This window comes from Chlamydotis macqueenii, chromosome 3 (assembly GCF_036417535.1).
Source record: "Chlamydotis macqueenii isolate bChlMac1 chromosome 3, bChlMac1.mat, whole genome shotgun sequence".
Taxonomy (NCBI): Eukaryota; Metazoa; Chordata; class Aves; order Otidiformes; family Otididae; genus Chlamydotis; species Chlamydotis macqueenii.
In genome coordinates, this window is record NC_141558.1 from 65,750,370 (window position 1) to 65,894,548 (window position 144,179).

The 144,179-nt window shown below is 41.3% G+C and overlaps 3 protein-coding genes and 1 long non-coding RNA gene across 7 annotated transcripts in view; 3 read left to right on the forward strand and 1 right to left on the reverse strand.

The window, feature by feature from the left end:
• The first annotated feature begins 332 nt into the window (after window positions 1–332).
• Window positions 333–102,241, forward strand: PHACTR2 (phosphatase and actin regulator 2). 3 transcript variants are annotated; one of them, XM_086744138.1, is made up of 13 exons: window positions 333–451; window positions 57,098–57,265; window positions 65,127–65,207; window positions 68,160–68,318; window positions 77,238–77,474; window positions 81,128–81,677; window positions 82,908–83,107; window positions 84,980–85,136; window positions 87,256–87,311; window positions 93,458–93,519; window positions 94,578–94,715; window positions 96,989–97,065; window positions 100,678–102,241. In XM_086744138.1, exons 1-13 carry the CDS (start codon window positions 439–441, stop codon window positions 100,691–100,693), a joined length of 1,914 nt encoding a protein of 637 aa, XP_086600264.1. In that variant the 5' UTR covers window positions 333–438; the 3' UTR covers window positions 100,694–102,241. The 3 variants fall into 3 exon arrangements, with proteins under 3 accessions (XP_086600264.1, XP_086600263.1, XP_086600265.1); XM_086744137.1 differs by lacking the exon at window positions 333–451 and adding an exon at window positions 28,981–29,490; XM_086744139.1 differs by lacking the exons at window positions 333–451; window positions 77,238–77,474 and adding an exon at window positions 28,984–29,490.
• A 9,851-nt stretch (window positions 102,242–112,092) lies between these two features.
• Window positions 112,093–120,860, forward strand: LTV1 (LTV1 ribosome biogenesis factor). The gene is made up of 11 exons (XM_010122634.2): window positions 112,093–112,110; window positions 112,280–112,411; window positions 112,916–113,104; window positions 114,145–114,232; window positions 115,147–115,267; window positions 116,067–116,316; window positions 117,031–117,158; window positions 118,120–118,259; window positions 118,543–118,595; window positions 119,308–119,508; window positions 120,101–120,860. Exons 1-11 carry the CDS (start codon window positions 112,093–112,095, stop codon window positions 120,212–120,214), a joined length of 1,434 nt encoding a protein of 477 aa, XP_010120936.2. The 3' UTR covers window positions 120,215–120,860.
• Window positions 120,861–126,061: 5,201 nt separating this feature from the next.
• Window positions 126,062–131,066, forward strand: LOC104481441 (uncharacterized). The gene is made up of 4 exons (XR_015258222.1): window positions 126,062–126,261; window positions 129,094–129,200; window positions 130,225–130,278; window positions 130,955–131,066. It is a non-coding gene; the product is annotated as an uncharacterized LOC104481441 (long non-coding RNA).
• Window positions 129,579–144,179, reverse strand: part of PLAGL1 (PLAG1 like zinc finger 1) — a 51,656-nt gene continuing 37,055 nt past the window's right edge. For both annotated transcript variants that reach the window (XM_086745288.1, XM_086745289.1), the window contains 6 exons: window positions 143,206–143,361; window positions 142,019–142,131; window positions 139,615–139,764; window positions 136,016–136,135; window positions 133,960–134,456; window positions 129,579–133,596 (listed from right to left, as the gene is read on the reverse strand). In XM_086745288.1, coding sequence (XP_086601414.1) covers window positions 132,321–133,596; window positions 133,960–134,456; window positions 136,016–136,135; window positions 139,615–139,764; window positions 142,019–142,131; window positions 143,206–143,361 — 2,312 coding nt within the window. In that variant the 3' untranslated portion in view covers window positions 129,579–132,320. The remainder of the gene's footprint in view (window positions 133,597–133,959; window positions 134,457–136,015; window positions 136,136–139,614; window positions 139,765–142,018; window positions 142,132–143,205; window positions 143,362–144,179) is intronic.

The window sequence follows — 144,179 nt, forward strand, 5'->3', positions numbered from 1 at the left end:
TTGTTGCGTCACTAACAAATCACAGCCCTTTGCTCTGTAACATATCTCTTTTTTATTTAAATTTTGCCTTCCTACTCATTAAGCCTTTCCTCATTAGCGCTACTTTTACTTTTCAGAAACATATATTCGATATTACAGGCTTGGAGTTCTTTTGTTTTCTCCCCGAAGACGTAAAACCCTGAGAGATTTAAGTATCTACTTGATAGGCTCGCACAATCTTAATCAGCCTATAATGGAGCTAATGGCTGTTTGTCATCCTTGGAGATATAAATTTCCTGGTGATGTCTACTGCAGTCAGTGCATGAAGTATGCTCTGACTGCCAGCAAGGTCTAATAACCAGGAGAAGGGCAGCCAGCTTCATTAGCGAGAGCGAGACTGAGACTGTGCCGGCTGCTTTTCTGGGGAACTCTGCTTTTTTGAATACCGAGAGGGGGAAAATGGATAATGCTGGTAAGTGAAATAAAACAGATCTTCGTTCTTAATGGAGCTACGGGGTTTGTTTCTATCCTGTCTCACTTGCTGCAGGAGATGTGATTCTTTAGCCTTGTCACTTCTTTCTTTTCAGTGTCCTTTATTAAAGCAAATGTCTATGTGTAAAATGTGACACACTTAAGTTGTTAACCCTTTAACAGTCCGGGGTTTTTTTCTGGTTTAAGTGTGTTTTCTGGAAATGTGAACCTAAACTGTAATGTAGGATCTGCTTTTTTAAGGTTCTCAGTGTTATTTCGGAAGCTGTATGCAGGAAATGTGGCAGGAAGGGAAAACACATGCACTTCAGTAGGAAAATATCTCTCACAGATTGCAATAGGTGCAGACAGGTAACTAATAAAGCTAACGAAAAGTAGATAATGCATGTCTCTCCTCTGTCTTATTTTCAGCTGTTTCTATTTTCTCCATATAATGCTTTACTGTCTTTTATGTTCAGTACATAAAATATTGAATAGATTTGCACTTTTTATTATTTTCTTTGATGTGCCAACTTTAGATCATGCATTTTCATGCCAAATAATGCACTTCATGTTTTCTAAGGAGGCGCACACAATACCAACATTGCATGGGTGGTGAAATGCATTGTTTGTATTTCCCTTTTGCATTACCTCGTATCACTAAGCAGAGCAGAAAGAGAGCCCTTTGGGGTGGATATTTTGCATGTTGCTTTGACTGCTATAAAACTTGATCATGTAAATGTGTCACTGATATATTGGTACTAGTGCAATACATATTAGGACACAGAATCTGCAGTAGATTCGATGCCCTTTGAAACCTGCTCAAATCATCATATTTGTCTGATGCTGACCTTAAAAGTGATGATCACCTCTAAAATGTGTGAAAAAAAATTATTCTACAGTAGCTTTCAGTGATGATACTATGTATGTAGCTTATTTTTGTGGGGTTTTGTGGGTGGGTGTTTTTTTTTGTTTTAATAAAAGCAAAACTCTTGCTTATGTCTGCTAAGCTGTCCAGGTGAATCTCATATCAAGTGTATTGCTATCGACTTCTGCAACAAACAGATTAAAGGGTCTTGCTGCTTTTATCTCTATGAAGTCCAAGACAAAAAAAAAAAAAAAAGTTTTTCCAGAAATAAAAATTTGGCATCATGGAAAATTACATTGCCAGTACTTAGGAATTTAAAAACTGACATGGTCCTAGTATCATATTCATTTCTGTGAAATAAATAAGATTAGGAACACTCTTTGCACTTTGTGCTCTTGCTGGCTTTTAACATGATAAATGATAATGACTTGTGTTTGATATTCCATGACGAGGCAGAATTTTCTGGTCAGAGGGGAAGGATTCCTGTTCTCCAGCACAGAACGCCTGTGGGCAAGAGATACCCTGGCAGGCAGAGCTGCTAATTCCTCCAGGTTTTTGCACTCCCCAGCATCAACAATAATACTACTGAAGTCTTGACAGAGCTATCACTTCAATCCAGCTATAAGAATCTGTTCTGGAATGAGTCACATATATTTTAAAGGCCAGTTTGGGGAGGGGTGAAGAGGGAAGCTAGTATCCGACAACCACAGAAACAGATTTTCCTCTGTACGTATATATATTTTGGCCTTAGTAAGATTCTAGTTTGCTATCTAAAAAATTTGGAAGCTAAAATAAGTAAGGCTTTGCTCTCTACACATCTTTAAAAACTACTCTCAAAGCCTTTTATAAAACGAGTTTGCTGAATAACTCCAGATTTTTTTTTCATGCAGAAACAGTGACCAATACTTTGCAATTTTTTAGGGAAAAAGTCTATATACTGTTAAAATTACTTTAAATAATCCTTTTGAAAAGAGAATTAAAAACTAGTTGTAAAAAAAACCAAAACCAATCAATAACAGATGGAATTAAGCATGAGCAAGGACAGCACAGCAGAGGGTAAGGCCATGCTCCAGATTCTACTGTGGTCACCAGTGAACTTTTCACTGCTTGGGTCAGATTGGTCCAAACCCCCAGCGAGCTTCAGCCCCACATGTGCCACAGGCACGGGCACGCTCCCTTCTCCAGGCAGCTCTGCCAAGAGTCCAGCCACTTCCACGCTTTGAGTGGTGTGGGGAATCCATCCATTTCCAAAGAGTCTACAGGGAGCTGGGTAAACACAGCTGGGTCTGCAGAAGTATTTTTAGGGCTCTTGATCCCTAATTGCACACAAACGGAGTTGGGTGCCAGTGTGGGGACTGTGCAGCTGAATTCCTCTGTAGATCTGGCCTGTGCTCTCTGACTTGTACAAGGATGCAAGCACAACTGTGAAAACCCATGCGACGTAATCTGGGCACTTCTAACAGAAAGGAGCAGGATATTTGCAACCACAGAACCAATTGCCTAATTAATTTGTTCTTCAGCAGTTCGCCAACTGAAATGTAAACATGCTAATGTATACAAACTGGATACCTGCCTGAATTCCTCCTAAAGAAATGTTATTTCTGGCAGTACAGAACCACAGAATATTAGCACAGCTGTGAGTTTCAGCCACCAAGTGTTAGAAATAACAATTTGGTTATCAGTGTCAGTGAATCAGGCCTTTGTTATTAAATTCATCATCCTGCCAAAGAGACTTTCAAAGTCAGACCATGGATAATTGTTGGGCAAAACTCCATCTTCTGCTCTGCATAACAGAAATATCTCTGTAATACATCACTCATCTTCTGTGCCATCATTAAAATAATGTTCTGGCTGAAACTGTTATTTAAAAAGATCAGTGTTGCTAATAGGTCACCTGTGTGCACCTTTTAGCTGTTTTAATCCGTGCTATTCCCTAGTTTAAGAAATGATGTTTTCATTAAAAAAGTCCTTTCCTTCAAATGTTAGATTGCTTGTATTTTTAATCTGTGTACCGAGACGGCTCCACATAATTGTTGTCTCGTGTGTTCTTTTAAAAGCCTTTCCTGGAATAACAATAAAATATTCATCCATCTGTGTATGGCACATTAGGACAGTCGTAGTTGTATTTTTTTTTTGCCTATTTTGGCATCAGCTGTTTGTGACGGGCTGGTTGCAGGTATTCAGCCGCAAGACTGCCTGCAGCAGCCAGCAGCCCCTGCCTGCCTCCACCAGCGGGTCTTGGGCTCCGGCTTTGCTGCACACATCTGCTTTGGACCAGACGCATCAAGCCTGGTGACAGCAATGATGTAGTAAAACTGGCTTTAAAAAAAAAAAAAAAAAAACAAGGAAGGGCTGGAAATAACTCATGGGAAAAAAAAAATGGATATAAAAGTAGCAAGAAACGTGCGGTAGCAGGAAGAGAGAAGCTGAGGAAACAGACGTGCTCCCAAGTGATGCTTTTTGGGGGGGATTTCCTGTAAGAAGGAATGAGATCAGCATCATCCCTTCCCCCAGAGCTCCTAGTCAGCCGTGTCCTGCCTGGGCAGGCGTTTCACCTTAAAGTGGACAAGTCTCACACACTCATTCATACCCAAGGAGCGTGCCAACGCGAGGTGCCAAAAGCTGGGGGGAAGGATCTCATCAGGGTGAATGGCACCATAGGGAGGTGCTGCATCATGCATACTGTACTAGTATTGAAAAAAAATAGGAGGTCTTGTTTCATGTTTCTTGGGGATTTATATAAATTCTTTGCACTTGAGATATTATTTTAGCAGTAACGAGCTAGCTGTGGTTAATTGTTACCCTGAATTATGTAGGCTCCACAGCTGTGGCTGCAGCCTATGCCTTCCAGTAAATAATCTGTTTTAAAGGGGCTGGATCTCTTGCGTATTGAATATCCTCTGAGGACTATTCAGTTGCACACCAAACTCCCTATTTGACCAGCAGTGAAACTTGGAGCTTTCAACTGGAGCAAGACTATTCAACCTGAGGCCTGAAATGTTGTGGGACAGGGTGAATAGCAAGTGTCAATGTAGCTGCCTTCTGCATGATACCACCTGTGACAGGAAGGGTAGGAGACACAGGAAGCCGTTTGCTGGCTGTAATTCCCTTGCTTTTCAAGTAACTCGTCATTTTTGTCTTTTCAGTGAGTTAACAGGACTTATTTAGCATCCATTAAGTATAAGATTGCTGGGGTTGAATGCTGGTTAAGGGTTTGACCTTATAGATACTTTGTAGTCTCTTACCTGAATTTGAGGCAAACAAAGTGCATCTTTTGAAAAAGTAAAGGAGAAAAACATTCAGGGTTTTTTTGGAAGCTCAGAGGTGGGCTTCAGATTATGATCCTGATTTTCTCATCAACTGGCTGTGTTCAAAAACCTCTAATGTGGCCCAGCTGATCTGCATGCAGTGCTAAGCTAGATAACAATCTTACAGTGTGATGTAAGGTTCACTTTTTGCCCATAAAGGGCTCTGAAATCCTTTGGCCATCGAAGGCTTAAGCTTGGTTGAATTGTCCCTATCAATTTGGAAACCTGCTGAAACAAAACCACTTTCAACGGAGACAGTGGCAGTGTAACGGCAGGTTTGTCAGCTCTTGAGATGCAATGACAACTCCAGACTCCAGCAGCAAAATAAGTCATGTCCTGCTGGCAGCTTCTTGTTTGATCTTTGGTGGTACTTTGCCCATGTTCTTCTCAACAGTGTGAAGATGCTTTTGGAAGGGACAATAGCATCTCCATTCTCTCCATCCCACTTTTATCTATATGTTCAATCATCGTCCTTGCAAAATGTGGCTATCAATGATGCCATGTTGACTTTTAGTGAGTCCATATGCCATGTTCTATAGATCATAAAATGGTTTGCACATGGGCAATAACATACAAAGCAATGATCAACTTTTTCATACTACATTATGTATCTTTATTTGCCTCCTATTTGCACTCATGGCTTCAGTTGAAGCAGATACTGTAGTGTGTCACAGGTTATTGTCTGCTAGACAGTTGAATTTCTTCTTGTTGTAATTTTAGAATAATACTAATGGCTTATGCCCCTTTACCCAGAAGCTGGAACAGTGTGCTTATAAAGCCATGATCTTGGTAAACATTTCTGTGAGGATTAAACTTCCTTCTGATACTGCTGCATCCAATGTTATTTTCAACTCTGTAAACACGTAGCCTGGAATAACTCTATAGGATCTCGCATTAGAAGTAATCAAATACCATGTAGGACTAAAATGATGGTGTATCTTCTAATGTAGTGATGGTTCACCCACCCTACTTCAAATGTCTCTTTAGCTAGAAATGCTATGGTTGCATTGCACTGACACACACCCATGATATTTTAAGCAACTTTTCCAGTTGCTAGAGTACTTCTCATAAAGAAGCACCATGAACTCTGGCTGGTTTGGAGAGACGGTATAAGACAGTTTTTATTTTCTAGTAAGTTATGATTCTGTTTCCTGATAAAAGCTAGCAAGCATCAGACCATCAAGTGCTGAGTTTGTGCCTTATATTTATGATCTACCGGTTGTGGTTTTTTTGGCAAACTGCACTCAGACCCCTCTTCTGCACTCTGAATCATCACTGCCACCTATGGCGAAGAAGCAAGTGTTGTGTAACAGAAGCAGAAATCCAAATTTGACAAGTATTGCTTCCCCATACACTTCTAGCAAGGACCAGACCTTAGCTGCAGAAGCCAACCATTTTGACAGCACGGGGGAGCAGTCTGGAGGAGGAAAGGTTGTATTAAGAGAGGTACTGGTGCAAATCACCTTGAGAGAAGCAGCCTGTGCTCTAGAGGCTTCGAACACCCCAAATTGAGAGGGCTGAAAGTGATCTGCTAGGGGCAAAGCAAGATCGACTAGATGGAATTTTATCAAAAAGGTTTTTTTTTATTTCCCCTCTGTCTCACTATTTAACCATTTTTAATATTTTCACATAAAACATTTATGAGACTTCTTCCTAAAGTATAATTGGAAAATATAAGTAGCTTAGGAGTATAAGAATACCTAGCAACCTTCTCCTGGCAGACAGGAGTAAATCCTGAGTAAAGCAGCTGGGCTGCTCTCTAATCGCTCCTTCTGGCAGGTGGGGCCTCGCAGCCCCTGGGTGAGCATGGGGAGGCCCAGGCCCAAAGGGAGCAGCCCCCACCGGTGTCCCATGGAGGGGCAGGGTGGCAGAGGAGATGAGTCACCTGGATTTGTTATCCCACCCCCAAGGAGCCATGTGTGCTTGGTTCTGGGCACAGCTCAGCACTAGAAGGCATGTTCCCTTTGCTACTGGAGATGCCAGAATAAAGAAGTAGCTGTATGTGTTTGAATAAACCTGCCACCTTTTCTGCAGATACTGGGAGAAAGAAGCTAATGTGACTTGTACTGATACTGGGACAAAAGCATCCTCTCCAAGGATGCTGTGTGGGCAGTGGTACCAGCGGCAGGACTTCTGGCAGGGAACCAAAGTAGCGATGATGTTTATGGTTAGCTGCTTCACTCTCAGAGCAGACAGGCTTGACTCAGACTCGTCAGCCATGAGGTATCTGAGTTGCTGGGAACACATGGCTCAAACAATGGACCTGAGTGCAGAATTAGGTCTCTGATCACACCCAATTTTCAAATAAAGCAAAAGGCCCAGGAGAAGCTAAACTGCTCAGGGCCAAATATTTGCTTAATCTTAGTTTGCTCAGCACCCCCGTTCCTGTAACGTAACAATCAAAAATTACCGTGTTTGCATATTTCACAACTTATTGTATGCTAAAATCCCTTTAAATGTATTTCTGAGTAGCAACAGGCTATTTCATCATGATAAAGACAATTCTATGTCTCCTTAGAGAGGCAGACACACTGGGAGACAATCCCAGAAACAATATTTTCGTCCATGGCTTGACCATTGCTAGGAGACGCCTTGTACAACGTAGTTCAAACACAAATATGACAGCAGCTGGTATTTCCACAGGAAACAAAGTTGTAGTCGATTCGTTCTAGCTCCGGCTCCTGCTGACTCACACATCCCTTCTGTCTTTCTTACTGGGTCTTGCATTGGTCCAAAAAGCAAGGGGTATTTTGTTCTGGAGATCTGCATGGAAATCGTGTGAAGAGATGAACTGAAAATACGGTGAACTCAACCCAGCAGAAAACACATGTTGCTGGAGCTGCTTATTGACATTTAGACCATAGGCTTTGCTATGGGCTCACTGTCAGGGGAAAGGGTTTGTTAACGTAGGGAGCCCAGGGAGTTCATGTGTGTGTATCTCAAAAACAGCCTATATATTTTGGCTGCTTTGTTTGTAGCTGCACTTGTTATATAAGTCTCCTTTTCTTCTCTTTTCTGTTTCTGTTTTTGTTGTTTAATATTGTTAAAATAACTAATGTGACGCATTATTCTGCTTTAATTTCAAGTAAAATTTGGCAGCTTCTGGTGGTGGGATAAGGTTTAATTGCTCTTGGCATTTTAAAAAGAAATGCAAATGACAAAGATATTAAACTGACAAATTATGACAGCTCATATAACACTTTTTTCAATTGATTTTTTCCATGTTTTTTTTAATACTCAGAATAGTCAGCCTTAATACTACCATATTTACAATAAATCATTATTCTAATGGAGACATTCTGCGTTGTTAGGCAATACACAATCAGCAGTTTTCAATAAAGAATCTGAAAACTGTTTAACATTAATTCTGTGACACAAACTTATAAATGACAAACAATTTAAAATTGGGGCCAATATGTTGCCCTTAAATTGGGATTTTAAGAAATAATTAGAGCACAGTAAAGGCAGGTTGCCAAATGTAACTTTTTAATTACTTAGCACAGTGATTGTAATGTATTGTATGGCTTCTGTAAGGCATAAACATGCATTTCCTACACAACAGCTTAAGGCTCTGAGTGGTGCCCGCAAGAGGTCAAAGTGGCTGTTCACTTTGGCATGTGTGGCTTCAAGGGGCATAAAGCATCACAGAATTTAGTAGCAAGAATGGCTTTGGGGTTAAAAATGAGAATGGGAATCAATGGAAGAGTCCACTTATCCTACAAACCTCAGGGATGCTTTTTTTTGTTTGGTTGGTTTTTTTCCTCCTCTGGCACCCCGCAAAGGCCCTGTCTGCTCTGTGTAACCAGCGCCGTGCCAGAGATCCTTGAGCATGCTAAAAAATAAACTGTGATGAAGTTTCAAGCAAGATTTTGAGGTCCCACAAGGTAAATAATTTACTTTGCAACATCAGGAACATCTGAAGGTGATGATCATTACATTATATTATTTTACTGTCTGCTAGTTCAAAACAACATAACATCTATTAATATTGACTGTCTCAGCTCTGGATGTTGATTCTTCAGCATGAATACTACAGGAGATGGAGCAGTTGTACACATAGCTCTTCATTTTCACAGACGTTTCTGTCACCTTTGCAAACTCTCAAATTCCCTAAGGGTTGTGTATATTCTTTAATACTGTAGTTCGGGAAACTTGTCTATAAAGTAGAGTGGCAGGTGAAATATTGGCAAAGTAGATGTACTGCTCAGCACCATTTAGAGTCTTATTTTGAAATGCTGAAGGATGGGGAATAGCCAGTGTAATTTCCATCTTCCCACTCAAAAATATTCCCTTCCCTTAGGAAGGAATAAGAAGGATCGTGGTGGGATCCTCTCCCTCTCTCAGGTAGTTCCCTGCCTCGCTCTTTCTTCTGCGCTGCAGGTGAAGAAGCTAATTGTATGAGTAAGGGGGCAACTTGTACGGCTACTATTTTCTGAGAGTAGTGGTTTTCCACTGCATTAGTAATGCTGTGCGTGCATCAGTGAAGTTGGCTTCTCCTTGCAGTCCTGTTGCCCATTGTGACAGAGAAACGTGCTGTTAACTGTTGTCTACCTGCTGCAATGGCTTTGCTAATTCAGGGACATGAAAGGCTTGGCTGAGGTAAAGATTGCCCTGAGGTAAGTTCCCTCATTGATGCTTGCAATCACAGATAGATTTCTTTGGGGTTTTTAAATCTAAATTTGGAAACTTGATGGCAAATTCAGCTTTTTTTTTGTCTAGTAGAGTAGATGGCTCCCAAGTGTTAAAGTTTGTGCACCTCTTCCGGATGCAGACAGGTTGTGCAGCCGCTTCAGAGGACTACCCTTGGGGTGAGCATGGTGAAGGCAGAAGTTAGCATCATTCCTACAATCAGCATTTAACCAAACTTGTGGCATTGCTGCCTCATGTCTGTGATCTCCTTTTCCTCTGCTCTGCCTTTAAGACTTTTCCCCAGACCAGTAAGTGCTACCTCAAGTAGTCGATCAGATGCCAAATGAAGAAGAGGGCTGGCAGCATTGTGAAAGACAACTGATATGTTCTTACCTGAAAAAGCAACAAAAATACACTTCTCAGCAGATTGCGGATGGAGCTGCGTGACCTCAGGTTCTCCTTTTCTCTGCTTCTGGCACACCACACTTGTCTTTTGCACCTTTGCCTTTCTGCATCTTATCAGGAAGCACCGAAACATCCAGAGGATGCAAAAGTGGTGCTTCCCACAGCAAAGCATCCGTTGCCTGCTACTGTATTGGACTGGTCCTGATAACTCCTGTGGCCCCCTCCACTTTCACGTTCCCACACTGGTCTGCATGTTCAGTGTGAACCTGCATCACTGAGGTTTCTTTTCTTTCTTTTTTTTTTTTTCCTTCTTCTGCCCATTTTCACAGTCACAGTGTATTATGGGCAGAATGAAAAAAGAAAACAAGTATTTTGACAATATTAGTAGCTTGGCAACCGTAAAGCTTTTCTGTAGCTTTGCAGAGGAATTTGGAGTACTTATTTTCTGTAGTTCCCCTGCTTGTGCTATGCACTGTGCACCAGAGCTCCAGTTCTGCAACTAATGCCATGGAAGTAGGTTGCTGTGCTCAAATTCAGTGTTTCCCTGAGTCTTCTGAGTTCAGTTTTAGCATTGGTAAAACAGCATACGCATCGCTGGCTTAGACTGCTTCCACCACCGGTCATCCGTTAGCTGTCTCATACTGTTAGGAAGGGGGAGTGGGTGAAATATTATCAGCAGCTTGGTTTCTAGAAATACAGAAACAAAATGGTAGGAGAACACTTGCATGTATCAAACTGGGCTGCTTCTCAGCTGAGAGAAAAAGCAAAGACAGTTTTCATGTGCCTCATGATTTCGCTCCTTGCCAACTCCCTGGTCGCACTGGCTAGGCCCAAATACTGGAAACTGGAGGTTCTTTACAAATGGTATAAAAGGACTTCTCACAGCTGAGAAGTGGTCCCTAAGTTATTTCAGATTTTGCTGTGTCAAAGATGACCAGTCCAAGATTTTTACCATCCTTAAAAGGCGTATCACTACTTCCACTTTGCTCTGATTTTTTTCCTCCCATTTCAGCAAACATTACATTAAATCAAATTCTGTTTCATGTTCATTTATAGAACAAGCTGCCTCCTCATAATATTTATGGATGGCTGCATCACATTCTTTATGCAGTTCAGGAAGCATTGCAAACACATGGGAGCAAAAATGTTTCCCAAGCAGAACAATGCACTCTTTGGCACGCGGAGGACTGACTTGTGTGGGTGATACTCAACCAGAGTGCAGGGCCTGTGGAAAGTCTGCCTTGCTTAGGGACACTGTTGGAGATGGAGTGCTGGGCTAGGTGGACCTTTCCTACGCCTGTTGGAGAGATGCAAGTAGGGGAGAGAGGTAGAGAGGTCCTAGCCCATTGCAAGACGTGTTAGTATATAGCAGTGGCCGGGAGAGTGCTTTTAAAGAGCTGCAGCCACATAAAGGCACAGAGATGCTGTTTGTTTTCCTAGCCCAGAGGTGGAGCCGGCAGAGCTTTCTGGCCTTTTGTTTGTGGGCGGGGAAGGCTGTGAGTTACCTGGGCTCAGCATCATTTCTCTTCTGAGGGTAACCAGGTAGGGCACACAATGTAACCCCTTGGTGTCCTTTGTGAGGGAGCTGCACACTTTTAAAGAAATTGTTATTAATCTGTGTTGTAAAAATTTTTAAAGGGAGTAAATGAGGTAGATTGGTAATCATTAGCTGGTGAGTCTGACATTAGTCCCAGGCAAAAATATGGAACAGATGATACAGAGACTGAGCCAGAAAGAACGGAGAGATTGAATACAAATAATTCCAATTAACATGGGTTGGAGGAAAACAGGTTTGAGGGAATTATTTCATACATCTGTCTTGCTGCATTAGAAGATGTTTGGCTTGATTCTGCTGCGTAGAACCTAAAATGATATAAAACCAATAACTTATGTATCAAATGGGCTATTCCTTGCCTAAATGCCAGGCTTCAAAATATGAGTGTATTTTGGGAACTGTTGCTACCCATCAGGTGTGATTCAGGAGGTATCCAGCAAGAATTGGTTCTTTGCTTCAGGCTGTATGGTACTACTAGCACTGACTAGGAAGAAAATATATAACTATTTTTAGGTGAGAAACCAATGCATTCAGTATAGACAAGTGAAAGGCCCTATAATCAGGGGGAAAATGAATTAGGTCATAGTTACAGATTGGGAGGCTCAGTGTTGAGAAGCAGTGATTTTGAAAGATACTTGCATAATAATAGCATTCTGCTGGAAGCACATGCTCAGCTGATGAGCTTTGTCCCAGAGAGCTAATGCACTCTTTAAATGTATTTGCAATATTGAAAGATGTTGTCTCACTCTGATGTGAGCACTAGAGTGACTGTTCCTGGGATATTAGGTAATCTTTGGTGTCCTACGTCTTCCTTGAAACACGAAAATCTGGAGACAATTCAGGAAAGCCTTGTAACTTAAGTACTCTGAGTCACTGTGAAAGACTGATGAAAGCATTTTTCTTAATATTCTCAACCTCCTTTGCACCTCACCCTAAAAGCCCTCTGCAGCTTTCTAACTACAATAATCCTACAAAGAAAACTGTCTCAGTGGTTTTTACTAGAAAATACTAGTTTGGACCTCTTCATTCCCACTTATGACTAAATATCACCAAGATCTACCTGTAGTAGTACATTGTTGGGAAGTGTAATATATATATATCTGTATATGTATTACATGTGTGTATATATATATTACATGCAAATACTGTTAATGGGCAACTCTGAATATATTTTGGATTAGAAAAAGGAAGGTAACTATTGACTACCACCAGGGAAAAACAATATTGCTCAACTGAAAGCAGACAGATCACTTAAAAGGCTGGAAGTCAGAGGTCCCAGGTGCTAGAAAGCCTCTAGCAGGATGCTTCCTAATCAACACTCAAAATTCTTCCTTCCAGTTTTAATGAAGGCTGTTTCCACGGGAGCTGGCTGCATCTGCCTTAATTGCCGCCTGTCGGACACTACGGTATGGCAACGCTGACACATACAAGCCTTGGCTACCCTGCCTCCTCAGCAGGAGAAAAGCCTGTTGAAATAATGCCCATTACGCTGTTTTCCAGTGCACATGTAGTTAAATGAAAGATGCTCCGTTCTTTCTCATCTTCCCAGAGTCGGCACCAGCCAGGGTTCCTGTCCAGTGCATTAACTCATGTTTCTTTTATGTAGTAAGTACTAGCGAGTCAGGTGATGGGGGTAAGCCAGAACCAATTAAGTCATTTATCTCCGCTTGCAACAGTGGAGGACAGATTTTGGCATTACTCCAGCGTCTCTGAAATCAGGCACCGTCCTCATTCCTCAGTGTCGCCGTCAGCCTGACAATGTAGCTGGAACCCATAGAGGGCTGCAGAGAAGACCGTGGTTAAAAAACACTTTGGTGTTCTGCCTAGTAGGAAGAGTTCACTGGCTGAATCTGGCTGCCTAAGAGGCAAATTACTGGTGCTGCTTTTCATCTGCAACGAATCACTTTCCGGTCTTATTACCGTCGCTTTAGGCGGATGGTGTGGATTTCTCCTCTGCGCTCCAGTGAGAGAGAGTTTTCTTAAATTTTATTTTTCCAGAAAACATCAAAAGGAACCTTTAAGTCCTGTCCTTCTTCAAGTTTGTGATGTCTTTCCTTGGGTGTGTCCTGGTTTTGGCATACCAGCTACTGAGAGGAAAAATTAACTCCATCCCTGCCAAAACCAGGACAGGGTGGCACCTGGGAATGCAGCACCACAGGGCATCCCTGCTAGGAGAGGCCCCCTGGGACAAAAAAAAGCCAGAGACAGCAGAACAGGTTGTGGTGAGGGTTAATGCTGTCATTGGAGCACGCAGCCAGGGTCTGCAAACTCCACAGTGCCTAAAATAATGAGCAATTCATTAGGCCTTAAATAGACTATGTGTATGGTAATACAGCCTCCTGATTAGGGCACTCACCTGTCCTACCCAGTACCCACTCAAAATACTGAAACACTTTTGTTTTTTGGGGGGGAGGAGGACTACAAACAAGAGCTCAGCCTCATTCCACCATGCTGTAGAGAGGTGCTGACATTGCTTTATTCTCTGTGCAAAAGCATCATCAATGTTTCCCCCTAATCCCAGCTGGCAGGACAAAAGTCCCCAAATACACATACTATACCAGCAAACAGATCTGGTTGGTTTGGCTGCTGGAAGGTAGAAGAAGCAGGAATTAATCCCTTCAGGCAGAAAAGAGGATTGAGTCAAGACCTTCCAAACTGTTCTGCGTTCTACCCAAGCTACTGCGTGGATGGACAGAAAGGGTTCCCTCCATCTAAATGCTGGTCTTGCGTGGGATTTGGTCCAGAAAGAGAGCCCCTGTAACAGAAATTACAGGGTACCTTGCTACCCAGCACTGTCTAGGCTCATCTCTTGGGAGTGGAGACCCTGAGGAGAGAGGATAAGCTTTTTTCCCCAAACATGCATGCTTTTGACAGCCCAGTATCACTTGGAATAGCTCCTCAAGCTCCTCAAAAAGCACAGTCTTCAGGCTGCTCTCCAGGACTCTTTCAAAGGGACTGGACACCATTTATTCAACAGTCTAAGTGCCACAACAGGGCATTGCTATGGCACAGACAGCTGTGTGGTACCCCTAAGCGGACATTTAGGTACCAAGGATGAAAGCTTCAATGTGTGAGTAATTCTGGTGCCTGCGTGATTGGGCAGCAATGAAGGAGGGGGTTGAGAACTGTGGAACTGAGTGTTTGTGGATCCAACCACATTTCTGTAAAAGGGAATAATTCCTCACATCTCTCCTGTTACCCCCTAGATTATGTCTATAGCAGATCTGTTTGCTTTACACCATAGCTGGTCACCTCCCATCAAGCACTCTGCTCCAGCTACACCGATAAATGTGGTTCTCCTATACTTTATTCTCCTTTGGCCTCCAGTGAATGGCAGAAAAGACTTTGACCATCATGGAAATAGCTGCCACACACAGCATGTGATTTCTTCATAGCAAAGGGAATGGGAGTCAAGAAGTCAGATGTGGGTACAGGCTGTTGTTGTAACCTTTTGCTCACTTCCACAAACAATGCCCTATTGTTATGTTGTTTCCTGCAGATTATCCTAATAACCAGAGAGCAGCGAAGCATGAACATGTGTTCAGGTTTCTTAGGCTGAATTCTAATGTAATAAAATGTCTCATTTTTTTAAGGGCTGATCAAAAATGCACAAGAAGGCGAATCGGGTAAGACGGAACCCAGGGAATTTTGCTGTAACCCTGAAAACTTGGAAACTTCCTGGAAGAAATTGATTTTATACCTTGGGACATGTGATGCTCGCTTTCTTTTCTGCTATTTTATGATTTGGCAATTATATACATAAGTGTATTCTCTAAAGGGGCATAATCTGATGTTGGTAGTAGAGCTTTCATAAAGACTTCATTGCAATTATAACAGGCAAGGATTTTTCGTGTATGTGACAAAAACACAACCTGAGGCCTTGTGTGGTGTATGAGCCAATGCAAATGCTGATCAAGTACCTCGCCAGGGAAAACAGGGAGACGTGGAGCTCCTGGCCACATCACTGCACACGTGCTGAAATATTCCAGATATTAGGTATAAAACTGATTGTCACTGAAATGTATTTTATTGACTTCCGTGGAACAGCACCAAAGATGAGCTGAATAATGTCTCATTTTGGCAATTCAGTACCGGGCTATTAGCAGTAGACTAATGACATACACACATAAATGCTCTGTCTGTAGAGAGGGTCGCACCCCTCATATTCGGGGTTTTCTTTCGTCCTTTAGACTGGCTCAGCTTTTAGTGAGCATTAACCTGGCAAGTACATAATGTCATGGCACTTGGAAGGGTTTGCAGTCAGAAAGGCCCTTCCAGTCAGATAAATTACATTCAATGCAAAAATTAACAGGCAGACAACCCTAAAATAACTTCAGAAAGGGTATGGATTTTTCTTAATAAGGTGTTATGGTCCATTAGTTAACCAATGTTACGGGACAACATATACGAACAAAAAACTGCTTGCTTGAATTGTGGATCTGGTTACCTTACATTAGCTTAGTCAACTTGATGTGGAAAATTATTTATAAAATCACCTAATATTTATCATATTATAAGAAAATGCCAAATTTGTATAGGCTGCCTGCACCATAATTTTTCACCTACTTGTTTAATAACAGAATATCTTAAAATTCAGATATTTAATTTTCTTTCTATTAGACTGGTTAATGGATCTTTTTGATAGATCTTCCTTTCTGTACCTCTTCCAGTCCATGAATTTGAACTGCATCAGGTCTCTCTGGTGGAGCTCCTATTCAGACTTTCAAAAATTTTGTAGGATTAATAGGATGTTTTAGCACAAACATTTGTGCACCAAGAAAGTTTTCAGTGGTGCTGACCACACAAGAAAATTTGTACCTTTCTACATGGGTCAACATTCAACTAGCTTCCATCAGTTTAGCATATCTATATATGAATATGCATGAGTCTGAATACACTCACTTTATAAATTATTTTGCTTAAATTGATCCAGTCTTTGTCCATAGACATGACCTGCCTTGTGAGGCCAGGAGTTAGCAGAGTGCTGAGCAAGGCTTAAGTGTCTGTACCTTTGAAAAAATTAGCTTTGATTAGCTTGAGCTGCAGGAATCTGACCCCTGACAATGTAATGTGATTTTAACCACACTTTGTCTTGAATTGAACGGCAGTCTGCCTGGATCCAGGTGTAGTATCCTATGCTGGGACATTTGGCTTTTGTGGAATTCAACTGTACAAAATGAAGGTGGCCCTGTTTCGTCCGTTAACCAAAAGGCGATCTCTCTTAAGGACTACTTTAGAAAGGAACAATATTTTCTCTGTATACATTAAAAAAAAAACGACCCCAAAGCCACTCTGTGCTTTTCTCAAATGCTAATTCTGCATACTGCACTCTGATTTATGTTCAGCGTGTCAGGATAATGGGGATGGAAAGCATAGGACACACCTCTCAGTTGCATAAATACATTGTAAAACATTCTGAAAGTTTTCAGCATGTCTCCAGCAATGGAACATTAAGTAAGAGGAATAAACAAAGAAGGGACCATCAACCTGTCCTCCACATAATGTACTTAATGACTGCCAGCTACATTCATAAATTCACGGGCACTGGGTTTTATCACCATGTGTGAAACAAGGTTGCATTTTATTTTAACTGTGCAGTTGATGGGAAAATGAAGGCTCTGACATCTTGTGTTGCATTTTAGGAGTTTAAGTGAGTGGGATCTATGCTTCAGAGGGCTTAGGACCACCTTCCCTCCTGGTACATCGTGTGTGTAGGCAGGACTTTACATAGACTTTCGCTTACTGTTTTGGCAGAAAACAACTATTTGCTGCAGTAAACAGCTAACGTGCAGAGAACGGTCTCAACTTTTCTGGAAAGGGTAACTGTTTAAAAAGAGAAACAGAGTGGGTTGGGGTGTCTTACATAGGGTATCTTTCTTCTCTTCTTAACACCACTAAGACCTATCAGACAAGAAGGCCAGTATTTACATACCCCAGTAACAGGCAAACCTACACGAGACAGCACAGTTCTCTAAGTGACTTTTACAGAAAACACTGGAGCATGATACCAAGCTGGATTTGGTGGATCGTACCCCACAACCAAAGGTATCTGCGCTGCAGCCAGAGCACCCAGCGGATGCTATTTGCAGTGCCCATAAAGGCACTCCTGCTTGCCACGGGGCTGCTCCTTGCACCGACCCAAGGTTTTAGAGGGTGCTTGGCATTGCAGCCTGTCTCCCAGTGATGCTGGGGACTGCAGAGGAGGCAGCAAGGGGGGGCAGGTCATGTTTTTGGAAATGTGTAGTTTCTGCCTTTGGGAATGGGTCTTCTTGGGTTATTTTTTTCCCTACACTCAAATACTTACAAAAAGCACTGTAAAATCAAGTAATTTTTCTCTCAGTACCATACCAGTAAAGGTCTTATTACTGGCTTTCCCACATCAGCTTTGTGGCTTCTATACAGGATCGTAATTCAGCGAGCCACAGAACCATGAAACTATCTGAAGTACTATTTGTTTTAAATGGATTTTCCTTACAGACAAGTTATCTTTCTGGACATTTCTGTGAAAGCTTCTGTCAGCCCAATTTAATTGGATTGTAGCTGAAAACAATAATATTACACTTACATGACTTTTAAAAGTCTCCGCAACTTTCCCCCCTGCAGCCCATCTGGCTTTAATGCTGCTGAACTTTAATTTTTTTTTTTTTATTTTAACTAACTATATGTGCTGCATTAATGATGTGCTGTATTAAGCAGGTAGTTACGAAAAAGTGTAATATTGATGTTTAGTCTTGGTAAAAGCGCTTTTCACAAGAACCATATGGCATTCCTGCTTCAGTTGACATAACTGATTTAGTTTCCTTATATGTGGGTTTTGCAACTGAATGAACCTGAGCTAAACACGATCTAGATCAGCACAAAAAAAAAACCCCAGGACTAGTGTGGTTAAAGCACACTGGTTCCCCTGGCCACCAGCAAGAAATGCATGATATGCAAGAATTTAAAAAGCAAAATGAGACCCACAGATTTACACTTGATTGAAACAATCACTATGTAGAGACCAAATGCCATGCATATGGGAGGAGCTTGAGGCAAAGTTTGCCAGCCTTTCTGCCTTATTCAAAGTAGCCTTCTCCAGGGAGATGTTAGCAGGTTACTAGACCAAAATTCCCCTATGTCATGCCGGCAAGGGTGCGAGACCTGACCCTTTATAACACTCCCCATCCACAGCAATGTACTCGGTAAGACAAAAATTAAACAGGGGTGATATGTTTCTCAGCATCAAGGATGGTTTTAGAAAGGATGCTATGTAAAACCTATTAGGAAGAAAGCTACATCCAGTTTGGAGAAGGAAAGACCGTGGCCGATTCTGAAGTTTCAAAACAATATTTCCAAACAACTTGATGGTGAAGGGGAGGGAGGAAGGTGGTTGGCATGTTAGGCCCCCCCTCACTAACAAAACCAGAACACATGTATATAAGTATGAAATTGGATCTACTTGTATCTGTGAACCAGTTGCACCTTTTTGACATTAAATCTAAAGCACAGAACCTAATTACCAAAGTCAACAACCACTGAACCCATCCATGTTCATGAGCTTTTGTGAACTTCTTGGCTGGCTGCTCTTCCCCAGCAGAGCAGGTTCCATGCTTTTTCAGCCCCATTTGCTTGCCCATGGCTGCTGTTTGTGAGCCTCACAGACCCTACCACCTGATTGACCCATTGGCTCTTACAAGGAGCCGCATCTTGGGTGAGCGCCACAAGGCTGATCCATGCCATACCGCCACTGTGGTACATTTTGGGGCGGAAAAAGCTGGTGTGTTCCCAGTGCACAGAGACCCAAGGCACGACTTTTTCTCTTCTGTCCCCACCTCTCCACACCCTGGTGACTTGGGGAGCAGCCGCTGTCCATCCCCCTGGATTGCTGGGGAGCAGCTGGTCATTCCTGGCGGAGCCCAAGTCCTTCTCAGAGCCAGTGAGTAGGTGTAGCCACACATATGTGCTTACAGGCACCAAGCCGGACGTTTTGGTCCGCCCTCCTGAGGGAAACGGGCTTGTACAATGATGCCCTAGTATGATGGCCTCTAATGACAGCTCTTGAACCCTGTGAGGAGCTGGCATCAGGCTTGGCAGAGGAGAACCAGCCTGAGTCAGTGCTCTGCAACTGCTCCTGTGTATCTGCAGCCAGTCAGACCCTGAGAAAGCCAGCAGAGTGGGGATATCGCTCAATTCAAGTGGCAGAGGGGGACACCTCACCAGCCCCACTCCTGGGGAAATTTTCAGTCGGTGTTTGCATTTTATTGTGAGGCACAAACTGAGAGCAAAAGCCACAAATCTGCAGAAAAGCCAGGCAGAACAAAAGCAGAAAATCAATTCTATGCCCTTGATTATGACACTTTTAACCGGTTGTGGGCTTTTCTAATGAATTGGCAAAGATGCAGGCCAAGCATCATAGCTGTAATCGTGGTAGGTGCAAGAAGGGTTTTTTCCATGACAGAAAACTGCCCAGGGCTCAGCCAACTGCCTTGGAGCAGCTGGAAGAAACAGACCAAAGGCAGCAGCAAGAGTCTGCCAGCGAGGAGTGCAGCTGAGCAGGATGCCCTTATGCCTTTTGTAGCACCCTCCCTCCCCCCATCACTCTAGATGAAATGTGGAAATCCTACCTTGGGGATAATAACACTTCCCCAGGACCAGTGTGAGGTGCTCACATGCTGTAATAATAGATGCTGTATAAGTGCTGCACATGGAAAGTGAATATTGGCTCAATATTTGCAAAATGGGAATAAAAAGCCCAGTCTTGCAGAAGACCATTCAGGAAGTGTGCGGTGCAGGAAAGAACCCGACCCAAGGAAAGGAGACCACCTCCGCCACCGACCCCTTGTTCTGTTGCTCTGCTGACGCTGATGAATTAAGTGTATAGTGTCACACTGTGCAGAGTCAGTGGAACAGACATGGGGAGATGTCTGACATATATTTTGAGGTGTATTTAATGTTGTAGTGCTTCCGGATTCCACTAGCATGCTAGGGGTTTTGGCCTCAAACCAATGCCTGCACCAGTACCATGTGTCTCTGGAACAGCAGTGCTTACTTTAGAGCTGGCTATGAAAATAGTTTCCATTATAACCCCTTGTTTTCACATGCTGCTTATATTTTATTTTATTTTGAAAATCCTCTTTTGAGTCAAAAATTTCCATTCTGTATCTTTGCCAAAAGATGAAGTTTTTCCCCCCTCTTTTTCTTAAGCTTGGAGGAAGAATCTTTCAGATATTTTTGAGTCATGGGAGAGTGGAAAAAATGTATTTTCCCAGTAGGGTTAAAAAAAGGCCCATATTTTCATAGTAGTAGAAACATTAGGGGAAATTAAACTGAAGGCTGAAACTTGTATTTTAGTCTCTAGACTAGATTTCTGTAGTAAAACAGCTTCATGGGGAATTACTTTGATTTGCCAAAGGTAGAGATTATTCTGATTTTGGGCAGTTAATTGGGCACAGGTCCAGGTTTCAAGCTTTGCTGGCATTCAGGACATCGTTTAAGGCAGTGTCTTTACAGCTGCTCATTTAAAGGGGAAAGAGCTGGTCCCCTGTGGTCTTCTGCCCTTCAGAGATAATTATAGTCCGGCAACACATTTAAATTCATTCTAAAATCTGATTGAATGGAGAGGAACTAGAGGAGCAGTTGTGCCAAACACTCTGGAAACTTTTCCTCAATTCTCAGTCAAGTCAGCAAGAGCAAATGCAGGTGTTGAAGTCATGGACAGGCTCAGGCACTTTGAAGGGGCCAAAGTGCGTGACAGGGTATGTACACACGAATGTCTCAAGCAACTGAGAAACTTCATTGAGTACGCCTGCCAATTTTTTTGTTGATGGCTTTTTTTCCCCTTCACATAGGCTAGGAAGCATCAGTGTAAAAATCTGCTGGGCTCTGTGTAGTTACCCCGAATCGGTTCACAAAGAGAAAAGAAAGAGGTAGGCATCTACAGTCATGCTGATGAGCGATTCCGCACCCCTATGCTGCTTTCTATTACTGACTTTTCCTGGTGAGAGCTGTAGCTGACATACTAGTGGTAATCCCCCTCCATGTGCTCTAGAAACTGTACAAGATGTGAACAACTACTGGGCTAACGGTACTGTTCTGACCTTCAGATCCACATTTTCTGGGGTTTTTGCAACTTTTAGCGACGCAGCCTGCACATTTCATTAAACCTTTCGCTTTCTGTCATTCAGAACCTGCTCTAAGTGTACATACATTTGGCAAAGGCATCCAGAATTATGTGTTTATTTTGCTTTGGTGCCAAAAAGCCGTGATTCATTAAGGAGCTTGGAGCTGCAGAGGGAAAGCTGCAGCCAGCAACCACCACACATGCCTTGAAGAGCAGAGAGCTGTGTTTTCCTAAGGAAAACATTTAGCATGGGTGGACTAGTATCACGGCTGGCTTCTCTGAAGTGAGGAGGCACTGCTGGACAGGCTGGAGAGCACAGAAGTTCTCCCAGAGGACTGGGCTTTTCCCGACGCCAAAGGGGAGTCGGTCCAGCTGGTAGGAGCCTTTCCTTGAAACGATGAATTAAGGGGCTCCAGTACTGTGACCACTGCTATGCTAAACACAATGAAAGGTGCAACAGGCCTTGAGAGAAGAGGTGAAGGAGGAAAAGTGGTGTCCCGTGGTAAGAACAGACCTCCAGCCACTTTTAGCTGCACTGCTTCCTTTTCTCTGCTGGGGACACGCCAGCTTGTATCAGGAAAGGGGCCTCTGCACTCTGTTTATTGTAACTACTGATAGGAACTTGCAGCAGCTAAAGCCTTGGAAAACCTGGCAGAAACCTGACTCTTGAGGAACTCTACGCTCCAGCATGTCGGTTTTACGCCATCGCTTTCTGCTTCCCCAGTGGCTTGAACTAGGACAGGCAGATTGCTATTTATAATCTGTAATGTAGTTCTTTTTGTCTTTCATGATAAATCTGGAACCCTGGACAAAACCGATATCTGGTGACAAATACACACTTGATTGGAAAATTTTTGATGGTTGTTTTCTGCCTGGAAAGGAAATGCTGTCCTGTACCATCACAGTACTGACACTGCACAGCGACATGCAATGCAACAGGAGGTGCTGGGATTAAGGAGTCAGCACAAGGCACTAAGGAAATGATCACGAATGAACAACATTAATATTGAGAGTTCTTGCTATTAACCATAACAAACATGTAAAAGAGTTTTTGAAAATTTAAAGTTTAAAATTTAAACCAGGACTGTAGCCTTTAAATTATTAAGTATTAGGGACATTACAGACTTCAGATAATACATCATGCCATCTATTGGGAAGTTCTTCAGCTTTTTTCAGGAATATCTGGTCTAGATTTAGGGACACAATATGATCCAGTATGTCAGTTTCCCTCGTGCTTTAAACAAAGACAGAAGGCAGCTTTTCGCAGCATTAATTGCATAGTGCTTAACTCTTCTTAAAAGAAGATGACAAGATCCTTGCCCCGAAGAACACACATTTCTTATAGCATAGTAACTTTCAGTAAATTCAAATTTTAAAAAGACCAACACTGTTGGGTCAGAAAGGCCTGATTAATCAGTGTCTCAATCTTCCATTTGCTCACCTTTCATAATCTTGCACAAGAAGTTCTCCAAAACCTGGATTACACTGCTTCTGCTGCTTAGGTACTAAGTATTTAGGCAGCTGATAACTTTAAAAACAGTAGATGCAAAAGTAATAATACCCCAAATAACTACTGAAATACTCTGGGTCTATGAGAAAAGGAAGGTTCCCGTGTAGGCCAGGCTTCTTAAAGCAAAGCAAGGGAACTGACTCCAGATCTTCGCCAGTCAAGTAGACAAACATTAGCCACAACTGTGGGATGAAGAAAAAGTCAAAGAACTCAGAGGGATATCAAGTTTTATAATTTGCCTGCAAGGAACACTAGGGAAGAAAAACACTTTTGAAAGTTATTGTGGAACAGAGCTGGGGTGGAGAAGTGTGTAGAAATTGAAATGTTAGAAAAAAGCACAGCGGTGGAGCAGGGCAGTTTCTGAAGTTGAGGAGCACATGCAGGAGATGAGTAGATCTGCTCTCTGTGACTCCCAAAATGTCTGCATTGGGACAATTTTCTTTCTATTCTCTGCCTTTCAACCGCACATATTATGCAAATTACTTTAAAAGCTCAGTGCATACAGTACCACAAGAAACTGCAAACTGTTATTAAAATGAAAACAGAGATTTTTTCAACATACTTGCAGTGTTCAAGTCTGCAGAAGTCTTTCCTAGAACAACTTGCCAAGTAGTTACTTAATACAGGCAAGAGTAAAATTAAGTTAAACAGTACAACAAAAGTCACAGATCAGATGATAAAATTACAGGAGTAGATCTATAAGCATTCATTGCCAAGCATTTAAAACCATATTGATGCACTTATTGTGAAAGTTTCCTCCAGGTGGAGATAGCACCTCCAGGTCAGAGAGCACAAACACCCCAGGACACCTAGCACACAGCCTGGAGAGTAAATTACTGAACTGCAGTTGCCATGAATTGTTCACCTGTTTCCCAGTGTCCGAAATTGGCTTACAAACTGTTATGATGAATAAATTAGAGTAGCAAACAAGTTTGCAAGTGCATAACCACTTTGCAGATAGTTTGTGAGCAGAAAGAAAACCTGTCTCTGCCAAATTGCCGTTGAGTGAGTTTGCCCAGCTGTGCTCTTTTCCCACCTATGATGGTGAAGAGCTGGTGAGGACAAACAAGAGCAGACATTGAAACAGGAGTTGAGAACACCTGAATACTAAACAACTCTGACCCCCTCAGATCTTCCATAGGTACGGGTCATGCTATCCATCTCCCACTGCAGACTCTAATCTGAACAAGAAAATCTCATCCCAGAAATGTCTGCTACGTTTTTTAATCAGAATAGCCCTCATCTGCATATTAGATCTCATGCTACACACATATACAAGTGAAATAGTCTTGTTTTACAAACACATCTCAAGTTCATGAAGTAGCCCATACTTCCTCTTTTGGTGGAAGATTTCAGTTCTTGAGGGAGAGCAGAGTATCTGTTTAACAGTATTCACTGCAGTAACCAACATAATAATTTGGGACAAGGAGGGAAGAACTGTGCACGCAGCATGAGGCAATCAGATAACTGCAGTATTACTACTGGGAGACTGAGTCCAGGAACCCTGTCAATGCCAATGTTGTGTTAGAACAGTCTGGCATGACTTACTGGAACCTGTTCTACCCATCATCTGAACCTCAGCTTCCCCACCTGACAGAAGACATATTCATGTTTTAGCATCTTGTTGCAGCGTTTCCTTCAGTACAAGGTTAGCCCTGCCTAAAATGATAATGGAAATTTTAATCCTGAAATTCTCACTTTCATCTTCCCAGGCCATTTTTGCTTTGCTAGTAACTGTGGATTTCCAGAAACCCCAGAAGACTACAATACCTACAAAATGCTGGGCAGTCCATTTGTGTCTTATCCTGTTAGTTGTTTAAAGGCAAAGTGGAATATACATCCAAACACATCATAGATAAAGTAATCTAAATCCTAAAAAAGAAAAGGGCTATACCAAATAAAAATGTGTTTTAGCTAAAAAATTGCAATCTCAACTCTCTGCTAGAATCAGTTGTTATCAAACATTATCATATCCTTAACCTTTTAACTGTCCTAAATGCCAACTACCAACATGGCAAGGAATTCAATGCACAGATTAAAATATTTCTCTATCATACTGCAGAATAAAAGCTCCTAGACAACTGAATAATAAATGTATGTATTTTGTGTGGATGCTCATATGGGAATGTCAGTAGGAAGCTAGAATCCCTTCTGTGTGGAGGCAATTACATAAATATAGCTCTAAATAGGAAAAATGTAATCTATCTTTGCTTTCAACAGTCCAGCTTCTCTCATAGGTCACATTGGTAGATGTCTTTTTGTGCAGTGTTGAGGATTCAGGGTTCATTCCCTCCCATTGGTGGGTCATAAGCTGAATTCTTAAATCAAATGGCTTTAAAAGCAGGATCTAAGCAGAAAAGTGCTTTTTTTTTTTCTAATTTGATGATCAGTAATGACTGTGAGTAGTCCGAGATGTATACATTGCCCCTTTACATCTTTAGGCAGGAGATAAAGCAGAAAGAGACATAACTGCAGTATGGGCCAGTACTATTTTATGCATTCAACTACTATTCCCTATTCAGGATCAAGAGAAAGTATTTATTTTTGCCCACTTTACAAAAGCTGAATGAAGAATCTACAGTGATAGTACTGGATGCTCCTAGTATCTTGTCCATCATGAATACAAATCTCCTTAATAAGACCTTTACATTTTCTAATTCAAGTAAACTATTCATTGTTTATATGTTGTTCTTTCGGGTAAACTTTTATAATCAGAAGCATAATTTTCTTATTCTATGTAATGTGATGCCTATAATCTGTTAGTGCGATAAATTAACATTTACCTTCCCTAAACTTGAGTTGACATCCCCTGTTTTCTAAAGCAGTAATTATATTATGCAAAGTACTGCTAAGCATCTCTGAGGTATGAAGACAGGAGGTGGCTCAAATGAGGTGGCTGCAAAGAAAACTTATAAAAGATAGTCACCATCATCAGTTAATTTATGAAAAAAAAAAAACCAAAGCAAAACAAGCAACAACAACAACAACAAAACCAAAAGAAATTGGCAACTAGTTGACCTGCACTGGCGGTTGTGATAACTATGCCCATTTTATTGGCCTATGAATTGATCTTGAGGAGGTTAGTACCTTCACAGGAACACGCAGGCAGGTGACACATACTTCTGCACTGAAACTGGGATTTTACATAGCAGGGGAACACAAATTCCTTTGATAAAATTAATGAGATTCACCGGAGGCAGACAGGAACACTTTTATGTTCCTGTTTACAAGTGACTCCAAAGAGGTCACTCAAGTTTCTCAAAACAAAACCTTTTAAAATCATTTTTCCAGGTAAGAAAAATAAATGTGGGAAATCATGGCAAAAAATTCTCCTGAGAAAGAAGTGACAGGAGCTGGTTGTTCAACAAGCCACCTTTCCGAAAGCCTTTCCTCGGGTGTAAGAAGGGACCATTAGGCCACCCACATTCCACTGAGCTCCCACTGCGCAGTTCAGCCTGGTGCCTCCTGTACAGGGTCTGGATTTGGAGGTGTCAGGCAAAGAGCTTTGCCTTCAGGGTCTGGACTTCCAGGAGTGCTGCAATGCTATTTTCTCCTTGCAAAAGCACTTTTAGGTTGAAATGCAACATGTCAGTCTTTCTTTCCTGAGCACATCCACACCAGTCGAGCCTTTTGTTGGAGAGCACTTTCTTCCCTTTCCATCTCATCTTGTGGATCTCTTTTAAGCCGTCTCCCATCATGCAGCATTGTTTTATAAGGGGCAGACAACAACACTGGACATGGGACAGCACTCTTCGTCTGATAAAAAGCAGAAGGATGTAATGGGATTTCTATCTACCCCTTTCCCATTTGCATATCCAGACGTGAATATCAGCATCCTTCTGTACCAGCACTATCTTGCTAGGAGCTCATGTTGAATTTCTCTGAGCCCCGTCATGGAGCAGCTTTCTGACATACCTTCCTTGGCCCTGCAGGCTGCATTGCTCCATCCTGCAAGTCCGACTTTTTTCTCCTTTTGACCCTATTAAAATGTACTTGTTTGAAAGAGCTGAGTTTGTTGAATAATCCAGATAGCTCTGTGACTGCCTTGTCCTCATTATCACTCTGGTAATATTTACTCTGTCTAAAATTGCTGCTGCTGCTTGTTATTTATTTAGCCTTTTAAAGCTGCTTGAAATAATACTTCTCTAGATTGTTGATGAAAACACTGAAGAACCTCCTTGCAGCTCCCCAGGAGAAACACCCTCATTAAGTGCTAGTGCTCCTTGGACAATTGATCTTCTTCTTATTTAGTACTTCACTTGTTTGTGCTTTATTAATTTTGTGTTGTCCTCACTTTTTTCCCTCTTACTAAATTAAGTACCTAGCAGAAGTCTATTACACTCCAGCCTGTACCCCTGGCAATTTAATGTGTAATCATATAAAATGAAGAAATAAAAGACCTGTTTACCAAGACCTATTTTCTACCAAAAAAAAAACAAACATGAAGACTAGCATTAGTTGTACTCTTCTCTGTGTATTAGCTGATGACCACATCTCTTCTGCTCATAACTGATGTCAGGTGACCCAGACTGCAGCCACCCATGGGACTCCATTTGCTTCCTGAGTATGGGCCCCACACCAACACAAATCTCCATTTCCTAAAATGTCACCACAGTGACAACACATACAAAGATCAGCAGGTCAGAAATCTCTCCAGCCAACCTCTCTAGGACTTTCAGGCCACTCAAAACCATAGTAGTCTCACCATATGTCTCGCTAATAGATCTTCTTTAGCAGGAGACCTTATAGTGGTCTTCCAGTACCTAAAGCGGGCTTATAAGAAAGACAGGGAGAAACTCTTCAGCAAAGCCTGTTGTGATAGGACTGGATTCAGACTGGATACAAGGAAAAAAAATTTTACAATGAGTGTGGTGGAACACTGGAACAGGTTGCCCAGAAAGGTGGTAGATGCCCCATCCTTGGAAACGTTCAAGGCCAGGTTGGACAGGACTCTAAGCAATCTGATTGAGTTGGAGATGTCCCTGCTTCTTCCAGGGGAGTTGGACTAGATGGCCTTTAAAGGTCCCTTCCAACCCAATCGATTCTACAATTCTATGTTCTTTAGATAAGCCTTGAGTGTCTGTCCTAGTTTTGGCTAGAACAGAGTTGATTTTCACCTGAGCTGGGAGAGGAACTGGAGCTGGTGGCATCTGTGACTGGGGAACACAGCTGGGATACCTTACCAATTAGCAAACAGCTGGGATAGCTTACCCAAATTAGCCAAAGGGCTATTCCACACTATGTGAGGTCATACTCAGGTTATAAATTGGGGACAGTGCAGAGGGTTAGGTTTTGCTACTTGAGAGGAAGCTGGACATCAGGATCCGCTGTGAGCTATTGTACTGTAAATTTTGTGCTTAAGTATATTCTGTTATTGCTTTTGTCAACTGTCTCTGATTTCTCTTCCTTTGTTGTTCTGTTAAACTGTTTTTATCCTAACCCACAAGTTTTGCTTTTCTATCTTTCCCCCTTCTCCTCCCCATTCCACTTGAGGAGTGGCAAGGGGAGGAGTGAGCAAGCAACTGTGTGGTATTTTAGTTGCAGAGAGGGGCTAAACTGTGATGGTGTCCTCATGTCAAGCATCTCCCTGCTTGTTTTGAGATATTGCACAGTAATAGCTATTAGGGACCTGAGCTTTTTAAGTTTTTTATCACTGACAACTGTTTGCTCCAGTTAAGCTTGTATCACTGCTTGGAGTATGGCTATGCATTAGGAAAACTAAAAAAAAAAAAAAAAAAATCCTTTGTTCCTTTTGCCCTTGTGCTATGCACAATCTCTGTTTCTCCCCATCATCCCCCTTAATTTATCCAACTGATCATGGCCCGTCTCGTTGCTTGTTACGGCAGAGTGCTGTCTGGATGCTGCTGTCTTAGCCTGTCCGCTTTTTTTTGGAAACTAAAAGCAGGTCCTGTCCTTGGTTATGCCCCTGTGAGAGAAGGAAGGGTTGGCCCCTTCTCCAGAGCCCTGTCACAGCCAAACGAGGGCCGCTCACCCCCCGGGAGCTGCCCTGCCCGCCCCTCCTGGTACCGGCTCCCGGCGGAACGGGGCAGTGGGGTGGCTCCCTGCCGCTGTCCCGCGTTTTCCCTGTGCCCCCCTCACAGAAGGGGTGAGAACAATTTTGTGTCTGGACCAACGCTCTGGAGTTCGGAGAAGGGCAGGGGCTCGGGACGTTAGCAGCCCGAGAAGGCTCGCCGATCAAGCGCCGTCTTTTCCAATCTCCGTATAATTAAGGGTGGGTTTTTTCTCTTTTCTCGTATTTATTAAAGACTTTTACGGTCCTCACCGCGCCCCTGCCCCGCAGCTGGGATTTGGGCAGCGAAAGGCGCAGCGGAGCGCAGCCTCCCCCACCCGCGGCGGGCGGGGTCGAGGCGGTGCCCCGGGGCGGGGGGCGCGGCGCTGCGGCCGCGGGCCCGCGCCGATCGGCGGCCCGGCAGCGCGGGGGTATGAGGGGCAGCCGCCGGCCCGCAGCCGCCGACGACGACCCCCGCCACCGCCGGAGCAGTCGCCCCCCGCCAGCCGGCGCGGCGGGGAGCGCGGCCCCGGCCAGGAGTGAGATGGCCCCCCGGAAACAGCCGCGGCGGAGGCTGCGCGCCCGGCGGGCGGCCTGATCGCCTCCCGGCCACGCCATGGGACAGACCTCGGTCTCCACGCTGCCCGAGCCGGCCGGCGGTGAGTACCGGGGGACGCCAGCGGCGGGACAGGCGGCGGGGAGCGGGGCCGGGGCGGCGGTGGGGGCGCAGCCGCCGCCGCTCAGCTGTTCCCGGGGACGGCGGAGGCCGGGGGGGGAGGGGGGGCGCTCCCCTCCCTGCCCAGCTCGGATGCCCCAGGGGCGAGGGGCTCCGCGGTGCCCCCACCGCGGGAGCGTGGGGCTCCCTTTTTCCCCTTTAAATAAGTACGAAGCGGGGGGAAAAAGGGGAAGGAAGGGAGCTCTGGCAGCTCGCCCAGCAGCGCGGCTGGTAACCCGCCCGTCCGCTTTTGGCTCCGGGACATTTTATGTGTAAGCGAACTATTGAAAATGAATAAAGAGCGTGTGAGTGGAACTACCCCCCTATCCCCAGTAAAGCAGCCCTCGCTGTTTGCAAATTAACTTTTTTAAGATAGTAGGAACTCCTTGGGAATGCTGTTGGGAGGCACGTTAGGAGAACCCGGTGTGTTTTAGTTCCTGAAAACCGGAGTGGGTCTCTTCCCACAATAATAGGATGTAGAATCTAAATTAACTCCAACGAGGTCTGAAGTTTCCTGCGAAAATGTCACTGCATGCATGTTTTTCCTCAGTGCCTGTTTCCTTTGTGTCCATTTAAAAAAAAAAAAAAAAGCAAATCCTGTTGTAGACTTTTAATTCTGAAGGCTGAACTTTATTCTTAATGTGCTTGTTGCTATTAATGTGGGGATGTTTTGTCAAATAGGAGACAGCGCAACAAACTTTTTTCCCCTTTTTTCTTCATGGGGGAGGTTTCAAAAAAATAGTTATAGTAATAACACATAAATTTTCAAAAAAGCTCTGTTATGTTGCCAGTGGTGCAACTTCCCAGTCATACCATCCCAGGAAAAATCTTGGATGATTTCTTCTCCTGCCAAACATTGCATCAAAGAGAGATTTGACAGTTTCCAGTAAATTTCACCATCCTGTCGAAGGTTTCACCCAGCAGCCAGCATGTTAGAATTGTATCAAGGTAGGCATCGGGAAACAGATGTGAGGAAACAGATGGACTGGTTAAAAGTTTTTGTTAAACTTCCTCTGCAAAAATGTGTCCAAACTCTTCTGTACAGAAGTCTGTTGTGAGGGTATTTTGCCTGGGAGGGGCCCCACTAGTGATAGCTGTGGTGCCGGTGTTCCCTCGGCAGAACACTAACAGACGATAACTGGACTGGATTCCTGGTTTTAGCTAAAAGAAAAAAGTCATCCTTGAATTCTTTCCCAACTGAAACCAAGATTTTCAATCAGGAGCAGTAAGAGACAGTTATCTGAAGATGTAAGTTATGGTGATGCTACCTCAGTATCGCCAATTAAATTCTAATTATCAACGTTTTAAGAGCACTGCACTTGTGATGAGACACTGTGCCTCTGGGAGGTTTCACGAAAGAGCAATCCCACTGTACTTTGGCCCCATTTAAAATGTTTGGAGAGTATGTCCTCCCCAGGAAACCACGGGGGCAGGTAGGTTTCTGGGTGGCATGGATTGTTGGGAGTGCAGTCATTTTAGTCTGCTGCTTGGCATGGTCTGAATGCTTAATACGTTGCAAAGTTTGGGAGGCCCCATACAGCTCTGATGGGGCCAGGAGATTGACTTCTATTGGGTTTTGTTCAGATGGGTTCCCCCTTAGGCAAGTAGGCCCAAAATGTTCTTTGGTTTTGGTGTGCCAGCAAACTCCAAGCTGTTTAAGTCTTTGACAGCTGCTAGAGATTAGAGTTGAAGGAGATCCCTGTCTTGCGCACACAGGGGCTACAAATCTGTTTTAGTGCTAAGGAATCAATAGTGCATTCAGATCGCAAGTGAGCCACACAAAAGCAGCTGTGAGAAGTTACTTGCCTGTTTGCTCCCCTTTTTTTTTTTTTTTTTTTTTTTTTTTTTCCCCTAGCCATGCCAGCCTGTGAAGACGTGGATCCTGCCCCCCGATCCCTGCTGTGCCCCTGCAGGGTTCAGAGGCGCTGTTGGCTGGGTGCAAGGGAGGGCACCCCAAGTGAATCGCCAAGGGGTGGACTGATAAGATGAATGTAGTTTGATGTAGAAACTTAAATAAAAGGTTTTTCCTGAAAGTCACAGAGTGTTAGGAGAGATAAAATACATGCATAATACAATACTCGGTATGGACCCCAGCCAAGGTCCTGCGTTTTTGTTTAAGATTTGCTTTCAATGAAAGACTTAACTCTTGGAAAAGGAAATACATACTGAAGTACTTAAACAGACCAAGGTCCTAATGGCACTTTCGCATTGGGTTAAGTGCAAGATTGAGGCCTAACCATGAAACTCAAAGTTTTTCTTGACTATGTATGCTCATACCAGATGGATTAGAGTGCCTGTTAAGAGAGTAAGAATCGGATTTTCGTGCCTCATTGGAGCTTTCTTTAGTAGCAATGCTTTCTTGCTAGAGTTTGCCATCAGCTGGGTGTGAGTGGGTGTTGAAGTATTTTGGACAGGAGGATCAGGGCTTTAATTGTCTCTCATACCTATGAGCGGTAGATGGGCAGCAAAGCACACCTTAGCTGCCTGTGGACGCCCATCAGGCAGTTTTTTGCTCTGTGTTCTCAGTTCTAGCTTTTCAGTCATTTAGATAAATTTTCTAAAGCTTGTTTGTTATTTGTTGTTGTTAGTGAACATGAACAAACAGTGATAGCAAGAGGGACTTGGGAAGATGGCATAGACAGTACAGATATGTGGAAAAGGAGGAGTGCATACTGTCCTTGTTCCTCTTCCTTCCTCTTCTGTGATTTTCCCATGCCTGGCGGGACTTGATTAACATGCTGTCACCCCATTGGCTGGACTTCAGTGCTTTTGGGGGTTATCAGCCATCATGTGCTAAGGCTATTGCTTCTGCTTTCTGATCTACAGCTTATCAAAGAGCTGTGCACTTTTTTCGGTCTTTTTTTTTTTCTTTGTGAATTTGTTCTTGGGTGGTTCAGTACCAGCCACAGTACTGGGAAACAGCCAGGTCCTCAAGTGGAAGCATGATCAGCATATTGGGAGGATAACTCTTAAAAGCAGACTAGTTAGGTGGCAAAAGATTTTTGGTTTTTTGAGTAGAGATGTCTTGTTGAAAATTAAACTTATGGTAATAAACAGACCTACCAGTGTTCCTAGGAAGAGGTCAGGCAGTTCAGTACAGAGCTTGTGGAGTACAGCAGAGGGTATGAGGAGGGGAAGGACAGACTGTGCAGGGAAGGTCTCAGAAGCTGGTCAGGGTGCTCAGCAGGTCCAGTTAAAGACTGGACTCAGATTGCTGTCCTGACCTGCAGTGCCACGTACGTAATCCATGCGCATGTTTACTCTGGGGTGGGTGGGAGTTCCTCATGTCGTATACATTTTACAGAAACAGAGCACAAATTGTCAAGCCTGTGGTTCATCCTATTACAGACTCAAAGTTTTTTCAAGGATGTGAAAACGTACTTTGACGGAACAGGAAAACTGTTTCCCACCCAGCTCCCCCCATGAGATGAAAGCACTCACTGGCAGGATCCTGTTTGTTGTCCTTGGCACTCGGTGAAATGACTATCATAGGTCAGAAGCGAGCATGCTTCTCAGACTGCTCTTTTTCATCTCTCTCAGCTTTATGGGATTTCCTGTTCACTGGTGAGGAAGCATCAGCTTCACCTGTCTCTGTGCAGAGGAATTGTGATTGCTCTAACTGGGCAACCTCGGCTTAATCCTGACGTGAAATGGAAAACTAATGTTTGTTTCAGCAGCTCTAGGTGTTGGTAAATAAACTAATGTGTTGTCAGTGCAGTGATTTCAGGGCTTGTCTAGGAAGATAAGTTATTCCAGGAGTGCTCTTCAGTAGTAGCTGCTTCTGAGCCTTACTGAGGGTGCTGTTCCGGTGCAAGCACTTCTGTTCCTGAGGGGCTGGACGTGGAGATACTCAGCCATAGACTCCAGTTCTCATCCTGACTCAGTCTGCTATGAATCTGAGTGTGCAGACAAGCCCTTACAGTAATAATTCTTAATGAGGAAAAAAATGAAGTTGATTTTTTTTCCTCCAGCCTCTTGTCTGTTCAGACCTAGAAGAACTTTGACATCATTGCACTTTACAGGAGGGCATCTTAGAGCATTTACAGGTGCAGTGAGCTACTCACAACAGACCTGTTAGCTGGTCCTTTCAGTTATTGGTGCACTTGAAAGAGTGGAAAGCAGAGATGCTGAGCTGTCAAGTCCTGTTTGATGTGAAGCCCTAAATGACTTGTCCACAGCCACAAAACAAGTTCTGGGCAGCAAGCTTAATCTTCCTTATTTTTTTCCCAAGGTTTAAATTGATGGAGGATGTTGATGCTGAACCCTTGTTATACTGCGCTGGGATCCCTGTTCGTTTTTTTTTCACTTAATGCTCTTGTAAGTTATGGAAGAGTTTTAAGTACAAAGGGAACTCTGTTTTCAGTTGCTGCTAAATTTACATCCAAAGCTTTTCAGTTTTTGTGGATCTTGAGCATGGGAAACTCTTTCTTCGTCCTACCAGCGCTGTCAGATGGGGCTACAATTGTGACAGCTCCAGAATTTGGGCTAAGTAGGCAATTTGCCCCAGACTTCGGGCTGGTTGAGTGCACATTTTAGATACCTAGTCCAAGGCATAAAAAGCCCATGTTTTCAGACAGAATGGGTAGCTACAAACTTGCCAACTACTAATGGGAAGCTGGAAGAACTCTTTTAAAAAATTGTTCTTCATGTGTCTTAAGCTGAAATGTCTAAGTAATAGTAAGTGCTGAATATGTAGGTCTCGGCACCCAAACCCATGATTCGGATTTGTGCTGTTGCTGAGGGTCCAAGTGTGAGCATGTGGAATGAATCACTATTTATAGAGAAAAAATTGTACACACTTTTAAATAGAGTATGTTTACAAAATATAGCACGTATTTCCATGTTCATGGGTGCTGCTGTATACTCTGTGATCTGCAAGAGCCAAGCTGCACCCCAGATGCCTTGGGGGTGGCTGCCATTTGGGCCAGGCTTACTCCTCGGCTGCAGCGGTAACTCACTGCAGAGGAGGCTGCGACCAGGGCCTTCGCTAAGGGACATGGAGGACCAGCCACACCACAGGAGCTGTGTGTGAACCGCAGGAAGATGTGTGTGTGACAACGAAGGCCTAATGCTCAACAGGTCCCAGGTTGGCGTCTCACCTCTTCTTGCTCTGAGGTTGCTTCAAGGATGACCAGAAATTCTCCTCATTTAGCTGCCAGAGTACGTGACCTTTTGTTTCAGGCATGCTGGCTGAGATGCCTTCATGTGCTGGTGTTTGGTAGCCTCTAATCACCTGTTTGCAGTGTTAATCATCAGCTTCCTTATCTGCCATGAGGAGAACAAGAGCTGGCTCCTCGGAGGTCAGGGTGGGTTTGTGTAGAGTTGTCTTCTCAGGTAACCACCTCGATATTTCCCCTAGATGAAAAGCTGACGGGAGATCTCGTTTCCTCCTGGGCCCCCTGCGCTAAGCCCCACCGATTACTGATCCCACTCTGTTGGATCTCAGCCACCCCTTGGATCAGTTGTCCTTCCTTCTTAGATTCTCTTTCTCAGCTTTCTTACTGTGCCTGAGTAGTGTTGCCTTGTCCTTAGGTGCTGATTTTTTATAGGTTTCGAAACACAGAGTTCCCAAGTGCTCATCGGTGTTGGAGCTGTGTCACAGTCCTGCCTATTAAAAGCAGAAAAGACTTGGACATTTTTATCTTTCTTTATATGTTTTTACCTACTTAAAGCTGTCTTCTGTTAATTTTGGATATTGATGCTTTTTGAGATTTAAAAAAATGAAGGAACAGTACCATTGTTGAAAAATACTTCTGAATCAGTGCTGGGTTTGGATTTATTTTTCACTTTAGTTTATTGTTTTAAAACATAATGATGATGATTAAAAAAGTAGAGTGCACTTAATACCTTGGGTCAATCAGTGATGGTTATTTAAAAAATACTTTGGCAAACAGCCTGCTTCCAGAACTTGTTTCTGTCTGTTGTATTTAAATTGTACCAGTGTCTAGAAAAATATTTCTAATCCACAGCAATGCCCCAACCAGCTGCCATTCATTTCTGAAGTGTCCGTTCATTGTCTTCTCTAGTTGACATAAGGGAGATTCCTGGTCCTGTGCTTTTTCTGATGGGGATTGCGACAACGTGGCAGAGGGATTTTCATTAGAGTAGGTCTGGGCAGGGCCAGTGCTAGGCACAGGGACAAAGAGGGGAGGTAGTTTGCTGGTGATGATAAAATGGCTCAAGTAACAGGCAGTGGTGGCCCTGGTCTGTTTTGCCCCTGGCAGATCCCAGAGGGCAAGACTGGCTGCTGCTGCCCCTGCTGAGACAGCAGCAAGGGCGTAGGTGTGTGTCAGGGAAGGGACAGTTCAGTTTTGTCTGTGTCCCTGAGTTGACGGAATTCAGGTTTGCCAGCGCTGCTGTGAAGCCATCGGTGAGGTCCGATTTCAAGCTACATAGAGATATTGATGTGAAAAATATGTGCAAAACTGAAGAAGGGAAGAGAAAGAAAATACGAGTACAAACAACAGGGAATATAGGCAGGCAGTGTGGGGTTTTTTATTTTATTTTATGCCCCCAGAACAAAATCATAGGCAAAGAACCAAATAGTCATTTATATCCCCTCTTAGGTGAACTCTACAACCCCTAGACTGTCAAATATATTTTTGGGCAAATGTAAAATTACAGGGGGACTCCAGAGTGTGCTGTTTACTACAATGTTATACTATTGAAATGGTTCAGTAGGAGGTAGGTAGGAAGGTAGCTGCATAGGAATTAATTTCTTCTGTCCCTGACTTGGTTTTTGGGCACTTGGAAATACAGTTTCTGTAAAAAGTGAAAGTATTATTTACCTTTGTGTTCTCTCACACCTTTGGACAGCTGTGATGATCAGTGTAAGGGGAGAAAAAAAGCTAGGGAGAAATAAGGATCTAGGTTGCTCTGTCATTGAATGGAAGTCTAGGGTATACTGTCAGGTTGTATGCAAGTAAAATGAGGGGAAAAAAAAAAGTCAAGATAAAAAGCGATGACTTGGTGTCGGTTTTTTATTGATAAAGGGTTGACTGTGTGAGTTGGATAATACTCTTCTATATCATACTATAAAATTGTGATAACACTTTGTTACTTGGTGGATCAGAGGATTGATACAGGATCCTCTGTCAATGATAGCTTTGAGAAAATGAAGTTGTAGATGTTGAAGATGTAAACAGCAAGTGGTGTGTTGTCTTTTTCTTCATCTCTACTGTCTAAAGGATGCACAGAGGTTTCTAATGCTCGGGCAGCAAACCTGGTGAAGTTCACCAACGCAGCAGTATCCTGAGTTAAGTCTGGTGTGACCGTGAATAGTGAGGGACAGTCTGTCCTCTGACTTTTCTCCCACTTGCTTTCGTTGCTTATAACCCGAGAGATCAACTTACCTGAAGCATTTATGTCATAACAAGGAATATAATGTCACCCAGGCTGAAAAATAATCTCCTGTGGGCTGTTTTTTTTCCTTTTCCCCCAGATCCTGAATGACTCAACAAAAAAATGACACTTTCATTGCGTGCTTATGTAACACGGATTCAGTGGGATACAGTCAAGTAGTTTGAGTTGCATTACCACTTGAAGTTGTTGTAAACTGGTGGGAAATTATTTTTAGATACTAGATGAGGAGAAGAAAAAACCCAGATGGTTCATTGCCAAGAAACTGGGCATGTTTAAATTATATGTGTATAATGTGTTATAGTTTTTCATTGGTAATAATTCAAAACTGGCTGTGCATTTTCTTTTCTGTAAATTTATTCAACATTTCTGAAGATTACTGTTTTTGTTTCTTGGAGTTTTATGGATTTATTGCATTTCTGAGGGGAAGGAAGTGTTGGTTTTGGCACGGATGCTAAGAATATTCTTGTTCTGAAAATGTGAAGCGGTGTTCTAGTGCACGGCTAATCTGGCCTCTTTTATGTTGATACAGAGAATGGTGCAGTGGTTTTCTTGTCCTACACATTATACCACTATGCGTGGTTCTCCTCTTCTTATTAATTGTTCAAATGATTGATTTAAAAAAAAGGAAAATATTAGTAATCAGTATTAAAAATTCATACCTGATTTAAGGCAATTGCAGAGTAGTTTGTGTGCTTAAATTCTTAAAATGAGAAGTTTTATAAAGGTTGATCTGACTCATAAGAAGACACCAGATTCAATTTCTTGGGAAGAAGATGCTGCTGTTGTTTACTTGCATACTGCTGCTTTTGATGCATGGAAATAGGTTATGGAAGAAATATATGAGGCCTGATGCTGGAACATGAGACTGTGCAAGGGAGTGAAAAATGAAATGGACAACTAAGGCTGTGGATAAAGCCAGCTTGTCAAGAGCTGGACAAGGACCAAGCAGAAATTAACAATAATCTATACTTTAGTTGGAGGAGAAAGTCAGAGTAGCAGAACATGAGCCAGCAGGAGAAAGAGAGATGTTAACTTCAAAGCATTGCAGAAACTATGTGACCATGACGCTTGGCTTTTAAAGCCTTTTGTTGGACAATACCATCATGTAACCGTTGTCTTACAGAGTGAACATGATCCTGAAGAGAGGAATAAAGTTTTTGTTGGAAAAGTTGGGGGGAATTCACAGAGACTTGAAACTGAAGAAAAACAAAATATCTTGGATGCTTACAACACCACCTCTCTTTTAAGTCCCCTCTGGCACTGTTCCTCCTGCTGATTTAATTTTCCCGTCACTGCTGGAGGCAAGGAGGGAGAAGATGAGGAGGATGTGTTTCAGCTGGACCCATCAAGACAAGCAGTTTGCTTCTGAAACATTTAATGCACCTGGAAACTCTGTAGCTTAGTTTGAAATGCATAATAAAAAATGGGTTGAAGAGAAAAATATTTAATGTCAGTATTAGATCTCTAGGATCATGTCTTTTTGAAAGGAGAAGAGGAAAAAAGAATGTGCCTTTCTAGCTGTCATCCATGAAAGATGAAGAAAACCTTGAGCTAGGCCACTAGAAAGTATCCAAAAGCTAAGCATTATTTTTGGTACATTTTAAGTCATTAAGCAAAGGTTTGGACCTTTGCAGGTTTCTCTAGTTAGCAGGAGAAGCTGGATGCAAAATTTTATGTATAGCACTGCACACTGTGTCTAATGCATAGACTGATGATATATTTGCCAATGACAGCAGTGGCTGAAGACGCACCCCCTGATGCTTGCTTTCTCTTAGACAGAAGTTACCGTCTCCTCAGCTCCGCCCTGCTAATATGCAAGCCTTTCCCAACTGCTTCAGTGCAAAATCAGCGAAATCTGTTAGTGTGTAAGAATAAAGGCCACCCTGGCACAACCTCCCAACTCTGGACTCTTCCATGAGCATTAATCAGTCCTGAGAATGATCTTGTGTGATAACTCAGTATTGTTATCCCCTCACCTCACTACAGGTGGAGCATGCCGGACTTGAAAGCCATAGACCGAGGAACTAAGTGAGCACAAATGAACAAAGTCAGGTCGTGGGGTTTTGTCTTTGTAACCTTTCAACTAGTCATCCTGAAGGGATCTCTTTGGAGAGAGGACGTCTCTTTCTTGCTCAGCCTATAGTACATTCAGGGTTTTCTCAGCCACAGGAGAAAAATATGGCAAGAAGCATCCCCAGAAGATGAGAAGCACAAAAAAAAAAAAAATGTTTGTTAAGCGAGTTCACTGTGGTGGAGGAATACAGCTGAAGACAGCTAGTGAGCTAACCCTGTGCTGTGGCAAACTATTTATTTAGCTTTTGGAGGGGCACAGCATCCTCCCCCGCCTGCCTGCCTGGGCTTGAGCAGATAACATCATTACACTCTGGCAGTCCCTGGATGGGAGTGCTACTGTTTAGCGTATTTGGCAACTTGTTTTTCTCCTGGGGGCTTGTTTTGGGGGATGTATGCCAGCTCAGCAGAACTGAGTCCCCAGTGTCTTTTTGTTGGCACAGAGGCATCTGGTGGCACAGACCAGATTTTTTTTTTTTAACCCCCTAAAAACTTATATGCCCTCTATACGTATGGGGCTGGAGGTTTCTTTCACTTTAATTTTTTTTGCTCTTTATGGAGTAAGTTCCACATAGGAGTGAGGGGAGAGTAGAGGAGGAACAGAGGCAGCGGAGCTGATTAAATTAGCTGTTAACCAAATAAATACCAGGCGGTTCAATCACATAAAAAATATCAGCATGGAGCCCATTCTTTCTGGTTTCAGCGATTACTTGCATGCCCAGATGTCAATGCAGGGATATTTTGCACATCTGAAGAGGTTTATTTTGTCTTACTCTGTGTGTTTCTTTATAATGCAATCTTTGGACCTACCATTATTGGCTTTTTCTTTTTTTTTTAACATATGGCATGGTAGCAAAAGTTTTGAGACAAAAAATGTAATTCTTGAGGGGTAAAAAAAAAAAAGTGTGTTTAGGGTAAGAGAAGGGAGGGAAGTTGGGTGGTGCTGGGGCAGTGCAAGAGGTGACCCTTCTAGGACGTAACAAAGTGAAAGGTCTTTGTGAGGACTTTAGTAGCCCTCTCTGGCCCAGCAGCTTGCTCTGTAGTTATGTGAGAAAGCAAATCATCAGTATGTCTTAGTGCAATTATTGCTGGTATCATATTGATAGGTTTTTTTCTGACACATTAACAGGAACGTATTTTTTGTAACCCAAGAATTATGGCTGAAGTCCCACAGAGATACACGTGTGTATACAGTCACATATACTTGCAGAAGGTTTTAGTGTCAGATTATGGTTTACATTATATTTTGCTGTAAATTTCTGTAGCACAATTTTCAAGAAAACTGTGACAATTTTTCAAAATACTTCTCATCTCTTATCTGTTAAAATACAGAAGCCAGAGCTCTCGTAGTAGTAACTGGGCTTAGACATAGAGAACTGTTTGCAGTTAGAGGATGGGTACATTAAATCAGTGGACATGAGAGAAACTGAGAAATGGAGTAGCGCTTCACAGGAGTAGAGTAAGGTAGGTTTAGTGTAGGAGTATGTTAAGAGCCTCTTCAATAACAGGGATTTTCTCTGAGTCTCCCCAGTTCTGTGTAGGTACCATAAGAGGTAAATGGGAACCTCAGTTTTGTGTATACAGCCCTCCATTTCATCATGCATTGCTATAATTGCCTGAAAAGAGAGCCACCCAAATTAAAGTCATGTCAGTGAAATTATTGATGAGAACTTTTCCTTGCACAAAACCCTTCAGTAATTTTTGTTAGTTACTGTCCTTTCCAGCATTTTCACTGATTACTCACCTATTCCTACTGGCAGGTAGTTTTGTGCTTCTAAAACGCAACATCCAGGTTTATCTTAGAGAAGTGCTTTGACTTTGTGTAAAATTATGATTATATTTTCAACAGCTTGATCAAAGCACGCAAAGGACCGTATTCTGCCATTGTATATTTGACTCGTATTTTGCCGCTGTACATTTAAGCTCTAGCTTGTTTTAGTTGTGAAATAGGTAGGTTCGTCAAAATATTATGTGGAGGCAAGGGTCCTTTCCAAAAGCCAACATGTAGGGCCTCCAGAAGAGTTAGAACAACAAGGAGCTTTCCTCTGCACAAATAGCAAGAGCCGTGTTGTATTTCGTATTTTTGTTTTCCCAGGGAGCAGGTGCTGAGCTCGAGGCGCTGCTGCGGCGGAGAGGGAGCCACACATCCCTGTGAGCAGCATCTGGGCCTTGCTCTGTGCCCCTGTGGGTGGGCATCCCTGGCCACTGGCACCTGTTCTTCCTCCCCCCCTTGCTGTGGTGCTGGTCTATGCAAAAGTGTGCAGTATTAGTGATGAACTGTAGTATTCCTAAAACGAGTGAATTAAGATATACAGTCTTTTGTCTTCCTCTGAGCGTGAAGAAAGTGTGCTATAGTAATGCATTGGGTTTTTTTTTCTTAATTATTTATTTTTCTTAATTTTTCTCAGAGCTAAACTTGCCCAAAATGCAATTATACCTTAGAAATCTGCATTGAGATGAAAGATAATTAAAAGCTTGCTCAAACCTTTGATTCCCAAGTGAGCTAAAAGACAGAAGTTTAAAGTTAGTGTAGGAGCTGACTGGAGTGGGAAGGCAGTGTTGGGGATGGAGCTCGGTGGGAAGGATGCCATTTGGATTGGTAACTTCGAGGTGGCACCTGAAGGTTCACACCTGTGTGGTGTGATGTGCCGATCCCTTTTCGGGTCCCTACTGGGGTGAAAATTGCTGCTCCCTCCTGGAACTCAGCATCCAGCTAGGGTGAGAAGTGAGCGCAGGGTCTAAAAATGTTGATTATGTGTGCCGAGTACTTGAATGCTCACAAGAATGGGAGGGAGGTTTAGCGGAAATTATAAACCTTTTTCAAGGCAAGAAAAGTGACTGAGCCCTTTATTGCTTCTTTTAGTTTCCAAAATGTCACAACCACTCCCCTAAAATCAGGAAAGCTGCCATCATTTGTTTGTAAGCTGCTTGAAGGCGCTCTTTTAAAGAGTAATAATTAACTTCATTCTATTTCAAAACCTGCTTTTACACAAAGTGTGTTTTGCCCGAGATGGAGTTAGATGGCAGCTTTGTTCAGCATGGCAAGGAGAATTTTCCAGGAGGTATTTTCTGAGGGAGGTAAATTGCTGGGGGCTGCAGGAGGGCCCTCTGCTCCTTTGGTCGAGGTTGGAGCTCCTCGTAGCCGGAGCGGCATTCAGAGAGTGACTGCAAAGATGTCATGCCTTGCAGAAGTGCATGGGGACTAGGCTTACCCCTGGTTGCCAGCCCAGAGCTGCAGCCTGCTGGTGCAAGGATGAGAGCATCCATCATTCGTGGGGTCTCTGCTTTCCTTTCCTCCTTGGATCCCTGCAGCGACTCCATTTTGGGGGCTGCTGTGCAGGGACGGAGTCGAGTGCTGGCTGCTGTGGTGGTCTGCCCACCTCTGGGCAAAACCCTGGAGAAAGAAGCCCATGGAATGACCACCAGTGGAAACTCAGGAGTTGCTCGTTTCTTTCCATTCGTTATTAAATGAGTGGTTAAATAGCCCTTTCTCTCCTGTGTTGAGTGCATCAGCTGCTGAGTGAGTTGCAGAAGGACCAGGATGAGAGCATGAGAAACAGTCAGGACAGGCAAATACTGTCAGCAGGAATTTCTGAAGTATTCCTGTAGGCTTTCTTAAGGGATGGGTCGCTTTCCCAGGGACTGATGGAAACAGGCGAGCTCTCTTGTCACATAATGTTCCCTCTCTAGGAAAACACTGGGTACTAGTTTAAAAAAGAAAGCTTTATAGAGCTTAAAGCCAAAGATTAATTTGGTGAACCCTGATGCTGGACATGCTTTACTTAGGAGGATTTTAAATTTCTAGTGCTGCTTGGAGTTGCTAGCAATAGGTGCAGGGCTTGCCAGTCGTAGTTGGGCTTTTTGCACCACTTTTTTTTTTTTTTTAAATCAGGTTCTTACTATGGCACTTCTAAGCACAGAACTAAACACAGATTTTGTGTTCAGTTCATCCGTATCAGCATGGTCACAGCACTTACAAAGATACCATGTAATTTAGTAATCATAAAACTTACTAAATCCTGATAATTATGAGAACGGCTTCAATTTCATTCAGTTTTTTAAAGTAGACCACTTTGGTGTTCGCATTTGTATTCTGACTTGTAATCACCCAAGGGTCATTTAGCCTAGTTTACCTCATAAATACTAATTTAAAAAAATATTTTCAAGGAAAGCTGGGAATTTTTTTTAGGGTTTAAAGAGCATCTTTAAGAAAATATGAAGTACAGTGAAGTGTGCTATTCCGTACAGTGGGAGTGACCTCTGCCAGCATTAGTCTGGCTAGAGAAGGCTAAATTATTCTTGATGTCTGTATTGGGTTTTGTAAAAAATAAATAAATCAATATATTATCTGCTTCAGGACAAACTTGAGTGCATCTTAATGGTAACTGGAAGGCATATAATTTCTCACTTTGCTGCAATGACTGCTAACTCCTAACTGTGCCTGCCTCGGTAGGAAAGGGAAAGGAGAGCTGCTCCTAGCCAGCAGTGCAGTGGTGGGTGCTGGTGTAGCTGGGGGGGCTCAGATCCCCCTGCCAGGCAAACAGGCATCACCGCTGGCACCGTTTGAGACTCTTGCTGATGATGTGCGTGGAAGCTGAGTACTGAATGAATGTTGTTAGGCTCTGTAATAGCATAGCGCTGAAATGCAGTGGTGGAGAGAAGATGGGGTCTGGTATTTCCATGGGTAGCTGCTTTCAGACTCAAGGGATGCTCATCCAGCTCCAGCTAAAACAATTCAGTTTAAACTGGCACATAGAAGTTCAAGTTGGCATTTTATTTTAGCCTACAGATGACAAAGATGTATTTTTTTGATTGCTCAGTGCCAATCTCTGAATAAGAGAGCTGTTAGAAAAGGGCACGCTGCAAACAAAATCGTATGGACTTTTGTGTAGCTGAAAACTCTTAAAAATGCAACAGCTGAGCAGGTGGCGATGAAAAATCAGAAATCTGTTGTTCAAGCTGTTCTCTTTCTTTTTATACTTAGAGCTGGAGGAAGAGCGGTCCTCACAGTTTTTGTTTGTACAACTCTTGTCACAAAGAGGTCCTGATCTACGACCAGCCCTCTGAAGAGCTGCAGTAATGCAGTCATTCATTATTAACAGAGAGTAGAGTAGAAGTGGGGACCTCAAGTACAGCATGATATGAGCAAATGGGGAAATGAAGGTATCAATTATGTATCTGCCATGTTGATGATGCTCTTACAGAGCAGTTGTTTTCCCCTAAGGGAAGAATCTGCTGGAATAGCCGAGCATAATCTCAGTGTCTTCTCTGACAAGATGATGTCTCTGTATCTGAGGCCTTGCCAAGCCCTTTTCTTTAGCCCTTTTCCCTCCCAGGAGGACCTGATGCTCTGGTTAGTTCTGGGCTGGCGCCTGGCCCTAACAGAAGAGTGCTGCTGGCTCTCCCACAGGGAAGTGGGATCCTGGTTTCCAGCCCCACCTCCGTGAGCGTCTGCACCCCCGGGCTGGGCTCTCCGGCACTGCATCCCAATGTGCTGAGCTGAAAGGGAGCAGCTTTCTCTTGTGCAATTTGTTCCAATCAAAGCTTTTTGATTATCCGTGCCTCGCTTCCATAAACAGTGGTTCCATGGGAAAATTGAAATCCAAAATGTGTTTGAATACAGCTTTCAAATCTGCGTAAAGATGGTTCTGTAATTCCACTGGGCTTTGCTGTAGGGATTTACAGTGCTACCAGCTTGCTTGATGGAATTACTATTTTTTTTGTGTAGGAAAGGCAACACGCTATTTTTAAAGTATAACTGAATCCGAGCACAAATTGCACACAGATCTGTCCTCTTACATGAACGTGCTCCTGAGTGTCCAAGTTTAAAGTGGCAAAGGAAGAGCAGCTGGGCTGACAAATATGTCAGCTTGTGTCTGATTTTCCCCACCCTGGCCCTGGTAAACAACAAGATACAGGGAATAAACCAGCTGTTTACTGTGCAGCTGGCAGTGGAGAGAGTATAATGAAACATGATGCGGAATAAAAGTCAGCTGCAACTTGGCAACTCCCGTTTCCTCATAGCGAGGAAGATGACAACTTAGGCTGTATTCAGAATTGTGATATTGTAGGTACAGAGTGGTATGAACAATTTTTACAGACTGTAGTTTTAGAGTTGAAGAATTGGCATTCTGACTGAGAGGAACTGTGTTTAATTGTTAATAGTTTCTTCTGAGTGTGTTGGAGTTTTATTGTTGTTTATCCAAGCTGATATCTAGCAACAAAAGCAAACATTTTAAAGGCAGCTAAAAACTGAACTTAAAAATAAACAGTTTTCTCTACAAAGACTGCAGAGATAATAGCTTGTACAAACATGTGACAGCAACGCTCAGAAATTTGCTGGTTGGATTTTAAAGTGTCCTTGACCTCCCCGGTGGGGTTCTGAGGCCAGCGGTGTCACAAAAAGAAACTATTTGCTTCAAGTTTGACTTGCACACATTTGAACAAGTGCAATATGCTGTTTCCTGTACTAGAAAAAAAAAAAGGTGTTGAAGTGGTGCCAGTATAAAATAAAATGTCCCTTGTAAAAAAAGGCAGCACAGCGAGCTCCGGGCTGTCCCGTACGGGGGATTTAATTACACGACTGATCAAATTGCTCCTAAGGCTTTTTGTACATAAATGTTCTGTTATTTGTAGATCAAGAGCTCCTTGTTACAGTACTTAAGTGCAAGGAAGCATTGGGATGGGAGCCCCCAAAACCAGGCGTGCTCTTATATATATAAATGTGTTAATTGTGAGAGATTTGGTTAAAGATGGTGATAATAAAGGGAAAAATACATGTGTGATGTTCACACAGAATTGTATTTAGCAGGGGTTGCTGGGTGGTCTGGAATGAGGTGGGGTGAAGAGAAGAGATGTGAACCGACTTCCACAGCTTCCTTCCTGCGGAACAGGAAAATAGCTAGTGGTATTAGCACTTCAGGCGGCCGTTGTGTCAGCGTTGGAGCTGGTGAAGGTGTCAGGGTGTGCTGCTGTGAGGAGCAACTCTCACACCAGCTGCCAGTGCGCTTGGGTGCTGACTTTGTGGCAGAAGTCTTCCATCTCTTCCCAAACTTCTTCCCCATAGCCTCCTGTTCTGTTCCTGCCCTGCCTCCGTGGCCACCACCCAGCTCAGCCTGGTCAACAAAACTATTTGCCTGATCCTCCTGTGTCAGTAGTAGCAACTGACTTGGTTTTAAAAGCCTAGGCAGAAGGTTATTTTTCTTCTGGCTCAGCACAGTGATAAAGTGCAGCCTCACAAATGGCCACTAGCATGGTTGGTGGCTCAGCTGACACTTCTGTCATGGTGGTGTGAAAACACAGGCTGCAATGACCAGGAACTCACTTGTGTGGGCAGCATCTCTGTCAAACCGTAACTGTGCGCTGCCTCTGCTGACAGCAGTGATGGCTTCTGGGGACACATCCAACAAACTGTGGGGAATCACCTCTGTCTTTCCCTGTGCACCGAGGGAACAGCAGCTTGGTCCTTTAGCCATTGCTGCAGAGTAGGCGAGATGTTAGTGGAGTAAAACCCTCTCTTGGGATGGTGTCTGCTTCCAGAAAAACCAGCCAGCTGAGACCTGAAGCAGCCCCAAGCTTGCGTTTGGTTAGATATGGAGGAGAGAGGAGCTGGAAACATCCTGGAGTAACTTTGGTTTTGCTTTGACTGTTTTGCTGGGTTTTTGACTCTGCTCAGATAGCAAGTGGCAAGGGCCATCTGAGAGTATGCTAGTTCACACTTTGAAGGCAAATGAGCTCCTCAAAGGAATCATAGGTAACCATCTAGACCTGCCCTGGGGTTAACAGCCTGGCGGTACAGGGGCTGCTTGTCAAAGTTTGCACTAGACGACAAAGTTTGTGTTCACCTTGCATCTTCCAGTTTCCCTTTCCCCAAATTCCTGTGGACTGTTTCTCATCTTGTCAAGCTCCTGGGAATGCCAGGGATGGGGCCTTGCGGCAGGGCAGTGACATAGTGTACCTGCTGCCTCAGCTCTTGTATTGGGGCGAGACAGCACCAGGAACCTTCCCCTTCCTCAGTAGCTGCCGCTGCTGCTCAGATAGGGCTCTTGGCTAATTTGGGGCAGATGGAGAGTAACTTTGCTGCTAGCTGGAGAAGTGGGAACAGGGCCAAAGGCTTCCCTGTGACATGCTTGGCCCAGTTTTATCTCAACATTGGTATTATAGAAACATAGAATAGTTTGGGTTGAAAGGGACCTTTAAAGGTCATCTACTCCAACCCCCAATCATAGAATATTTTAACATACATATTAGTGCATGCTTATTAATTATTACATAACTATTAATTACTACAAAAATATTTTCTTTAAATTCCTGTTTATTACCACACAGGAGAAGGGCCGTGTACTCGCTTCAGTTTATTTTCACACTTCTAGCCACTATTTGGTGGGAGGTTTTACCACTTGCCTGTAGCTAAAAATATTTGTTGTAAACTTATCATAGTTATTTTTCTCCCCCGTATGAAGGCTATACCGAGAAAAGTCAGTAAGGAAGTATTTCCAGTTCTGCAGTTCTGTTTTCAGATGTGACATTTAAAATATTACAGAATTTTAACAAGATGAGTACGCGCAGCTTACTTTTGGGTGGAATTACAAAATTATCCCTAAAATATTTAAAAACTATAAATAGAAATCTATATTGTTGTACTCCAAGGAGATATATCCCTTAATATTGTGGCACAAGGATCATGAATTTTCAATCCTCAGCTATGTGAAGTAGCTTGATTGCTCTTTTATGTACACCGCTTTTAGTTTTTGTTGGTTTTTTCTGTTCTCCCACATCTCTGTTACTCTGCCGATATTTGTTTTTTACCCCTGTTTTTGTGGAGAAGTTGCTTGGATCCAAAATATGACCTTTGACTTGATGTTTCATATATCTGGAAAATGTAACTGTCTGGAAATTTTCCATTTGCTGCTTTTTGCTCAAGTATTGGTATTGAGAAAAAAAGAAATAAGCAGCCTGCATTAAACCTATGGTCCCTTTCCTTCTTCTCAGAGCCAGCTGTTCAGGTCAGAGAGGAGGTAGCAAGAAGATTTTTGGCCAGTTCACTTTCAAACCTGTAAAACAGGATTGCTGAGCATTCTGTTACTCCTTTCTTAGGAAGCTGAAAGGATGGAAGTCAAACATTTGGTTGAAGAAGAGGAAGTAATGCAGGTGTTCTAATAAGGACTGCGTGATGCCAAAATGTAAATAACTAATTTGTAAACACATGCTTGTGGGCATGTTGCAGGCATAAGATCAGGTCCTTATTTTTATTCACACCTTAAGCAGATCCCTGGTGTGTTTTGACACAAGAAACAGGTGAGAAGAGAGGTGGGGTGATGATAGAGGTGTAACTGCAGTGCTGCATGTACTGTAGCCCCCCCCCGCCCCAGCTCACATGCCAGCACAGGTGTAGAGACAGGAGCTTCCTGCATGAGGAGTATAATTTAGGCTGGGTAGCCCTGACCAGCTGTATTGCCTGTGGTATTTCCAGTGTCTCTACAGAGTGCCCTGCAACCATAACTTTGCTTTTTTTTTCCTGGAGAATGAATTCAATGGGAGTGAAAACTATACTGTGAAGTCACTCTGAAGCTGCACATTACAAGTGTGTTGTCTGCATTTGAGTTGCATTAGTGAGAGACAACTTGGGTTAACAAATGTGATTTTATGATAGCTTGACAAAAGAGCCAGCAGTACTTAAGTTGATGTGGTTATTGTGTTGAAGAAAAAGAAAGAGCAACACTTAACTCCAAAGCAAAGAGGTCCTTTGTGGTTGACTCTGGTGAAGCAGCAAGCACATCTCAAGCCCTGAAGTTAACACTGTTCTATTTACTGTTTCTTACATAAGGTAGTAGAAAGCCAAGGTAAAGTCTCCTCCTTGCTTGCTGAGGTGCAGTGTCTTGCAGGGCGAGGGCTTCCTACGTAAGAGACAGATAGCTAAACACGCTTTTCCAGCCTCTGAGCAACCTAATCCCAGGTGTAGAGGTGGGAGAGTGAGAACTAAAATAAATGCATATGGGAGGCAGCACCGTTGCTTGGAACTCTGCTCGTGTTCCTCTTCTGTACACTGTAAAAGAGGACAGTGTGGCTGGGTGTTCCTTTGAGTCACATGGCTTTTTCTCTGGAATGTGGAGCCCTTGAGCATCTGTGCTATCACTTTTCAGGGGGACCATGGACTCCCCTCCTCCCCATGTAAGTACCTGTGTGGCAGCAGCTGTGCTTTTTGCAGAGCTTGGGCAGGGACTGATCATGGAGGCAGAACAGAGCGTGACTTTTTTGTCTCCAGATGTAACAAAGCTGAATTTTCCACTGCTTGCAGTGTTTGACTTTCTGCAGTGAGGGAATGTTTTGCTTGCGATGAGATGGAAGTTACAGGGGTTCAGTCTCCTGAAGCCCTTTCTGGACTTTTGCACTGCCAGTCCATGTGTGACTCCAGCAACCTGAAAGGTGTGTGTTTATGTATCCTCGTAGAAACTTGGAGGCATTCAGGTAGTTGTATCCATTCCTGCCGTGGTTATCCCAGGAGGATCCCCTCCAGCTGTGGCAAGGCAGCAGCCAGTATCTCTCTGAAGTAGCCGCTACCCAGCTTGTTTAGCTCATCGACAGCAGGAGGTCCAATTAACATTTTGCAATACTGGCAGTTCCATATGGAAACTACCATTCAGCCGCCCACATCTGAACTTCAGCTTTTTCCTTTCATTTAATTAAAACACAATCAAGTCAATTAGCTCATGACAGAGTTTCCCCAAAGTTAAACTCCAGATGTATGGCAAGGCAAAAGCATTCAGATGCCAATTCATTGTGCTGCTTGGAGGTGGATTATAGCTCTCCCATTTGTCAGTTTATCCACCGGGGATTAGTTGCATTTTTTCCTTTCCAAGTAGAAAATAAAAAGGGAGAAAGAAAAAAGACCTGCCTTTCTATCTGGTTCTGGTCAGGAAAAATCGATATACCATTACAGAATGTGAGAGATTTATTGAAAATGACACTGATAGTGTCAGAATAACTTCTGAGTTTTAATGACCATGTCAAACATTTTACCATGCAGTGTCTTGATTTTTTTTTTTCCAGTAAGCTCCAGGAATAAGCAGCTTACCATACTCTATAGCAACTTGATGAGTTATTGTTCTTGTCACTAAATGGGAATAATATGCAGCTGCATAAACACATTGATTTTGTTGGCATGAAAACCATCACTTCCAACTCTGTGCCCTTTGGCAAGACTGTATAGAAAATCATAATACTGTCAGAAGAGGTTTTGAGGTCTCAATAAACCAAAATGACTTTCACAGCACATCCCTGCAGGGCTGCTGGGTGCAGTGAGAGGAAGATAAAAAATAACTGTACTAGCTAACTGGTAGTTAATAAGCATAGAAATCATTCAGACCTAAATCCACATGTAAGGTAGCTTTGAACTGAAGCCATTGCGTCTTCTATTGAGTTTTTAAATTCATTTACAGTTAGGTGTGGCAATGCCCTGAGTCACCTGTATTATAACAGTAAAGTTATCCTCACGCACTTTAAGGGTGATGTAGTGATACCATGGTAATACTGCAAGATACCCAATGCTAGTGAAAGTGTTAGATGCTGGTACTATCTTAGTACCTCGATATCGGAGGAGCACTTGGTTCTGTGCCTTTTCCCCTCTTGGTTGTGTTCCCTGGTGGTGAGGAGGAGGAGAGGCTGGAGGCAGATCATGCCTTCCTCTGGCCACTCTACACCTTGCTTTTCTTGACACAGGTCCAGAGGAGAACTGCAGTGCAGGTGGGGGAGTCTTGGGAGGCAAGTGGGTGGAAGAAGGGGTTGCAACATGAAAGATGCAGCACCAAGAGGGGTGGAGAAAGAAGAGAACTTGCCACTCTGCTGGTGCTGTCTTGTACTTAACAGCTCCAATGTGAGAAAGAATCTCTTAAATATATATCCTGGTGCTCCAGCAAGATTAGGTTGGTTGTGGAAAATGGTGCTGCTGAGCAGCGTAGAGAGACAGAGAAAAAAAAAAAGCTTCTGACTGCTCATTCGGAAGGTTTATTAGCATTGCAATCCTGTAATAGATATTTATTTTTAGTATGAGGAAGATTCAAGTGATGTTGTACATTCTCCTCTAAAGTACAGCAGCTGTTTTTCTTGCAGAAGGCCCTTACGCGTTGCATCACCCATGATGTATAGGAATTCCCACATCTTTGTAAATGAGTTAACTGAACTAACCAAGTACAGCATCACGTTCCTCCTGGTCTGCTCCCTCTTACTCGTGGCTGAATGGCCCCAAAACTGCTTTCTGCAGAGGACCATGGCTCCTGCTCCCAGTTAAAGTGTTCGTCTTTGGAAAGGGAAGGACAGGAGATTTCAACACTGTTCAGGAAGGGTGGGGAACCCAAGTCTTCCACCTGCCTTGTGAATGCTTTGGGTGAAAACATGCTTATTTTGTGGACTTACCCAGGTTCGGGCAGGTGGTGTGTGCCAGGCTGTATGGCACTGTCGTGTTCATTGCTGGAGTGTCCTGGTATCCTGGCTGCAGCTGTGAAGCTGGTTTACGCTACCTGCCCAGCCCAGTCACCAGCTCCTGCCCCATGTCACAGCCCGCTCCTCACCCAGCCCTGGCACTTCAAGTGTTTGTGGGATTGTGCTGAAGACTTGTTCACTGAAGTGGCCCAGATTAAAAATAACCTTTTAAAAAAGGAAAGAGGGTGGAAAGGGGGAGGCATTTTTAGTTGGGATCATTCAAAGATCTACTTGTGATTAAGCCCAATGAACAGTTGTATTTTTACAGCTGAAGGGATAGCATATTTTTTTTTTAGGGTCTGGAATGAACAGATGGAAGTGCAGAGAAGAAACTTCCCAGGCTGACTTCATCACCAAAGGCACTCTGCTGTGAAACTCTAGTCAGGGATGCTGTTTTATGTACAGAGAAGTGGAGATTTCAGGTAGTTTTAATGTAATGAATTACAGCATCTGTACATTTCAGAGTCAGGGAGCATCTGAGTTTCTCAGGCTGCCAATAGCACAACTTTTGACATAGGCACTTAAATTCTGCCTTGTTTCTTTTCTTGGGTTATCACCCTAAGTGCTTTTTACTCTGGGATCTCAGTAATCTTTGTGACAAGAATAAACAAATTAAACTTCATTTATTAGCGTTGATTCCAGTGTACTTGCTGTCAGCTTGGAGTCTTTGTAAGACTAAATTAAAATGATTAATGTTTTTCATATCATGCGTTGTTGTTGGCCACACAACACAGAACTCTGTTTAAAACACCGTTCAGATAAGAATTATTAAACGGCAATTTTATAAGGCATTCCCTACTAGAATGCAACAAAGTCTGTCTAATAAACCCTTTCTCATTGGGACTAAATTTGAATATAGACTAATGTGAGAAAGAATCTTAAATCTATTTAGATTCAGTAAAGGATTGTTCTACAGAAAAATCTTTTGGGTACACTCCTGCTGTAGCTAGCTGCTTAATTACTCAGGTTTAACCTTTTTTTAGATCATCAGTGACTCAAATTACTAGTAGTAAAATACAAGCAAGGAATTTTGATCTGTTAACTGTGAAAATATGATTCTACTAGAAAAAGAATAGCATAAGGACATAATCGTGTGGGGTTTTTTTCCCATATATCTTGTATTACTCCTAGTGTTCAGTCATGAGGTTAGGTTCTTCTATTGGCTTTCCACTTTCACTGCCAAGAGTAAAAATATGCAGCAGTAAAAACACAGAACAACTTATGGCATAAATGTAACCCCCTTTTTCTGATAATGACTTTTCTTTGTCAAAGCTTTTAAAAAATGGAGTTACTGCATTCCAGATTGAAAAGCCTGGAACCAGCAGAATCATAGCTATTTACTTCAGAGGAATTTATGTTAGACTTGCTTGAAATGATCTGATGGGATAGTTTTTTGTTGCATTTTGCTTTTGTGAAGTTAGTTGCGAGTTCTTACCTGAAGAAGGCGTTAGCGTGTGTCAGTGCTGACATGAACATCTCAGTACTGAATGATACCATGCCCTGGGAAAACTGATAAATTCGCATGCCTGCTTCAGCCACACAACATCTCAGGAGATCATTCGCAGCAGAAAAGTGTCTCCTAGGCAGCTACAGAGATCAGCATTGCTTATTGCAGGTACCCTTCCTAGGGTAAGACGTGTTCAGGCATTTCCATCTTTGTGTTTTTATAGGAAAGTTGGGGTCGTCCATAAACTGATCTAATGTTTGGCTGCCCTCAAGCTCATGGAGAGGCTGTCCTTTTTGTACCCTTCATCTAGCTCATGGCCTGTGCCAGCATGATTTGGCTTTGCAGTGTCTCTGTTAGCGCTGTGTTGGTCTTTTACAGCAAGAATTTCCCCTTTGCATGACATCAGCGTGCATGTTTTATATGCTTAACATCTTACCCTTCTGTACATTTTTTCTTTCAGATGTAAAATCTACACCTAGGGCAAAGAATTGGAATATAACAACATAAACTATGCACGTAGTATGGTCAGAAGTCCTAATGTCAAACTTGATAATTATGTTTATTGAAGGCAGTGAAGTGACTCACTGGCTTTTTGAAGATGGTGGGAGATGGCAGGACTTCAAGACACTGTACAAATAAAAGAATAGCACGAGTAACCAAACTCCTGTAACCTTGTAAAGCTAAGATGTTTCCTTTCATCTCAGTGAACGTGTATAACATTTAGAATGATTAATAGAAGGTACATAAGCTCTCTGAGGTGAAAAATACACTGCTTCATTCTTAAATAGTACATGACCTATAAAGCAAACAGTGTAAATCTTAAACATCCATTTCCTGCTGAGTCTTTCAAAGATGAACAGTAATAGCTTTTGAAAAGATATTTCCGTAAATGCTCTGGAACGTCATTGCTGAAATTGTTGGGGTTTTTTATAGGCAGTTTATTAATTGGTAAAATGTGCTACCGTATGATTACTCTTGAATATAAATAAGTCCTTTTTCCTAGAAATGTTACTGTATCTTAAATTATTTCTGAAATTAATGTATGATGTTTCGCCATGCTTATTCCTCCTTTCGCATACATATTTGGGTCCTTTTTTCAAATGAAGGAACTGGTACAAGGTCAATGGTTTGCTAAATTCCCAATTATGAGCCCTTGTTGAACTCATTTGATAAATCAACTCCTCATCTTTTATTGTCGGAAGGAGTTAATGTTGAATCCTTTTTTCAAAAGTTGCAGTCTTCCTGAACAGAATTATTCACCACTAAGTGGATCCCTTTTTTCATATGTTAGCTCATTTGAAGCAGACAGATTTCTTTAGCTAGGATGAGCATCATTATTTGAGAGTTAAATATATTCAGCAGAGGGCAAAGCAGGGACTGATACAAATCTGTATTTCTCTGTGGGGAGCCATTGGAGCCATAATCATCCTCTATTCCTGCTGGTAGGCACTGGAGGAGAAAATTTAGATGAGGCTTTTGTGAAAGTGGTTGCCTGCAGTAGACTGGACTCCATGATCCAGGAGGATTTGAAAAGATCTACATTTATAAAGATGATGCCATCTGTCAGCAGAGTGCAGGCTCTTCACATCAATAACCCAGCCTTTCTGAGCCGGTGGAGACAAGAACATGGGTTTTGTCTCACTGCCTCCAAGGAGTAGGTAGCCTTTCCCTCTAATGAGATGATGGACAACCTCTGCCAGTGAAGGAATGTTTGGATCCTGTCCCAGGACAAAACTCTTCAGCCACCAGATCTTGGTCTCTTTTCTTCAGCACTTCACTTGTGATTCTTTGGATTTACTAGCACGGATTTCACAGAGCAACCATGTCTTTCTACATCCCTTAGCACCATGGGAATCCGAATTGGGAGGGACCTCAGGAGGTCACTCAGTCCAGTCTCTCTCTCAGAGCAGGACTGTTACTGACAGTAGGTGAGGTCAGCCCTGGCTTTCCTGGCTGAGCCTCCAAAACCTCCCAAGACCTGCTCCAGTGTCGTGCTACCCACCTTCCTGGAAGTGTTTTCCTTACGTCTAAGCTGACTCTCCTGGGCTGCAGGCTGTGGCCCTTGCCCCTTCTTATGTCAGCTAGAATTGCCAAGATAAATTTAGCTCTCTAATCTTTGTAACTACCTTCCAAGTAAATGTACTTCTTTCTTAGATCCACAGTTTCCAGTGGAGGCTTCTATATTCCATAGGGGACTGTACAACGTAGGTGGTGACTGTAAGCCTAGACAAATGTGCAATCCCTATAATTCCACATGAGGTCCACAGGGGTCCTTCTGCTGTCCCATGCCTCTCTTTCTACAGAGCTGCTTGCTGCCTTTGCTGATGGTCTCATCCCCACTCTCACTTGGCTTCTCAGGGTCTGTAGGGCGGTGGCTGCGTTGTTTTAAGGGAGTCTCGGCTTAAATGTCCCTAAAGGCTGCCCTGTTATGTTCTGTAGGATGCACAAGTGAGGAAGCTGGGGTTTTGTACTTGTGCCGAGGGGTAGACTTATCCGGGTCCTTACCAGAATCTTGCCTTTCTACAGTTAAAGTCCATTTGTCTGCCTTTCTTCTGTCTTCTCTCCATGTAGACCAGAAAGTACCCAAGCAAAGCACTTAAGTAAAAGCTTTAATTTCCAGTGCATCTGAATAACAGTAATTTATCCTGGAGAAGTTTTCCATCTGTCTGACAGTACAGAATTTATTACATTTTATGGCATAACTCAGATTTATTGATTTAAATGCTGTCATTTTCTTACAGATTTATCTCTGGTTTTAACTTCGTAGACTTCAATGAAGTTATACAATGGATTTTTTTTTCACAATGCTTTATTTCAAAACATTGGAAATAAAGTTTCTTGGATGCTGATTGCATTACATCAGCTTTCTCACAGAAAAGGTTTTTTTTTTTTTTTTAAGCATTCTGGATCGATCTAAAGTGTAGGACATGTATAGGACTCATTAAATGCCATTTGTCTGAGAAACAGAATAATAAGATTGCACCATGATGTTATGTGTCTGAATATGTATCTTTTTAGCAGCTAGGACACGGGCCCAGGGTTCAAGAAGCCATTTGGCAAACATAAAATTAAGCACTTAACAACTCTGTGCTTCATATTTTCCATCTGTAAAATGGGGACAGTGATATTTCCTTCTTTGAATAGCACTTTCTGATTTAATGATCTATTATTACTGTTGACAGTGGTATTAACTCTGTTCCAAATTGGTTATAATTAGAATGTTTAGATGAATGAAAGCAATTATAGAGCCCTTATGCTGCAAACATTTAAGCCCGTGATTAATTTTATGTACGTATGTAATCGCAGTTATTTCAGTGAAGCTGCTCACGTGAATAAAATTAAACACATTTGAAGTGTTTGCAGGGCAGCAAGTGGAAGGCTTTAAGAAACTTCAGTTCTTAAGTAGAAATAGGTAATAGTAGACTTACAAGTGAAATTTCTGGGAAATTTATTTTAACTGTATGCTGTGGCATATTGTGGAGTGAGTCTTAATTTTGTTCACAAAACTCGATGTTACAGCCACCAATGATAAATACTGGCTTTCGTATCACTCAGTATGGTTTTGCAGAAAAGTAATCCTTCATTAAATTTTGGCTACAGCCCAGAAGCTTATTGTTAAATACGTTTTGTTAATAAGCCTGACTCATGGCAGGCTGAGCTGTGAATGACTGATGAGCAGGGATGTCAAACGGACTTATTTCCGTGCCGCTGCCAGAACGGTTATCTTCAGAGCTTGTTTAAGAAAGGATTTGTTTTACTTAAAAGAAATAGTTTATGTATTTACATTGTAGGGGTTTTGCTTTCTATATGATGACAGCTAGTTATTCGGCTTTACAAAGATAGGGAAAAAGTCACCCAAATATGTGTTGAAAGAAATTCTTCAGTAGCGATGAAGAACTGCAGAAGCATGCAGATGTGCCACATGTGCGTTGGGAGCAAGTTCTGTCCTGTTGCTGCTGAGGTGCTGGGCAGCAGTGAAGCCCAGGGCTGACTCAGGTCGGGACTGGCTTGTGTCCCTATGCTGGCTTGTGTGGGGACTGCAGGCCACAGCCAAATGCCCCCTGGCTGCCTCCTGGAACAGAAAACCCATGGACTCACACACAGCCTATTGCGATTTGACAGTGGGGGAGTTTAGCTGTCAGGTACCATTTTGCTTTCCATCCTTCAGTTACCTTTACTTTTCTTGTTTGTACAGTTGATGGTTTGGATAAGGCTTCAATTGCTAACTCGGATGGACCAGCCCCAGGATCCCAGACTCCTCCCTTCAAGAGGAAGGGCAAACTCTCCACCATTGGCAAAATCTTTAAACCTTGGAAATGGCGGAAGAAGAAGACTAGTGACAAATTCAGAGAAACGTCAGCAGGTATGTCTGTGACCCTTTGGTGGCAAATAGTAGAAAACACTGTGATGCCTTTGCAAGGTAATATTTGAAAAGCTCTTGGAGCTTGTTAGATGGCAAGGATTATTTAGGCACAGTATTTGACAATACAGAAAAACAGTTTGATCCAGTTTGAAAACAGTTAGGAAAAACCAAACCCTGTTCAGCTTCTGTCCTGAAGTTATCACAAAAAATACACAGTTTATTTGTTTACTGTGCATTATATATGATATGCTTTTGATGTTGACAATACTTTTTTTTTTAAACTAAGAAATATTAGAAATATTCTCAAATATGTTCGAAATGCCTCTCTGTCCTCCTAGTAGTCAGTGACTTGGATTATGAAACAAATTTTACCTTCATGGGGACAGAAGTTTGGTCTGTTCAGAGGGGAGAAGCAGACATGGCTGTGCCCAGCAGAAGAATGAGGATCAACTTTATGACCACTGCCTGCATACAGGCTGCTCTGCCCCTTCACTCTCCCATTGGCAAGACTTGAAGAATGGTCTGAAATAAAATGCTGTGATTTAATTATTTTTCTTCTGAAAAGAGGAATATTGAGGGCTGGGATTCCGTTAGCTAAATACAGTTGCTTGGTGCCATCTTAAGATGCTCTGGGTGTCCTGGCTGCTCTCCCAGAAGGTTCTGCACCATGTTTGCCCACTCTGTGCAGACATCTCCAAATCCCTGGGGCATTTCAGGTGGCTGTAGACACCCAGATTTAGGAAACTGAATGCCACCCTCCATATATGTGTGTGTGTGTCTGTGTGTCACAGCTCTGGCTAAGCTTTCTCCAGAAAAATCCCAAACTTCTGATTTGGGATTCAGATGTTTGATGCTGTGCTTTTCTAAACTTGAGCCTAATCAGAGTCCAGGGAGCATCGATGAGCTCTTCAGATTCATTACTACAGTGCAAGCCCTCTGACACTATCTTCCATGGCTCTAGGCAATAAAACCAATACTAGTCACCTACAGTGTCCTGAGTAGGCTCTCCTGAACTCTTAGGAGTACACTGCATTTTTTTTTTTACAAATCAGTATCTGGTAAATTCATGTTAAATACAGTATTTCTTATGCTGTACTATCTTTCTTTAGAGGGTCTCAGTCCACTCTTACAAGCATGACACATCAATTCTTATAATACCAAGGCAAAGCATGTGTTTGTGTTTCTTTTTACAAAAGGAGGAAATTGAGCACAAAGAAATTAAGGTCAGCATTTTCAAAAGTTCCTCCTTAGTTACTTAATTTGCCTGTCTTGTTTATGATGATGTGGTCCCTCCAGTCCTTTCAGGGGTGTGGAGAACCCACAATTCCCATTGGCACTTACTTCAGATGGAGTTAAGGACAATTTATCTCAAGGTGAGCACCTGAAAAATGAAGATGCCTAACTGTAGGTGTAATGGACAGAAAACTTTAATTTCATAATTGTAATGAAAATCAGGCTTTAAAATCTTGAAGCACGCTGAAGCAGAGAGGAAAACAGAGCCACTCTTTTGGATGACTTCTTAGAATTTAGACACTCTGATTTTTAAATTTCAGATGTGATTTTGCAGCACTGCCTTTCAGGTCTGTAAATATTCTAATGCTCTGAATTTCATAAACTATGGTATTTTAGTACCTATATAGTTTGTGAAGAGTAAATATACAAAATTCAATGGTGAACAAAACATAAGATTTATACAGAAGGTTTGTGAAATGTTGATATTTTTTCATTATTCAGTAGATTGATATTTTTTTTTTCCCCGATGAGTATATATACTCTATTTTTAATGGAGTTCTGCCGATCAATCCTGCTACACAGTAAAATTTTATTTATTTGGGTGGAATTATACAAACATAGTGTTAGGGAATTAATTTCAGATTTTCAAAACTTTTTTTATTGTTTTGTACATTCAGTGTATCAGCTTTTAGTAGAATGTCCCAGTTTACATACATTTTGCCAACCATGACAATGGTTGGTGCTTTTTTCCCCTTAAAATTACTCTGAGTTTTGTAATATCTGAAAATATTGAAAATATTTTGTATTCTGTAATATCTGAAAATTTGGGTGCTGGCCCCAGCTGCATCGTGAGCAAGCTGTAGCTTTTCAGTGCAAATCAGATTAGCTTGCAGTCAAAGCATATCTTTACGTGCTTGAGGACTATTTTAGTGTCGGGATGCTCCAGAGCTATAGGGAGATACTAATTTGCTTTTAAACTCTGTGTATGTAAGGTATGGAATCACTTACTTTTGTGTATGTGTTTCCTGTGAGGCTGGAATTTGAAATGGAAACTGGTTTGGATTGCATTCATCCTGCCTCAGATGGTAGTTTCGGAGGGGATGGGGAGATTTAAAAATAGTTATCCCTGTGTTTCTTGAGGAAACAGACCCAGGACCAACAAGAGACTGAGAAGATGCATTTACTTGGCAAGTTGCCCTTTGCTGCATACAGAAGAAACTTGCTTATCTAACTAGAGGAAGAAATGGGAAAACATCCATGCAAAAGAAAAATCTTACAGGAAATCCTCTCCTTCAGGCTGCTTGATCAGAGTTGTGTTTACATTACAGAACAGGGTACGTGTATACGTGAGTGTGCGTGCATCTTACCTGCAGGAAGCCCATTTCCTGGCCTGAGACCATGGGACAGTACGACAATTGTCACATTTATTGCCTGTTCTCTTAACAGGGCTACAACTTGATAAACATATATGCAGCTGAAGAATGAGTTTCTTCTAAGACAGAATGTGGGCTATTGGAAAGAGCTTTTATTGCTTTACCTGAGTTTTCAGTAGGCTTTTGAAATAGATTCTTGCTACAGCCTTGCCAGGGCATCTACCATGCAGTACTGTCACAAAGTCTTACATGACTCTGTTATACTAACAACTGAAAGATGTTCATAAACATCAAATACCACAAACTTAAAAAAAAAATGGAGGACTAGATGTGGAAGTATTTGTGCTGATGTGGGAATGATGGTTGGAATTTTTTCCTTCAGCAACATATTTTCCATGCTGTATCTCAGAAAATCTGTCATCTGGGCACTAGTTGTATACTTTCTGCCTAGAGGGCTTTCAAAATTAAGTAAAAACAAGCAGAAAATGGCATCATCTCAGGGGTTTCTCCTCTCAGCAGTGTTTTGCTGAGAATGAAGAGAAGGCAGCAGTTTGTATCTTGGCACGAAACAGATGCTACTTCAAAGCTCCAGTGCAAAAGTGTATGCAGGCAGGGAGTAGAAGGCAATTTTAGCTCTTTCTAGGTCAGAGAAAAATTAAAAGTCGGAATTCTCTCAAGCTTCCCTTGGAAGAGCAAAACTAAAGACTGGAGAATATCTGGAGTCTCACAGCACTCTGAGTCAGAGAATGGCTTTTAAGGACGCCTGAGGTTTGTAGCTGCTGCATATCACTAAGCAGTCTCTTTTGAGGGGATAGGGAAGGAGGGATGGAAACTGCTTTTTGAGGTAAACCATTATTATTAGTGTTACTATTATTTTTATTGACCTAAAAATATAAATGTCTGTGGTATCCCTTGGATGGATAAAATTTACTCAAGTGAATGAGGGCTGCATACAGTGTGATAAATTCACACGCTTGCTGACAGTTACACCTGAAGTCAGGGCAAGCTTTGCTTTTGACTGGAGTAGGGGAAGGATTTTGACATAGAATTTTTTGAGTCTGTTGGAGTGTGATGTCTGAGAGTGGAGCTCACCTCACCTCAGCCTTCCTCGGCAGATGAGGACCAATAACCAATTACACTCACAGTCAGGACTGACTTGTTTGCGTAATCTTTCTCAATATGTACATGTATACAGATGGAGAAATTGTTGTTTCTGTTTTATTATTGCTTAATGTTATAAACAATATGTTGATGTTAATGCTGAAATGTTATGTATGTTCACACGTGTGTATGCGTGTCTATATATCATATGTATCACAGACACATATTCACAGATTCACACACATTATTATATATACATATCTGATAGAAAAGATTTGTAGTAATAGGATCAGCTGGTCACTCAGCTTAAGGATGTCCACATGGTGGTACAGCTAACAGCATTTATCATACATTTGTTCTACCATAGTACTAGTCATCTGCTCCCGAGTGAGGAACAGATGATAACTTGTAAGATCAGAGATTGCAAAAACTATGCTCAGCAGGAAAGACAAAGATGTGCTTATGGGAGAAGCACATGGGTAGCATACTGTGGTGAGTTCTACCAGAAGAAGAAGGAAGAGAAGAGAGGTAGGTCTGGAAAGCAAAGATAAGAAGTTTAAACTTCTTCAAGTGAAGGAGAAAGACCCAGATGATGGAAGTCATGGCAGATGTGGTGAGAGGAGAGAGCATGCCAAACGGGACAATAGTGGAAGCACCAAGCTATAGTCCTCGCCCTGTGCTGAGCTCAGGAGTCTGAACTATTTCTAGGGTGACAAATAGTGGTACCCACCCCAAGTGATTCAGGTAGACAGCTGTTTCTACAGTTGTCTATGCCATTAGCTCAGCAGCAGTGGCCAATGCTTATAGCTTCACTTCTGTTGATTAGATATTTTGAACCATGAGTAGGCAATTCAACTAGAATTCCTATGCTGTGAGTTCGGTTTTATGTTTGTTTATTTATCACAATTTTAATGTGTGAAATTACAGCTGAAAAGGTACCTCAAATTAAGCACTTCATAAATGTCAGCATGTTTGATAATATGACTTAATCTTTATATGCCATAAGCTGCCTATCTATACAGACACGATAACACCTTTTGCATATCTCACGTGAGCGTCAAGGAGAAAAAGACGTTGTCTTGACTTCACTCAGTTGCTGGGGTGACATTTGGGAAAACTGAGAATTTTCGGTTCAAACTAAGGTTTAGATTGTTGTCCAGATGAGGTCTGAACCTCAGGTTGAAAGGTAAGGTTAAAAATTTAGGCAAAGAAATGGCTCACTGAACACAGTGCAGTCTATCCTAAACAAGGCAGGAATGGCAAAGGTATATATAACAAACAAAAGCTGCACCATCTGCACACCCATCATCAACCTTTGTTCAAACATTTCCTGACTTCTGAATGTTTGACTTTGTAACTCTCTTATTTTAAGAGAGTTTACTGAAACATAACAGTAGTCAAATGTGATTAGCTCAACTGAGTAGTTTGAGACACTTGAAGCTCAGTGCAATTGGGCTGTGAGAATCAAAATACTTGACTGTGTGAGTGTGAAATGTGTTGTATAGGCCAAAGTATGTAATAAGCAACAAATTATGAGTCCACCCTGGCTAAATAGCACCCAGGTAGACAGGCTACTCATTCCTCATATACAAGGGGACATATTTTGGGTCACTTAGATTTAAATTAGAATTCTGCCCTTTTCTTTGTAGGAATTAAAATTATGATGCTCATAGTGAATGCTAGCATGACTTCTAATGGTCTTTCCATGGGCCAAATAATATTTTAAATTATCTTTTCAAGCTGAATTAACTGAGCTTAATCAGTTTAAATAAAACCACCACTAATGGGTAGCATTTTCGATGATGATGGATTGGGCCTTAAGCTTCTTATCTGTTCGTAAATTTTCTAATCTGTGAAATGGAGATAGTTATGTCTAAGAGATGTTATGAAACCTATGTAATGTTAATAAAATGCTTTGAGGTCTTCCAGTAAAAGTGTAAGGAGTTAATGTCTTTTAATGCCAATTGACGTTTTCCATGATAATTAATTCAATACTGTTGTTAATTCAGAGTTGTAGAACTGAAAAAATATATTATCCCGAAAACTAGAGAGAGACATTGGGGGATCTGGTTCAATGTTCTTGAACTTGATGGAAAGAGCATCATTGTTTTCAAGTGATATTGGATTAAGTCCCACAAGTAAATGTATGAGAGATCATCTAATTTTACTGATGCAAAAAAGAAGCAGAGAGGAAAAATAGTAGGAAGTAAATTATACTGAAATAATAATAAGAGAATATATTTGTTTGCTTACATGAAAAACCTCTTTGCAAGAAGAGAGGGCATGCTTCTGTGCTTTGTTTGCCATGCCAATAACATGTGTGACACACAGCTGCATGTACATAAAAAAGTAATGGGGAGAAATTGGAAGAGCTCCCGCATAATTTAGGATCAGGACCTGAGGCAGTTTAGCCTGGTCGGGGTTCAGGCTACCACACTCTCCCCAAGGAGGCTGGCTTACGTAGAGAGTCTGCAGCTGTGCTCTTGTGCTCATATTGTCAAATGTGATTTGAATGCTGTGAAGGTTTGACCTTTAACAGACAGATCCCACAAATTACCTGAGTATATAAGCACAGACCTAGTGCCAACTTCTGTGTTCTTGTGCCAGTACTGTTTGCAGTCACGAGCTGTTGATCTCACAGGCATGGGTAGCTTGAGATGGGCCGGTCAGAATGGTCACTGCCCTCAGTTCTTCTGCCAGGAGTTGGTGCTTTTTTTGCAGGGAAATGCATCTCGTGGAGCATTTGATGAATCCCTGCACTTTGCAGTGTGAAAAGTAAACCTGGTGCTGTAGATTTGAGAAGCACAGAATCTGCTTTGTCTTCTGTTCAACCATCCCCTTCCCCGGCAGAGAAGGAGAGTGGGAACCTGTGAGCAGTGATGCCTTCGGGCACCTGAATTCAGTCAGCCTGTTTGGCAGTGAGCAGCTGGAGTTACCTGCTGCGGGGAGAGGGACGTTTACCAGCTGGTATGTGCAGAGGGTAAATTTCTCAGAAGTACCAAACTGCTTCTCTGTGCCTTCACAGGAGGCATCACTTCAATGTATGGCTGTTCACCCTGGCTGCCACAAGTGAGATTGACAGTACTTCTTGCAGTATTTCATCTGCATGCAGCAATTAGACTGGCCCTAGAGAGTCATTGGATTACTGGAGTGTTTGAATTACTTGGTGAGATAAATAACCCTATCCCATAGCATTAATAGGATGAAGTCCAGCATGAGTGAAACTTTGCCACATGCCCTCAGCTTGCGCTCCAAACGTCACTTGGGTTTTTCTGTCCATACGTAAACAGAATCAAGATGGGAGATTAACTTTTCCTAACAGTAAAGACAGGATTTAACAAGTGATGCTCACATTTTATGAGTGGTGCACCGTGGTTCCATGAATCATTACAGTGGCCTCCCAGATCACTGACTGAAAATGTATTGGTTTGGGGGTGGGGTGCAGTGGGGAGTTATTATGTTTTGTCATCTGTAGACACTTTTCCCTATAAAACTATTTAGCATTTTTCCCAAGGGAAAGAAACATAATAATTAAAATGCTTCATGTCAGTCTTTTTTTTTTGTGTGTGTGTTGTATGCTTCTTTTTTTCAACCTAAAAAACAGGATGCTGCATTTTTTTTCCCGTGAAAACCAACAGGCCTGGATGAAGATGTTGTTCCTTTTTAGAACAGAACTTTCTAGCTTCTGTTTAAGGTTTATTCCTTTAAAACAGTTTGCATGTCATAAAGGCTACCCTGTGAGTTGCTTTCTCTGAGCAGGATTTCTCTCGTAACTCAAAACATCTACAAAGCAGATGGAGGTGTCTCTAGCTGTCATCCCTATCAATGGTAATGAGATGCTTTTACTTATTAAATGCCTATGCTAAGGTGAGTTCAGTTTCGCTCTGGAAGTACCTTTTTCCATTGACTATAAAGGAAGCCTGATGGAACCTTGCTCAGCTGAAGGCATTGGGTCAGATGAATTCCCCCCTTCTATGCCTGAAATTGTGGGAAAATACTTTCAGAGGGCATCTTTGAAAACCCAGACCACGTTTGCAGAGTCAGAGAAAACAGATTTCTCAGGGTTTCTTTAAAATAAAAATATTTTTCTACATTTTTTGCAAGCATCAGCAGTGCAAGAATAAATCTGTTCTTTAACTGTGCTTTTTCTTTAGTGTTGGAAAGGAAGATTTCGACAAGACAAAGCAGAGAGGAGCTGATAAGAAGGGGAGTGCTGAAGGAAATGCCCGAGCAAGGTGATAATGTATTACCTAGAATTTAGCTCCTAAGTGCTAAACATAGGTGATAAAGCCACTATTGCATTGTTTCTGTGTAGTTTAAATAGGTGTGGGGAGACAAAGCTGAGGAGTGTGAGAGGTAATTTGAGCCAGCTGACAAAAGACTGAAGTTGAGGTTGAGAGATTTGTGTTCTGTAACTGCTCCAGTCAGGTACACTGACTTCTGGTCATATTCTGAAGTATTTTGATCTTCCCTGCAAATAACGTGACTCTTGTAGTTCCTACTTATTATTTGCCGGAATTTTTTAAAGTTAGCGATTAACCTATTTTTTGAATAAAAATCTGCTGTCTAAAGCAACTGGAGTATAAAACGAGAAATTTTGGCTGAAAAATTAGAGGCTTCGATACCTCCAAGCAAATCAATAGCATCCATTTCAAGTATCAAAAAGTACCAGTGCTGGGATCGTACAGATCCCACCACTATCACACAGATCGCCTTCACAGATGGCACAAACATAAAACTAGGGGGAAGGCACTACTTGTTTCAAAATGCTGTAAGGTTTAGTAACTGGTATTAGCCAGAATTTGTGTTTCAAAAACCATGATTAAACCGTGGTTAACCCTTCTGTGCTACATCTGATTATGTTTCTAGGGGTATTCTTTCTAATATTCTTGATCGTCTTTAAATCTAGATCAAATAAAAGTCAAGTGAGTAAAATAATTTTCTGTAGCTTAAAATTAAATCATTCATCATTTTATCAAGGAGATATCTAAGAACTCCATGGTTTAAAAAAATATTTTTCTCCTAGAAATTGTATTACTCTGCCTGAGCTGGAGATTCATGGAAGTATCAATGTGTATAGTTAGTATCGTACACATTGATATTTGGAAGTAAAGGGCTTGTTTGTTGACATACGGCATCACTTGTCTTTGAGGTGTTTTGCTAATTACCACGTTATGGCATTCAGCACAGCTGGCTTCTGAACTTGTCTTTGCTACTGTCTTTGGCTTTAAAAAAAGAAATGCAAACTCTCCATACCTCAATTTGTCCCTCTGTGAATTTGTTACTTTTTTTTTTTTTTTTTTTTTGGTACGAGCTTTACTGGGGAGTTGTGTGACTTTGTTCGTTGATGGTTGTAAATTACATGTAGACTACTGGGACAGTTAATTAAATGTGTTAACATTCAGGTTGGTTACAAACTGTCTGAACATGAATACTATCATTTGTGCTAAAAGTGTGTATGCTTTGGTCATCAGTCTCTTTGACCCTCTATTCCGCTCTTAAAAGGGGATGGGACTTTGGATCCCGTACGGAGATTGAGCAAAGTGAGAAAAGGATGTAAAGATAAACAATTTTATCTCCTTCCTTCAGTCTTAAGAAGGCTATCAGTCCAGTCTGTGTTGCCTTCATGTTGTGCTTCCTGTCTGATGAAAATTACAGTTTTTAAGGACCAGTTTGAAAGAATACAGGATTTTAAAGTGCTGAAAAGACAGTGGTTGAGCAGTGTGAAGGCAGAAGGAATGACTCTGGAGGTGAAAGCTAGATGAGGAAATTGCATGGAGTCTTGAAATGTGAGAGGTAAGAAATGTGAACAATTCACATGGGATGAAGAAGAAGGAAGTGAAAAGTGGTGAGTGCCGCTCAGAGGTAGGAGGTGTTTGCAGAACCACGACATGGATAAGAGATTGGAGTGCTGGATGTGGAGGCAGAGAGGAAAGAATGGATTTATGAACATCTGGAAGAAAGGAGCTGAAGAAACTGTTGCAGTGAGGTAAGAAGGAAGCCTTGTGCAACTGTCAACTTTAGTGAATGAGACAAGGTTAAGAAGGCAGAATTTAGTTTTTACACATAAGGTTGAAGTTAGTTTGTGGGTGAGAATGAAGCCCTCAGCTTAACCCATGGAGTAGCCCATAGTGATAAGAGAGAGGCTGCGTAATTGTGTTGAAACCGGGGAACTGCCAAACATTCAGGTCTGATAGCACACAGCAAGGAAGAGGAGGAGCAGAAGAGAGTGGAATTACCACAATCAATGAAGAAACAACGGGAGGAAGCAGAAGAGACACCAGGTAGATCTGCATAATTTTTGGATGGACAGCAAGAGAATCCTGCAGAAGGAAAGCAATCATGTACGTGAACTGCAGGTGAGGTGTGAGTGAAACAGGGATAACAAGCCTTAAAAATGACTAGAGGAGAAAATCAGCAGCAATTTTAAAATGTATGGATCAGAGAACAGGAAATCAGTAAATAAGGGAAGAGAGAAAGCTGTGAGCCAACAAGAGTACGTAGCATTTTTTCAGGAATATGGAGACAAATAGTGAAGAGAGAGAAGTTTTTTTTCCGGGACTGAAAACAACCTCATAGCTGAGGTAGTCTGGTTAAGTGAGTAAAATATCATAAGAAATGGGAAAGAGTTTAACTTGCAGAATTTAATAATGATATGATGCGTGATACAGGAGAACCTCACCTTGGTTCTTAAGACTGGATAATGACTTTGTGACCTATTTAATTTATTAACTGGGCACATATATTCTGAGAACTGTCTGAATTCCTGAGTGATATACCTACTGGGATGCACCACAGTAGTCCTGCAACGCTGCCCCTAGTTGGCCAGATCTGAGGCCTCTTGGAACACATTGTAGCTCTGTTGTGGTCCATGCACACATTTCTCTGTAAACCAAGATCCAGGGGGGAAGAGAACTGAATGCTAATGTGTACAAACACAAAGCTGGACCTGAAAACCTACGTGCGCTTCCAGGCCCACTGCTGCAGAGGTGTCCACCCAAAGAACGTGGAAGCCTATAGAATTCCTTTACAGCAGTCACTTTTCAGAGCAGATCTACAGCTTGATGTTTCACATTTCAGTAAGTCTTTATGCTTTGCTTCTGTGGAAACTTGAAAGCAGAGGGAATACTGTGTGTTGTCAGTAGGTGCTAAGGAAGTAGACAGTAGCTTTTTAATTTTCATTTCAGATGGTGATGTAACTGTAAATTTTGAAACATCAAATGGACACACCATAGGCATTGGTGAAGAAGCCATACAGGAAGAAAATGTGGTAAAAGCCAGTGGAGATAATGGTACTTCATCAGAAAAAGCATCAGCATTGGAAGGAAAAAAAGAAGATCAAAAAGGTAAATTAACACATTCTTCAAAAATTGTTTTTTGCCTACTTAAAATATTAACATGTTCTTCTATTAGCACCAATACATGCTGTGAGTTCTGTTCTGCCACAAGGATGCCAGCAGAACCTGCCGAGAAGATAAGACTTGTGAAACATCAGTATTTCATCACTGGTAGGCATGCCTTTTACTGTGGATATAAGGTCATAAAGACAAGCATGGTCTGAGCATGAAAATGCGCGCAGGGATGATTGATTCCTAAATTCAATGTGAGCCTTTCCTTGTAGCTGTGGGCAAGCTTTGGTTTCAGGTTTACCTTTTGTGAAAGAAGACACTAAGTGCATAAGCATCACCTTGCCATATCATTGTAGAAGTGGCTAATGGGTTGAAAGTTCAAAAGTGTTTAAGCCACTTAAAAACCACGTATCATTTTGAAAGTAACTTCAGCGACTCATTCCTGTTGGTTTTCTTTAAATCTTAAACACTTGCAGTCCAACTCTTCTGAAATATTCAAGGGGCTATGTCACTACCACAAACTGAACCTAGGTCATTTATGGAAAATTTGGTTTAGGTGAATTGCAGTAAATACTGCTAAATGTTTAGCAGACCCAAAGTCCCTGTTAATTTTGTTACCTTTACTCAGATCTACCTTGCTAACAAGAGTTTGAGTAAGAAAAAAGTAAAGATTAATGCGGAATCACAGGATTTGGAGCAGTTTTATTTTCTTTCTTTAGCCTCTTGAATAATACACCACTTCTTTTCCCATCAAAAATTGTTCTTAAATGCTATCCCATTTATTGGATTTTCCTAGAGGAAAGAGCAAAGATCCAAAAGATCAAGAACTTCCTGGCTGGCTGTTAGACTGAGCAGCCTTTCCAATATCTTCCAGTAACCTCTACCTAGTGATGAATGAGTCTCTGGAGGTTGAGAGGGTCAGTTTGGGTAACACAAAAATTTGAATTCTTCTCTGAGCTATGTAAATCACTTGACTGTGTAAAAAGTGGCTGGATGTCCAAGGAGAACTGCCTTTCTTATGGGATTTCTAGTACTTCCTGTCTCCCAACAAGACAGAAATACACGATTAGCCTTTTTCATGATATTTAAATACATCTATCTTTTGGTGCCAACTAGAACCACGTGTATATTGGGTCAGGGGAAAAGAGTTACAAAAGCCATGGAAAACTCTTCTGAAATGGTTCAGGTTAACTCTGGGGTTAGATCAGACTGTGTAATATTGTATGCATCCCTAAATACAGCCTTTTGCAGCTGTCAGGCCTTGGAATTTTTCTTAAGGTACAGGGGTTTTTTAGAAATACACATTTCTAACTATGTTGAAATCCCCTCCAGCTGACTTTGCAGAGTGTAGAACTCCAAGGAAGCAGGGAGGGTTAAATATCTATTTCAAACACATTATTACGCTCTGCACTCCATATATATTATGTTGATCTTACAGGGAGAAATTAAAAATTATTGCTGTACAGGACTAGACTCGGTACAGAAGAATATATAGCTGTCACTCCAGTCCATCTCAGAAAATGAGATAGGAGAAGGGAGAAGGAAAACAAAAAAAATGAGCAAACTTGGTATTCTAGGCTTCATAGAATGTCAATATGACCATACAAAAGATGCAAAACACTTCAAGTATACTTTCCTCATACATCTAAATGTGAAGTTCTTCCATGCGTAAACATCTTGAGTCCCCTGAAAAGGAACAAGATAGATTTATTGCAGAGGAATAGTCTGCCTGAAGAAGGTGTTAAGAATCAATTCCACACATCAGCAACAGTGTTAAACAGTGCAGATCCAGTAGTCATTGTGAATGGATAGTCACTGTGAATACACTTCAGTTATTCTCTACTTTATAGCACGTTGAGCAAGGAGGTCAGTCTGTTGAACTCAGTGGAAGAGTAAGGCCCACTGCATCTCACAGATGCATCTCACTTGGCAGATTAATCCACAAATGCATCTCAGCACCTGAAAGTTATGAGGTTATTTTAAAATGCTTTTATGAAATGGTGGTGATCTTTACTTGCTCTCTTGTTCAAGTGGGTCTTGAAAGTGGCCTTCTCATATACATATGATGATGACTGCTGGAGCTGAAGACTTAAAAAGAAGTGATACAGGCACATTGTGATAATATGGTGAGAGCTGGCAGCAATGTGTGGTAAAATGTGGAATATGTTAGGAGTTAAGATAAAGGAAAAAAATTGTTTCAGCATGAACAGGGCAGTACAGCAGAAGTACAGCATCAACAGGGCAAACAATAAGCTCAGCCATGCAATGTGAAAATTACTTAAGCAGAAGCAAACAAAGAGGATGATCCCTGAAAGCCGTTCGCTGTGCTGCCAGGCAGTGCCGTAAACCATGTACCCATCTGCTGCCTGTCAGCTCACAGGTGCCTTTCATATTTGGTGAAAAAATTCCCTTTGGCAATTTAATAGTTTAATAACTGTTACTGTTTATAGTAATGACGAGATGTCAGTCATCCAAGTGGAGTGTTTGAAAGGAAATTTCTCCTTTATGGCAGGATTATAAGAAGCTGGTGACAGTTTTACATAAAACAGGTAATTTGATGGATAAAGCTTTGCAGATGAGGAATCAGAGAAGTCTTTTTCCTACATCACTTATTCACATTATGTTTGTACATATTCTTTTGGTTTGTTTTGACTGAGAAAAGTCTGCATCTTTTGCAGAAAATAAAGAGCTAAACTGTAGCCATTCTCTATGGGAATGAGCCACATCAACAGAATAGGTGTTCAAAATTATCGCTGTTTGCCTCCCTAGGTGCAGGGACATAGCATGCTGATGCAGCATGGCGTGCTGCACAGTGTAAAACCTCCTGGTACTGTGTCAGAGCTATTTTTCTCCTTTCCACCCTCCCAGGATGTCTCTGGCACACAGGTGTACAACAGAATTCTGGGTTTGTATTTGAGTTCAGTTTGTAAACTTGTGTTACTCATTTTTATCATAGCAAGCTGAATCATTTCATAATTCTGGTAGATATTTCCGCATTCCATTGTTAGCTTGGGCTTGAAGAAGTGAAAGGTTCAGTAACCATTAGCAAGATACTGTCTGGAAAAAAGTGATAAGAAGTTTCATTTTGCATACCATCAGTCAGGTGTGTTAGGTGCTGCTCTGATAAATAATTGCATTGCAGGAAGCCAGAGCTCTGTTGTGAGTATTGTGGGTGACATGGACCCTCATCTTCCAGGGCCCTCAGACAAGAGCCTGCTTTCTATCAGAAGACTAATACTCTAAACCAATCACTGTGAGAGACAAGGCAGACTGACTTTCTTCTCTCTTGTGTACCTACCGGACTTCCTGCACTCCTGAGCTCTGTAGATCATCAATATGAGCGCCATACATAAAAGGGTCATTTTTTTGCGTGGCTCCCAAAGAACCTCTCACTCCACCGGAGTTATTTTCTGGCTAAAATCAGTTCTTCTAATAGTAGTATATCTTCAATTCATCACCTGAACTGTGTAAATGAGGCTGAATCCACGAAGTCATTTTAAAAGGAAAGCTACTCTAGATAAAGCTGTATTTGGGCAGAGCCTGTCCATTAAGTCAGCCAGGCTGGCTCATCCCAGTAGGCTGAAAGGAGAGGCACAGGTTTTCACCCACAAAAGTTGAGTGGCAGAGGAAAACTCCTGATTTGTAAAGCTGCTATTTTAATTTTTTTAATAGGAAAGATATCCTAATGGGGCTCCAGAAATAAGATTGTAGATGTGATTTTAATGAAATAACCATTGAATTATTTGAGCATATCTATACAGAAAGTATAAGAGAATGTAGAAGCCTACATGCCTTTCACTTTCCAAGTCTCCCATAGACCAAGAAATGGTAAAAGTATGCAGCTGACAGTGAAGATGTTTTAGGTATTCTCTCATGATTTAACATCTTAATTTTTACATAAAAGGTGGATAGTTAGCAATGTAAAATGACAGGTGTTTTTTTTTTTCTTTATCTTTGAACCAATGCAAAATGTCTGAATGTGGTTGCTTTAGGTCAGATGTTACACCTGTTCCTTTCTGCTTTCTCCTGTTTCCTATGCTGTTTCTGTTACAAGAGCTCTTGCACATGGCGCTGTTGAAATCATAGAGTAAGATCTGGAAGTCTACAGACATCTGTAGACTGCTCATCCATCTTCAAGAAAGATGAATTCAGAACTGCAGAGAAAGCTGCAAAAAGCATCTTGAGACAGCAGTTCTTGTTCAGCCTAGCAAAACGGAGCCTGGGACAGCCTGCATGCGTTTGATGTATGTAGCAAGCTGGTATGTAGCCAGGAGAGAGCACGGCTAAAGGACAGTGCTGGCACAAGTAGAAAGGAATAAACAGTAGCTTCAAATACATTTAGACTGGGAATTAAAGGAAGCTTTCTGACAATTAGAATGGGCCTTTTCTTGAACAGAATTTTAGTAGCAAGAGCAGGAACAAAAAATGGAACTGGTTAAATCTGAAGTTTATGAAAGGATTTGTATCAGTTCTGATACAAATACCTGCATCAGCAAACTCCACAAGTCAAAAAAAAGAGACAAAAGGCACCTTGTCTTGCCCTGTGTCCCATGTTTCTGAATGACAGCTTCCTGGGTTTTGATTAATCAAAACACAACTCTCTGCATAGACTGGGAAAGAAACTCATGATGCTCAAAGCTCTTACTTTCATTTTGCAGGGAGTAATCCTGCAAAAGACAGCAAATCATACGTTATTTCCAATTTCCATTTTAACAGAAGCGTACTCTAGAGTCTCTAGTGTACTCCACTGAGTTGTGCTCATCTTCCAGGAGAAGGGTGCTTTGCAGTTGATGTAGATAATATGCTTGTGTTGCAGCACTACTGATTTTCTGTGAGCTAGCTTCATATAGGAGGAGCTTCACTAGAATGAGGTAGATTTAGACTAGATGTAAGGAAGAAACTTTTTGCAGTGAGGGTAGTGGAACACTTAAACAGGTTGTCCAGAAAGGTGGTAGATGCCCCATCCCTGGCAACATTCAAGGCCAGGTTGGACGGAGCTCTGAGCAACCTGATCTGGTTGGAGATGTCCCTGCTCCTTGCAGGGGGGTTGGGCTAGATGACCTTTGGAGGTCCCTTCCAACCCAAACTATTCGATGATTCTATGATTTCTCACTGCTCTAGCTATAGAAACAAAAATACCAATACTATATGACAAAATCCTGGGGTAGAAAAGCTTTGGCTTTTGGTTCCTTAGAAGTTCACAAAAGTAAAGAAAAAATTGCTGTATTATACAACCCATGTATAATGTATGGCTTCTGAAACTGTGCCGAGGATTTTCATAGATCCATTTGGTCCAGAGTTTGCAAAAGGTCCCACATTTAGCTTCCAAAATAAGTCATCTGGTTTTCTAGTGCATATGGCACCCTGGCATCTCAAAGCAAGTCTTTGAGACTTGATGTGTCCCCACAAGAGCTGTTGTATACAGAGTACTTTGTAACCCTGACCATCGTTTATGCATTTACATGAGAACGCAGCTTTCTTAAGAGTCTGGCCCTGTGGGAACAAGAAAATCTGGTCTCAAAGTGAGCTTTCTTGAAAATCTGGTCTTTGGAAAATTTATTCTAAACATAAACATATTGTTGATCCAAATGCTTAATGAGACATTAACATTTGCTTTGCTTTCCTATTTAAAGAGTAATTTATAGGTGGATTGCTTTTGCAGCAGATGTCTTGATTAAGGCAGCAGTGAATAAAAGATATTCCTGTCTGATGGTCTTTTGGAGGTCAGTTTGTGATGAACAGATGTCTACATTAAGAAAAACAGCAGCAATAAAAATACATTGCAGCTGGTGCTGAGGTATCTGGGGGATTGACTTGAACAAATAGATGGGTCTGAACTGATTCAGATGCCTCCTTGTTTTGGCAAAAGGTGCAAAAGAAAGAGCAGGCATGAAGACTGAAGAGCAGGCATTCAAGCAGAATCATGTTAGGGAGGTACAATTACAAGATAATTCTATCTCGAGCCATTTACAAACATCAGATCATCCCTGTCATTGTTCAGAATCAGGACACTGTTGCCCTTAGTAGTTATTTGTATTACTGCAGTGCTTACATATATACCAGGACTTTATTGTAGTGTCTTACATAAATGCAGAAAAACACAGAAATGTTCCAATGTACTTGCACTAAACAAGAGGACACGGTATTAGGCATTGAAAAACAAGAGGGGAGCAGACCAGACTAACAAGCACAATGATGGCAGCCTGAAATTTGCCAGCTTTGGCATCACAGCAGAGGGAAATTTGAGAGAGGACAGTCGGTGAACGTTCACAATGCCCAAGAGGCAGCACAGGAAAAGCAATGAAAAACATCCGCTTCAAAACTTGACTTGTCACGGGCAAAAGCCAGTATAATGGACTGGTCAAGTAGGAACTGGAAATCTGTATCTCAAGTGTAAATGAAAAGCAATAGTTTGGGCAAGATCAGACTGATGCTGAGGGCGGTCAAGTTTACATCTGAAGAGGTAAAAAATATGAAGCTAGCAAAGGTAAAAATGACAAAGCTAAGAAGACACCAAGAGGTGTGATATAGCCAAAGGCAATCATCTTCACCACAGCTTTCCTCATGGCTTTGAGCAAAAAGAAGATTCATTGGTCGAGGCCAAGAAAACAATGTGCATGTAATCAAGGGGCAGCCAAGAGTCAATGAGAGCTGTAACTATGTGAGCAGACAGGATGCTACTGTGCAGAAAAAGTCTGCCAGTCTTTGGTGTAATGTATGTAACAATATGGAAAGAGCTGTCCTAGATAAAGATGGTATCTCAGTGATGGCAAGGTATTTCAGTTAAAATCAATGTTATATAAATTGCCAATTTTAATCACAACTGAAGTCTGCAAGCAAGAACTTTGATGTGAATGAGCTGTTCCAATTTTGTTTTTCATTTATAGCTTTTAGTTATTTCTCTAAAGAAAATTTTAAAATTATTAGTTGTCACTGAGATGTGTTTATTTGCAACCAAGTAAAGCTTTAGCATTAAGTTTTGTACTGTTTTTCCTGAATCAGAAGATAAATCCTAATACACACTGTTTAATCAGTTATGTAGTTTAATGTACATTGACTGAGATTCTAAATAATTGCACTGTATTACTTTAGAATATGGTGAATGCTGTATTTCTTTCTACTAGATTATTGTTCTCTTTTTAATATATTCTCTATTAATATGACTGGAAACAAAACATAGTAACGGTGTATAAGTGCACAAGTTTTAAATTCTTTCTTATTAGTAAATAAAATTTTAGCATGCTGGGAACCATAAGTAAAAGGTATATCAAAGAATTGTTTGCACTTAAAATTCTTTCTGATAATCATGTCCTTCAAGATCTTCAGAATACAAAATCTTATCTTCTCTTGATGTGTTTTTTGTTAATGGAATTAAAATTTTAAAATGTCCTGCTTTTTCAGAATTAAATCAGTTTTTCAACTTTGAAGGTAGGTAGAATTTCACAAGGAGGCCCTTTTTGCTATGAAAGAAGACAGCAAAATGTATCAAATATTTATATTTCTTTCTTCTTCCAAAGTTTTTCTGTAATCTGAAGTTCTTTTTCTGGGAAAAAAAAAAAAAGAGAGCAAGAATCGGTGCTCAAAGGAGTCTGAAAGCTGTAAAAGGCTGCTGTGCAATGGTTCTTGTAAAACTTTAGCAAAAACATTCATCTATAATGGGCTGAAAATAAAGGAGGAAGACGCTGGACAGTTGATGTTAATTCCTTCAGTTCATGAAGAGACGTATGTGTGCATGTTGGTTTTAATAACTGTAGGTGATGCATTGGTTTCATGTTAACAAGCCTTAACCTAGAGGTTGAAAAGGTTCAAAAGGCTTTGTTTCTGAGATGAGGAATGTCATTGTTGTCCAACACGTTATTTGTTTTTCATCTACTAATCTTAAAATGAAAACATGCTGCTTATCTCTTGGGAATCTTTTACACGGAAACGAAGAGAGCAGGGAACGGACAGGAGATCTAGGAATGGCCATTTAATGTGTGTAACAGTGAGGCTCTAATATAGGGGCATGCTGCAAGAAATGAATTGGTTTCCTCTTGAGTAATAAAAGAGACTGTTAGAGGTCCTTGCAATATTTGCTTGGCTCCTTTCTTTCCCAACCACTGTAGTTTTAGTAAGATGCAATTAAAGCCCATATGATTCTGATGGTATACTCTTGCTTTTATAATATCCTTTTTTTTTTTTTTTGGAAGATTTGGGAAGGCTGTCTTGAGACTGAATGGACACAGCGTTGTCCAAATTCCCATTGACTAAGGAACCACTGATTCTTGAAAGCCCAGTCTTGTAACAGTACTCAAAGAGCTTGCAGGAGAGGAGAGCATTCCCGTGGCAAATGGTAACCTATTTGATTTAGCTTCATCTCTTTCTGAAGAGTAGAAATATCCTGGGGAAGATACCCAAAATAAAGTTGCTGTGAGCAAGGAGTCGGCAGCTTAGGTTCTCCTGGGTTGCTTCAGGGGAAAATTTCAGCTGCATAGCCATATTTGAACCGATGGCTGAGAGAATGGCCCTGTTCACATTCATATTCATGTGAATCTGAGTTTTATAGTCTGTTAATCTCAGAGGGCTGGAAAGAAGCAGAGGGAATTTGTTAGAGGAGTAAATGGCATTTCCTTTGTTTAATTTGCAGCTAGCAGTCTAGTTGGGGATACTGAACATTAAGGATGATCCTTGGAGGTCTAGAATAGATGAGACTGAGAGAAATGCCAGGCAAACGTCTTCCATGAGAAAGACTTGATTTGAGATGGACGGTAATTATTTTCTGAGATAATATTTCAGGAAGAGGCAGGAGGTGAAGAAGTCTCTCCTGATTCCCAAGAGCTGAAGCAGCAAAAAGTAGTCATTGTTGTCAGGCTTACTGTTGAATGTATGTGGCATATGTCTGTGTCAGTTGGCTTCTGTTCACTTTCTCATCCATAGAGAGCACTACTGATCACTGCCCAGAAATACCGGCATCCCATGCTCCACCACTCCCCAAGCCTAAGCCAAAATCTAAAAAAGCTCCACTGCCACCAAAAAATGCTATTGCTACTTCCAGTACCACCAGCCATAAGAGTAATGAAGCACCTCATGCTAAAAAAAAGGGAAAGGCTCCTGCTAAGCAGCCTCCTCTCCCACCGCCCAAGCCAACAAGTCACAGTGCAAATCGAGAAGCTGGTGAGTACTGCACAGAGTACTGCCAGTTACGGTGGGTGCATGTGCATGGGGGAGCTTGGCTTGGTCTTACAATAACTTTTGCCTTTGTACACAGCAGTGTTACTAAAGAGCATGCCATGGATGTTTTTAGCTAGTTTTCTGCTGAGCCAGATCCGGTTCTGCTGTCTGCAAACACCCCAGACAGCAGACAAATCACTTCGCTCTTTGATGAACATATGCACAACACCAAGCACATCAGAGACTCTATGTCCTCAAGTGTGAATGCTGGCAACAAAATGACCCAGAGAACTGCTGAAGAATCAGCAGGGAAAAAGGTGATTTCTGAAACCAAACATAGGAATTGCCCCAAAGTAAAACTACCTTGGTATTACTGTAACTTTTTGCTGGAAATATCTGCTATTCTGCTTAATTTGACAAGATTACAAGGTCTCAAAGAGGTAAAGGATAAAACCATGAAGACATCTTTAAAGACTGTTGAGTAGCAGTTGTTTTAGCTAACAAAAAAAAAAAATCATAGCTCATTAGAAATGGCCAGGCTTCCCTGAGCTGGTTCATGGCTTCCTGTGATTCTAAATATGCACTGGAAGTGGAAAATGTCCATCATCAGACACATAGCAGATGTGTTTGTCACTGCACTTTCAAACCAAAGTTCAGCAGTTAGAGTTCAGCTAGGTTAGAGATTTTAAGTAGCTGTTCTTAAGGTACCGATCTCAAGTTTGAATGGTTGTAGTTTAGATGATGACCAAAATGGAAACATCCAAATATAATTTGAGCACGAGCACTATTTTGGTGAATGGGCTGTATATATGCATTGGCCAATTTATACAAGCCTTGTGTTTTCAATCCTCTGTCAGTCTTTCAAAGCCCTCAGTCCTTCCAGTTTTCTCTCCAAGTACACCTCTTCATAGCTTGTACATTTTGGCACATTTTGTGTTCAAAGCGCACAGAAGAGGACTGTTTGAAAATATCGCAAGACTACTAGAATTACAATAATAACTTTGGCATAAAATATCCATTAACTTGGTATTAGCTGTCCCTACTACATCAGACAACCTCTAGAATATTTTGATAACCCAGAATTTGCTGCTTGTATTTCACATTCAACTGGAAAACTCAGTTTTTCCCAGGTGAAGAAACCTTATAACAGCAGACCTTTTAGAAATAAAGGAACTCATCACATAAAGAAATGTTTAGACCAGTGGTTGGTAACAAGCTCTCAAGTGCGTAAGTTCTTAAATTAAAATACATTCAGATTCCAGACTTGTCTTTTAGTAGCCTTGCTGAAATTTTATGCAGTGCTTGAGAGCATACAGGTATAAAATACCTTGATATATCCCTTATATAAAATAGTACATATTCTGCTGGTAATTTCTTACAACATTAGGTAAATTGTGTTCATTTGAAGTAGGGCAATACTTAATAAATAGAGCTGATCAGGAGCAGTATTTAGTACAAGAGGTTTATCAGATCCCCTTGAAAGTGAATGCATGATGCAGCTGGTGATCCAGTCCCATGAAGGAGAAGAGGAATATGAGTAACAGCTGAGCCATAGCTCTGCTGAGAGCACCACAGGAGGTTTCCAAACTGAAGTGGAGGAGTTGGGAGAAGAGAACTTAAGCATAGGTGTGGACATGTGCCAAAAGGCAAATAACAGCCATGAAATTTTTCATGTAATCAAAATTCAAATCTACTACTGAAAAAGAGGCATGACAGGAAATTGTCAGAAGCAGCAATAGCAATAGCACTTTTAACCCATGTGAAAGCGTAGAGGGGATTTTCCCTGGGAGAAATCTTTCAAGTTTCTGTATCTGATTGCTGGTCCAGAAAGGTTGGGAGGTTAATGTAAGGGCTTTTTCAATGGAAACATCTTCTGACGTTTTCCCAGCAGCAATTACAGTGTGGCTGTATATTTGTATTGTGCTGGAGTTCGTAAGCGTAAGCATGTAACTGGTTCTTTTGACCTCCAGCCTGCATTTAAGTGCTGTGCTGGATCAGAACCAGAGCCCTTTCTTTCTACCATCCACTTACTCAGTAAGGTTTCTGCTAAATAATATGCAGATTGGAGCCACCATCTGTTCCCACTGCAATAAGGAACTGCTGCCCGTACCATTTCTTTGCTTCCTTTTGATTTGCCAGTAAGTTAAGGCAGTGATTTGTAGTTGATTTGGATGATGAGTGCGGTGTCAGTGGATTCTATACTGGGCCCTTTACGCTTACCTTGAGCACAAAGAGGGACAGTGATTTGCTTGAAGTCATGGGTTTCTGCAGATTTTTCCAGATGTACTGAAAACCTCTCAGTGCTCTGAATGTTTATAAACCATAACATTGAGTTACAGAAGAGAACAGTATAACGCGTCTTCTGAATTATTCTCCATCTTCTTTGAGAACAGTCTCACTGTGAAAGTTATTTTTGTATCGTGAGCTTATTATGGCCGGTATCTGTATTTTGGTTCTGTCCTAATCTGCTGGGGTTTTGTTTTTATTTAAATGCTTAAAAGTAAAGTAGGCCTTTTAGCAGATTTCTTTAAACAGCTTTTTGTTTTACTCAGTAAGCTTAGCCGCAAGGCTGCTGTGTAGCTTTATAATGCTTTCATTTGTTCTCTTGAGGTTAATGTGTTTTTACTACAGCAGAAGTGTTTGAGTTGGATGCGTTTTGATGAAAAGGACTGAATCATTAAGGTGGTTGTCATTTTTATTGCTTTTTAAATTGAAGTCAGAAGTCTGAAGCTCCTAGTCCAGACGATGAGTACATGAGCGCTGCAATCAGAAATGTGACTGGAATTGCACATGGGCATGCAGGCTAGCTGAAATCTTTTGCAAACTTGAGCATTGATACATATATAATTCAATATAGTAAGTAACACGGGATTAAACAGCAACATCACTGGCCAGCTTGTACAACTAGTGTCAAAACCTTGTTTGACTACATTTTGAAGGTTACCTGAGTTGGTCCATGGTAAGACGAAGACCTCCAGTACATACAGGAGGCCTTCAGTGCCTCCTCCCTTCTGAAAAACGTTTGTGCAGAGTGAGATCAGTGGTTTCTGCCTCTTATTTTATGGACATGCCCAGCTGGATCTGAAAGTACATCTTGTTTTGCTGTCCTCTGCTGCTTGCCATTAACTAGGAGCACACCACTTGTGTTAACACTGTTAAAGGTAATTAACCGATCTCTGTCATGGTCCTGAGGTGTTCATTGAAAAGCATCAGGAAAATCATGGTGTTCTCCCAGTACTCAGACCAAAAATTCACATAATAGAAAAGGCCAGGCAGTTGTCTCTGTCCAGTAGCAAATTTTTAAACTAGGACACTAAACACATTTTGAAAAAAAGTAGTGGACTTTTTAGATTCTGTCCAGACAAGTTGTAAGGGGCAATGCAGAATGCTAGAATCAAACTCTCACCCATTCCAACAGTTGATCCCCTGCGCTGTTCTTGGGCAAGTATTCATGGTTTCAGTTTTTCCCATCTCTGAAGCTGAAATTTGAACTGCAACATTTACTTGACTCAAGCACATCGATGAAGGATTGTAGAAGTATCGAGTGTAATTTTTTCATTTTTAAAATATCAGCACAAGTCAACTCATGTAGAAAGAATGGTGCAGAAATCATATAGCTACAAGACTGTAAAATGCTTTTTCTTTTCTTATTTTAGCTAGTTCCTCTCATGCAAAAAAACCACCAGTTTCCAAATCCTCTTCATCACCATCTCCTTCGTCCACATCATCTCACCCCAAAGCCTCTAAGGAGACTTCCAGTAAATTGGGCACATCAGGGACTCCCAGGGGCAAGAAAAAACCTGGGAAACAGTCGGCTCTACGAACAGCACCAGATGGGGCTGCTGTTTCCCCCTCAGGTGCTACAGCCAACAGGTTGGAAGTGAAGGCAGAAAAACCTGAGCCTGAGCAACCTTCCATAGTAATTTCCGAATCGGAGGACGCAGACCAACCGAGCAAGCTCATTGTCCCCCCTCCTCCCACCGCTGCCCCTCCTCCACCTCCACTTCCACCTCCTTTTCCTGCTGCAGCTACTCAGCCCGCCGTCTCCTCAGATGCCCAAGATACGTCAGACAGCTGTGTGGCAGGGCCGTCTGTCCCCAGATCAGATGCTAAACCTCTTCTCCAGACTGAGCATGGCATGGATGAGAGCCTAAGCAGTACAGCCCTAGACAGCAGTCCAGGTGCTAGTGGAGAAGATGCAAAAAGGTAAGACAGCAATGGCTGTTATGGGTGAGTGGTAAGACCCGCAGCCGCGGAAGCCACATTTCTTTGCGTAAGGGACATTGTAGGTGCATGGGGATCTCTTCTGTTTCTTCTACTGACTGGTAATAGTTTGTGTTGCATCCCAGCACAGTTTGTTCCTTGCCAATGCCTTTGAGCTCTTCACCTGCAGTGCCTCACGTTTCCCCAGAGGGTCATTGCTCATAACCTGCCTCCTACGTCATCGCGTGGCTTAATGTGACCACTGCAGTCAGCAGTTCATTTAGTAGCTGATAACACTTTTATTTCTCTGTTATGAAAGCACAAAAGAAATGGTGCTGAATTACAAAAGGAGGTTGCTTTTTTTGTGGATATCATTAAATATCTCAGTGCTAAAACCCTCAATTCAATAGCCGAATTTACTTGCAGACTTGAAAATAACAGTTTCAGGCTTTGGTTAGTAGGTGCTTTATCTGTCACTGCCTAATAGCTTGTCTACATCTCAGATACTATAAAATCTAGTCAAGAGCAAGGTCATAATTACATTTTTTTAGACAAAATAGTTGCCAGCAAAAAAAGAAACTGCTTATTAATCTGCCTTTTCCCTGCCATGAGAACCAGCATCTTTCGTAACAAGCAAAGAGAGTTTAATCTAGATGCCAGTGGCCTAGAGACTTTCCTTTAAATTCTTGCTGGTACATCTGTGTCAGCATTACGTTCCTGTGCTGCTTCTCCCCTTGCCTCTACCCTTCATTTATGTAAAAGATTTTCCCAAGGCAGAGAGCACTCTGCTGCTGATTTCCATGTTCATCAGTGACAGACATGAACGTTTTGGACTCAACAGCAATAAAACTGTATTTACAATAAATAGAGTTAGGCTTCCAGAGGAGGAAGCTTTGCACTCCCATCTGCTCCTCTCATCCTCAATATTATAAGCTGTTTTTCTCTTCTTAGTAGCTTTTATGTACTATGATCCCACCCCACAAGAAATAAAAAAGAATTAGGATTTTTCTTTATCTAGGCTTTCCAGCATGTAATTCCAGATTGTTTGCATCTTTTTTCCTAACATACATCCAGATACCTATACATGTACACAGACTTTATGTATGTTTTTTAGAAAGAAGGAGGTTAGTTTGAATAACAGAACTTTTCATGCTTGCTTGTACAGTCTGTCTCCCATTTGTGTTCTCTGCTGCCTGCATTAATGTGACACCATGTCTGCTTCTGAATTAACAGCTTGGCTACCAAAGAAGACCAAGAAACAGAGGCACCTGACCAGGCATGCTCTGAACTGGTGGAGGAGGCTTCTGACACCGCTGCCCCTCCTGAGAGTGAAAGTAGCAGAGAGAGCCACAGCAGTGACTCAGACTCGGACGGGCCGATACTGTATACAGATGATGATGATGACGATGATGATGATAACGCAAGTGCTGAAAGTAAGCATCCCACTGAGAAGTTGCAGGCTGCCTTTTTCACATTCTGTTATGTGAGCATGCCTGACCCATGTTAGAGCAAAGTAAAGAAAGGAGGGTATGGCTACATGGGATTGTTTTAGGTTAATATTTCACCAGTACTGAGAAAATGAGTGTCGTGCTTCTCCCTTCCCAGGCAATTGTGATCAGAAACCTGCTGGGGCCTGTGTAGTGGTGGGAGCAGATGGGAGTGGAGGTGGGAGGAAGAGGTTCAGGAGAACATGAGGATGGAACAAGGCCTACACGTTAGGGCATCAACGAGCCATTGATTTGACTCGCCCATGACATGAAACTCTACCCTTAAAGCTTTCAACTGAATGGTACTAGAGATCTCAGAGTTTCTTGTGGGAGTAACAGGCTGTGGTGGACAACAGAGGAAGCCCATCAGTCAGCAGCTTCACTGTCTGAAAGTCATTTGTTCCTCTTTGATCAGGATGTTTTAGGCATTGGGACACCTTAGCAGACTGAGCAGATCATAGTGGATTACTTCTAAGTTTACAGCTTTGAAATTTCGCCTGAGGTCATGGCTGTATCATCACCATAAATTGTTTGGCAGAAGTCCTTGCTGTTGCCGAAAGGGGTTGTCCTGTCCACTCTCTGCCTAATCCCTCCTCCCAGTTCCTTTTTCCTTTAGGCCAGCACTCATGTTTATTTTTGCCGCAGTGGCTGTTGTTGAGCTGATTTTCAATGGAATCAATTCCCTGATCCAGCTTACCCGATAGCTGCAATTTTGCTGGGACAAAGGAGGTGGCAGCAACAGGCTCTTGTGGTAGAGAGAGGGGAAACCCTACGCCACCTGTGGGGTGGTCTTGTGTCCGAATAAAATGACCATCGAACCATGGTTTGAGAGTCTTGTCCACAGCCATTGAAGAGAAGGTGCTTCGCTGTGGGGTGAGGGAAAATGAACTTTTTTTTTTTTTCTCCTTGGCCACTGGTGCAGCAGAAGGTGAAGTGCCAGCTAGCTCAAGAGGCTGAAGTCTTCTGCAGTTCTGTGTTTGGTTTGAGTATGATCCAAAGTAGTAGCAACCAAAAGTTAATGTTTTCAGACAGCAGCATGATGTCTTATGAGAAGTGACCTGGGAGTCTTACCAGACTACCTTGTGTGGTGAAAATCAGCCAACCTAGGACATAAGTAGCCCCCTCGGTCAGAATATCAAGACACAAGGGAAGGAGTAAAGGCTGTGAAAAATACCCTTCCTTCCACAGCTGACTGAAGCTAACACTGCAAAATTGCATGGCCCTTTTCCCTGCTGTATCTGTTTTATGGATGAACAGATTGCTTCAGTGCCTGGGGGGTCCTGCCTAGGTTACTTTACAGGCTTTTCAGAGCACTTTCCTGAACTTTTTTTTTTTTAATTTACAAATTAGTTAAAGATGAAAAGCACTATACAAGAACTAAGTGGTATTAAATTGAAAAAACAACTGAAAGAATGAGGGAAATAATGACAGAATGAGACTAAGCCATTTAAGGCTGAAGGAAAAGAGCAGCAGGTTGCTAAATATACTAAGCAGATAAATAAACCAAGCCGTAATGTATCAGACTTCAAAGAGACTTAAGTGTAGATTTGTCATTTTTATCCTGTCATTTCACAGATGACAGGTGATGTTTGTAAAACTCCTCTATCAACTTGGCTGGTAGCTTTTTCATCCTAGCCTTTCAGCTTTCTGTTGCTGTGAACTGAGCTAAAACTGTTTTTCTTTTGATGTTAATTAAAATTCCTCTCCTGCATGTGGGAACAAGGCTGCTTTGGGGAGGTATTAAAGTTCTTACTCAGAGTTTGTGTCTGTAACCTAAGCATGAATGAACTAAATCTACCCTCCTCCTCCTTTCCTCAGGCTCTTTGGCAAGTAAAATTCGTCGTAGGGATACTCTTGCTATCAAACTTGGCAACAGACCATCTAAGAAAGAATTAGAAGACAAAAACATCTTGCAGCGTACATCTGAAGAGGAGAGGCAGGAAATCAGAAATCAGATTGGAACGAAGCTAGTGAGGTATCAGTTGCAGGGTAAATGTGGTTTTACTGGGTGGAGGTGGAGGAAGAGGATCGAGAACATTGGGTTCATGTTTTAAATGCAATCCAGTGCGCGGTACAGGATCTTCATGGTACAACTGCCTGGAAAACAGCATTTTTATTTCTCACTAAACTTTAAAATGTCAATGATGCATTTTAGTTCTGCAAGAAACAAATCTGAGAGCTTCTGGGTTTTGGGGTTCTTTATTTAAAAAAAAAAAAAAAAGAGGAAGAGAATAAGAGTGACTCCAGAATAATCAGCGCCATGATTCAAGCTTTTTCTCACGTTGATTAGCAGGAACTTGCGCTTGTGTATCCCCCATCTTGGACAGAGTAGTAGTTCCTGACACAAAGAGCACACCTGTGCATGTTCGTCCTTTCTGGCCTTCCCCATCCTCCTCCTGCTGTCTAACTGCTTCATTATTCACGTGCTGATTCCAGCAAAAGAAATGGGGGGAGGCTGACTTTGTAGGTCAGTGTTTAGTGTTTTACTGTGCCCACCTCTGAGGCATGTCTTTCTCATGCTCTTTAACTGTTATGGGATATATGTTACTCTCTCTTCATGGACTTGAGAACATTGCATAAAAAAGACTAATTTTCACTCACATTTTTACAAACTTTAAAAAAAAATTTCTCATAAATGTTATTTTTGGCTTTCATAGTCTCTGAGAATAGACTACAGTATGTCTGGATTTTCCCAGACCTGTCCTTGTTTCTCTTGTGCCCAGAAATGTTGTCCAGATTTGGAGGATGTTGTGTGTTTGTTGGGGATTTCCAGGTATTGGGCAGTCTGGCCAGTACTGCTGCAGGACAGAGTACGGCAGCCCTGCATCAGCACTTGGAAGATGAGCTGAGTTGCTATGTGAACCGAGTGGCTGGCTAAGTCATTTATTTCATCGCTTAACTGTAAGAGCGATACATCTGTTGTGTAGAGCCCAGAGGTCATTTTTCTTCTGGTAATAAAGCAGCGCGGTTGTTATCACCGCTTTCCTGATCAAATCCCAGCTCCAGCAGTCACATCCCGCTTGTTGGTGCTCTGTTGGGGGCTTGAACTGCAGAAGCTACTTCGGTCCCCATCCTGAGCTCCTTGTGTAGGGACATTTCTGGTTCTGCTGGGAAGCTGTCACACTCCCCGCACAGCTCTGCTTTGGTGGCAGGAGACAATGTCCCTGCCTGTCAGGGCTGTGCTCATGCGTGAAGTCACAAACAAGTTTGACGCCAGTTCTTTAAATATTCCTGGCATGGTGGGTAGCCCCCAGCAGCATCGAGGTCTGATGGGAAACCTGTTCCCACAGCTCAGTCAGGGTCAGGTCAGGTCCAAGCCTGGGACTTCCTGCAGTGGGGACTGGTCACCTGTGGTAAACCTGCCAGTCCTCCTCGCTAAATCTGAAAGTCCACACGTGGTTTGAATCGGGTGGGTTTCAGAAGGCCAAAGATAATCCATAGTGAACTGCGTGAGGTTTGCTGGGCAGAGAGTCATCTTTAAGACATCTGTAAAACAAATTTTACTACCAAAATTTTTTTTGCTCCTTTTCTCAAGTGAACAAGTGAACTTGTTTGGTAAACATAGAGACAATATCAACCACCTTCTCCATTATACAAACCAGAAAATTAGCATCTCAGTTTGCTGGGTTTTTTTAATGGCAGTTGTTATATAAGGGTAACTAAATAAAATTAAGTTTCAATTAAAACTCCTAGTTGTATTGTATGTACAAATCAGTGACGAGTGCACAGCTTATGTTGGCTTAAAAAAAATTGCACTCAAAATATCTGAAAAAAAGTTTATGAAATCTTTTGTAAAATTATACCTGTAAAGGAGGAATTTAAATTTGCTGGTACAATTTCTATAATATTATGCAAGTGTCAGGTATTTATGTGTTCAAGTAGCAATAGCACATCTTTTAAAACAAATGCCCACTTGGTACGGAGGTTACATGCATAGTTATTATAACTGTGTCTGGAAATGAATTGTGTTGTTGGATACCTCTGCTGGCAAAGAATAGCATGGCCATATGTGAAACACCTTTAAAGATGTATTACAGATTGTAATGTGTTACTTGGGTCTGGTTTGAAATCAATCACTTACTTTGTTCTCACAGGAGACTTAGCCAGAGGCCTACAACTGAAGAGTTAGAGCAAAGAAACATCCTGAAACGTAAGTATTTTATTCAGAGTTCAGCTACTATTTACTTAGAAAGTGAATGTATGTTAGATTCATATGGAAGCCTATCATTGTTGCTCTAGAGCTAGAGCCATAATTGGAGGGAAATTATGTTCTAGAAAATAACATGCCAACACTAGATCTGTAGACTAACCTATAATGTTAGCTGTGAAAGTTGCCTATATTCAAGATGCCAAATTTTACTTGTTGCAACCCCTCTTCTTGAAGCTGGTCCCAACGACCAGGAATAACTTTGATACCCCTTGGAAGTAGTTCTAGGTTCGTTAAACTTCTGCCTAATTTTTGTGAGGATGAGGAGGAGGAAGAGGGAATATCAGTAGGAGTCAGAGGTGTGATAAAGGGCAGAGGTTTGAAGGCAAAGTCAAAAGAGGAAAGGTGAAGTATTCAAGGGAAAGTCAATAGGTATATGCCAACTACTTCAGCATGCTGGCCTTCATATCCACTTCTGACATCTTCTGTACGGAAACTTGCATGTAACGCTCTTACAGAATATCTTCCCATTGATTAAATCAGTTTGTCCCTCTTGAAAAATTTAAGTCTATAATTCGAATAGTCAGGGGCAGAGGAATGAAGTACATTGGATGGTTTACCCTTTATACCTATTCTCCCATTTTCTTACATTGATTTTGTTCTTAGGTTGGCAAACAGTTCAGAAGAAGCATTTTTTGTCTTCCCATGTAAATCTATAATACAAATGTTACCTAGACACATACTGTAGCAGTTGCCATGTCCAGCTCCTCTAGCTAGCCCTGTGTTCCTTCTGCAAGCGTAGCTAGTACTTGATTCTTAAGTAGAAGAAATAAATGAAGAAAATGCACATGGAAGCCTTTCACACATAGCCACAAATCCAAAAACTCATCTCTTCTTAAGGTATAAGAACTTCCCATGCTTGATGTAACTGAAAGAGCAGGTATAATGCCGTTATTTCCAACAATTGTTTAGGAAAGTTGGAGTTAAACTGTGCAACTGTGGTGGAAGGAAAGAAAACAGGCTGTTTACCTGGCAGACTCTATGGACTGATGACTCTGTCACCTGCTCAGGCCAGCAGACCAAGGAGATATAGCCATTGTTGGCTTTAAAGCAAGCACCCATGCTAATGAAATCCTACTGCTGTTGTCCAAGCATTTAAAAGCCAAATAGTGCCATGTCTTATTAAAAAGGGAAGCTATAGTTCATACATTATGGTGCACAGGAGAAAAGAGGGGTCAGGGGACTCCAGCCCAATACATAACACAAACAGTCTTTCTAAGGCTGTAATTTCTCAACCTATAGGTTGCATAGATAAAGATAAAATTTGAAATATGAAAGGGGTTTTATATGACAAATGGCTTATGCTGGAGAGTGTGAGAAAGGGAATTTCAAAACATCTTTGGTGGGCCACGATAGGGCCACTGAGCTGGGAGCACCAGCTGGGCTTCCCTACTGCCCAGCTCATCTCGAGATAGCTAATCTAGCAACAAACCTGTGATGTATTTAATATCCCTTTTGCCATTGTTTATTCTGTTCACTGATTTTGCAATAAGTAGCTCAAGACTGGAAAGCAGTTAATACATTTCTTCTCCTGTTTCAGCTTGTTTACTTTAAGCTTTTGGCAGCGTACCAGGGTTTGCACTCAGTGCCTCCAGCCGTCCTCCCCTCTTGCTGCTGGAGGGCTGTCTTAAAAATGCAGGGCAGAGCAAGAAATAAAGGCTGGGAAGCAGCATTATAAATCACAAAAAATCACAGTCATTGACAAGGACATGGAGAATCCAAAACTCCTTTTTGCTTATCACCGAGATGTGAAATATTTCGAGTTGACAGTGATCTGTAAAAGGCAAAGCAAACCAAAGCAAGCCAGGGTTTGTGGTGACAGTCTGACTCAGAGCCCTTTCAGGGTGCAAGTTCTCTCTCAGCTCTAAAGCACTTGTACTATTTATCGACGTTACTGCATTCCCTTCCTGTGCATCATTCAGAAATGTTTACATCTTTGAAATGCCTTTGTTGCTGTAGGCAGCTTTTGTGAATAAGTTGAGATTTCTTTCATAAAGCTTCCTTCCTCCTGTTTTTAAGCAGTGGATGGGGAGAAGGGATTATATTATTGCTTGTATGTAAACTACGCCGAAGGGAAAGTATTGTTTTGAGTAATGTTTGTCAGACTTTGAGGTTACATGAAGTGGTAAAGGCCTAAATGTTTATTTCAGGATTAAGTTCAGACCAAATCTTTTAAGCGGTTCAGAAAAAGTCCCTCTTTTTTCTTTTTTTGTATTTCCAGTTAGTGAGGAAATCTGTCTTGCAAGAAGTTTTGTTTTGATAATGTTTCATGATAAATCAGTTACTGAAAATCCTGTGACCAAATACAATTGCAAGACATTGCAGGCGGATTTCTATAAAAACAATTTGGATAAAACTATCCAGGTTTCTAAGTCTTCCTACAATAAAACAAAGTTAGGATAACTCAAGAGTCCACTCAAAGGAACAGATAAAGCCCTGTGTTTTTAATAAAGACAAGTTTCTTGTGTACTGGCTTTAAGCCAGTAGTATTTATAGTAATGCATTATGGCAAATAAACTTCTTATTCTTCCAGGAATTTCAGATTAAGATAATTGTATTTTTTCCTGCTTTTGTAAGGGACAGTGAACTTCTTGTACTGTGCACCTGCATGCCTGGCAGTACTGGCTTTGTAGAAAACAGGGTTTAGCTCTTGATGCTAGTTAAGGAATATTAATGGTTATCTTTGCTTGCAAAACCAGGAAAGAGAAACTGCTTTGTGCGTTCCAGAGCACTGCAAGAGGCAAGCGCTTTGTTTGTCTTTTCTTTCTCTTTCCCTAGCAAGCCCACAGAGAAGTCTAAACATAGCTAATCCCATAGGGACACAATGGAAAGTTCGGTTTTACACTCCAGGAGTACTTTCTGGTCAAGAACAGAGCAGTCCTCAGGCAAAACAATTTCTCTCTTCTCTTTTCTCTTTCTTCTGCAAAACAAAGGTCTCACAGAATAGAGGGTGACTAGATTTAATACGGCAAAAGTTGCAGGAGCGATAACGTATAGATGCCAGGGAAGCTGCTTGTTCGGCTTTGACCGGTGGATTGTTTAACTCAAAGGCCACAATAAATGATGCTCAACAAAATTGTTTCTGTTAGGAGTCAAATCCCAGTTTGACCTCCTAGGAGCTGCAGGCAGGGAAGGAGGAAAGCTATAGCTTTGCTGGGATCTAACTGGAGACTCCTGCGAGTGAAGGGTGCTCAGCGGGCTGGTCCTTTGCCAGTACCTCAGCAGCAGGACATCTGAGGAGGGGACTCGCAGCTGGAACGCTGTGTTTATGTTTTCATTCTCCACATCACAGGGATTAGATATGCTTTTAAGGTGGAAAGCAGTTTAGCACCACATCATCTTAACTCACTATGCAGCTTCCACAACTTTTACCAAATATATGTGGTAGGTGTTAACTGTTAATAGGAATTTGTATCAAGGCAGTGTTTCTGTAGCACCCGGCTTAAAGCAACACTCTGCCCAGCAGGCTGGGGATTGGAAATGGGTGCTTCAGGTACGACTCAGTGCCATAGACAGAGGACTGTTTGCCAGACAGCAGATTCAATATGTTAGCAGCAACCACCAGATTTCCGTCCCTTTCCTTTGGCTCTTGAGTTTTCTTCCTTGAATAAAACTCAGCTTGAATGTGTAAACCACGTCCTGCCCCCTGACCTCTCTTATGCAGAAGAGTGACTGATCCCCACGGGTTCAGTCCCCACTTGCTTTGCCCAGAAGTGAAGGAAGCTCCTGGTGCCTCCTGTTGGAGTGTCCTCCAAAAGGTGGGCTTCCAGCTCTCCTTGATGGCCTGCTCTAGGACGTGCCCGGACCCTCTGCCCAGCACCTAAAATAGTGGTTCATCTCACATTTCTAGATGGTTTCCTGTGTCCAGCCATCCTTTCCTGCAGTCATCTGCACTCAAGGTCCACAGCCCACTGGGAGGTAGCTTCACAGATTGGCATAGGCAGCCAACCTCGAAGCTTCCTAAATGTCAAGATCACCTTTTTTGAGTTACTTTATCCTCCTTCAAAATATAGAAAAACAGTATTTCGGGTGGCCATGTTGTTGGTAGTTGTTTCTTAAGATATGCATAGCAGTGTGAGCCCCTATTTTTTGCATCAAGCATCTTATTACTACTTCTTAGGAGACACAGTGGTTTAGATAGCAAAGAAATGTCAAGATATGAATAATGCAGAACGTATTTTACCAACTAAATTAAGGAAAAGGCAGTACAGTGATGTATATATCCAGCTGCTTTTTTTTTCTGCTATGTGTGCTACTGGAGGATTTCTGAGGTAGGACTTAAGCAACTCAGTTCATGAAGGGACAAAATTTTTTATGTCAAAGACTTCCAGGTGAATGGAACCCCAACTTAATAGCTTGTGTTTAATTACTTCCATTACTACGCCTATTGATTGCAAAGACACTGTGTTTAAACAAAAGCCTGCAGATTATTTACCTGTCCTAAAACAGCTACAAAGCTTTTGATTTTGTTAGGTGAAGATGTTATAAAAAGAGTTCTCATCTGAAGTCATAAGTCCTTAAATACACCCATCTTGTTTATTGATAGATACATTAATAAAAAATTTTAAAATGTAGATCAATCTTTAATTCTCCTTTCTTCAGTTTTAGTCAGTTTACAGTTCCCCTATGGAAACAGGCCATCCATTTCTTCACCATTTAAGAGAAAAACTATTAATAAACCATAAATTACATTCACATTTCAGAATCTCAGCAAAATCAATATCAACACTAGATCAAATCTAATCCTAGCAGCAAGCCTGTGCAATTGTATCTTGCTGATGGAAACCTGGAAGTGGTGTTGGGCTCTTTTCACAGAGCAGGTCTTGGGCTACCATCGCCTTTTTTCTACTGTAACTTTCTTCTTTTTTATTTTTATCTTTTGTTCCTCTTCCCCTTTCCCTGTATTCTTCTTATATGTGAGCCTTTGAGTCAGAAAAGGAAATCTGCAAGTACCAAGAGATGACCTGTCATAGTGTCTCCACTTCTTCAGTCATGATACAGAAGGTCCTCTGCAGCCAAGTTGCCTATACTAACACAGCAGTCTGGCCGTGGCAGACAGGGCAACTATACCAGGATTTTAAACTGCCTTTTCATCTATGCAGGTTGGCTGCATCCAGAACAGACAAATTAATTCTTTTAAATTCATAGTTAGTCTTGAACTGCAACGTGGAGTCCATAACCCCTGATCATGAATAAAACAGGATCAGAATTTTATGGATATCTCTAGGTAGGATATTTCAGCCACAACAAAGTTAATTTTGCATATAACTATCAGAGGTGGACTAAAAGGGCAAATAATATTCCTTAAAACGTACATCGATTAAAAAAAAAACTGCTTAGTCCATATGAAAGTGCCTTTGTAAGTTTGCTTCTCACTGTCACTCAAGAAATCAAGTTTAGTTAGCGTTGAAGTTAATAGCACAAATACATTCAGAAAATGCACGTCATTTGCCGCTGTACTCCTTCATTTGGTCTAGTTAGTGGCCCTTAACTAAGAGGGCTTGAGTGCTGAATCAAATGCTCGCATTATAAAATCAGAAAAAAAAAAAATTAAAGTAACAAAATCATTTTGCACTAACAAATTACACAGCACTGAAATGAATTGTCATTGACTCATTGCATCCTGTAGCAGTAAAGGGCACTCAGCTGATTCAGATACTCAAAGCAAATGTTTTTCTTGTCCCTTATGAATAGTTAGACTCTTACCCTGAAGTCAGTAGGTGGCATGTTGGAAGTAGAAGCAACAGTGATTTTAATGTTAGGACAAGTAATTGAAACATCAGGCAGCTCTGTCAGGGTACTTCTTGTTTGCTGTTAACACAAGAGGAAATGACAGACGACGCCTCTTTGCTGTGTTCCTGACCCACAGTGGTGACTTGAGATGTCTGCAGAATCAGAGGAAGCGAGGACAGAGAAAATAAATGAGAGCACACAAAATCCAAAAAGCAGACAACACATGCAGGAGAACCCAGAAATATAAGGATGCGTGAGCCAGGACTTGAAGTCCTGAAGCTTTCAAGCAAGAGAAATGCAGTATGTGCAGTTATAATACTTAAATATTCACTCCTTTTTATCTCTTCTGAAAACAGAGAAGAATGAAGAAGAGGAACAGGAAGCCAAAAGAGAAATAAAACGTAGACTCAGTAGAAAGGTGATTATGTGGTTTTTTTTGTACTGTGTATTTGTGTACATAGGATGATTTTTTTAAAAGATTCTAAAGATCAGTGTGTATACATTACTGCAAATGCCTATCAATTACGCCCCTAGTTTAGCAATCTGTTTAAGAAGCAGTACAAGGCAAATCCATCTTGGAGGAAACTCTGTCCTGTCCAGTTTTGCATACCTGGAAAACCATACGAAGTCTGGCTATGCTTAATATTTGTCCCTGTAAGCAGAGGAGAGAAATGACACGTTTCCTCTGTGAGCATGACCACTGCTGATTCATGTGTGTTTGAGGGCAGCCACACCTGTAGATCTGCTCTTCCCTAGAGCAGCGGAGAGGGCAGCAAAGCAATGTGAGCCCTGAGAAATCCCTTCACTGTTCTTCTGACCACATCAGTGGTCTTGGCTGCTGCAGGTGGGATTGTGCTCATTGTCTATGGAAATAAAGCAGCTATGGATCTCCTGCCCTGACTTTGGGTGCTCATTCTGGAGAGGATGGGGAGACTTTTCATATGTATCCCTGGTCTGCCCTTCTCTGAAAAAAAATTACAGTTTCCTTAATATGATCATCCTTAGTTAATTAAAGTGAAGATTGATTGAGGTGACTGAAACAATTTGGCATCATAGTGGCCCCCAGATGTTCAAACCAATATTTTTTTTAGCTAGGCAGACACCTCCAAATCCTGCTTATTTTCAGTATTATAGTTGAACACAACAGACTCTGTAATTGTTAATGCAAATGGACCTACTACCTAGTGGGGTAAATGGTGGGACAGTTGCAAAATCACAATTAATGTTCCAGGGCTAACTGTCATGATTCTCTGTGACCTCTCCAACAAAGACTATTTTTATAATTGAAGAAATTAGGTTGTGCTGCTTCCCCATTCCCGTGCAGTGTTCCCAGGATGGTGCCTTTTTTTAGACACCTGAAAGTGACCCTATTTAGAAATACCATTAAAGTTCTCTTGAGATTACATCATACTGTCATCTTTTATATTCTTTCATTTCATCTTATTAAACGTACTATTTTCTGCCTCCTGCTTACAGCTCAGCCTGAGGCCTACAGTGGCTGAACTTCAAGCAAGAAGAATCCTTCGATTTAATGAGTATGTGGAGGTCACGGATTCTCCAGATTACGACCGCCGTGCTGACAAACCTTGGGCCAGGTTAACTCCCGCAGACAAGGCAAGGGACAAATGTAGATTATAAGAAAATGCTTGCATCTGTCACTTTTGGGGGACTTTGCTCTGGTTTACATTCTCTTGGCACTGGCATTACGAATGACATCTGCTGGAGGCAGTGAGATTGTCACGGTACTACTGAGCATTTATTTGCAGCAAAGAAAACCCACACAGGTGCCTATTAAGAGCGTATTTGCCACCTCCATTATGGCAGTTCAGGCCAGAATTTCTTGCATTTTTAAAGCCTTGCTAAGCCAGATACACACTGTTAGCAAAGGTGGCCACAACTCATGGAATTCAGGCAAGGTTTCTGCAGGCAAAAGCCTGTGTCACTGCCACCAAGAGTTACTTTTGCAACTCATTGAAGTGGAAAAAGGTAGGAGCTGCTCCATCCTTCTGAGGGTTCTTGGCCACAACCGTCAATGCAGTATGTGTGCAGTACACCTTCTTGGGAAGTTTGCCCCCAGCACGCTGTAGTTAATAGTTCCTCTGCTTAACTACAAAGGATGAGACAAATTATTCTGTCATTCTCTTCTAAAAAAAAAAGATCAGTTAAAGATTACCATAAAATGCTCTTCCATTGCCCTCCTATACCACTTTGTAAAAGGAAAGCTGTAGGATTTATGTATCAAAAAGTTCTGGCCCTTTCAGCACTGGATCTGAACTAACTTTTGTGGAAATTCTGTGAGATGTGCTTGGCATGAAAAATGATATATGCAAGCACCCACTGTCTTTTAGCTAAGGATTGTGAAGCACTGGTTTTATTTCAGCTTGTATTTTAATATTAATGCCACTCATCTGACAATCAAAGGAGAATCTCATAACAAGTCAAGGTTGAAACATTAAAAATGTACCCAGAACTGTTTGTAGCTGTTGGTTCTGGGAGATGCTGAGCACTCCCTAGTCCTCACGTAGTCTTGTGGGAGGTTAGAGCACCCACCACCTCCACTTTCACTAGGTCCAACCAGAGTAAACTTCACTAGAACAAGCAGTGGATTTTCCTACCTACTTTAGGGTAGCAGTGTTTAATCTCAATTCATTTTGTAATGAACAGGTGCCCAAGGCTGGTGCTGTGATCCCCATGTTTGTTGGCCTCAGCAGAAAGGCAAAGACCTCACGTTGCCTAGAAACTCCCTTGTCCTTTTTTCCCAAGGAAGTGATTTTTCTAATTCCAGTGGGAGCCGAAAATTGTACTGTAACTATATTATGGAGCTGCAGCTCTGGTGTCTTTGCTGCTGACTTGATGCTCAGAAATAGCTGTCTCTTTCCTAGCTGTTACAGCAGCCTCATATAAGCATGCTGTTGTGGCTAAACAGAACCATCCCCTGCTTAAAATGAAGTTTCTCGTTTATGAGACTGCAGCCTAGTGATGCTGTAATTTTATCGTGCTGCTGGTCTGTTCTGCATTGACAGGCATGCACACCAGATGAGATTTCTTTAGGGATTAATGAAATGATACTGCTTTAATTTAAAATGGTGAAAGAAAAGAGTAATTTCATTTCACAGTGAAGGTAGGAAAGCATATGGCATAGAAACAAAAGCCCTTGTAGTATATATTAGAATATTTCAGAAATTATATTTATTACTTGATTAAGTAAATTGCTTATCACTCCTTGAACATAAGCAAGAAGGCATTTACAAAGGGCACTGAATTTCTGCTGTTCTTTAGTATCTGCCAACTGAAAACACAAGCCTGAAAAGTCCAAATATTTCATTTAATTTTGCATAAAACTAATCAAATCAGGTGACTAATTCTCCCCTTAAAAAATGCTATTCATCTTGCATTCCTGAAGTCCTGTCTCCAGTGGGGACATACAAGGCCCCTGCTGTGTGTACAGTCTCAGTGCAGGCAGCCTGACTGACTGACCAGCTCCTCGGGCCTGTGCCTGGAGATAAAATCCCCTCCTGGTTTCATTCTCATCAGGTGGCTGTCGAGGTCACCCAGTCCCTTGCCCTTTTTTTGTCTGAGGCGAGTGCAATATTTTGGTGGGAATTTGGTTCACTCCTTGTAGTAGATGTGGTGTTTCAATGTTTATTGTTGGTGTTTGATGCTTTGGGTTTCTTTGTAGCGTATTACTGCTCCAAATAGCTGTAATTGAAAAAAGTCATTCATGTTGGTGATCAGAAATGTGAGAGAGCTGTGGGCTACAGCAAGGGAGACCAGAAAACAGGGACTGTAAGGGAACCTGCAAGAGCAGGGCCAGGTTCCCTTCAGACTCTTTACTTTCCTTAAGAATCGTGTTTCTTATGGTTGCATGTATCATTATTGTTTATTAGGCAGCAATACGGAAAGAACTGAATGAATTTAAAAGCACAGAAATGGAAGTACATGAGGAAAGTCGGCAGTTTACCAGGTGGGTGAATCCCTCTTCTTGCGTAAGTCAGAGAGATGAGTATGACAGCGACCCCTTGCCTTTCTGCAAGTCCTCTGCAGCTGTGTCAGGACTGACTCCTTACATAGATTCCTACCATGAGTCCTCTTTAATCCCACGTGAATCCCATCACTCATTCTGGTGGGTTTCCCAGTGTTGTTACTGCCATCCCTGAAGTTGGGGAGTTGATACAGCAGTGAAGGTGACTGCAGTGGATCAGATGCTACATGGAAAAAGACTGTTTGGGAAATCTAAAAAAATAGTCCTTTGAAAGGACTCGGCATCTCTCCCAGATTAATTTATCGGTCCTCAAGCACAAAAAAGTGATGTACTTTTCTGGCAGTACTCCCTTGCTCATGCAAGTATACCTTTTTTTAGATGCATTTGGTAAGTGAAAACTAGATGATGTAATGATGTGTTGAACTTAGAAAAGCTCATCAGTGTTTTGGGGAGCTTTCTAGGCTCCTGCCAGCATTTTCAGGGGAACAAGACAGATTCTAATATTCCTTGTTTGCTACTTCTAATGTTTTAATCTGGATTTTTTTTCATTCTCTGTCCTGGGTAACACCAAGATGTTGTCTGAAACGTTATTATTTAACGAGCTCTGAAGTGTCCACGGTTTTTAGCAAGACTTCAAATTTGGCAGAGTTATGCTTAGGGGGAGGGAGGCACTTCCTGCCATCCCCATGGCATCTGTTTGTCCCTTTAAAAGTTATAAAGGCTGAGACTTGCCGCCAGCAAGCAGAACTTGCTGTTAGGATCAGCCAACATTGCATTCATAGTGTTACTGTCTTCAATTCCACACAGAGTTAAGTCAGATAAAAACAATTGCCCAAGACAAGGTCCCTTCCTTTTTCTGAATTTGAGCAGGTGAGTGTGAATCTTCTAATTAAAGAGAGCGTCAGAAAGGGAGATGGATGTTTGGTGATTTTTTGACATCTCAGTTCAATGCTTGATTTCACAACTTCAGTGACTTTTTTTTTCTCACCAAAACATGGATTTTTTAAAAATAATATTATAAACTCACTTCAGAGTAGATACAAGATTAATAAATTTTCATAGCAAACCTAAGCCAGGAGATGAACCAGGAGGCAGGGTTTTAATCTAGTGTCACATTCTGACCATTAGAAAATGCCCTTTTCAAACATGGATCTGCATATTTTCATTTACCTTCTGAGGACATTTTCTCTTCAGGTAGTAGGTAGCATACCCTCTTTAGCATATATAAAAATACTACTTTTAAAAAATGGGCTTCCCAAGGGAAAGAAGCAAAATGAGCAGGAATAGAAACCTGGCTGTGTGCTGAGAGAGATGGAGTGCAACCCTCTGCTTACACTTTTTGAGTTCAATTGCAATATAGAAGCATAAGTACGGATATACACGAGTCATGCAAAAAGAATCAGATATTTTTTGACAAGAACTGAAAACAGTTGAGACTGATTACAATGGGATTCTTGAAAGCTGAACCAAAAACCTCAGGGATCCAGTGGAGTGACAAACCAGTTAAAAAGTGATTTTTTTTTTTTTTTTTTTTTTTGAGGAGGGCCTTGGAAAATGGAGTGAAAAATAGGCACAGCCGTATTGTGATAAATATAGACAATTGTTCTATAGGTCCTGAAAGAATTTCAACCTGAGGGAAATCAGGCTCTCGCCATTCCCTTTCCACTCTCTTTTTTTCACTGGTCATGTTGTTGGGCCACTGCACAGAAGTCAGCAGAGTAACAGTAGAAAAAGCTAATTAAGAGACAAAATAGATACAGATGTTTTAAGTCAGTTGCAATTTTGAAAATAAAATAATGATAAGTCCCGTTTTCTCCGGGACTTCTCATTAAAAATTACGTAGTTCACCACTACATTTGGATTGATACAACAAAAGTGATTTGTTTTAAAAAACTGTAGACAAAAGTCTCTGGCCAGAGAATGAATTACTCCTCTTTTGATTTTTTTCAAGGATGATCACTGAGATAATACAAAACAAAAGCCACTGCTGCATTGGCAGCTAGTTAACAAAGGCTTATTCGTGAAGTTCTGTGATAGAACGAGACAACAAGCTGCTTGTTAAACAAAAATACCTTAAAACATATTGTTTCTTATATTATTACGTATTCAATATAAGAAACTCTGATCTTCGAATTGTTCAAATTTAATATTAAACTTGGGAAAGAAAAAACACTGATTTTTCATTGTTCATCATTTACTGTAATGACTGTCAGTTGAATTGGTTTTCTGCTCCTGGCAATTTACATTGATTCCTTCTGCTACTTCATAACAGAATCCAAGAAACCAAGTTTCTAAAAATAGATAAATAAATACAAGTTTGGGAAGAACATATTAGTAGATGTTTATAAAGTGCTTCTAATGGAAGTGCTATATATAGTCCAATATGTTGTTGTTCTATACAAATACAGAAATACTGTCTTTTTTGCAATGCACTGTACCCTGACTTAGCAGATGAGCTGCGTGCTTGTGAATGTCAGCTTTTGTGTACGTCTCCTTTATTTGAGAAACACTGTGCTGTACCACATACTGAGGTAATGTGCGGCTCATTTTTACTCTTCTCTGAACTATTAAGAGAAAATGTGTCAAACAAAAACTTACGTAAATCTACTGCATTAGGTGCATCATTACCTATGCTTTTTTAAAGTTGCTGCATCTTTTACTGCTTCATGGATATTTTTAAAGCCATTGAAAGATAGATTTAGACGTCTAGTGATAGATACATTGAGTACCTGATATTGGTGCCCTTCTTACCCTTTTGCTTGGATTCATTACATTTAAGCTCAGTTAGAATTTCAATTGCTGTAGGCTCCTAACTTGTTCTAGAAAAGGTTGGCGACACTCTTTGGAGCAACCCACCTCTCTGTCCATCATACAGGCCATCTGGAGTGATGGACATACCCTCCCTAAAAGTCTAAAAAACAATCGTGGTCGACAATTGGCTGCTGTTAACAGAAATAAAGTATTTGCAGTGCCATAAAATGTGTTGATACCTTAAAAAAAAATTAAATTTTTGTTAGCCTCATTTTGCAGAAGGATTGAAAAAAGAAAATGCAAGTTTTATAGCTTAGCAGAGCTTTTCTGATTTACTGACAACGTCTCCAAATAGTGGATGCAATTGTGGATAAATCTGTACTGGTAAAAAAAACAGACTGGAGACTGTTCTCCAGCTCTGAGGCCAGCAGGCTTGGCCCAGTGTGAATTCATACAGTTAACCTCTTTCTCCCACCCCAAAATGGGTGATGTCCCCTCATACCAGTCTGCGTATTGGCCTGTGCTAGTCCCAGCCATGCCCAGGCAGTATCTGGAAGAGCACTGGTTGACCCAAGCAAAACTCTGCTGGAGACCACAGTAGTGAGTTAATGGTGTGGACAGACACACCGGTGCCTGAACCACACCATAGCCCTGTTTGGTGTTCCGGTAGAGGCAGACAGACGGTGGGGGATAATAGGGCTGACTCTAATCCCGCACAGACCAGGAAAATCAGGAATAATGCTGTTCAGGCAACAAAGGTAAACAGCTGTGAGAGCAGGATGAGGATCATATCATTGTCAGTTGAAATAATAAACTCTGTTTTTTAATGATTTATCATTTCAGGTTTCATCGTCCATAACCATTTGACCACATCTCGTATTTCATGTAACACTTTTCTTTGGGAAAATCGTTGCGTCCTGAAGACCTGAGATTGCACTGGAACTTGACTGAGTGTGAGTGTGTGCTACAGCTTACCCTGAGGTTAATGAAGGATGTGGCCCTCGTCTTTGTCAATGGACAAATGATTTGCCTAGGAGGAGAACCCACATGAAGAGTTTGTCAGTGTTAAGACAAACCACGGTTCTGTGGCTAGCCCACACAGACGAGTCAGTGGACTTCTTCATCGGAGCTCCACAAGTCAGGAAGAGCTGAAGACAATCGCTTGAGAGCCTGTTACCAGGAACTCATCAGACTTCATAGGGTTGACTGAGAGTAACTGAGAGGGGGGAGTGTGAAAAGAACTGAGAGCATGGGGGAAGAGAGACTTCACTTGTCGGTCCACAGAGAAAAGTGGAACAAATAGGACTGATTAACAATGCACTTGGCCAGTGGGAGGAATTATTTAAAAAAAAAAAACGTGAGAGTGTGAGCAACTGTGCATGTATTTTTTTTTTAGTGGCCGCAGCCTGTCTTAGAAAGACAGCAAGCCACAAGTCCTCATGTCATCAGTACTTTAGTGAAGAACTGTAATTTTCTCTGGTGCCAGTAAATACAGTTGCCAGAAATTAGTCCTAGTATAACTAAGCTGTCTTTTTTAAAATCCCGATGAGCATGCTTCAACAAAATACATTGAACATTCATACAGAACATTTTTTGTTTTTTAATGTCAACATACTCTGGATCTTCAGAAATACATAAACAGGATTCAACGGACAATTAACATGTGGCACTATGAATGCAATTATATGCTTTGTGTTTAGAAACACTCCTTGCTGTCTGTCACTTGCCATTCAAAGCAGAGGGATCGTTATCCTTCTCATCTATGGCGGGCAGTGGTGACAACTTTGACATCATGCTAGTGTAAATCCAAAATCAGAATTGAAATTGGGCACAAAAGTCTTTTTAGTAGGCTTGAGCAGTGATTACTAATGTGACTTTTTACATTTAAGGACTCTTGCACTGCTTTGAGGAAGAAGTCCCAGATGAATCAGTATGTCTTCAGCCAGTGGTCTTGTAAAAGTGAAGGGAAAATCCTTAGAGTGTCTGCAGCCTGTTTTTGTTGAGTGTGAAGAATGCTTCTCAGATGCATAATTTTTTATACTATCTTGAAATTGTATATGTGATTACAGTACTATTAAGTGGTATGGAGTGTGAAAGGCAATACATGGTTTTTCTAAGTTGGCCCAAAGGCCTATTAAAAAGCCTGTGGCGTTGTTTACACTAAGAAATTATCTGTCTTACATTAGCACTTATTTATCCTTTGAGTTAATGTACACAACATTTTAGGGGGGTCTGGAATTCACATATGCATACATTTAATGCAGTATTACAATATATTTGCTATTTATCCTTTCTAATGTGTGTACATATTACAATTTATTTTTGTCTTTTATGTGCCCTGTTTAGTTTTTAATTACGACGTGTAAGTATTTCTTTTTCAGGCAATAAAAAGTCTGTGTCGATGTCATTTTTACCTCAGAAGCTGCGACGGATTCTTGTGGAATGTTTTTCGTTTCTAAAATTGAACGTTGTTGGTTTAGATGTCAGCCTAAAGGCAGGAAGGCAATTTGGTGGATAAAATTAGATCTCCCTCTTTCCTGATATTTACAACAAGACCAGGTTTGCATAAATGGGGTGGATTATCTTAGCAAAGAGCACTTCTAGTAATAGGAGAGTGCTTTCCAACAGCTGTCACTCTTACTATTTTTAAATATGTTGACAAACCTTTTTTTTTTTAAAAAGATAGATTTATAAGACTGTTGGGGTCACTTACATTTTAGTAAAAATTCAATGACATATGGACCCCAAAATATGGATAGCCAAATAAAATAACCATCTACTTGCTTGTAACAAAGAAAAGGAAGCAGCACCTTCCTTTTTTAATGGAATCAATAAGAGGCATTAGGATTCCATTTGCAGAAAGCAGTTTGCTTCTGTGGGGCCCATCATTTTGTAAATATAGAAACACCACTTTAACATCAAGGAAACAATGAAAATGTGTTCTTTAGTGCTAAATCATACAGGAATAATCAGACCATTAGAGCTAAGGTTTGTCAGCAATTCTGATAGAATCTTAATTTTTACTTTTAGAATTTGAAGAGTAAACTTTAGAACTTACCCTAGCACTTAATAAATAGTTCTCCTGCTTAAACTTGTTGTTGTTGTTGTTGCCAAATTTAGAAACATGTCCAAAATCCTATAGAGGCCTACTATGTTGACTTTGAAGTATAAAACACGGTATTTCACTTCAAAGGAAATGAGTGGAGCAATTAAATAGACCTCAGTGTTGCCTTAATCACTTTCAAATATTTGAAAGCAGCCAAGATACTCAGGGCAGAAAGATAGCTGTTGCACAGACAGAATGACTTAGACAAAGGTGATGTCAGACTGTATAAACTTTGTATAGGACAGTAGTTCCACTGACATGCCAGGGTATGTATGGGTTACACAAGAGAACTAAAGCTTGTTAAACTCTTTGGATGAAGGGAATGAATTGACTTTGCAAGAAGACATCACTCCGTGCTAGCCCTGGAGCATGAATGGAAAGACATGTGCCATCTTCTCGTTTGAAGAGTTAAAACACAAAGATGAGGATACAAGTTTCGGCTCAGACTTCCTCAAGCTGCGTTTTGCCATAAGACATCAGGATACATAGGTGAGGTGTCGCTGAGGCTTTCCTTCTCCTCCTCCTGAGTTTGGGTTTGGGTTTCACTACAAGTCATTGCTAGAGGCAGAACACTACCCTAGATAGAGATGCTGAGCTAATCTTTAATTTCTTATGTCATTTCCTATAGTTTTGATGATAAATAATAAAAAGAAAAATTGGCCTCCAATTCAGCAAACTACTCAAGCACATTTATGTAACTGGACAAAAAAGTTGCCTTTAATGGGACTTATGTAAAAATGTAGTATACTTGCAGAATTAAAACTATAAACTGCCCATTGTGTGTTGTACCCACACACAGACTTAAATTGTATATACTATTTTAATATTCTAAATATCAGCTGGCAGGAAAACAGCAGCTGGAAAGCATTATCCATGCAATAAAAAATAACAGGATTTTGGTACATCACTGTGCAGTGAAGCAAGTTTGCTTTACCTTATTGAGCTGCCTGAAGTTGGTTTCTTCTATATCTTCTAGTCCTCTGGATTGCTGATTTAAAATGTCTTGAAGTTGCTATAACAGCCCATTGGAAATAATACATCATGTACCTAACTGCCTATGGTGATGCACGCCTGTTAGAAGGGAAAAAATCAGAATAAGTCCTGAGAAGCTGCCAAGTCAGTAATCCTTGAGGGGAAAAAAAAAGTAAAAAAAGGCAAAGAAAAGAATAACACCTTCCATGCAACACACAGTACAGTCCAGCTGGCTGAAAGGGATCAATGTGTTCATTTTTATTGAGTCGGACAAATCATTTAAATGTCATCCACAACATATGACAAACCTTACACACATACCTATGTTCCACAGAGAGATGATCTCAGATGTCTGTCTACATCCACACAAAGAGAACATGAGTAGCTTGGAGTTGTGGTTTCTGAAATGACCTCATACATCACATTTAGCAGTGGATCATGCTGTAGATGCAGAAGAAGGGATGTTTAATCAAATCCTAATTTCTTCTTCACATAACAAATTGGAATGGTTCTAGAATGTCTCTCATCTCTCTCTTCTTTCAGGTAATATATTAGTCCTTATAACTGAAATGTGTTGTTTCAAATGAAAAGTAGTCAATCTGAATTTCCTCTAATTGTGATATAAGTGTCAAGTCAACAAGTACCCCCAAAAATTATTTAAGCTAAATACCATTTTGACTGGTGATTTGAAACAAGGTAGGACCAGGAGCAGCGTTTCTTCAATATCACTGAAAGTATTCTCAGCCATTTGTAGGTCTACAAATTGGATTTATGTGTTGGGTTTAGTATTTACCTACAGTTGTGTTTGTCCCTTACTGTGGTGGACCTCACCAACCTCTGATGTGGTGTGGGGCAAGGCAGCCTCACCTTCTGCTTTGGCCACCCTGAGCAGCTCTTAGAGAAGCTCCACAACCTCAATGTTGACATGTAAAAAATGTATCAGTTGATTGCTTTTTTAAACTTTTTTTTTTCTTTGAAAACCAGATTACAGCTGTGAAACGAAAGGGATGAAACTGTCCCTGATATTACAGGAATTACACCCCTTCTTCCTGGTGAGATTAGTGCTTTGCTACCAGTGAAGATGCTTCAAACCCAGACCTGCAACTAGTAATGCTACAACTACACCAGAGAGTTTCTTTCAAAAAAGCTGTCACTTCACTCGAGTATAAATATTGTCTGAGCCACAATTGGGTATCATTGTAAAATGGGAGGAAGCTCCAGCCAGCACAGACTGGTCTAAGGTCTAAGTCTGGCAGACTGGGACTCAACCCAAACCCCCTCATCAGCTGCAGTGGGTGGGAGCCAGGACAGGGAGAGCCATGCTGTCCCCTGGGTACCTGGCAGGCTGCACCGGTAGGAGAGGTCTGGTTGAGCACTGCTGGCATCCTAAGTAGAGCCTAGAATGTGTGCCCGTGTCTTCATGTCTGTTAGTGCTTTAATGATAAAGTAAACCACGCTAAAACCCTACATTTGCATTAAATTGTCAGGTATACCAGAACTGCGTCTTTTAAGGCTGTCACGTCATCTGTTTTTATTTGTATCTCAAGGAGTTAAGAACTGTGCCGCTGCTGTAAACTATAAAGACATAACTCAGGGTGAAAAAGAGAATAAACTTGCCTCCTGCCTTGAGGAGCTCTGACATTTAGCTCCATTGTTGTTACTATCTTTATTTTTATCATACAAAGCTCAGTGCAATGCTCACTGCTGGGACCTGGCTTTTGATGAAGAAAAAAAAAAAGCAATTCTGAAAGTTTTTGTTAGGTTGGTATTAAAATATTCAAATTAAAAGAAAAGTAAAGGATCAAATTAAAAGAAAAGTAAATTCCCCAGAATAGCTCAAAGCATCTATTTAACAGACATCTGGGAAAAAAAAAAAAACTTATGGAAGTCTATCTATATAGAGAAAGGGAGAGATGGAATAAAATTAACGTACTTCACTGTAATATTTTGACAGGTTTCTATTTATTAACTTTAATGATTAGTAAGCTTTTGTTTCACTTTGTCAGTGCTCCCATTTTGTTTCAGGATTTTAATGGAAATAGAGCTCATAAGAACTAGATACAGCATTTCACCAGTGTTTCATTATTTTCTAGAAGCTAAATATTGCATTCCATAGGAAAAAAGAAAGTAATGGCATACCCCATATCCCCTTGTTCAATCATTGATTCTTTATATTTAAAAAGTCTTGCAATACTATGTCAAATTTAACCATATTTGAACATTGTTATACTATAGTAAAATGTTGCTGAGCATATCTTCTCTTCCTTTCACTACTTTGTGTGGTATATTGATTTATAAACTTGTATAAATTTTTTAATTAAAGAAATACTGTCTTTTGGATTATTATTTTAGCTGGTGTGATTTGAAACTAAAAGATATCAATGGCTTGTTTGAATGGACATCTAACTGTACGAGTAGGGGTGGGAAGGGTGTGGAGATGGCACATGCTAATTGCCTGCAACCATTTAAATAGCTCCTAAGATTATTTTTTTTTCCCTAAAAGAGAAATAGAATTCCATTTACAACCAAGCTTCAAATCTAGGAGAGGTGCAAGAACACTGCAGACTACATTGCTGTACACTCAGGAGCTAATACGTTTGCATCACTTCCCAGAGTTTTACGGAACAATTGCTCAAACAGTAAATCGTGGCAGTGTTAGTATGCCATGTTTTGTAGACCCAACTGTACCTTAAACATTGGGCGTTCAAGGATGTATATTTCTCTAGGAGAGCTGCAATACGCTGGGGCGAGGTACTACTCGGTAGTAGGAACCCTTGCGTACATGCCTCTTCCAATCAAGTCTGCAAGGACACCTCTGAGAGGTGACTCCAGTAACGAGGGCTTGATAACCCGTCTATACCAGTGCAGGTAGTTAAGCTCCAGCAGGGTCTTATGAGGGTCCAGTAAAGCCAGGAGGTTCTTACATGCTGAATATACTATAAGCAAGTCACAATCACCTGAAGTTACATTTTCATATTAATTCACTGGAATTAAAATTTTGCAGGATGTAATGGAGAGCGTTACCTACTAAGAGGCACTGAGCTAGTTCTTGGACTGTATTGCTTTTAATAATTTGCTTAAAAATAGAAAGAAATTATACTCAAAGTAACTTGCTTGAATGTCACTAAATGTTCCTATTTACAAGTAAAATAAGGCAAACGAAATTCAACACTTGGTTCCCCACTGCCTGTCATGCTGTAGAGTTATTGATAACTATAAAAATGTATCTGAAACAGCTTAGAATTGCTGGCATTTTAAAGTGTATTTGCCACGTGTTTAATGACTTTCAAAAGATGTGAGGCTGTGGAGACACAATACCTTTTCAGCTTCTGCAGTATGTATTTTACTTAACAATTATAAAATGAATGCAATGTACTTGTATTTTGGCAGCTAGATTTAGTGAGATTGAATGTGGTAACTATAAAGAAGTGGCTGATCCAATACTGTGTTTTCCACAGGTGTATTGATATCTGTGAATGTAAATAACTGGAAATGTTACAAATTAATTATAGCTGCTTCTTGGGCTTTTATCTGTACTGTAGTATATACCTATATATATATATATATATATACACACACACAAATATATTCCATTATTGTCATCTGAAAAATAGAATATGTATTACCTTTTTATACAGTGCATATATTATGCTTGATTTATGGTGTTTTTATTTCACAAGAAAAAAAATGTGTGCTGCCTAGTTGTACAGTACTGTAGGATACTCTGCTGTGCACAGTTCCAAGTGCCTTAGACAATTGTTTGGCTATTTGAAGTACAGATACATATAATGAAAAAAAAAATATATATATATATAAAATGAAGACAATTACCTCAATAAAATTGTTCAGAAAATCTTCACAGAAAATATTTTGTTCTTGAATCTCTGGCAAGTACATGGGTGTGTATAATGGAGTTAACTGTAGGGAGCTGTTACTTGTTGGAAAGCGGCCTCCAGAGACTGAATTAAAAATCCTTCTGCGTGGAAATGAGATGAAGGAAGGTTCCTGAAACCTTCCTTCGAATTCTGGGAGTCCTTCAAACACACCTGGTAGCTCTCCTCTGGGTGGTGTATTCGTTCAGACGTGTGTTCAAAGAGGTGACAGTTATTTTAAAAATACAAAGTTAGTGGTGTAGCTCAATGGTTCAGAGGCCTAATTTATGCACCCATTTTCCCAATTTTTTTTTAATAAGCAATAAGTGTTTTTCACTAGATTCAGTTTCACTGACAGCAGATTTGCACCAGAATTACACCTTCTGCACATGGACAAAACTGATCTGCGCAGTTCAACCTAGTCTGCAGTATGTCTGCCAGTCTTCTAACATTACAAAGTGAGTGCCAATAACTTTTGCTTTTTACTTACTTTGCCATAATTTCTGCTTTGCAAGAACTAAGAGGAAAATTATTAGCATAAATTTCCTCATGTGGAAGGCAAATTATTTATTATGTCAAAGAAATGCGTATTTCTAGCATATTATTTTTCAAGCGGCTGCCTCAGCAGTAAAGCCATTCTGATATTGGCCATTCTTTCTCCATAAGCATAAAAGACGTGGTTAATGACCTGACCCCTCTTCCCCAGTCCCTGTAGATGCTCTTTGCTGAGTTTAAATCGCAAGGTGTCTCAGCAGAGAGTACAGTGGGATGGATGGTGGATGGCCTTGTAAGGCTTAGATGAAATTAGAAGCTGAAGCGGAGTCTCTGAGAGGCTCTACCATACACAGTTCACATCCATGTGATACTAAATTTTGAATTTTGATGGATCAGACATTGGTTGGAAGGAGATTATTCCCCCTCAGGTATCAGCAAAGGAGGCCATATGATGTTTGTTACTGCTAATGTCCCAATTTTAAAACTAGTTCCAGATTGGTGACTGTTGGCATACATTATCAATCTTCTGCGATAAGGGACCCTGTTGTTTTAATCACAGTGTGGACATATAATACAAGTCCTTCCCCCTAAATGCTTAGAATCTAAACAGGAAATACAGCGTGCGGATGTGAGTTAATCAAAGACAGAAAACCCCGAGACATAAAATACCGAAAAGGTAAATTTAACTTAGACATATGAAACAGCTGATTGGCAATAGAGCTGAGAGCAAAAGCTACCTTCCCCCACTTCCAGACTGACACCATACTTCTGGACCAGATTTGGAGTATGCGGAAGGACAGTACTGCCACTATTCGATAGCAGGGTCACCAGGCGTTGTGGGGCGTCAGGTGTCATCCTGTTACCAAATCTAGGTGCACGTACTTTGCACCCTGCAGTCTTCTAGGGAGAGGATTATTAATCTAAACAGCTTTGTTGCCCCATGGAGCAGTGGGGTGATTCTGCTCTTGAAGTCACCTTGTGAAGAGCTCGCGCTGCTATTCCACCTGTCACCAGGTTTGCAGTATGGACATACTATAGGAAGAGACTTGCTCCCGTTAGGCACAGTCCTGAAAAACCCATTCACGGTACGCAGTCAAAGGGTCGCTAACATTCCCAGCTCCACGAGGTGTGGACGACAACCTTCAGATGGCTGATGGCAACAAGAGACCAACCATGCGCTTTTGGGAAGCAGGAGGAAAGGAAGGCCTGGCCTTTGTGCAGATACATGCGGGGATGATTTGAATCCGCTGGTTACCGGAGTCGCTTCAATTGGTGGCGCAGATCAGATGAGTTCGTGCCCTTCCACGGGAGTGATGTGGTGAAACTTGATGGTAAAGCTGCAAAACTTCGGAAAGCAACCAAATGAGTTACAATCAGGGCTCTTCTGGAGCTTTAGTGACACCTACTGAAAAACAATGAAGGCCGCTCATTTATGATTAAAGATAAGATTTTAAGGTGTACGTGTGTATATATTTAGCAATCTGCATATACACACATCCTATGTTCATAATTTTTTAATTTTCAGTAACAACCTTTCCACACCTGGTGTTGTTTTAATTGTCTGTACACACATGGAGGAAGCTGCTCCCTTCTGTGTATTAAGCTTTTTGAAACGTCATTTATTCCTAAAATACCAAGCTGTTTGTTTTGGGTGTTTTTTTTTCTTTCAGCCAGGATCGCGTACATGTGTGTCTGTGTGACTGCGCACAGGCTCGCTACACGGCGTCGGTGTAGCTTACACAGCTGGTGTCGCATCGCAAGAGCTAAGGACAAAATATGGCAAAACACTGGTGATATTATGACGTATTATTTACGCCTGAGCCTTCAAATCCAGCCTGGACACGAGCTACTACGCACCCACACCGCAAAGCCGGCGCCCGGGGGCAAAGGGGCGCTGAGGGGAGGGCGGGGCGCTGAGGGGAGGGCGGGCGCTCCCCACGGCCCCGCCCCTAACGGAAGCCCCTAGCACAGGGCGCAGGGGGCGGAGCCACGAGGCCTAAGCCACGCCTCTCCGCAGGGGAGCCCCGCCCCGCCGCTCTTCCCCTCCTGCCGGCACTAGCCCCACCACTGCGCACGCGCCCTGCCCTTTGGCCCGCTGCAAAGCGTCCTGCCGTTGCGGCCCGCTGGCGAGCGGAACCATTCTTCATTGCTGTGGGGGGAGTCACGGGAAAGTAGGCCTGTGGAGGGTGGGAGGAAGAACCCTGCGTGGGTTCACGGAGGCTCTATTTTATTAAAGTTGTGTTTAAGTCTGAGAAAACTCTCGTTTGTTTTGTTACTGGTGAAAAAAAAAGCCCTGTCCGGAGTGGCAACCTATCTCCTTCCCCTCGTCTGTCAGTGGTTTATCCCAAGATGGAGGCCGCAGCTCGGCGGTGCTGACTGCCGGCCCGCGTGAGAGCGAGCAGGGCCGGGGCTGCCGGGAGTGACCGGAGCGGCTCCCCTCGCCATGGTGAGGAGGGGGGGCGGGGCGGGGCCGGGCCGGGCCGGGCCGGGCCACCGTCGGTTCTCCTCCAGTGTTTGGGGTGAAATCGGGCCGAGGAGAAACTGCACCCGGGCCGCTGTGCTTGCTGGGCTGTCCGGGAGCTTTCCCCGGCCTGGCCCGGCCCCGGGGGTCTGCCCCGGCAGCTCCGGACCCGCGGCGGCGGTGCGGAAGGAGGCGGCGCGCTGAGGGGCGGGAGCGGCCGAGGCGCGACCCAGGCTAACGCGGGGGCAGCTCTTACCGGTGCCTGGCTCGTACCGTCAGTCCCCGGCAGGTCTGTCCGTACGGGTAGCACAGGGCCTGCTTCCAAAAAGTCTTGTATTGCCTTTTATGGTTGCTGTAAGTATAAAAGAGTTTAAAGTGCAGTTATAGAATCATGGAGTAGTTTGGGTTGGAAGGGACCTTTAAAGGCCACCTAGTCCAACCCCCTGCAAGGAGCAGGGACATCTCCAACCAGATCAGGTTGCTCAGAGCCCCGTCCAACCTGGCCTTGAATGTTTCCAGGGATGGGGCATCCACCACCTCTCTGGGCAACCTATGCCAGTGTTCCACCACCCTTATGGCAAAAAGTTTCTTCCTTATGTCCAGTCTGAATCTACCTCCCTCTATTTTAAAACCATTGCCCCTTGTCCTATTGCAACAGGCCCTGCTGACGAGTTTCTCCCCATCTTTCTTATAAGTGCTCTTTAAGTATTGGAAGACTGCTGAAAGGTCTCCCGGGAGCCTTCTCTTCTCCAGGCTGAACAAGCCCAGCAGTTTGGGGTTTTGAACTCAGAACATATGGTTTGACTGCCTGTAACATTGTATACTTAAACTTACGAGGTAACGAAGGTAGGTTAGATCCATAGAGTATTTTCCAAGTTGCATATATCTGCTATTAATACATTTTGGTAGGTAGGCAAAGCCAGAAAGTTTGCTAAAAGTATTTCGCCGAGTCAGATCTGCTAAGCTGTAGAAAAGGCTTTCTCCCAGTTGAGAATACCTCAGATTTTGGTTCATCCAGAATGTAGACGGGTTTTTTATGTTAGAGCTATGTCTGTGTAACGGTGCAGTTGATCATTTTCATGATTGATATTGGATTAGTGATGTAGGAACAGCTGTCTAAACAATTTTCAAGAAGCTAGCTGTGTCTGGTTGAATTTCCTTATGTCAGTTTCCTGTGTTTCTTGGATGAAGTTTGTTTCAGATTTGATCCAATGTTTACAAAGCAGTTCCTTTAAAAAGTTTCTTTCTGGAATTATATGTTAACCTTACAGGCTATAATCAAATATTTATTTTACCAATGTTTTGACATTTTGCAGCTGAATACAGCTGCATGTGCTGTTAGAACATGTGAAATGGCTGTTGTGCATGGGGTGAGGAGAGTTAAGCTACCACTAGTCTCTTTCTGCTTTGTCTCTAAGTGTATGTTTATAAGCCATTGCCTTAAAAGGAATGCAGTAGCATGCTCCAGGCAAAAGATTCTTTTTAGGTACATTTAGTATTTTATTTTTTATTAATGATTAACCGAATGTTCTTTTGCAGCCTCACAAGAAAAAGAAACCCTTCATAGATAAGAAGAAAGCAGTGACGTTTCACTTAGTGCACAGAAGTCAGCGAGATCCACTTGCTGCTGATGATACTGCACCCCAGAGAGTTCTGCTGCCTACACAGAAAGTAAATACTCACTTCTAATATTGAGATTCATTCAGATAAGAAATGCTGCAGGAGAGAAAAGTGGGTATGCAATCGTGCAATTAAAAAACATAGCGTGAGAGAAGATAGTCTTTAGCCTTTAATAATAGCTTATTAAAAATAAGGGGATGTTGTAGCGAATTCAATAGTTGTGAGTTACTACCTGATGGGTTGAAGAATGGCTAACTGATGTTAGGAATATAAAAGTGTTAAAAAAACAACAGCAAAGATTGCCTGACCCACACTGGAAAAACAGGCTTTGTCAATTATGCTGCTGATGGAAAACATTTTTCAAGGTCCTGTTCAGACAGCACTGAACCAGATGGTTATAACTTTCTAATGGGCTGTGTGTTAGGGACATGAGTGGAGAGAGGACTACAAGGACTTCAGAATTCAGGCATTTTCACTAGATGAGTTACTTTTCTTTTTGCTAGTAAGTTTTAATGGACTGAAGTAACTAAAGGTATTTCTTTTTACAATTCCAAGGGACATGAGGAGCAAAGGAGGGAAGAGCAGCGGAAGTACGGAGTCTTCTTTGATGATGACTATGACTATTTGCAGCATCTAAAAGAAGCCTCTGGTCCCTCTGAGCTGGTCCCTTCTGTGCTTGGACAGCAAAGCAGAATTGTTGTCACAAGTGAGGGGCACATAGAGGATGAAATTCAGCGAGTTCCAGTAAGTAGTATTTTTATAATAATCATCTTATCCTGTTCTGTGGAGTTTAGCATCCTTAGGCACATTAACCATATTCCACAAGTGTTACTGTGGCTGTGACCTATATGTATATGGGATCCTTTTGACCCATAGTCAGACTTTCCTACAAGTAAAACAAAAGTTGACAAGCCAAAGTTTATTGTGGAACAGTCTTTTGCTAGCACAGTGTTAAAATACTTTGTGTACCCATGACAAGCTTTTCTTGACAGGGTCGGCTTACAAAGGTATTTGAACAACTCATGTTTTTCTGGGGTTGGCATTTGGTTTTAAGATTTTTAGAACTTTTTAATGCTCTGGGAGTTATGAATATACCAGGTTGTATTACCAGTACATGTTTTTAAAGTGGAATATAGCAGAACCCAGAGGGAATAAAACCAAACTTTGCAATTACTGGCCTAATTTGTGGAATTTCGTTATGCTAGTTCATGTCAGAATGGAAAATCAATAAATAATTTCAGGCAATGAAGTATGCATTTGCCAGTCAGTCACTTTTAATTGAGGGAATTTGTTTAACCAGATACTGTAATTGTAGTCAAAACTGATGTTATTGGTCAGAAATACCTTTCAGGTACAGTTTGGTGATAGTACATAAGATTTAAAGTTATTTTAGATTTGCATGTTAGCAAGTTTTTAATAAGGCTTTCAATAAAGGGGTAATTTCAAATGTGTATTAGTGTTCTCCAGAACAAAAGAAAATGACAAATTTCATTGTGCCTGCTGTACAGCCATTCCCTTAAAAGCTTCAGAGATGCAAAAATACTGTTTCTATACCTGGAGAATATTGACATGACAATTAATGCTGACAGCATTTTACCTTGCTTTCATTGTGCAACTTTTAAAATTTGCCATCGATAAAGTAGCACTTCTCTTAATGTTTAAATAGCACGCACAGAGATTCTTTTGGTCATGTGATTATCTGCACATTTTTGTTGATGTGAGCTCAAATGAGAAACTGAGAGCAAGTGTATTGTGATGCTGATTTTTTTATTCTTTTCTCTAAGGCTCCATCTATTAAGTTGCCTTCCTCAGTATTTGCCACAGAGTTTGAAGAGGATGTGGGCTTGTTAAATAAAGCCGCTCCTGTTTCAGGTATGGTTAAATCTTTTACCTTTCTGTAACGCGAGTTGCCGTCTAGGTGCTGGATGCTTATTATGGCTTCAGTTACAGTGTTGTCTTAGTTTTGGTTTAGAACATACTCAATAGCAGACATAAAGAATGATCTATAAGAGACCTGTGTTTCAGTTTGAGACCTGTTTCTGTGATTCACTAATAATAGCTTTTTAGCTTTGCTAGGGGGGAGTCCATGAGCTGTTACTATTGTGTAGCAAATATAAACTAATAACAGGGGAAAACTGTAGGTAATACTACTGATTTAGTACCCCATCTGTTTGAATCCAAGTCTCGAACTGGATTTTCACTCTCAAAATTTCTCTTCTTTTCAAATGCGGAGTGGTGTTTCCTTTCCTCCATTAGTATTATTTCAGTACTACAGGCTGTAGGTTCACTTTTGCTATGTACCCATGTTTGCACTGAACATTCACTTTGCAGCTATCTTAATATTTTACAACAGGAATTGATGGTGGTAGTTCTCTCTGTCCTGACAGAAGGATGCTAAAGACACTTCTGTTAATTGCAGTAGAGAAACACTTTCTGACTTTTTGTGATTTTAGGGAGTGGGTTGATATACAGTACTCTTAACTTAGATATCTTTTCTTCTACAATACTGTAAGTAAAATATATTAAAATACCCAGAGGTCTTAAGCCTCCAAAAATGCTCTTTTCTGGATGAGGAAAATTGACAGGAGGCTAGTGACTTGCCCTGGCTTCTAGCAAATCTACAAATATTTTTGAGGAATTTTGGAATTCTTAGGTTTAGTGTTTCCTTAGTGCAAATTAACAGTCTAGCTGAATTGTTTTTTATCCAGGAAAGCACCTTCATAACGTTAGAGAAACTTAAATATTTATGTTGTGTTGTTTATTTGTTTGTTTGTTTTACTTTCTAGGACCACGGCTAGATTTTGACCCTGATATTGTTGCAGCTCTTGATGATGATTTTGACTTTGACAATCCAGAAAATATTCTGGAAGATGATTTTGTTCTACAAGCAAATGAACCACAGGAAGGGTACATAGAGCTTTGTAGAACTGTTTGTCTTTTTTACATAAAAAGGAATGATGATATTTGTTATTTCATGCAGTGTTGTTGTAGAAAGCAAGAATGATTTCATATTTCAAACTGAATACTTAGATGTGTTAAAGGAAAAAAGTATTACCTTGTGTTATGTGGGTGGTAGCTTACAAAATCAGTTTTTCATGTGTTATCCAAGATATGTGGGTTTCATTTGTTACTTTGAGCTGATGGATTATATGTGTTTGTGGACATATGCAATGTACGGAATAATGAGATTCTTGAACTATTTAAAACATTGCCATCTATCACATTTAAAATACATTAGTAATGATATTGATGAAGGCTAACAGATGTTTCCAGAACCTTTACAAATTATTTACGTGATACCTCACTGCCTATTATTTCTTTACATTTTGGTATCGTTCTTATCATTTTATGAACAATGAGAATTTTTGCTAGTTTTAATATTAAAGAATGCAGCTAGTATTTTTCTTTTTCCACTTCGACGTGTACAGCGGAATGTAAACATAACCTCACTCGCTGTGCACAGATGTGTGATCCAACAGTTACCAGAAATGTGTTCAGCTTTCAGACAGAAGTAGTAGTATGCTGACTTTGGCAACACTGTCCCTGCTGAATTTGTTTTTCTTTTACTGTCTGGAAAATAACTTTTTATCTTTACCTCTCAAGATTTAAATCTATTATTGCCAAATGCTTTCAGATAACCCAGCACTGGTCAGAGCTGTGGAAAGGTCCATGTATTATTCTAAAACTGTTTAATACTTCTGTTCAGGGGATCAGATGTTGAGGATGAAGATGAATGGGAAGATGTGGAAGAAGATAGTGATGAAAAGGATAGTTGCAGTAACGATAAAGACTATGATTCAGAAGGCCCTTTGTCAGATGATGGGGTTAATGGACAGACAAAAGAATTTCTTTTTATGCAAGAGGAAACCAGGAGTCGTTTCACAGAATATTCTATGACATCTTCAGTAATGAGAAGGAACGAGCAGTTAACCCTGTTGGATGACAGATTTGAGAAGGTGAGGCAGCTCAAGAATGTAACTGTTAAACCTAAGAGTGTTAAGTGTTCTTTATCTTTTGATTCAACTCATAAGGTGGTGTCCTGTATGCCTGTGCAAATTATTATGGCCTTCAGTAATCAGGGCATCAGACAACCATTCTTTGCACATATTATATTGTGTGCAGTAAGAGGCTTATGTTAAGTAGTTAGTGTTAAGTGCTCTTAAAAAGCATAACACTGATAGAGTTAAACAAAATTTTCCCAATCGCTAATGAGAATTTGTAGTTGATGTTACACCTGTGTCTGAGAGGCTCAGTTCAACACAGCAAATCATGTCCAAGTGCCCGGTAAAGACTTACTTGTTTCACCCTTTCTCCCCACTGTGTCAGGTGTACATTCTTGAAATTATGTCAGAGCAGTCAAAAAGTGGTGTAGCTTTTGTCCTGAGCAGTGACAAGCTTTGTAATGTACAGATTGGAATAACACATCAGAATAAGAAACATTTTCCAGAAGCCGATTTAAATATCATTGAAGGATAACTTTGTGACTCCCATGCTGGAAGAATATGGACAGTAAGGAGGAAATCCTGCTGCAGATGTGTTTCGCAGTTGTTCAGCAAATGAGAACGGACAGGAAAAAGAGGCAAATAGAAATAAAGGTGTAGATCTTCTTTAAGCTATCAAGAAGTTGCGTGGTAAATGCGATCTAATTACAGATAAGCACTTCATTTTAGTTTTTTGAACAATTTGATGAAGATGAAATTGGAGCCTTGGATAATGTGGAGTTAGAAGGCTATATTAACACGGACAATGCTCGGCTGCAGGAAGTTCTGAATGATTACTACAAAGAGAAAGCAAAGAAGTATGTATTCTCAAATACTGCTGTGCATAAGTAGTTATGTAATCCTGTGTTTATATTGAAAGTTTGGATATGTTGTTTCCAATTCCAATTCAAGGATTACATCCCACAGTAAGAGCAGCTACATAGAGTATGACCCTTTTTTTTATGTCACTGAATGTCACTCTTAACTTACGAGATGATAAAATTAAGTGGAGGCGTTCTGTTGGTTTATGTGAGATTATGCTCCTTTTGTGTAATTATATTGATTTTAATGTAAGTAATATCTAGAAGCATTCTTCATTTCCCTTTTTAGTGTAACTTGCCTCTCTCCTTATACCTTCACTTTTGATTTTAACAGACTCTGTAGCCAAGTATGTTTTGTCCTGCTGGTATGCAGCTCATTCCACTGTATACCCAGTTACAGGACAATAAACTCACAAGCGACTGTTGCATGAAGCACTGAAAAAAATCAGTGCTTGTAAAGCAACTCTGTGTTAATGTAAGACTGCATTTCCACAGTATAGTCACTTTGTCTTAAAGCAGGTGATATTATCCCAGAGCTGAATGGCTAAATCTCCATTCTCACTTTAGTCTCATGTTTCCTGATTGAAAGATGCGTGTAATGTGTCCCTTGTAGTGCAAGATAACTGGTCAGTAGCAGAGTACATAATCACCTCTAGAGCTGCCTTGCTTACAGACTAAAAAGTGTATCCTCCATTCCTGCCCTCTAGTCACAAACTTTGTGTGCCACATACTTCTGATATGCAGAAATACTTTTTTTTTTTTTCAACTATGTCTCTTGTCCTAATGTTTTAGTTTATTTTGGGGATGCTTTCTTAAGGAAACTTGGTTTTTCACCAGGTTTCATTGGGAATAGTTATCTTTGGTTTGAGGTTTTACTGAGGGGAGACTGGGTTTACATTTTTATACATTTTCAAGAAAAGATAAATCTTATTTTTTTCTTCTCTGGACTTCTTCAAAGTTGTGTGAAATTGGATGCTCTTGAACCCTGTGAAGATTTAGACTCTCCTATGAATGAAGAAAGTGAGGAAGAAAAGGAAGAAATAGTTGCTGTAGTTATTGAGGAACCAAAAGAAAAGTGGGATTGCGAATCCATTTTGAGTAAGTATTTTGGAGTTTGCTTGTTTGTTCCAGATTTCAAAGTAAGTGATAGGCGATCTCAGAAGTTTTCTAACAGTGCTTTAGGTAAAATAATTTATGCTTCTGAAGCACAACAGCAGGAATTCTTGCTAGATTAACCTACTGTTTTTGTGTGAATGACAGTTCTTGCCATTTTATATCTTCAAAGACTAAGTAGTAGTACAATTCATAGTAAATTTACCTAATTTCTATTTGCAAGCCTTTCTTCACTGTTTTTTTTTTTTTTTTTTCCTTTGTGACCTAGGTACATACTCAAACTTGTATAATCACCCAACACTTATTAAGGAGCCGTCAAAGGTAAAATCATTAAACTTATTCTGACTAACAATGTGGCCTGGGAGAACTTGAGACAAAAGTGATTGTCCTTCTTTTGAGAACACACATCCATTGAAAAAACAGAGCAGAAAAGAGAGTTGGGGAGGGTGTTAGCCTCTGGTATTACTTCTTCACTGTAGAAGGGTTTGAATATATTTTTTTCTATAGAAGGAAAATTGAGTAAGTTCCAAATTTCTATAATAGCTAGGCAGAAATGTAGAGAGCAAGGAATTTACTTTGTTGTTATCTGTGGTATATCCTCATGTAATCTGTGTCTCACAGATCAGGTTTTCTTTTTTGAACATAGGCTTCTCTTTCCCTTCTGCAATTTGAAACAATTTATTCCAGTTCTTTGACATTCCAGACGTTCTCCATCATTACAACATAGTTTGATGTTCCAGATGTGTGAGATTTTGAAAAGAAATCTTTTTCTTGAAAGCTTATTCTTTTTTTTTCAGTAATATTTAAATAACAGGAACTTTTTCTTGTTCAGATTCTGCTCATGGGTGTGTTTGATTTCTTACTTTGGGATTAATGTGCATTTTTCTGAGGGAAAAAATATAGTATGAGGAAACTCACATGTTTATTACTGTTAAATCTGAATCAAATGTTTTTGAACTGATAAGGCAATGTGATGTGCACGTCTTGGAGAGAAAGCTAGGGACCATTAAAACGCATGTGCTCTCTATTTTAGCCCAAACCAATAAAAATTTCCCAGAAGACCGGAATTCCCCTACATATCTTGCCTCAGAAAGGTCCTACTGCTAAGCAGATTGAACGCATGCAAATGATTAATGGCAGTGACCTCCCAAGAGCATCAACACAGCCCCGTTCCAAAGATGAGAGCAAAGAGGATCGCAAAGCTAGGAAACAGGCAATTAAAGAGGAAAGAAAGGTATGCCTTATTTTAAATAAAACCCTGTAAAAACATGTTATGGTATCTGGATTTGGTCTTACAAACATCTTTAAAGCCCATTTGTTCTTATGTCTGGAAATCAGTGGGAAAAACTTGCTGGTCTCAAGGACTAATTATTGCTTCTTTAAAAAAAAAATCCTGTAGAAAGGAAGTTAACCTCATAACTTTGTCATCCTAATTTCCTGTATGGAAATTCTGGTCTGTTACTGTGGCCAGTATTACATATATAACTTCAGAAGGAGCCCTCTTATTTCCTTATTATCTGGGGAAGCAAAGAAAACAGTTGTCATGTTTCAGATCACACAATATGAAAAGTCTCTGAACGAAATGTGGGGAATCAAATTTGTCACAATGATACACTAGTTGTTTTATGTAGGAACAGAAATTACCAGCATATTAGAAGTTTCATCTATTTAAAGACTATAATCCTGGTGATACATATATTAATTAGACTACTAATAATTAGCGCCATAAATATTATTGTGCAGCTTGCTACTGTTTTCATGATCTAGAACTGTTACTTAGAATGGTTATGCCTATTTTGTAAACTTGTAATTATTCATATGCACAGGAACGCAGAATGGAGAAGAAAGCCAATAAGCTAGCCTTCAAATTGGAGAAAACAAGGCAAGAAAAAGAGTTGCTCAATCTGAAACAAAATGTTCAAGGACTGAAGCTGTCCTGATGAAACTGAAGAACTTACTGTGGAAACATTCTTAAGTTTTGATTTGTATTGAGAAGGAAACTGCTAACTCATAGCTCTGCCAGTCATGCACAAAGGGGGTTATTCAGATATTGCTGTAACAAGAACAAGTAACTTGTCATTCTTTCTGAAAAGAAGTTAGACATAAACCAATGTATTAGTGATGTCTGTTCTGTCATGAGTGACATGGCAACTGTTGCAAAGTTTCGTAATAGAAACGTATTAAAATTTAAAAAAAAAATTTTTTTACAAGCTATCACTAGACAAAATTTTATGTATATGTATTTGTTGAATGTGTTCAACGAATCAACAGACTCCTACAGATTTGATCTGATTAGATTCTTCTATTAAATTATTTCCCTTTACAAAGCAGTATATCCATTTATGTCTTCTCTCCCTTACACAGACGGTTAAATATAGTGCCTTGATATAGCACAGTCCTGTAAGTCAAGGAGTTTTTACCCACTCCTTAGTTCTTTCCCAGGTTGGTTATTTATTGTTTGGGTACTATTATGGAAGTTGTAAAATAACCTTTTGTAAACAGAGGTGTCTGAAAAGCTGTAGGTAGACACCCCTGTTACCTAACCTGAGTTTTATATTTCTTAGCAAATAAAATCTGTCGCAGCAAGTGTTGCAGTTGCAGTAGTTAGTGACCCTTACTGTTGTTGAAGTCAACTTTGCTGAAAGTATTTGGTCTGACTAGTTTGGCAAGCAAAACAGCAGATACTTGGAAAAATACTTTAGGTTGCAGATACCAATTGTCTTGGTCTTCCTGAAATATTATTCTTAGGTCTTGCATTCAGTTTGATTTCACTGAAATATAAACTTATGACCCACCACAATTGTTGCGAAGACTTTCTGAGGATGAGCACAGGGCCAGTATACTCAGGCTTGGTGCGATCTTAAATTTCTGTACTGTGCGTGTGATTTATTCTGACAGTGACCAGTCCATAATGTGAATTAAATTAGTAGGATTTGTAGTCAGTCCTTCTGAATCCTTCTGTATTCATAAGAAACTCTCATCTTTAAGTCTTTAGAACTATAGACTGAGCAATCTTCTGCCAATCTTCTGTGAAAAGTTAACTGTTTTAAGGAACAAAGTTACCAGCACATCAGTAGAGTGGCTTGACTGTTACTAAATTCAAAGCATCTTGAATATCCCTTAATGATGTGAGTACTAGATGGAGACACGCTCACAGAAGGACTGATGAGGCCTTTTAATGTACAGAAACAATTAAAAGTGCTTGCTTTTATTGGAAGAAGGCTTTTACAATATATTTTAATTCATAAAGTAACATGGCTTTGGAGAAGGGAGTAAACAGGCATTTAAGTCTACAAGTCTTGACCACCGTTAAGAAAACTGAAGTGCCAATACAGTATCCATATCTAGATTAAGCCTTCATTTTCCAAAATTGTTCAAGGGTCTGTGTTAACCAAATCAGTAGAAATCGACAATAAGCTTATAACAAGTTTCAGAGCTTTCGTTTAGCTGGTGTCTGTACTAGTTTTCCTGTGTATCACAGGTTTAAGCAGGGTCTGTCTGTGTCATAATTGTTAATTATGTAATTGCTGATGTGCTAGTAACTTGAACTGTGAGCTTTTGAGTAATGAAGGCTGACTATGAAGTCCTCATGACTCTGGACAACAATGCAGAAGAGGGAATTTGAGAAACCATTCTGTTGAGTCAGTTACCAGGAAAGGCGTTAAATGGACCAAGTGAGTAATAGATGCTGGTCAGTGGTTTGGATGGAATGTGTTTTTGTGATTTGCTGAAAAGGAAAATACTTTCTACTAAAGGCAGTGTACTTGTTCTTTACTAATCTTTAACTCATCTGCTGTGGTACATGGCTAAACTAACAAATCTTCTGTGGCAATTGTCCTTTCTCCTGACTTCTCATTGCTGATTCAGTTATAACTGTGCTTGTACCTAAATTCCTTAAAAAAAAAAAAAAAAAAAAAAAAGCCATATTAGTCAAAATTTTGAGGGGATGAGAAGAGAACAGAATAAAAGAGATGGGGGAGGCAGAGGAAGACACTTGAAAGGAAGAGTATAGTCCAGACTACAGACAGAAAGATGTTGCATGGGAACAGAAGTGGAGAGACATTTAAGCGGAGGCAACAGAGGAAGGGTCAAAAAGGTGCTAGAATTGCTGTGGTCCTCTGCACTTGTAATCAATGAAACACTGTGGTAACCTTAACTCTGTGCCTTGGAGTACGGTAAAATCCGAAGGAAAAGGTAGGAAACAAAAGCAGTCACACATCTGCTTCTGCTCAGGAAGACAAGGATTTCTTTTGTTTCAGCAAGAGCAGGTAAGGAACACTTAAATGGGAAGTATTTCCTTTTGTAGGTTACAAGTCTCATGAAAAGGGCTCTTTGGTTCAAGTTTTCCTAAAAGCTGTTTTTGTTTAATATGAGTAACATCTCTGCTCTGAGAATGTGTCACTGCCATTGGAGACAGAAAGGCTTAAAACTACTTCCCCTAGAAGTTAAAAACTTTTTTTTCCAAAAAATTACTGATTTAAAAACAAAAAAAAAAAACCCACAAATTTGACATCTACAAAGAAAGGTCATCTTGGAATGCTTTTTAAGCACGTCATGGAAATGTTCTGTCTAAGAATGAAGATTGTGTCACACTTGTGTGCCACCTGCCACTTTCTGGAATAGCAATGGTTTACCCTGAGCCATTACTGGACATCGCTAGCTCCTGATTACTTACAAACAAAATGGAATAAATCTGGGTGCAGATTGCCTGCTCTCGCTTTCCAGCCCACCTCCCAGAATTTAGGCAGCGACGGTAAATTTCCTTGCCCAACTGTGATATCATTGTGAAAGAACTTAACTAAGCAGTCATGTGGAAAACAAAAAGCTGTGCGTTGTAGTAAAGGAGAGCTTGTGCTTCACAGGAACAAAGGTAAGGCAGTTCTGCAAAAGGGAGCCCTGGCACATGACTGCAAATGTCCCTTTCTGACAACAAAATACTGTTTCAGCAGGGGCTCAGCCAAAATGCTGACTCTGCTGTAGTCAAGCCGTCCTGTGCTGTGTAACTGAGACTCCTGCATGGTTTGCATTTTACGCAGCTACCAGAAGTCAAGATCTGGCTCCTTGTACAATCTGTGGAAAAGATTCTGGTAAAACAAAACTTTTTTTTTTTTTTTTTTTTTTTTTAATGGGAATGTCAATGTGTTCAGCTGAAAGGGGTGGTGAGCAGTGGGGAAGGAGGAGGCGGTTGCTAGTAGAGAAATGGGTTGAAGACATGTTTAAAAGAGCAAGTGGTGTGATAACTGCTTTCATTAGTGAACTTGATTAGAGAATTAATGAATGTGCACAGAAATACTGTGACTTAATCTGCAATCTCACACCATCTTAATTTACCTGTTTGTCCAAAACCAGGTGTTTGCTATATATTGAGTTTAAAATAATGTATGAACTCTCGATGAGTTATAAATTACTAACCTGAAGCTTCCTTTGTGTTCCAGGTTTCTAGGCAGAATTTGTTATTTCAGGCTTCCTGGGAAAAACAGACTAATAAACCATCTGATAAGTAGTCCCTTTGACAGCATAATGTGGGCACCAGGCTCTGTTCCAAAGCCTGCTGAAGTGAATGAAAAGATTCCCCCTGACCTCCCCGATCCCTGGGTTACGCACTAAATGGGTGACTGCACAGTTTGCCTGGCACAGCCCAATGACTGGGATTTTTCTGCAAGGGATGGGGGGGAGGGTCTGCATACAACCCCTCCCCTCCTCAGTTTGTATTACTGATCCTGTATCTGCAGCCCTCTTGGTCCTGCAGAGGAATCCTCCTCTCAGGTTTGCTGTCAAATGTCTAGAAAGAGAAGATAAGGATCTGAAGCACATAAGCAGACAGGTTCACAAGGAAACAAGAATGTAAAATGTGTGTTGTGGTACAAGCAGATGCTTCTTGGCCCAACAGAGCTGTAACCGAAATTCCTTGCTCGGGCAGCTGCTTAACTCCTATAGGAAGAGAGCAGATGGCACGGAGAAATTAATGGGAATATCAAGAAGAATGAGTGAGAATAGGAAAGGGGGAGTAAGCAAAGGAAGACAGGAACGGGCTCTCTAATTTAGCAGCTGCAGATGGGCTCAAGTGGGTGTGATCCGCAGCACGAGAGGGAGCGCATCGCTTGGCCCTGGCTGTCACAGTGTTCCCGACAAGGGGGACTGGCCGTCCTGTTGCAGGAGAGCGAGGTAAATGCTGCTGAATCTCAAAACCTCATTCGTTGTGATGCTTCTCTTCAGTGAGTTCAGCACCAGGTATCTACCTACCTAAAATTTGCCTGTGCTTTCCAGCTGAGGTGGTATCCCTACTTTTCCTTCTGAAATACTTACCTAACATTAAGGACCTAATAATGTAAATATTGTCCCCTTGAAGGGGATCGATCAGTTCTCCCTCTTAACCAAGAAAGAAAGAAAACTGAGACGGGGTGGAGAAGTCCAACAGGACCATTCCTGTTCACAGACCCAGTCTGTTCTTGTCTGCCAGTCGTCATTTGTGCTGGCCTCCAGCATGTCTCTGAGCAGAACAAACTGGAAATGGCTTCTACGTCTTATTTGTGTCAGACCGCAGCTGTACTTGGGCAGCTTTTTACAGTTTTGCTGAACTCCTTCAGGAGTTAAACTGAACCTGAAATGAATACTGCTTCAGCTCCCTGCTCCTGAATAGACATCATTTTAAAGCCTGGGTAAGGAAGCATCATTAACAAAGCATGACTTCAACCCATAAATGACTGGGGTTTTTTCTTTGCTTCCCAGCTGAGACACGATCCCATATGCAAGAAGATCTTCAAGATGAAGCGCAAGCCCTTCAGCTCTTTGAAACAGAGACTGTAGGGAACAGAAGTCACCACTGTGAAGAAGCAGCCCCCGCTAAAGGTATAGTTAAAATTGAAGTGTGTGTGTGTGTGTTATCTCCATATGAAGTCTTTCATTCAGTAATGTTATTATTTCCTCCAGGGACAAAGCCTGGATGTTGTGGATGAGTTTCACATATGTGCTTGACTCGGTGCCAAATTCTTTCCTCCCCCTCCCCATGCTGCTCGTGTTTGCAAATATTTCTCCATTAAGAAGCCAACCCAGTAGGTGTGGTGACTACTCTGGGCACGGAAGTGTCTCTGCTCTTGTTCATGTGTGTATTTTAAAGACCATGCAAGTCTCTGACAGCTTCCTCTTCTTTCAAATCCAAAAGAGAGAGTGATCCAAGAGGGCTGGTGCATGAATTCCCCAGGTTGAGCCTGAGAGCTGTCAGTAGCCCCATATCATCCATAGATGAAGCTATGGAGATTCACTGCTATTGAACTCAAGGGTTTAAAAATTTATTTAAGTTGAATTTATTTACAGAGCTGGAGGGGAAGAGGCTTAAGCTCTTACTGGAACAAGTTGTTTTTCCATGCATTGTTGGGGAGGAGGGGAATGCACATGGATGTGCATGTGTACAGTTTTACCCAGAGATGCCAAATCACTACTGATTCGGTCTCCATGCAGATTGCCGTTGTAAAATGGCCTTAAAATCAGTCATAGAAAGAAACAGAAGTGCACAAAGGTTTAAAGCAAGAAGCAGAATCTGACAAGTGGAGGAGAAGGGCAGGTGTTGGTCATAGCGTCTTTCCCATTCCCTCTTAACCACCCTTTGGTCTGCAGTGACCAGAGTGTTTTGTTGGAGGGCGTTGTCCTTTTATCCATCTTCTGGTCCTGTCAGTAGATGGCAAAGGGCCAAATCACTTTTCCTATGCCTTTCAAAAAAAAGCAAATTTATTTTGTTTGTAACGTTTTTCCTTTCCCTCAGAAAGGCAGAATCCTCACTCAAAGATTTTTCTCTGTCCTGTGTAAGGGGAAAATATAGTTTGTTTCTTCCTTTTTTTTTTTGCATTACGGGATCAGCCAGGGAAGAAATCTAACTGGAGGCAGAACCATGAGGATTTTATTAATACTATTTGATCATCCAAACATGTCTCAAAAGCTCTGAAGGAGGGCCACGCTCTTCCACCTCCTCCCCCACCAAGCATCAATCCAGGTTTGTGGTCTGCTTTATCTCACTAATGTCTTGAACTGAGCTTTGGTAAAGCAGTGACCTCTTATTCTGCACAGCTGAGCTTCGGTTTTGCACCCCCTGGCACAACACGACAGGAACATTAATTCCCTCCGTACTCTCTAATTTTAAGCTGTATTTCTTGGCTTTAAATTGAGGAGGAGTGCAATGCAGAGGTGGTGGGAAGGAAAACTAACTGTACCTTTTAAGTTTAAAGGCAGCGATTTTGGGGTTTGGTGTTAGGCAGTGCTTTGGGAGGAGAATTGGGGTGCCTGTGTTCTAGCACAGGCCGCGTCAGGGTATAACCGAGGGTGAAATACACCCCCTCACCACTCAGAACGACTGTAGTGCACGCAGACCTTCCCACTCCCACGTGGTGGCTTTTCTGCTGTCCCCTTCTCTGTGTAGTTTGGGGAAGTCAGGTGGAAAAAGACCGGTGTGGTCTCTGCACAGAGCTCACTGTGTTGTAAGTTACGGATCCAAAAAAAATGCAGATACAGCCAGTATTTCTCATGATAATGTGGTTTATGAAATGCAGGAGCAATCTTGGAAAGGGTCTCAGTGGGGTCCCAGTGGCATTGGGAAGGGGAGATTCTCTGGCCTCACTTCCAGAGCAGGAACTCGGGACTGATAACAAAACCAACTGCTGCGGTTCCAGCCTTTCTCCTCTTCTAGATGACAGCCACGTGGCACAAGGAGCAGGACACATCTTCCTTCCTTGATTGGGGTCAAGCTCCTCTCTGAGTGTCCACTGCTGAATTCTTTAAAGACTCTGTTGTTTCTTGTCTGACTCTACCGACTCCAAGAGCAGACCCCTCCCTTTCCGCCTCCTTCTTGGAGGAAACCAAGTTGTGCAAGAGCAGCGGTAGTTGTGGAGAAAGGAATTGAAGAACTGCTTTTTAGGAAAGACAAATTCCTGAGGGGCCTAACGAGGATGTATATCCTACACTACAGAACTGGAGAGGAAGCACATGGATTGTTGGGAGGAAAGACAGCTATTCCCCTTCCCTCTCTTCCTCCTCCAAATTGAGCCCAAAGCTCCCTGTTCTCCCCTGAAGGGCCAGGTCCCCCTGCCAGCTCCCCGAAGCCAGGCATCTGCCCTGTCTTGTCCTCCTCTCTTGTCTTCCAAACCATTTTGCCTATGCTGCTGGTCTAGGGCTGGCTTTTGGTGGCTGCTTGGGCCACCTTTTCTGTGCTGTTACAGGGGGAAATGGCTTGTAAAGACTTTATACCTGCCATGTTAGGATAAGGACACTTGGGCTGCTTTTATAAAAGGGACTGAGCAGGGAGGGAGAGCCTGAGGAGAGTGCAAGGGCTGAATGGGACTGCATTGACCCCGAATGCCACCTGTTCATTGACATGGGTAGGACCGCTCCGGTGATAAATGTAGCTGAACAGCTTTAGCAGAATCAAGACTGTAACTGGCAAAAATGAGTCTAGGAAGCACTGCTGTGTGTTCTTCCCAAAGCTACTTCACACCCAGAAACCTGGCTCTCGGGTGACTCTCAGCTGGCAGGGTGCAACTTCTTAAGCAGTTTTTTGTCAAATGTCTAAAGGAAATGGATTTTGTGAAAACAACTAACAATCTTAGTGACCAACCTTCAAAAGTAGTCTTAAAATCATTGGTTTACACTGCTCCAGAAATTTCTAAATACAACTTTTTCTGCAGATACGTTAATTGTGAAGTTGGGGAGGGAATAGGACAAATATAATAAAATCTGCTCTTATTAATCCCCAGGGGTTTATTGCTGAAAGTAATTACACTTTGCTGGGTGAATACCATAAGCATGTATTTTGGTATCCCAAGTGCTTTTCTAGAGGGGGTTTTTGTCATTCTCCTAAGTTTCTACTTTGTGAGATCATGGGAATTCACCTGCTGACAGAGCCAGGTTTTGAATTGCGTCTTGAGTGCTCCAGTAAAGAAGGGCCATTCTTCTCCTGTAGTGTATAAAGCTGTGACACAAGTTGTTCCTTTCTCATGATCACGAGCATCCACACAGCTCATGACGATTTAATGAGGCTGCAGCACAGAAACACATGAAGTTTTGTGAAGAACAAGGTGCCCACCGTGCCTTTGCTGCAAAGACCACCGGCCAAGCTTTGGTAAGCAAACACAGTCACACTTGTCTTGTCCTGGAGGCAGATTTGCATAACTGTAAAGACCTACATTAATATAAAATTTAAGACTCTACGGAAGTTGGTAAGTTCTTAAGGCAAGACGTGCTGATCATCAGCTAGGAGTTCCCCAAAACTGGAGCTCTTTGTCTGAAATTAAAAAAAAGTCAGAATATGATAGTATGAAAAAAGTTGGACAACAATTTCTTCAGGCTCTGCTGTGATTGGACTCCAAGGCAGGGAAGCAGAAATTTGGCAGCTTTTGCACTGCGTAGAGAAAACTCTTCCTGTTCATTTGGGTTCCCTGATGGTTGCTGCTCGCTGCAAATGGATAGCTGGTGTGCTCCCTGGGCAGCAGACACGAAGCCAAAGGGCTAAGCCTCTTTGGGCAATCAGAAAAGTGGAGCTAATCAGCAGTGTCTTGAAGAGAACTCCTATTTTATTATAGAAAAAAAAAAATACCAACAGTGCCTTTAGGAGAGTACTGATTTTCTTCATTTTTTTAAAAAGAGATTTGAAAATCTTATTACTCTTTTACCTATTTTGGGAAGGGAAAATGGCTTCCAAGTGGGAGGAACCGCACCTGTCGCCTGTTCCTTCCTAGCACTGCTTCAACAGTGATTTGGAGAGTTGTCATGGGGTTCCGTAAGCTCCTTAGTAGAGTTGAGTGTGGATTGTGCTTTTTTTTTTTTTTTCTACTAGGGCAAGCAACCAGTGACTCAGAAAAAAACCTCCAACCTCAACAACCACTGTGTTACCACTTCAGAAGAGAGTACAAGAAGGTGCCAATGCAGACAAACCTGGGCCAGGTAAGGAGTTAATTTGTGTTTTTCTTAAAACAAACTCTGATGTATTTGAGGTGGGGAGTGGCATTTTTAAAACAGATCCTGGGCTTTGGAATCTAGTTTTCTGACAGAATAATAAAGTTTGATTTTTTTTTTAAACTTTTTTTTTTGCAAGTCCAGGCCTTGACTAATACTAAACTTGTTTCTGTACAACACTTGTTAGAAATGAGAAGGGTCAAAATTTTCCAAGTGGGCATTGTTGATACTGAATGGCTTTCCAAGTCATTATCCTGATCCGTTGGGCTGAGCGTATATAAAGAGTTTGTCATGCGGGTTCTCAGGAGAGGGCTTCTTAGCCTTTTCAATTAGAGGTCCTCAAACAAAAGTGTTGCAGTCTGAGTGTGAGGTTCCTTCTGTCCCATAAAGGACTCCATAACCTTTAATCATTGATGTTATGATTTATTCGTCAGGGATATCTGCTGAGTTGTGAGAAATTTAAAACATTTTTTTTCTGGAAGCATGACCTTTTGAAATAACTTACCTTCCTTTATGATGGGACATCATCAGCTTCCTCTACACTTACAAGGTCAAGAATCTGGAAAATGAAATTTGAGGTGTAAAAGCTGCAGTATTACACATTTAATGTGTGTTCTATTGGTAGACACCATCATAGTGTGCTTTTTAAGTGTTTTTTTTCTTCCTTGAATGAGACTCGGTCTTCAACCTGTCGTTACATAGCACAAGCATCTCACCAAAGTTTCAGAAGAGGCTGAGGCCAGGCAGCAGCACCCCTCTTGGCAGCTCAGAGCTCAGCCACCCTGCTGCAGCTGAGCAGCTCAAAGAATGTGGGTGCCCAGCTGACTCAGTGTTTGCATAACGTTTTCTTCTTAACATCATGTTTTAATTCAAAGACAAGTAATTAGTTGCACCTGTTATAGAAACACAAACCAAAATGACAAAATGTCTATTAACAAGATGTGATCAGGCAGTGGTACAAAATTTGTGATGTTGTGTGGTTTGTTGTTTTTTTTTTTTCAAACAAGTACAGAAGTTTGGATGAAGCCAAGTGAATACAATTTGTGTGAACAAGGAAAACAACGCAGTAAGTGAATATACACACACTTTTCTAAATTCAGATGTGAAAATACGAGCCTAGCTGTAGAATGTACATATAACATTGTTTGCAACCTCTTCCCTATTCTGGACCTCATAATTTAAGTAACTGATAACTGGTCATGACTGTGCAGCACCTGCTCTTCCTACTGCTGTTGCCATTACAAGAATTATCTTAAACTTCCTTCTCTTTTGCCTTATGCCAAAAATGTTCGCCACAAAAAATACCTCTCAACAGTGTATCCGAAGAATGTATTCTCACATGAACTGCAATAATACAACCGTTCCTTACTCCAAGTACTGATAAACCTGTAAGAATATTCAGATCATTGTAGTTGTACAATGTCACTGTAGTTCATTAACAGCAAACCAGCAATCATTTAAAAAATATTTTTTATTTGAAGCTGTCTTGAAATATTCCTATAATTAATGCTCACTTAGGGTTTGAGAATTTACCTGGAGTCAGGAAGTCTGTGTCTATTTAGCTGCATCAGGATCCATTAGGAATTTAATTTTTTTTTTTAAATAAGCATAGTAAAGAACTTGGGGTTTTTTGGGGGGTTGGGTTTTTTTGGTTGTTTTTTTTTTTGTGTTTCGGGTTTTTTTTAATAATGTCATTTACTTAAAGATGTAATTTTTGCAATTCCTGTTCTTTCATGCATCAGGTCATAGGACTGACACACCAACACACCATCAACTGGAAATGTGCATGGACAATTTACCCCAGGAAACAAACAAAAGTCCCCATGGTTCTGGTTTGGAAGAAGCAAAGGCTGGAAGTCCAACTGCAGCTGTCCCAGTGCTACTGAGCAGAATCCCTGTAATTAAAATGGCCTCAATCCTACCCACTAATTTCAGCCGACGCTTGTGAGGCAGGTTCATAACCTGGTTTTGAACAGGGCCAAGTATGAGCTCACCAACACAACCCTTCTGCACATGGACCTGCCCCCGCAGAGGTCCCGCTTGGTCACAGGGAAGGAATCCACATGTCAGATGGCTATTCTTAATAATCATTTCCCAGACTAAACAAAGGCCATTTTTATCAACAAAAGGTGAATAAAGGCCCCTTAGGTAGGAACCATTATTTTTTATTGAGTGTTAAATCAATCAAGCTGTTGATCCAATGGGATACCATATGCTTAAAGTTAAGCCGATGCTTAAGTTCTTTACTAGAGAGAGCGAGAGAGACACCAGTGTTGTCTGATACCTTGTCAAATCCAGCTCTAAGTGGAAAATCGAAATGTCTTTCTCTAACCTTTAAGACTATTCACTTCCCCTTCTGATAACTGCAGATATACGAGACATCAGTCCTTACAGAGTCATGCAGAAGTGGTAGTTACTTCCAGCCCTAGGGAAAAAAATGCAGGAGACACACACAGCCAAAGTGCGCTTCAGAAAACAAAATCTAGTTAAACGTAATCACAATAGTGATCATCTTCATTTAAAACAAAGTGAAACAAGGAGGTAAGATTTACTCTTGGAATGATTCTGATTTAAATTAAATATTCATAAACTTCAGTAACTAAGTGCTTAACAGAAATCTATGTGATGATGATAAATCGTTTGTTACATTTGCCATGTGTCTAGATTTGCTGCGATTTCTTGCTCATTAAAATGATTTTTCTGTGATTTCCCCTTTCTTCCCATTCCCCCTAGCCTTATTTCTCCTACCACAGCAGCCATAGTTTTATTGTGCCTGTTATGATGCTTTGCTATCACTGAAGATATTTATTTAGTTGTTTGCATGAAAGGTAAGAAACAAACACATCAAGGGTGTTGAGGGAAATACGTTAGTTCTACTACTGTCATATCCTAAAAAACTAATAGTAGTATGAAAAAATAGACCTTCTTGTTTATTAACATCCTGAATTTAACTACCATGTTCATAATGTGCTTTGAAAACATTTGGGGCAGTTTTTCTAAAAAACAAAACCAAACCAAACCGAAACCACTCCATCCTAACAAATTCAAATCAGAAGCAGAGTCTTAAAAAAAAAAGAAAGGAAAAAAAAAAACCAAACACGGTGACAGTTATTTGAAGGCATGGTGAAAATGAGGCAACGTTACAGAATTTGTAGTGGATGGAAAGGAGCGAGGAAGATGATGCAGCTGGTTTATGGCCATCCCACCAGTAGCTAGCTGAAGACCTTGCTGTTGGCCAAGGCCATTCAGCCTGTGTGATGGTTCCTCTGGACCAAATGCCATTGTGATGTCCCCAGTAGTGTTCTGGTTGTCACCTGGTGGGAGCTGCCAGAAACTCATCACATGAGTGAGATCCATGAATGGCAGGCTCGTAGTTTCAGCTGCTGCCTCTGTCTCCTTGTGCACTGGGTACTTGTTCATATCCCCTACAGGACCTGAGGAAGCTTCTTCCAGACTGATTTTGTGGAGAGATTGAGGTTCTGGTAGTGGCAGGTCCTCAAGAAGATGCACATTGTAACCTTTAACATCCACTTTTATTGGAAGATTCTTGAGGGATCCCGCTGCAAATGAGGTAGAGCTAAGGTCGTATTTATTAGGCTGATGAAGGTTCAGGTTGGAAGGAACAGCTGTTGAGCATGATGTGGGATGGACAGCTGGAAGGCTGTCTGCACAGCCCATCCTTTGCAAATGAGGAGAAGGTTCAAGAGGAAGAGCAGTTTGTAAGCTTGGCTGGGAATGAAGATGTGAACAGTTGTATTCCTCTGATTCTGAACTATTCAAAATCCCATTCTGCACAGAGGCCCTTTCAGGAAAAGGGGACAGTACGCTAGCATCTTCCTTCAGTCTAAATGGCAAAAGCTGGTCAAGAAGCCCCACCGAGTCACCGTTCTGCAACCTGCTCTTCAGCAGTTCTTGTGGATGAGTCTTCCTAGTATGGCGAGTCAAGTGATCCTTCCGCCCAAACCTCTGGGCACAAAACTGGCACAGAAAGTCTTTGCAGCCTGTGTGAACTACCATGTGACGCCGCACATCTTTACGAGTATAGAAATGACGCTCACAGTGGTCACACTTATGTTTCTTTTCCTTGGTGTTGCCAGTTGGTTTCCCTGCATGGCTTTTGAGGTGTTCCAACAAAACTTCAGTACCGCCAAACTCCTGGGCACAAACCCTACAGGTAAGGTCCCCACTGGTGGCTGCATGAAGAGCCAGGTGTCTCTTATAGCCTAGCTTGGTGTTGTACTTCTTACCACACTCTTCACACTTGAAGGCCATCTTGTTAGGGTCATGAGTCTGAAGATGATTCTTTAGATGGTCTTTCCTGTGAAAGGTCTTTTCACAGTAGCCACACTGGTGAGATTTCTGTGGAGAATGAGTGGCTGAATGCCTAAGACAAAAAAAAATAAAAACGTTATTTGCATTTAGATTTGCTCTAGTACACAGTGCAGCTTTAAGACTTGAAAACACTGGCATTCTTGAAAGAAGACATTTTCACAAGTTCTCAGATTATTACTAAAAGCCTAACTTTTTTTGAGGGGAAGGTGTTAATCATAAAGCATAGAGTAGGTTAAAATTGCTCAACATAACTTTTTTGAGCAGCCACTGCAATTGAGAGATTAGTTTTCTCCAATTCTACCAAAACAGGAATCACTAGAACTCAGGGATTAACTGTCACCAGGACACTCAAGAGGAAAAAGATGTCCTTGTTCCCCACACACCCACCAGAAAAGGAGCGCCTTCAGAGCTGTACCTGAGCAGTTTATATTTGGAAATGAAGGCTTTTGTGCATCCGTGCTGTGAACACTTGTAGGGGCGCTCCCCTTTGTGCGTGTACGTGTGAACTGTGAGCTTCTCAACGGAATCAAATGTCTTCCCACAGAGTCGGCAAGGGTAACCGTCTGGCTGCTTTGCTTCTCTTCCCTTTAACAGTGAAGACCGGCCATTTCTCCATTTAGGTATAAACCTCACAGGAGCATCACAAGTGCTTCCTGAGCTGGCACAGCTAAGCTTTGCGGGAGAGGAACAGGAAATAGTCCCGTAGCACTGGGCAATGCTTTTGCCTAATGCTGTTCCTCTCAGTTTCCCTTTGAGTTTGCTTTTTGCTTTTACAGGTCCCAGTTTATTTGGTGGTCTGAACCTGGTGGTAAGGACTCGGTCTTTATGGATGCACTGGTGAGATTCTAGCAGAGCAAAAGTCGCAAAAGTGCTTCTACAGCTGGAGCATATCCAAGGGTCTATGGACTCTTTCTGCAATGAGAACAGAAACAGGTCTTATTAGCTGTTCTAAGGAAAGGTCATACTCTTCTCACTGACCCTACATCTCTTCCCGGGCTTTCTCAAGACCTGTCCTTTGCGATATTTACTTCAATATACTACCACACAGCTGTTCAGGTGGAAATGTATTCTCTCTAGGAGCCTATGAACTAGAACGAAAAAAAATGGTTGGCTAAATATTCATTTCCATGGTTTTGGTTAGCATTTACTGTAGCAGTTCTGAGTCCTTCACCTTTGTTTGCCTGTGCTTACTGAATTTCAAAGTCTCTACATTTGTTCCTTTTATGGAATTACTCATAAAAGCAGTTGCAAGTTGTACTTTATCCTTAGACTGACATAATTTATCTGCTACTGCAACCATACAAAAATGGGGTGAGTTTCTGCACACTCTTAGCTCTACAAGATTTCCTTATATTTTAGGCTAACTCCATGCTTTACGAGATGGTAATGGCCAATGCCTCCAGGAGAGACTTCCTCAATTAGCTTGACATCTGGCATTAGACTTTCTTAAACTCTGTAAGAAACACCTTAGGTTTGGGGATCTCGAGCCTATCCTGACTTACAGGCATTAAAACATAAAAGTTTTTTTTTTGTAAGCAAGGCATTATCTGGAAGTATTCTTTCTGTGGAAATAAGAGCTCTACTGGATTAAGTTGAATTCACCTTAAATATTGACATTTTAAAAATTCCCATAAATAACAATTACAAAAAACCTCCCAGTCATTGATGAAACGTACTTCCAATTAATACACAACGATGTATTTCCTTAGCTGTCTCTGTATTTTACCTCACCTTCTCATAAACTGTCCTTTCCCTTGCTCTTGTGCTAGCTTGCTCTGGAGAGGCTCTGTCCACTCTGTCTATTTAAAAGCAGAGCCCTCCTCTACTTTTTCTGCGTCTCAAGCTGTGGCCCTCCCACCTCTGCTTTCTGGGGTATACTCTAAAGCCCTCGTATGCAAATACCACAATGGGGTTACTTCCTTTCCTGGAGCACCCGTGAATTCCTGGTTCTATCATGGTCCCCATTTAACATTTCTTTCTAGCTTAGGTATCAATCTTCATGGTCATGCTTCCAACACTTACAAACTTCTCCTATCAGTTTAAGGATTCCTACTATCATACAGAGGTGAAGGTATTTGGATTAGAAGAGAAGGGCTATTGCACAGGAAAGACTAAAATAATCAGTGCGTTATCTAACCAACTAGTCAGAGCATAGCAAAGGGGAACTGGTAAAAGAAGCCTGAGGCTGGACAGTTTGGTTATTTACAAATTAATGCCAATCTTAAGTCTTTCCAACACATACCACTGGTGCCATTTACTTCTGGCTACAGCTAATGGCTCCGGTGGATTACAAACACAGGAGAGGAAGAGCAGTCTTTCTCCGAATATCTGTTTGGTTAAAATTGCTCTTGGCTTTGTGTTAGCCTACTACTCTACGGTTTACTCTAGCATTATGAGAGTTATGTAAGCAGAGAAAGCACGTAAATTGTAATTTACTATCTCTGGTGATGGTTTGAATTAGGAGTACTTACTGCTACTGGAGGCAAAGGACAGACATCAGATTCTTCTTTAATGAAGACTACAGAAGCTTCCATAAATTTAGCATAATCGGCAGCATACCATACTTTCAGTTCTGTGTGGGGTTCAATTGGCTGTGAGTGGAAGAAAATAACACGTGTTTACTTGTGCCAATTTTCCTTCACCAAATAATACTGAAGATTAGAGAGGAGTGTGCAGGCAATTTGTGTCCTTACCCAAGTTGCATTCTTTGAATCTGTTTAAATTATTGGTAATTTAGTTTCAAGATTCAAACACTTTTTGAGCATTACTACCCACTAGGGCTTGACACCTGCAGTTTCTAAAAGCAGAAATGTATATGTACAGAGATTGTTTCGGGGACAGGAGCAGGAGGGGTGCCTCAGCCCTCACAACCTTTGCTCAGTGAGTTCTATTTGTCTGTGATGTCCAGACATCCAGCAGTCTTTCCAATCAATATCCCATGCCTATGCCTCGATGTTTCAAAGCCCACTGAACACAACACTTAACTATAGGGTACAGGCAAAGGAAAAATGCATCGTGACTGCACAACAGCTTGGACGCCTTCTGGATGTGTGACACTCACAGAGTGTGGGTGCAGAGGTGATCCATATGTGGACTGCAAGTCAAATTTGCACGTTTCCACACGCTGGCTCTGATGTGTGCTCACTAGGCATGTGCCTTACTGTACCTCTGCCCTCCTTTCACTGAAGCCTTCCCACACAGGTCTAAGCGAGCCCATAATCTGCAGTCTCCCATCCAGCCATGCCTGCCCAAATCTTTCTTTGGACTGGACTATGACCTCCTCTGACAAACACTTTCAGTCAATAATACAGCATATAGAAAGAGAGAGGAGTGGTTACGCTCACTGGCTAAAGATCCATTAGTTATTTAAAAGCAAAGGAGAAAACTAACTTTGGGGTCATGATTTATACAACTCCATGGCCCTATACACAATTTTCTTCATCTATAATAAAAACCAACATTGCTGCAACAGGAGTAGAACCAGCCTGCACTACACATGTAGTTTTATTTAAACTAAACTAAATTTGTGCCACTAAAAAGAACAAACTAGCCTGGAAGGAGAGCAGCTGAATCTGATTCCACAAAATGTGACATCTTATTTTTTAACATTGTGTTGGATAAGCATGGCAGGTGAAAGACAACTTACATTGTGAATGCTGACAGGTAATTGTGTGTAGAATGTCAAAACCTGAACTTTTGAACTCCCAAGCACAAGCCTGCTTCCTAACTACAACCAGGATGGGTTAGTTGTATGTTTTGACAACTCCTGGCCTACACAGAAACGGTATGTGCTGAATTCTCCACTCAATAAAGGACATGACAAACAACTAGGAAGCCGATCACACATTGTACTCCTGCATTTAGTCTATTTAGATGGAGTAAACCAAGTCTGGGGGAGCTCCACAGAGAGCTGGGGATGCCCAGGGACCTTGGCCAGTGACACCCGAGATTGGTACCCACAAACAGCTGCACAGCATCATACTGTCTCTGCCCGACATTCCTGGAGCAGCATCGATCTCCTCTGTGGGAAGCTGAGACCTCGTCAACATGACTTTGGAGCGAGAGCAAAGTGTAGCAGTGTGTGAAATAGGTAAAAGCTCTAATCTCAGCAAAACTGAGATTGAGCATCAGTATTCAAATCCACTACAAGTTGTCATTTACTCTGGCTCACCTGTGAAAATAAGAGAAAGCTATGGCAGCACCCACATGAAACTTTCCTGTGATCAGACAGACAGCGAACGTGGATGATTTTTACTTCCTCATAACTGTATACTTTTTTAAAGCACTTATTTCTAGGGACTGTAGTCATTAGGTCAGCAAGTACACTAATGGTACTGTTAGTATGCCGCTTACGTGTATGCTTTTGTAGCTGCAGTGTCATGTCACTGAAATCCCATCTTTTTGTAAAAACAGTGGGGAGAGGCGCCAATCCTCCTACTCCCAATTTAAGAGACGTTATTCAAAATATCTTGAGAAAATATCTTCATAACCAGCCCTAAGGCAGCCTCACGCCGTGACCAGCAGGGTGTGCCTAAGTGTAGCAAAAGGCTATCACTTTCACCCATCACGACAAAATCTGCAGGATGGCACAGTACTGTGAATGACACTGGGACTTACGAGAAATAAACCAAAGTAATTCCCTACAATACACAGCACAGTAAAGGCTCCAAGACACATTCCTCATCCTAAATTACTCTTTGTGTCAGAATACAGCATGCCAGTCTCCATTAATGCCAAAGAGCAGAGTTCTGCTGAATTCAGCAGAGAGCTGGTTCAATATTTAAATCATACCGGAAACTGTAAGTTACCAGTTCATAACTACAACCTCTTAGAACAGCATTTGTTCATGCTCCCCAAATACAGTATTGTTAATCCTGTCAGTTCTACAAGTATTGCATGCATTAAAAATCAAACTGAAATCTCAAATGGATGCAGTATGGACTGCATCAGAATCTCAAACACAGCCTAAACAATGTCTCAGATTAGCATGTACTGGTTTACATTTATTTTCTTTTTAAAAAAATAATCATGTTAATATTAATCCAAAGGCAACTATACTTCATTCTGTTATAAAAGACTCTGAAGGTGTAAAATGCTACTATTAACTTCTTCTCACATCATCACTGTGTGGTAAGTATTTTTCTCATCGTGTAGGTAGAGAAACAAAACTGGAGGAAGAAAATTAAACACTGGTATCCCACAGAAATGTGTGCCAGTCTTGGAAATGAAACTGAAATGCTGGATTTTAATCTTTTGACTAATACTCTCTCTCTTTTTTTTAATTTTAATGTTACTCACAATGATATATATGCATTACCTTAAGAACAAAAAAGGAAAGCAATGAATGTTCGACATACAGACTTCCGTTTCCTAAGTGTACAAAAGAGTAAGTTATGATTAAAACAAACTTTTCCTGAGAAAGTGCCAAAACAACAAAAATCAAGACTGTATGTTCCAATGTCATTTATAAATACAGAGTACTTTGTTCTCTCTCCTCAGACGAAGATGCAGCCCAGAGTCTCTAACATAAACCCATCACTTCATGGCAACATTGCACTCTTGTAAGTTCTGCAGTTAAGTCTTCAGATTTAATGAGAGTGGAAAATAGTACGTAAAAGATTATACTTACACCCTGTTCCTGAGCACCTGGTAATGTGCTCACAAAACAACATGTGTCCAAAAATGTAATAAAGGAAAGGAACGTGTTTTTTCTTTCCAGGATGAACTACTGTTGAATGTAACACTGCTAGATAATATCACCGTGTACCTATCTGGAACTGAAGAACTTTACAACATTCATGTTTAAACACCACCATCATGAATAATATTTCTGTCTCTCTCTGCTCAGTTTTTTTACCACCCACAACAAGAAGCACACACTGTCTTTCACTGGAAAACTCCATACACTGCTTGCTTTACTACAGATTAAGTGATGTACAAGGTGGTATGTAATAAAGACCCAGTAGGCAGAATATAATCGATCTTCCAACTGTAAAAGAGTTAGCCCTTCAGAATCTCTGCCTATAAATTTCCATTTGGATGACAGATGAAGCAATGTGGGTTTAACTACCTTAACAGTTGTGAAATAGACTTCTCCACAGTGCTGATAAGCCACAAGCGTCTGTTCTTCTTGGTTCCGGGCTAGCCGGACAAACATCATCCAGTTTCCACACTCTTCATCGGGAGTGTCCAGAAAGTACTTGCCTCCATCTTTCAATACCTGAAACAAAGCGGGAGGAGAGGAAAAAGAACAGAATAAAACCAAGTCCTGTACAAAGGCACATTAGTTTTCTTTAACTTGGAATCACGGCTATCGGTTATTTACTATACCTTGTTCATATGTCCGTTGAAACTGTGGTTGTTTTGAAATAGATCACTCTTAAAGAATACTGAGTGCAAAAGAAAGTGAAGAACGAATACCTGCCGAGGCACTCAGCTACTAAAATAACTGTAGGCCTTTGTATGTATTTCCAGTTTATATTTCATCATTTTTATGTTATATAAAGATAATATTATAAGAACTAAGTGCAGGCAGGTAGAAAGATAAGATTTATGCCTTAACGTACTTCCTGAGTACTTGATAATCTCAAACTTTAGTGCTGTATTAATGCTACATTTTGCATGGAACAATTGCATAACTTGTGTAATGAAGTCCAGGTAACATACAATGTAACGGCATTTTAACAGTCTTCTCTTTTCCCCCTTAACAATGCAAATGTAAATACGAATGAACAACTGTGCCAGAAAGATCTCTTTCTTTTTGCTTTACTCCATTCTTTCCAGATTCCTCTCCAAGACAACGCCTCTACAAGGCAAACACTCCCAACCTTGTACAAGACAGCTGCCTGTATGGAATACAGTCTCAAACATGGACAGCTGAAGATGTCAGCACAGCATCTATCTGTTCTACTAACCAAGTAAGTGAGCAACTTTTTGCAAAAAAAGTTGCATTTCCACTGCTTCTGGGAACTATTTTATCTAACTTTGTTATGTTTCTGATGAAAACCTGCCTCTTTGACAAATTTGGTCATACACTCAGAATGCTGCTAGGGAAAAGTCAAGGCAGCTACTATTGTCATGTAGGAAACCTGGGACTCTAGTCTCCTCTTCTGAAGAAACAGGCCATTCATCAGCCAGAGCTGTACTTATCACTGTATACTTTTAAGCAAACGGGGCTGACTGATAGAGGATAGGGTGTGGTTTACAGCGGCTTGGTGAAGAGGAAGGAACTGGGTGCTTAGCTCATCCATGCTCGCACGCTTGTTAGAGAAGTAAGTTTTCTGCATTTTTAAAAATTACAGTGTCTCAAATCAGAAAATTAGTTATGGAGAAGAACAAATCCTCTCTGTTGTCAACACACCATGAAAATCCCACAGGACAGTGCTACTTGCCTGGCAGACCATTCACATGACTTCCATGAGCAAATGAAGTTTACAGCAATTGCTCAAGCTATTACTTCTGCTCTCAAACAAAATTGCAGAAGTATCTGTATCTATGCCTTCCTCCACAACACACAGTGTTTTCCAGTCCCAAACATTTGGAGAAAGCTCAAATGAAGACATAAAGCATGTCACAGGACAGCTGCTGCTGGTCCCTCTCTCCTGGGGGTGAGAGGGTCTGATATGAAATGCAGAAGTTTCTGGAAGAAACGTGACCTGTCGGGAAGTCCGGATGGATGCTGTGGCTTGACCACGGTCACACTGTACGACAGAAAGGTGTGCTCAGGCATGATTCCTCGCAGCAAAATCAAAGACTGGGGCGTAGAGGATTACAATCAACTGTCATTCCCAAGGAATTCTTGTGGACAGGATATGCATGCAGGTATGTCTAAGCTAGGCTAGTCTGAAAGACCACTATTTGTCCTGGATAAAGTACAAACAACAGTGTCACGGTCCAGGTGAGATGATCAGTAACTGCACATGCAGCAAGGGATGGTACTAGCACTAAATAAAAATCTGACTAAATAAACTGAGTTAGTGCGCTGTGTGTCAAATTTTACACATAATCACATCATTAAGAAGTGTTTCCCTGTTGCTGCACTGTTCCTCCCTACTAAGCAAGTGCACGTTTCTGCCACTACTGCTAACTCAGGACACAGACTTAACCCTCCCAGTGGCATGGTGTTAATCGTATATCCTTTTGTTTCATCTGGGAAGGCAGTACTATCCTTGGATACTTTCAGTAGCTGTGCTCTGTGAAAAGTTTATCAAGAGCTGTTAGACTGATAAGTGAATCACTCTGGAAGGGGTAAAACTAGAAAGCAGCAAAGTAAACTTCTAGAAAACACAATATACAGGAGCATTTTGGTACTTCAGGTTATGCTGTGCTGTCTAATAATGTGATTACATTTATACATACAGATCAGAAATACAATTAATTAACTAGATCAGATGCTAAATTGCCTGGTTAAAATACATAAACACACATGAACTGTTAAAGACAGACATGTACTTCATAGTAAGTCACTGGGTTACCTGCAGGACTAGCCTGCTCTCATCATAGCGGGTCAGTTTTGTAGACAGTTGACCAACATATGGACCAAACTGTGTTCTCTTCTGTATAACTTTCTTTGCAAATACTCCAAGGACTGTGAATAAAAAAAGACCAGTCTAATATTAATATAGACATCATAAACTATTTCTTGTATATTTACAGTTGTGAAAATGGAGATAAACACATAGTGCAGAACACATTAATTCTTCTTCTAAACAAATTACACAGGTAAATTATTATAACAGGAAGAATCTAAAAAGGATATAAGTATGTACAGAGATTTTTTTTTAAATGGGTATTATATTGAATACAAAAGTGCCTAGAATCCATGACAGGATGTTAAACTTGAGTATGCAACACAAACGTGTTGATACTCTTCAATCTCCTAGCTGATGTTATCATAGTGCTCTGCTTGTTGGCATAATTTCGAGGTTGTTCTCTCCCAGTATGAGTGGAGAGAATCTATAAAAACACAACATTAGCCGTTTTAATCATTCTAGTTATTCCCATGCCTAATACCACTGGTGTGATACAATATGCATCTTGTCATTCTCCTTCTGAAATGCAACCTAGGCAGGACTATTTTTACACAGGTAGCTGTGGAAAATTTGCACACTAAGGATGTAGTTCCCTTGTTCAAGTTTGGGCATTCAAATTGCCTTGCCCTCAGAAGGAAACAACAGTCTTTCTATAATATGAATGGAAGATGCTGTAAAAGGTAAATTAACCCACTTCTTTTGAGTTTGCAGGGGGTGGATGAGGGATGTTATTTACTATTTTGTTTCTGACCTCTTACTGAATACTCTTTCCTGTTTTGCATGCTTGGGGAAAAGAAAAAAAATACGTAATAGTGCATGACTGTTACCATTAGATACAAATTCAACATTCATTAAACTTGTACTGACTGAACAGAGCTAACTGACTGCTCACAACTAAATGTCACACCAGCTCTGGCTAATGTCCTGCTGTCAGTCTGTGCATCGAGGTTACTAGAAATCAGTCATAAAAACCAGCAGCTGAATGTGCGCTTTAGCTGTGCTCAGCTGAAAATAGTCTTCACACTGTTAACACCTAACTATTATGCCTTGAGTTATTAATGAAAACAAGCCAGCATGAGTACTTTTGCCTCCTCTTTCTCAAAGGTGGGAAAAAGACCTAAAATACTTACTCTGCTGGTTTCCAGCTCGCAGCTCCAACACTCGCAAAGTGAGGTAATGAGGTAGGGTGAGACGGGCTCGGCTAGGAATAACCCTATCTTTAGCCCTGATGAGTGGTCCGTGGAGTTTGCATTCTCCTACAAGGCTTTTACCGCAATCCTCACACCCTACAAATCCAGAAAAGGGAACTTGTTACTAAAAATGACAAACTACTGTCCAATTTAGAATCTACTAATTTCATCACCTTAAGAACCGATCTTGAATTACCAGCGCTTTTCTTCATACCACTTTTCTACATTAGGTAGCGAAAAGATTATCTGCAAGCCAAAACTGAACCAGGAAGACTTGAAATAAGACCTCCAGTTTGTGCATTCTCTTCTGAGCTAACTGGTGGGTCCTGATCTCCAAAGGTTTATACACATGCTCATTTGGAGGTGTCACAAACCATGCTTTTGAAGTCTAGGATGGCAGCAAAACTGGAGCTCGCAACATGCACACCTATAAATCAAGGTGCATATATTTATGTAGAAATAAGAAGGGCAAAGTTACTAGTAATAACCAAGGTAATTTGCAGAGATCCAAGGAGTCCAAGAAAGACCATTGTGACTTGGTGAGCCTGCACAGACAATTCTCAGTAGAAGATGAGACCCTTGGTGTACCATGAAAAATGAGTACGATGGGTCTTACAGACACAATTCAGTTGACAATCATGCAAGGGCAGCCTTCCCATAGATAGTGCTGCCTGTGGAAGTAAGCAAAAGGGGCACGTCGCATCTCCCAGACACTGGTTCCCAATAATGACATCTGCAGGTGAACACACAAACCATCTAGAAATCATTAATGAGAAATACATGTCTACAAACTGACTTTCCCCCAGCACAGTGAGGTATTTTTGGTTCGGTGTAGCTCAAACTGGTTGCCAGGAAAAGTCATACAGAGCAGCGATACAACTGAACAATGAGACTCTCCAGCAGAAGGTCATCCC

Excerpts from the sequence above, each read along its gene's own strand:
- PHACTR2 (XM_086744137.1), top strand. The coding sequence starts at position 29,448 with ATGGGACAGACCTCGGTCTCCACGCTGCCCGAGCCGGCCGGCG. Across the intron at positions 68,319-77,237 it reads AAAAAAAGAAGATCAAAAAG|AGAGCACTACTGATCACTGC; the intron begins GTAAATTAACAC and ends TCTCATCCATAG. Across the intron at positions 83,108-84,979 it reads TGATAACGCAAGTGCTGAAA|GCTCTTTGGCAAGTAAAATT; the intron begins GTAAGCATCCCA and ends TCCTTTCCTCAG.
- LTV1 (XM_010122634.2), top strand. Across the intron at positions 115,268-116,066 it reads GCAAATGAACCACAGGAAGG|GGGATCAGATGTTGAGGATG; the intron begins GTACATAGAGCT and ends ACTTCTGTTCAG. Across the intron at positions 118,596-119,307 it reads TTATTAAGGAGCCGTCAAAG|CCCAAACCAATAAAAATTTC; the intron begins GTAAAATCATTA and ends TCTCTATTTTAG.